Source organism: Leuciscus leuciscus (genome assembly GCF_965113295.1).
Source record: "Leuciscus leuciscus genome assembly, chromosome: 18".
NCBI classification, from domain to species: domain Eukaryota; kingdom Metazoa; phylum Chordata; class Actinopteri; order Cypriniformes; family Leuciscidae; genus Leuciscus; species Leuciscus leuciscus.
Genome location: NC_138742.1, coordinates 4,188,767 through 4,332,945, shown reverse-complemented (window position 1 = coordinate 4,332,945; position 144,179 = coordinate 4,188,767). Strand labels below are relative to the sequence as shown.

The following is a 144,179-nucleotide window of genomic DNA, read 5'->3' as shown; positions in this document are numbered from 1 at the left end:
TTTCAGCTCAGAAATCATGAATGATTCAAGACTCCCGCAGAGAAGCGAACGCTAACGATCCGCTGGGATGCTCCTGTCTTTACCCGGCGTTTAAAAGACCGGAGTACTGGGATGAACTCACATTCAGTCAATCTGAGGAACTAATACAGCTTGCCTTGAGAACAAAAGCGTTTAAATAAATGTTATATTTAATGTTGAATTTACACTGTAAAACGTGGTAACATGCAATTGTTACACTGTAAAAAAATTGTTTATTTAAAAAAATGTCGTGGCAATATGATTTTACATTACTTTACCTCATCAAAATAATTTAAGCAATTTCAACTTTTTCAATGTTAATAGAGATTCAGCTCTATTTTAAGTCCGTTTAATATAGTTTATAATTGAAATGACTTGCTAATTTGATTATACTTAAAAAAATTTAAGACAGCGACTGAACTGAAGTTTTTAAGTTAAATAAGTGGGGATTTTTTACAGTGTACAAAAAAAATTTGCCGTACAAACACTTTTCAAACTGAAATTTATTATAAATTTCACAAACAATTACAGAGAAATGAGAAAAGTGTAACATTGAATTAAATGTGAAAAAAACAACAACAAAAAAACACAAAATAGTATTTTCTTGTAAAACATACGCCAATAATTACTTCGAAAAATGTATTTCTACCTGATTCAACCCATAAACTTTGTTTTGTTGGTGTTATTTAATGTATGCGTGTTGATTCATGTTAATGAATTTATTTTTTTATTTTTTTTTATTTTTTTTTTAACTCAAAATTCCCAAAAGATTTGTCGGTGTGATTTTGGACGATTCAGTGACGCTAAATAAATTTTTTTTTAATTTAAATTCACTCAAAATTCCTAAACGTTTTGTTGGTGTAATTTAATGTAATGATTTAGAGATGCACACTTTTTTATTTATTTTTTTACTTTTTTTTATTATTTCATACTCTAAATTCCAAAGGGTTTTGTTGGTCTAATTTTATGTAATCAGTGGTTAATTTTGAATTATGAAAATGATTTCTCTATCCTAGGACTAAAAGAATAAAACCACTTAATTAAATGTAAACTTAATTAAACATTTAGTTCAATCTGCACCTTTAAAAATCAACACTATCTGTAATACTTTATTACAGTCCATGTTATTTCAAACACAACTTTTTAACCTTTCATCAACTTGCTCCACCTTTGTCGTGTAGGTTGAGTAATGTTTACTAATGTATTGATGATATACCAGTTCTTTCTAGTACTTAAAAAGGTTTTGGTGTCACACAACACTTTATAAACCTTTTTGGGAACTTTTAAGTTTGCAAAAAACAGGCTGAATTAATGTATGCACTTTTTAAACCCTGATTTTCTCCCCTTTTTTTTTTTTTTTTTTTTGGCCCACTGATGTTCAGGATGCCAAAGTAAGTTGAGATTGTTCGTGTGTGTGTGTGTGTGTGTGTCTGCTTTGCCTCAGTGTGTTGTAAATGTATTTGTGTCATCAGTGAGTCATGGCAGCCCACATGCTGATTATTCTCAGATCTCAGAGGATATATTTAGCTCAGCTCATCTCCATGTGCTTCATAATATATAATATATAAACCTGCTGAGCCCAGAGGGACGGCACCGAGCAACACGCCAGCGCAAAGGCTTCAAAATAATTGCAAAATGTATATTCGGCACATAGTTTTCACATCATAAAGACTGATATTTCATATAAAACATTTACATCAGGATGTTTGCATGGGCAAAAGTTGTTCTTGGCCAGCGAACAAAAGCCATAAAACACGAAGTTCATGCGCTGTCGTGTGTGTGTGTGTGTGTGTGTGTGTGTGTGTGTGTGTGTGTGTGTGTGTGTGTGTGTGTGTGGACTGTGCCTGTGATATCAGTGTTATATCTTCTGAAAGGTGCTTTGCCTTTCAAAAGTTTACATTAAATAATCTCTGTTGGCTGTGTTCATGAAAATAAAATGGTTGTTTTTGAGTAAATTATTCATAGTTGTTCAATACATTCAGACATACGGGAGAGAAAAACTTATTGGAAAATTAAAAAAGTTAAAATCTAAGATTTTAAAATCAAAGTATAAGAGTTGCTCATCATAGTTCAGAACAAAGCCAACATTTGAATATTTAGTGTTTGTTCAGTAATTATTTTTTTTTTTTAAATAACAAATAATCCACATTTGAATATTTAGTGTCTGTTGTTTTTGTTGTAAAACACAAATATTTACCAAACAAACACTAAATATTCAAATGTTGACCTTTTTTTGTTATAAAACAAAAATATTTACCAAACTAACACTAATTATATTAGAATTTTGACTTTATTTTGGTAAATATTTGTGTTTTGTAACAAAAATAAACAGAAAATATTCTAAATGTTGACTGTTTTTGTTATAAAACAAATTTTCCCCAAACAAACTGTAAATATTCAAATGTTAACGTTTTTGTTATAAAAAACACAAATATTTACCAAAAATACTAAATAATTCAAATGTTATCTTTTAAAACATTTACAAAACCAACTACAACATAATATTTGAAACATATTTATTCATACATTTGAATTATATTTTAAATATTTCTTTTTTCATCATAAAAAAAGGCAACATTTTGGATGATTGAAGTTTGTTTTGTTATAAAACAAATATTTATCAAACAAGCACTTGTTTGAAAATTCAAATATTGACCGTTTTTGTTATAAAAAAATATATATTTACCAAAAACACAAAAAAATTCAAATGTTATCTTTAATTTTTTTTTTTTTTTACAAAACCAACTACAACATAATATTTGAAACATATTTATTCATACATTTGAAATATAGTCATTCATTTGAATTATATTTGAAATATATATGTTATTTTATAATAAAAAAGCCAGCATTTGTATGATTGAGTGGAGTATATCCGGTGTTTGAGTGTGTGCATGTGTTTGCCTGTTGTGTGGTTTTGCTGGTTTTATCAGTGAGTGTGTGATCAGGGAAAGTGTTGCTGTTCCTCCCACAGGAAGCAGAGACTCCCCGCAGCGTCCTCGAGGAGATCGGGCTCACATAAACCACACACACACACACTGAGCGCCTGACCTCCTAAAGATGTAGCAAACACACACACACACACACACACACACACACACACACACACACACACACACACACTTCACCATGTTTCCGTGTTGATCATGTGCTTGGTTTGTGAGCTCAGAAGAACTACAAATGTTGTCAGCGCAGGACGACACATCCTACTTTACATCTGCTGTGAAGAACACACACACACACACACACACACACACACACACACACACACACACACACACACACACACACACACACACACACACACACACACACACACACACACACACACACACACACACTCCATGTGTCTCTCATCGTCTGCAGTCACCACACACTACATCTACTGGCTTTACACTGTAAACCAGCGTTTGGAAAAGTGGTCACACTTCACAATAAGGTTCATTAGTAAACATTTGTTAATGTATTTACTAACATGAACTAACAAAGCAATACATTTGTTACAGTATTTGTTAATCTGTGTTAGTGTTAGTTAATAAAAATACAACTGTGTATTGTTAGTTCATGTTAGTTCACAGTGCATTAACTAATGTTAACAAATACAACCTTTGATTTTAATAACGTATTAGTAAATGTTGAAATTATTTTTTAACTAAAATTAATAAATACGGACGAATTATTCATAATGTTAACTAAACTAATGTTAACTAATGAACCTTATTGTAAAGTGTTACCGGAAAAGTATTATGTGACGCAGGGCCATTATATTATTTAGAAAATAGAGAAAAAGTAAAAAAAAAAAAAGGATTCATTCACAAAACCAAAGAGTGCTTTCTTGTGTGTTAGGTTGTAGTTTATAGTGGTAAACATCAGCACAAAGACCTGAGACGTACTCAAACACTTCTACACTCTAGCCTGAATTTAAGATTTATGTATTTATACTGCATATAATGTTCCATTCATATGGATTACACCGTTTTAAAGCGGTTATATGTAGAATTCAGAAACCCTTGTTATTAGCGACACCGGTGGCCGTTAGTGGAACTGCAGCAGAAACGAGTTCGCACACGGAAACGTGATTCAATGCCATGATGTTCTCTCTCGTTCTTCTCTCAGAAGTAACAAGAAGTTGACAAATACCAAAATAAACACAGCGGTGAGAAAGCATCAGTTGAGAAACATCTGATCATGTGACGTGGATGTTTGCTCTGAGATTCACCGTCGACCGCTCAGTAAAATCACAGTTATGATAGTTTGATTATGAAGTATACTTGAGACTATATAGATCTCACTATGTGAGACTATAGTTTGAATGAATCATTGGCATTACAGCACAGAACGGCTCTATTCCTGAACATTGTATAAGCATTAGTTTCATGTGAACGGAAGAGAGAGACTCTCGGGAGCGCAAACTTTTCATGCTTTTCATTTTCCCGGGAAAAACGAGTCCTTCATATAAACATCAGTCTACAGGCTTTCATAAATTGTCTCGTTTTTTAAGTTTCGTTATAATCTGTTCACACACATTGGCAATTAAATCGATCAAAACACGGATATTCATATAGCCTCTTAAACATGAACTATTATACTTAATGTGATGCATGTCAGTCGTAAATTAAACGGGTCAGTTTTCGGCACTCAAAAAAATTATAATCACGGAATCAGGCATGAAAACTCCTCACCTTTCGCGGAAATTCGCCGTTTTAAAACCAAAATGGGTCGTGAGAAAATCTTTTCAATGAAAATCTCAAATGAAGATCGCGAAACTCCAGCTTACTTACTTCAGAAGTGTAGGAAGCGCGCGCGTGCGTATGGTTGCCAGATACTATTGAAAAGACCGGGTAGAAAAACGTGCTCTTTTAATTCGGTTGTTAAGTCGTGACGTAACCACTCTCCGATAATACTCTTTCCGGGTCCAAAGTCCAGGTCCTCTCTACCTACCTGCCGCTTTCGCTAGTGTTTTGGTTATTATTGAGTGTTTTTACAATGCCGCAGTGCTGTGTCCCGTGTCCCGAGCTAACTCACTTCAACCTCGTAAATCTTCTTTTTCATTGATGCCTGGACTCTACCCTTAATTATGCCACCTGAGTGATGAGCTACACTAACCACTCTGGTGGTGTTAAAGGAATTGAAACCCTTTTTGACCGCCAAGGGTGCCTCACTAAGAAGGACGTGATCGTAAATAAATGTACAGGTTCCACCATTGTTATTTCTGGACGAGAGGAGCGCTTGGACCCGGAAAAGGCTAAACGTCACGCGTGACGTCAGACTTAACAATCGGATAGAAAAGATCCGACTGGGATTTAAATGATTGAAATCTGGCAACCGTAAGCATGAACGCTCTTAAAAACAGTCTGTAATGTGTTTGTCTCCTCCTTTATTCGACAAAAATAAGTGGTTTTGGTCTTTTTTTTTTTTTTTTTTTTTACATTTCAGCCTTGTCTTTTTTTGTCAACGATATTACATGTTAATATAGTCACAGTTGTCGTTTAAGGACGTGGGTGTCGTCTCTCATCGCCTTGTCTTGGTCAGGGGAAAAAAGGTCATCAACGTAAATTTTTTCGTTAACGAAATTAACACTGGTGACAATAAAATATTTAATTTTTAATTTTTTTGACAAAATTTGAGACTCCCTTCAAATTTTGCTTTTGAGGCTTTCAGGGGGTCGAGCCCCACCGGACAATTGATTGAAACAAATTGATAAATTTAGGTTATTGTGTCTTTTAAAAAAACGCATTCAGTTTATTATTATTATTATTATTATTACAGAAATCTGAGCTGTTTTATTTAAGTAAGACTGACACATTTAAATCACATTAAAGTGATAAGTTTGTTAAAACTGTGTGATTCAGATGAATGGAAATTCATTGGATAAATTTTTTTTTTATAATAAAAACAAATCCAACATTTGAATTATTTGTGTATTTAAAATGCATTCAGTTTATTAGTGCAATTACAGAAATATGACCTGTTTTATGATGGACCACTTTAAAGTGAATCTGAATATTTACAGGAATCTGAGCTGTTTTATTTACAGTATGACCGACACATTTACATCACATTAAAGTGATAAGTTTGTTGAAACTGTGTGATCCAGATTAAGGGGAATTTGATGTGCGATTCTAATGCATATTACGTACATTTTTATAATAAAAAAGCCAACATTTGAATTATTTGTGTATTTAAAATGCATTATGATTACAGAAATCTGAGCTGTTTTATGACGGACTAAATGCATCACTGTAAGTTTATGAGTTGCATATCTTAAATCTGGAATATTACTGTGAGTGCATCATTGTGCCATAGCAGGCGTTTGTGTAAGCTGTTGTAGTGTGTGTGTGTGTGTTTGTCTTTGACTCGTTTCTCTAACCTGAAGAACCTCACTGTGTGAACACACACTCCTGATCACTGTTATTCACTGTATTCCTGCGGTTTACTGACACACACACGCTTGTTTTGAGTGTGTGTGTGTGTGTGATGACTCACAGCACATGTGTGTACAGTGTTCAGACGTCACTCACACACACCTCGAGCTCCCCGTGTCCTTCTCGCTCTGAGAGACGCTGTGTGTCGTTGTCAGAGTGAAATCAAACGTGTTTATTGTTGAAGATATGGAATAAATTTGTCTACAGACGTTTATAAGCGCTTCGTCTGTGTGTTTGTTCTGGTGTCGAGTGTGTTTTACTACTGGACAGTTTCACATGTAAAGAAATGCATTTGTCAGATGTGTTTAGATGAGATTAAGCTCTTAGAAAATCATTTTCTGCTGCAAACATATCAAACGTATCAGGGATGCATTATAATCTCCATGTTGGCGATATGATTTTAATTTTTTTAACTTTTAGTTAACTTAATTTACTTAAGTATTTGATATTTAAGACTATATTTATTCATTGAATTCATTACATTTTTATCAATATTCACAGAAATGTCACATTTTGGGAATTAAAATAAAATAAAATCTATTAGCAGATATTTCCTATTTCAGGCAAGATTAAAATTAAAATTTAATTTAAAAATGTTTTTTTTTGTTGTTGTATATTTAATGTTTTGGGCAATACTATTTATTTATTTTTATTTTATCAGCGAGGCAGATATTTGCATTTTTGGGCATCATTTATTTTTTTATTTTTTTATTTTAATCAGTATTGGCAGACATTTTATATTTTGGGCTTTTCTAAAATCACATTGGCAGATATTTCATATTCCAAGCAATATATATATATATATATATATATATATATTTATTTTTATATTTATTTGATTCTGTACATTTCATGTTTTTTTGGCCAATATTTATTAATTTATATTTATTTTCATTTGTGGTGGCAGATATTTGCTATTTCTTGCAATAATTAATTAATTTATTTATTTACAGACATTTGATATTTTGTCCAATATTTTTTATGTATTTATTTAAATGCATTTTATTAGTATTGGCAGATTTAAATTATTTTTCTAAATTATTTACAATATTTATTTATTTACAGATATTTTACATGTTGTGGGGTATTCTCCGCCTGTTCTAAGATATAGATTATCATCTAACATCCATATTTTGTTCTGATGTCGATACACTATACATGTATCTTTTCCTTTTTAAAATAGTTTTACACCTGAAGAACTGAATAATACTATTATTATTATTATTATTATTATTATTATTATTTGAAATGATCTCCAATCACATGAGTCATATTTCTAAAACAGCTCTTTTACTGGAAAATACCAATGACATCATCCTGCCTTACACAGATTTCTGTCCAATCAGAAGCTTAGAATGAGAATGTACTTCCTCTCTAAGCTGATAAACAGTAGCAATTAGCATTTTCTGAGTCATGTGACTATAAAATCTTTTTACTACTCAAAAAAATGTCAGTGTTCATAGTGTCTCCTAGAGTTTAATCACTACGGTGAATTAAAGCATGCGGCACTGTGTTTTCAGACTGAGTGTTTTCAGCAGTTCCTCATGTAAATGACCATCTGTGTGTGTTGATGTGAACACACACTCTTCTCTCTCAGATCTGAGACGTGTTCCTCTGAATCCGCACTATAGCTGTGTGTGTTGATGTGAACACACACTCTTCTCTCTCAGATCTGAGACGTGTTCCTCTGAATGCGCACTATATCTGTGTGTGTTGATGTGAACACACACTCTCCTCTCTCAGATCTGAGACGTGTTCCTCTGAATGCGCACTATATCTGTGTGTGTTGATGTGAACACACACTCTCCTCTCTCAGATCTGAGACGTGTTCCTCTGAATCCGCACTATAGCTGTGTGTGTTGATGTGAACACACACTCTTCTCTCTCAGATCTGAGACGTGTTCCTCTGAATCCGCACTATATCTGTGTGTGTTGATGTGAACACACACTCTTCTCTCTCAGATCTGAGACGTGTTCCTCTGAATCCGCACTATATCTGTGTGTGTTGATGTGAACACACACTCTTCTCTCTCAGATCTGAGACGAGTTCCTCTGAATCCGCACTATATCTGTGTGTGTTGATGTGAACACACACTCTTCTCTCTCAGATCTGAGACGTGTTCCTCTGAATCCGCACTATATCTGTGTGTGTTGATGTGAACACACACACTCTTCTCTCTCAGATCTGAGACGTGTTCCTCTGAATCCGCACTATATCTGTGTGTTGATGTGAACACACACACTCTTCTCTCTCAGATCTGAGACGTGTTCCTCTGAATCCGCACTATATCTGTGTGTGTTGATGTGAACACACACTCTTCTCTCTCAGATCTGAGACGTGTTCCTCTGAATCCGCACTATAGCTGTGTGTGTTGATGTGAACACACACTCTTCTCTGTCAGATCTGAGACGTGTTCCTCTGAATCCGCACTATATCTGTGTGTGTTCATGTGAACACACACACTCTTCTCTCTCAGATCTGAGACGTGTTCCTCTGAATGCGCACTATATCTGTGTGTGTTGATGTGAACACACACACTCTTCTCTCTCAGATCTGAGACGTGTTCCTCTGAATCCGCACTATAGCTGTGTGTGTTCATGTGAACACACACACTCTTCTCTCTCAGATCTGAGACGTGTTCCTCTGAATGCGCACTATATCTGTGTGTGATGATGTGAACACACACTCTTCTCTCTCAGATCTGAGACGAGTTCCTCTGAATGCGCACTATAGCTGTGTGTGTTGATGTGAACACACACACTCTTCTCTCTCAGATCTGAGACGTGTTCCTCTGAATGCGCACTATATCTGTGTGTGTTGATGTGAACACACACACTCTTCTCTCTCAGATCTGAGACGTGTTCCTCTGAATGCGCACTATATCTGTGTGTGATGATGTGAACACACACTCTCTTCTCTCTCAGATCTGAGACGTGTTCCTCTGAATGCGCACTATATCTGTGTGTGATGATGTGAACACACACTCTTCTCTCTCAGATCTGAGACGAGTTCCTCTGAATGCGCACTATAGCTGTGTGTGTTGATGTGAACACACACACTCTTCTCTCTCAGATCTGAGACGTGTTCCTCTGAATGCGCACTATATCTGTGTGTGTTGATGTGAACACACACACTCTTCTCTCTCAGATCTGAGACGTGTTCCTCTGAATGCGCACTATATCTGTGTGTGTTGATGTGAACACACACACTCTTCTCTCTCAGATCTGAGACGTGTTCCTCTGAATCCGCACTATATCTGTGTGTTGATGTGAACACACACACTCTTCTCTCTCAGATCTGAGACGTGTTCCTCTGAATCCGCACTATATCTGTGTGTGTTGATGTGAACACACACTCTTCTCTCTCAGATCTGAGACGTGTTCCTCTGAATCCGCACTATAGCTGTGTGTGTTGATGTGAACACACACACTCTTCTCTCTCAGATCTGAGACGTGTTCCTCTGAATCCGCACTATATCTGTGTGTGTTGATGTGAACACACACTCTTCTCTCTCAGATCTGAGACGTGTTCCTCTGAATGCGCACTATATCTGTGTGTGTTTGATGTGAACACACACTCTTCTCTGTCAGATCTGAGACGTGTTCCTCTGAATGCGCACTATATCTGTGTGTGTTGATGTGAACACACACACTCTTCTCTCTCAGATCTGAGACGTGTTCCTCTGAATCCGCACTATATCTGTGTGTGTTGATGTGAACACACACTCTCCTCTCTCAGATCTGAGACGTGTTCCTCTGAATGCGCACTATATCTGTGTGTGTTGATGTGAACACACACTCTTCTCTCTCAGATCTGAGACGTGTTCCTCTGAATGCGCACTATATCTGTGTGTGTTGATGTGAACACACACTCTTCTCTCTCAGATCTGAGACGTGTTCCTCTGAATCCGCACTATATCTGTGTGTGTTGATGTGAACACACACTCTTCTCTGTCAGATCTGAGACGTGTTCCTCTGAATGCGCACTATATCTGTGTGTGTTGATGTGAACACACACACTCTTCTCTCTCAGATCTGAGACGTGTTCCTCTGAATCCGCACTATATCTGTGTGTGTTGATGTGAACACACACTCTCCTCTCTCAGATCTGAGACGAGTTCCTCTGAATGCGCACTATATCTGTGTGTGTTGATGTGAACACACACTCTTCTCTCTCAGATCTGAGACGAGTTCCTCTGAATGCGCACTATATCTGTGTGTGTTGATGTGAACACACACTCTTCTCTCTCAGATCTGAGACGTGTTCCTCTGAATCCGCACTATATCTGTGTGTGTTGATGTGAACACACACACTCTTCTCTCTCAGATCTGAGACGTGTTCCTCTGAATCCGCACTATATCTGTGTGTGTTGATGTGAACACACACACTCTTCTCTCTCAGATCTGAGACGTGTTCCTCTGAATGCGCACTATATCTGTGTGTGTTGATGTGAACACACACTCTTCTCTCTCAGATCTGAGACGTGTTCCTCTGAATCCGCACTATAGCTGTGTGTGTTGATGTGAACACACACTCTTCTCTCTCAGATCTGAGACGTGTTCCTCTGAATCCGCACTATATCTGTGTGTGTTGATGTGAACACACACTCTTCTCCCTCAGATCTGAGACGTGTTCCTCTGAATGCGCACTATATCTGTGTGTGTTGATGTGAACACACACTCTTCTCTGTCAGATCTGAGACGTGTTCCTCTGAATCCGCACTATATCTGTGTGTGTTGATGTGAACACACACTCTTCTCTCTCAGATCTGAGACGAGTTCCTCTGAATGCGCACTATATCTGTGTGTGTTGATGTGAACACACACTCTTCTCTCTCAGATCTGAGACGAGTTCCTCTGAATCCGCACTATATCTGTGTGTGTTGATGTGAACACACACTCTTCTCTCTCAGATCTGAGACGTGTTCCTCTGAATCCGCACTATATCTGTGTGTGTTGATGTGAACACACACACTCTTCTCTCTCAGATCTGAGACGTGTTCCTCTGAATCCGCACTATATCTGTGTGTGTTGATGTGAACACACACTCTTCTCTCTCAGATCTGAGACGTGTTCCTCTGAATCCGCACTATATCTGTGTGTGTTGATGTGAACACACACTCTCCTCTCTCAGATCTGAGACGTGTTCCTCTGAATGCGCACTATATCTGTGTGTGTTGATGTGAACACACACTCTTCTCTCTCAGATCTGAGACGTTCCTCTGAATGCGCACTATATCTGTGTGTGTTGATGTGAACACACACTCTCCTCTCTCAGATCTGAGACGTGTTCCTCTGAATGCGCACTATATCTGTGTGTGTTGATGTGAACACACACTCTTCTCTCTCAGATCTGAGACGTTCCTCTGAATGCGCACTATATCTGTGTGTGTTGATGTGAACACACACTCTCCTCTCTCAGATCTGAGACGTGTTCCTCTGAATGCGCACTATATCTGTGTGTGTTGATGTGAACACACACTCTTCTCTCTCAGATCTGAGACGTTCCTCTGAATGCGCACTATATCTGTATGTTGATGTGAACACACACTCTTCTCTCTCAGATCTGAGACGTGTTCCTCTGAATGCGCACTATATCTGTGTGTTGATGTGAACACACACTCTCCTCTCTCAGATCTGAGACGTGTTCCTCTGAATCCGCACTATATCTGTGTGTGTTGATGTGAACACACACTCTTCTCTGTCAGATCTGAGACGTGTTCCTCTGAATGCGCACTATATCTGTGTGTGTTGATGTGAGAACACACTCTTCTCTCTCAGATCTGAGACGTGTTCCTCTGAATGCGCACTATATCTGTGTGTTGATGTGAACACACTCTTCTCTCTCAGATCTGAGACGTGTTCCTCTGAATCCGCACTATATCTGCACTGTAAATGATTTCTGTTGTTTTCACAGTATTATTGCTGTATTTTCAGTGAAAGTTTACTGTAGAAACAGTTTACAGTAAGTTGCTGTCAATTTTATAGCTTTTACATTATTTTTGCTGTATTTCCAGCTTTGTCACCGTATAACTATTTACAGGAAAGTTGCTGTCAATTTATGCTTTTCTTTGGTGGGGGGAAGAAAATAATTACAGTAATTCTTATACTCCTGTTAAATTGATGACAGTATATTCCAACAGACAAGCCCGACAGAGGACATTTTTTGGTTTATTGAGGTTATTTCAGCTTAGGAATTTTATAATACATCGTTTCATAAGGTAACCCATATATTAAGGCATTTAGAATATAGTTAAAAAAAAGTTTAAGTTTGCTTGAGTGTTTTTTCTTCTTTTTTTTCTTTATGGTTGCCAGATTTTGTCACAAACCCAACTAATCTCAAAGGTTATTATAGCCTAAAATGTTTGAATGGGAGATGTAGTCCCATCCAGTGATCAATAATATAGGCAAAATAAAATAGATAGAAATCGATTTCCATGATTTACTATTATTATTATTATTATTTTGCTTTAGATTTACACACTTAATTACATAAAGAGCGAATCGCACGGGATATACACCTGGCAACCAATCATCTAACCGTCAGCCGTCAAACTCGAATTTTCCATTTCATCCTGACTGACTTCGAGGACGGAGCACGCAGAACCAGCAAGAACTAGCCAGGTAAGATGTACAATTGTATTCAAAATCTTAAAAATGTGTATTTCTAAATGTTCCACCACTACAAATGTGAAGATATTCGTTTTACCATTAACTGTAAGTATCCTAATCGTGGTGAGTTTGAAAGGTAAAGTTAAGGTAACGTTAGCTTTTTAACGCGAACATTCTAACGTTAGCCAGTTAACGTTAGCCAAATACTAGTTATCACAAGGTTTGATGTTAATGTCAGTTATTATTTTCAAGTTTAGAACAAAGTAATCGAAATGTTCTTGTTTCTGAACACTTGTGTGTAACTTAACGTTAACGTTACTGCTACACCGTGTGTGTGTTGCCTGTCGCGATCGAGGCCTCATACAACATGTTAACATATAGCCTAACGTTATAACATAACCCTACCGGTAAGTTATGTTCTACACTAATTGAATGGACAACCACAGTGTTATTAGTCATATTATACATTTTATAACGTCAGTACGATGCACATTTAAAGTGAATACACAGGCAGAGAAAGTCCCGCCGAATGAATTCTCGCGTCTCGGCATTTCAGTTATTGAATAAGGCACTAAAATTCATAAAAGTAATCTCTCTTATGTACGTCTATGCAGTGTTGAATATGTTTTTCATTTCTTTCAGCATGTACAGTTGTTCGAGATTGCAGTGTGCTTAGGATGAGTTTTACTCCTTCATTAAAAACAGAGGTAAGTCATTTTCAGTTATTGAATAAGGCACTAAAATTCATAAGTAATCTCTCTGTGTACGTCTATGCAGTGTTGAATATGTTTTTCATTTCTTTCAGCATGTACAGTTGTTCGAGATTGCAGTGTGCTGAGGATGAGTTTTACTCCTTCATTAAAAACAGAGGTAAGTCATTTTCAGTTATTGAATAATGCACTAAAATTCATAAGTAATCTCTCTGTGTACGTCTATGCAGTGTTGAATATGTTTTTCATTTCTTTCAGCATGTACAGTTGTTCGAGATTGCAGTGTGCTGAGGATGAGTTTTACTCCTTCATTAAAAACAGAGGTAAGTCATTTTCAGTTATTGAATAAGGCACTAAAATTCATAAGTAATCTCTCTGTGTACGTCTGTGCAGTGTTGAATATGTTTTTCATTTCTTTCAGCATGTACAGTTGTTCGAGATTGCAGTGTGCTGAGGATGAGTTTTACTCCTTCATTAAAAACAGAGGTAAGTCATTTTCAGTTATTGAATAAGGCACTAAAATTCATAAGTAATCTCTCTGTGTACGTCTATGCAGTGTTGAATATGTTTTTCATTTCTTTCAGCATGTACAGTTGTTCGAGATTGCAGTGTGCTGAGGATGAGTTTTACTCCTTCATTAAAAACAGAGGTAAGTCATTTTCAGTTATTGAATAATGCACTAAAATTCATAAAAGTAATCTCTCTGTGTACGTCTATGCAGTGTTGAATATGTTTTTCATTTCTTTCAGCATGTACAGTTGTTCGAGATTGCAGTGTGCTGAGGATGAGTTTTACTCCTTCATTAAAAACAGAGGTAAGTCATTTTCAGTTATTGAATAATGCACTAAAATTCATAAAAGTAATCTCTCTGTGTACGTCTGTGCAGTGTTGAATATGTTTTTCATTTCTTTCAGCATGTACAGTTGTTCGAGATTGCAGTGTGCTGAGGATGAGTTTTACTCCTTCATTAAAAACAGAGGTAAGTCATTTTCAGTTATTGAATAATGCACTAAAATTCATAAAAGTAATCTCTCTGTGTCACGTCTGTGCAGTGTTGAAAATGTTGTTCATTTCTTTCAGTGTGTACAGTTCGAGATTGCAGTGTGCTGAGGATGAGTTTTGCTCTTTGCTTGGCCCTGCCAAGTCTGAAGGGTTTCTAGTTTAATGAATTAAATTTTAATAAAGAATTTTAAACTGACTTCTGTGTGTTGTCATAATTGACGTAACATCTAAAAATCAGTAATGTAACTGTGTGAAATATTTTTTGCATACACAACTTTAGCTTTCATTCTTTTTTTAAGTGTGTAACAGATTGTAGTTGGTTATATGTTGTGTATATAAAAATACCATAATCAATTATACTGCATAGTAACTTTACAGTATTTTAAAATACAGTGCAAAAACAAGCACTGTAATTAATTTTACAGTATAAAAATGCTGTAAGTTATTATACGGTATGCTGTGAAGTACTGTTGTCAGATTTACAGTAATTTTACCGTGGAATAAAATACTGAAGCTTGCTGGATATTTGTTGCCAGTAAGTTACTGTTGATTTTACGTTAAATTTTTTACAGTGTGTGTGTGTTGATGTGAACACACACTCTTCTCTCTCAGATCTGAGACGAGTTCCTCTGAATGCGCACTATATCTGTGTGTGATGATGTGAACACACACTCTTCTCTGTCAGATCTGAGACGTGTTCCTCTGAATCCGCACTATATCTGTGTGTGTTGATGTGAACACACACTCTTCTCTCTCAGATCTGAGACGAGTTCCTCTGAATGCGCACTATATCTGTGTGTGATGATGTGAACACACACTCTTCTCTCTCAGATCTGAGACGAGTTCCTCTGAATCCGCACTATATCTGTGTGTGTTGATGTGAACACACACTCTCCTCTCTCAGATCTGAGACGTGTTCCTCTGAATCCGCACTATATCTGTGTGTGTTGATGTGAACACACACTCTTCTCTGTCAGATCTGAGACGTGTTCCTCTGAATGCGCACTATATCTGTGTGTGTTGATGTGAACACACACTCTTCTCTGTCAGATCTGAGACGTGTTCCTCTGAATGCGCACTATATCTGTGTGTGTTGATGTGAGAACACACTCTTCTCTCTCAGATCTGAGACGTGTTCCTCTGAATGCGCACTATATCTGTGTGTGTTGATGTGAACACACTCTTCTCTCTCAGATCTGAGACGTGTTCCTCTGAATCCGCACTATATCTGTGTGTGTTGATGTGAACACACACACTCTTCTCTCTCAGATCTGAGACGTGTTCCTCTGAATCCGCACTATATCTGTGTGTGTTGATGTGAACACACACTCTTCTCTCTCAGATCTGAGACGTTCCTCTGAATGCGCACTATATCTGTGTGTGTTGATGTGAACACACACTCTTCTCTCTCAGATCTGAGACGTGTTCCTCTGAATGCGCACTATATCTGTGTGTGTTGATGTGAACACACACTCTTCTCTGTCAGATCTGAGACGTTCCTCTGAATGCGCACTATATCTGTGTGTGTTGATGTGAACACACACTCTCCTCTCTCAGATCTGAGACGTGTTCCTCTGAATGTGCACTATATCTGTGTGTTGATGTGAACACACACTCTTCTCTCTCAGATCTGAGACGTGTTCCTCTGAATGCGCACTATATCTGTGTGTGTTGATGTGAACACACACTCTTCTCTCTCAGATCTGAGACGTTCCTCTGAATGCGCACTATATCTGTGTGTTGATGTGAACACACACTCTTCTCTCTCAGATCTGAGACGTTCCTCTGAATGCGCACTATATCTGTGTGTTGATGTGAACACACACTCTTCTCTCTCAGATCTGAGACGTGTTCCTCTGAATCCGCACTATATCTGTGTGTGTTGATGTGAACACACACTCTTCTCTCTCAGATCTGAGACGAGTTCCTCTGAATGCGCACTATATCTGTGTGTGTTGATGTGAACACACACTCTCCTCTCTCAGATCTGAGACGTGTTCCTCTGAATCCGCACTATATCTGTGTGTGTTGATGTGAACACACACTCTTCTCTGTCAGATCTGAGACGTGTTCCTCTGAATCCGCACTATATCTGTGTGTGTTGATGTGAACACACACTCTCCTCTCTCAGATCTGAGACGAGTTCCTCTGAATCCGCACTATATCTGTGTGTGTTGATGTGAACACACACTCTTCTCTGTCAGATCTGAGACGTGTTCCTCTGAATGCGCACTATATCTGTGTGTGTTGATGTGAACACACACACTCTTCTCTCTCAGATCTGAGACGAGTTCCTCTGAATGCGCACTATATCTGTGTGTGTTGATGTGAACACACACTCTTCTCTCTCAGATCTGAGACGTGTTCCTCTGAATGCGCACTATATCTGTGTGTGTTGATGTGAGAACACACTCTTCTCTCTCAGATCTGAGACGTGTTCCTCTGAATGCGCACTATATCTGTGTGTGTTGATGTGAACACACACACTCTTCTCTCTCAGATCTGAGACGTGTTCCTCTGAATCCGCACTATATCTGTGTGTGTTGATGTGAACACACACACTCTTCTCTCTCAGATCTGAGACGTGTTCCTCTGAATGCGCACTATATCTGTGTGTGTTGATGTGAACACACACTCTTCTCTCTCAGATCTGAGACGTGTTCCTCTGAATGCGCACTATATCTGTGTGTTGATGTGAACACACACTCTTCTCTCTCAGATCTGAGACGAGTTCCTCTGAATGCGCACTATATCTGTGTGTTGATGTGAACACACACTCTCCTCTCTCAGATCTGAGACGTGTTCCTCTGAATCCGCACTATATCTGTGTGTGTTGATGTGAGAACACACTCTTCTCTGTCAGATCTGAGACGTGTTCCTCTGAATGCGCACTATATCTGTGTGTGTTGATGTGAGAACACACTCTTCTCTCTCAGATCTGAGACGTGTTCCTCTGAATCCGCACTATATCTGTGTGTGTTGATGTGAACACACACTCTTCTCTGTCAGATCTGAGACGTGTTCCTCTGAATGCGCACTATATCTGTGTGTGTTGATGTGAACACACACACTCTTCTCTCTCAGATCTGAGACGTGTTCCTCTGAATCCGCACTATATCTGTGTGTGTTGATGTGAACACACACTCTCCTCTCTCAGATCTGAGACGAGTTCCTCTGAATGCGCACTATATCTGTGTGTGTTGATGTGAACACACACTCTTCTCTCTCAGATCTGAGACGAGTTCCTCTGAATGCGCACTATATCTGTGTGTGTTGATGTGAACACACACTCTTCTCTCTCAGATCTGAGACGAGTTCCTCTGAATGCGCACTATATCTGTGTGTGTTGATGTGAACACACACACTCTTCTCTCTCAGATCTGAGACGTGTTCCTCTGAATCCGCACTATATCTGTGTGTGTTGATGTGAACACACACACTCTTCTCTCTCAGATCTGAGACGAGTTCCTCTGAATCCGCACTATATCTGTGTGTGTTGATGTGAACACACACTCTTCTCTCTCAGATCTGAGACGAGTTCCTCTGAATCCGCACTATATCTGTGTGTGTTGATGTGAACACACACTCTTCTCTCTCAGATCTGAGACGTGTTCCTCTGAATCCGCACTATATCTGTGTGTGTTGATGTGAACACACACACTCTTCTCTCTCAGATCTGAGACGTGTTCCTCTGAATCCGCACTATATCTGTGTGTGTTGATGTGAACACACACACTCTTCTCTCTCAGATCTGAGACGTGTTCCTCTGAATCCGCACTATATCTGTGTGTGTTGATGTGAACACACACTCTTCTCTCTCAGATCTGAGACGTGTTCCTCTGAATCCGCACTATATCTGTGTGTGTTGATGTGAACACACACTCTCCTCTCTCAGATCTGAGACGTGTTCCTCTGAATGCGCACTATATCTGTGTGTGTTGATGTGAACACACACTCTTCTCTCTCAGATCTGAGACGTTCCTCTGAATGCGCACTATATCTGTGTGTGTTGATGTGAACACACACTCTCCTCTCTCAGATCTGAGACGTGTTCCTCTGAATGCGCACTATATCTGTGTGTGTTGATGTGAACACACACTCTTCTCTCTCAGATCTGAGACGTTCCTCTGAATGCGCACTATATCTGTATGTTGATGTGAACACACACTCTTCTCTCTCAGATCTGAGACGTTCCTCTGAATGCGCACTATATCTGTGTGTTGATGTGAACACACACTCTTCTCTCTCAGATCTGAGACGTGTTCCTCTGAATGCGCACTATATCTGTGTGTTGATGTGAACACACACTCTCCTCTCTCAGATCTGAGACGTGTTCCTCTGAATCCGCACTATATCTGTGTGTGTTGATGTGAACACACACTCTTCTCTGTCAGATCTGAGACGTGTTCCTCTGAATGCGCACTATATCTGTGTGTGATGATGTGAGAACACACTCTTCTCTCTCAGATCTGAGACGTGTTCCTCTGAATGCGCACTATATCTGTGTGTGTTGATGTGAGAACACACTCTTCTCTCTCAGATCTGAGACGTGTTCCTCTGAATGCGCACTATATCTGTGTGTTGATGTGAACACACTCTTCTCTCTCAGATCTGAGACGTGTTCCTCTGAATCCGCACTATATCTGTGTGTGTTGATGTGAACACACACTCTTCTCTCTCAGATCTGAGACGAGTTCCTCTGAATGCGCACTATATCTGTGTGTGATGATGTGAACACACACTCTTCTCTGTCAGATCTGAGACGTGTTCCTCTGAATCCGCACTATATCTGTGTGTGTTGATGTGAACACACACTCTCCTCTCTCAGATCTGAGACGTGTTCCTCTGAATCCGCACTATATCTGTGTGTGTTGATGTGAACACACACTCTTCTCTCTCAGATCTGAGACGTGTTCCTCTGAATCCGCACTATATCTGTGTGTGTTGATGTGAACACACACTCTTCTCTCTCAGATCTGAGACGTGTTCCTCTGAATCCGCACTATATCTGTGTGTGTTGATGTGAGAACACACTCTTCTCTCTCAGATCTGAGACGTTCCTCTGAATGCGCACTATATCTGTGTGTGTTGATGTGAACACACACTCTTCTCTCGATGAAGGGATTCCTCTCAGAAATCTGCTTTGCCTGACGCTTACACTGCAGGATTCACTCTCAAGCTGAGTGCGCTCATTCTGAGATCAAATTTCCCATCATGCATCTGTTTGTGTTTTTGCACACAGTTAAACACTAAAGCCTGTCTCTGCCATGCAATTAACACATAGAAAAGGTAATTGGCACTTTTTATCACACAATTCAAACTTGCAATTCTGAAACTTATTTCTTGCTGTTCTGAGTTTGTTATTTTGACAATATTTATTAAATCAGTATCGCAGATATTTAATATTTTGGGCATTTTTTTTAAATATTTTTTTTATTGGTATTGGCAAATATTTTACATTTTGGGCAATATTTATTTATGATAAATATATCTTATAGTTAGGGAAAGTTAGGCATTTTTTTCAATGAGGTTTGTTACATTTTAAACTGATTTAGTAAGTTCTGTTTTGTAATTGTTCAATAAAACCACTTTTTATGGATTTTTGTATTGATTTTGAGTCATATTTACTCAAAACTAATGGCTGGGATAGATTCAGCACCCCTAAAAACCCCTAGTTGGACATCTCAAAAGGTAATATTGGTAAAAAAATAAATTTAAAAAATCATTATTTTTACCCATGGCCGTCTGGGCTCCGCAACTTTGATCGGCTCTCCAGGCGTTTCCTCGAGGATTTGGTCGTGGATAAATTGGGAGGTGTTGCTAGTCACATATAGGAACACATGGTAAGAAAAGCTATTGGTAAGAATTTTTTTGCAGATTGGCACAAAAAAAAAAAAGGCCTAACTTTCCCTAACTTTTATTTATAATATATTTATGATCAGATATGAGATATTTCAGACACAGCCTGGCGTCTGTACACTGTATAGGATGGTTTTAGGTTATTTTTGAAGCGTTCTCCTGCTACTGCTGATATAGACTGTGTCTGGTGAACGCTGCCCTCTGGTGGACATGAAGCTCCAGTCCCGACCCGACGGGCCCCTGAGGGCCGACTCTCCTCAGGACACCTTCAGCTTCATTAGTCTTCTCAAACCCGGAGATCTCAAACCCCATCAGCGGCTTTAAACAAACTGAGGTGCAAAACTGAGTCAGAAGTTTTTAGAGATTGTTCCACTTGATTTAATTTTAAGCAATTTTACACTTTCTCCAGAGGTCGATGCGTGAATAAATAAGCATAAAACACAAATACTGGGTAAAAAAGTGGATTTCTAATTGTATTGAAATATTTTTACTGATATATTTTGAATGACATTACTAATCATCATCATCATCATCATAAAAATCCATTTACTCGTGTGTTTGAATGTTTTCAGCATCTCACTTTCTGTGGACTGAAATACATTTGCAATTAGACTGAAATATTTTTAATGATATTTTTTAATGACATTACAGAAAGAAAATGCAAAACATTTTTTTTAATTCCATCTTTGATTCATTTATTTATCTCAACACAAGCGTTTCTCATGTTTGCTTTACTGTCTGAAACACCTGTGTGTGTGTGTGTGTGTGTGTGTGTGTGTGAGAGAGAGAGAGAGAGAGAGTGTCTGATATCTGGAAGTGCTGATCCAGTGGTTTTACATCTTTTTACAGTATTATTTCAAAATATGGTGGGAAAAATCACCTCACACACACACACACACACACACACACACACACACACACACACACACACACACACACACACACACACAGACACAGACACACACAGACACAGACACACACAGACACACACAGACACACACAGACACACACACACACACACAGACACACACACACACACACACACACACACACACACACACACACACACCATGTGTCTCTCATCGTCTGCAGTCAAACACACAAACACACACACAAACACACTTTACCGTCAATCTGATTCTGTGAAGATGATGCTGATGGAATGATTCATTATCTGTCATGATGAAATAAAGGGTTTTTCCCTTCGTTGGAACTGAAGATTTTGTCATATATTGTGCAACATAATATCCGAACCCAATATCATCATATAATTTACAGTTATCAGGTGTGTGTGCTTTCATTGCTCATACAGTAGCAGCAGGTGAAACTATCAAAGCCCATTTCATCACTGCATGAAAAAGTGAAAAGATATTTGCAACCTTTTATTACACAAATCTATTGCGCAATTCTGGCTTTTTTTTTTTCTTACATCTCACAATAATTTTTTTCTCGCAATTCTGATTTTTTATTTCCTCTGAGTTCTCATGCATGTTTGGTGGATGAAAGGCTCTGTATGATCACGAAGTGTAGAAATTATATCCTAAAAACTGAATTCTGGCTTCTCTTTTTCTCCAAACGGTTCATTTATATTTCAAGATTTCGAGACTGGCGACATAGAAGTTCAAAATCAGAATCGTGTGATTAAAAAGTTGCAGTTAATACCACAACTATTCATTTTTTTATAATTTTTTTTATACATTTTCTTATTCTGTGGTGGAAATAAGCTTCCATAAAAATGTTTCTAGAATTCTGGTGTTCTTTATGCCACAAATGTTCTATAGAAGGAGAAACGTCTTAAACGATTGCATAATGCTTTCATGTTTAACTTTATTTCAATGTTTCCAGTGATGAAGTTTGTTTACAAGCTTCTTAATTCATAATGTTTAATTCAAATAAAAAAATGAATTCCAACTAAATGAATGAATTAAAACTAAATCCATAAAATGCTGGCATGATGACGGAACGCCTGAAGGTTCTGGAGCGTCTGACGGAACGCCTGAAGGTTCTGGAGCGTCTGACGGAACCCCTGAAGGTTCTGGAGCGTCTGACGGAACCCCTGAAGGTTCTGGAGCGTCTGACGGAACGCCTGAAGGTTCTGGAGCGTCTGACGGAACGCCTGAAGGTTCCGTATAGAACCTTTCCTTCAGAACTCATGACATCTTTCAGTTCATGACATGTTTCTGACTTTAGTCCGTTTTCTTGTTTAATCCGCTCAGGTGTGTGTGTGTGTGTGTGTGTGTGTGTGTGTGTGTGTGTGTGTGTGTGACGTCCAGAAGAAATGTAATTGCTGATTCAAGGAAGTTTAATTGAATAATTAAGCGTTTTTAAAGTTCCTGTAATGACTCATGGAAACACCCCTGCATCTTTCATCGGTCTGTCATGTAATTATCCTCATTCTAATGAAACATATGTGTGGCTTTTAATCGTTTTGGGATGTGGTTTTATTTTTAATCATCAGACAGAAACGGTTAATTTGGACCTTTTAGTTTCACTCCGCCTTTAATATCAGCAAATTTCACATTATGACCCAAATCTTTCACTTGCTTTTATTTTTTACATTTTAATTTACTATAAATGTGTATTTTATATTATAATTTACTATTTGTATTATTATACTTGTATTTATTTAACATACACTTATTCAATGTATTGTGCTTTATAAATGAAAAGTGCTTTATAAATATTTTTTTTAATTAATTATAAATGTATTTACTTGTATAATTGAGTCTATAATCGTTTATTATTATTATTATACTTGTATTTATCTAGCAGTCACTTTTATTAAATGCGCAGTAAACTTTTTATTTAGTTTTCAAATAAGAAAATAGTATTTTTGCTCATTTAGTAAAATTTATTATAAATGTATTTATTTATTTTATAATTATTACGAGTCTATACGACGACTACTACTACTAATTAATAAAAATAATAATAATAAACTTGTATTTATTTAGTGGACACTTATTAAATGTAAATGAAAGAGCTTTATCAATTAATTTAATTTAAATAAAATAAAATGTGTACATTTTAATTTATTATAAATGTAGTTTTTATTATTATAAGCATATATTAATTCATTATTATTATTATACTTGTATTTATTGAACAGACACTCATTAAATATATTGTGCTTTATAAATGAAAAGTGCTTTATAAATATTTTTTTTAATTAATTATAATTATTTTTATAATTATGAGTCTATAATAATTCATAAAATTTTTTATTATATTTGTATTTACTTAGCAGACACGTTTATTAAACATAAATAAAAAGTGCTTTATTTTTTACAATCTTTACAATTATTATGTCTATAATAATAAAAATAACCATTCAAATTTAATTTAGCAGATGCTTTTATAAATTTTTTTATCCATTTATTAATCGATAAAGTACAGTTTTGATCTACATCCCACCTAAAGTCTCTAAAAGTCCTACATATTTACAAAATCTTATTTTGCATTTAATAATTCTGGAGAAACTTTTGCTCAATAACGATCATGTGAAGCCGAATATCTGCGCTCTGGAAGAAGGTGAAACACACAAAATATCCCCAAAATATCCCCAAAACATGGGGATATTTTGGGGATATTTAATTTAATTTTATCAATCAATAAATTCCTCTTGAAACAAACTTTGTTGTATTATTTTAATTTAATACTGTGAAGCTGCTTTGATGCAATCTGTATTGTGAAAAGCGCTATACAAATAAACTTGACTTGACTTGACTTGACACACTTTTAATCCGCAGGAATCTCTGGTGGAACTGGTGTTATAAGTGAACCAGACGTGTTTAATAAACGTGTGTGTGTGTGTGTGTGTGTGTGTGTGTGTGTGTGTGTGTGTGTGTGTGTGTGTGTGTGTGTGTGTGTGTGTGTGTGTGTGTGTGTGTGTGTGTGTGTGTGTGTGTGTGTGTGTGACCTTCACACTCTTATTATTCCAGACCGACGACAATAATCACATTCTTCTGAACATTACAGGACACACACCTCTCTACTCGTTCTTCATCTAATCCCATCCCTCTCTCCCTCCCTTTCACTCACACACTCGAACCGGTTCCTCCTCTTCTGTGTCAGCGTATGGAAGACATGAGAGGGCTTTATGGAAACATGTTTCATTAATATGAATATACAGGAGTGAGTGTGTTTGTGATCTGGGTGTGAAGGTTCAAAAGTTTAGATCTGCACACTATAGATATAGAAGAAAACCTTTTCATTTGCACATAAAGTGTAAATGTTTCACGTTCAGAACATCCAGCATTACTGGTCTTCAGCTTGTCGTCCGCATACCTGTAGTTCAGTCTGTCCTGTGGCTTTCTGCACAACCATGAAGAATGCAGAAGGAAGTGAAACTGGGACACACCTTGTATTTTTGTAGTTTAGTTTGGTTCAAAACTGGGGACCGTATGCGCAGGATGTGTGTGTCCATTATAAACTGCAGATTGTTGGTGAATGTTTTGAGCGTGCCACAGTTTTTATACTTTATGAAACGTTTCAAAACAAATTTTGCAACATGTACGTCCAAACTTTCCCCTGTCAGTGTGTGTGTGTGTGTGAAGCGTGTGCTTGATGACTCGAGATCAAAATCTAATGCATGTGGAATTTAAATAATAAATAATTTAATAAATAATGCATGTATTGATTTATTTTTTTGTTGTTCTATATTGTATTTATTTATTTATTATAATAATGTTTATTGATTTTATTTAATGTTTATTTAAATAAGTGCCATATAATTTTAATACATTTTATTTATTTGAATTTAATTTATTTATTTGAATTTGTCTTTATTTTATTTAGTGTTTAGTTTATTTATTTTTACCTCTATTTATTAGAATTGTATTTATTTTATTTTATTTACTAATTTATCATTTATTAATCTGAATTTTATTGATTAGAGTTGTATTTATTTATCTTATTTAATACTTCTTTATATTTTATGTATTTATTTTAATTTATTAAATTATTTTAATATTTATTTTAATTTTATTCCTTTATTAGAATCATATTTACTTATTAAAAATGTATTTAATTTATTGGTATTTAATTTATTTTAATTTGTATTAAGCTTTCAGAAGTCAATAATAGTAATAATATTAATAAATAATAATAATTCAACTTTAGCAGACACTTATATTCATGTTTAATTTGAATTGCTTAATGATTTGCCTTGATTCACAGATTTTAAGGCGCTGATCCGTGATTCACGATGATTTGATTTTCCGGGAATATTTCCTGTTCATTAAGAGGAGGAAGAGATACTTATGTCATCTGTGACTGTAAGTGTCATGAAGAAGGAGGAGTGGCGACTCGCTTAAATAAGAGCCCAACATTCCCTGAGTTCATCAACACACACACACACACACACACTCAGCAGCCGCTCCGTCAGAGACACAGGTAACACTCTTCCATCAATACTGCATCTCTACAACACTTTATGATGATACACATTATGCTTAATAGAATTGAAAATATATGTGGCACCAGTATTGCATTCAATTATATGTTCATGTTGCCGTTTAAAGTTGTTTTTGTTTTTGTTTTTGTTTGGGCATTTATAACATGCTTTATAACTTTAAAACAGGATCATTTCGAAATATCATTCAACTTTGATTCATATATTTTCATATATGCATTATACTTAAATATGCACTAATTTGAGACCTAGGCCTAATTATTATTTAAGAATGCAAGTTATTGTAAAACATGTTTTTGCACGATCAGTGGCATTGCTTTACACATGATGTTGATGTCATGATGTTTAATGGGTTGTTATGCAGGTGTGTGTGTGTGTGAGTGTAAGTGGCGTCTTTGTTGTGAGTCTTTAGTGAAGAACTATGATAATGACTGGACGTTTAGTGTGGGAGGAGACGCTGTCAGACGAGCCAGAAACTCTGGATAATAGTTTTATAATCGCTCATTAAAATAGTCACTGTCGTCATTAATCCCTGGATCAGTTTAACAGAGAAACGTGACATCAAGATATTGGTCAGTAGGCTGTGCCATGTTTCAATGAAAACAAAATATTGATCTGTTTTAGTAATTTAACAGTGTTACACACACACACACACACACACACACACACACACACACACACACACACACTTTTAAATAGTGATGAAGACTCAAAATATTTATATTGTCAACTAAATTAAATTTAAACGGCATTTAAACAGAAGCGTTTGGATCAATAATAATGTTTGATTTATATTGTAAGACATTCAGATCCATAACAGAGAACGCATCATGTCGACAGAAGACACACACACACACAGAAAACATTTTTAAAATCTCGATGAACATTAATTAAATTAAATGAAGTACATCCAAACTTGTCTCTGTTAGTGTATGTGACGTTACTGTTTGATGATTCAAGATCAAAATAATGTAAATCTGGAATTAAATAGAAAGATGTGTATTAATAATTATTTATACATGTATACATGTGTATAAATATTATTACATAATTTAGTACATTTATTTCATATGTTTATATTTTATTTATGTATTAGAATTGTATTTATTTTATTTAATGTTTATTTATATTTTATTTAACTTTTATTTGATTTTATATATATATATACTGTATATTTTATATTGTATTTATTTATTTCATTTTTATATTTGTTCATGAATTTCTTTATATATATATATATATAATTAATTTATTTGATTATTTGTTCATGAATTAATTTATTTATTTGTTTATGTATTTATTAGAATTGTATTTATTTATTAATTGTTTTAATATTTATTTGTTTGTTTGTTTATTTATCTATGAAAATGTATTTAACATATTTAGGGGTTTTTCTCTTGATTTTTCAGCCTACCTGTAGAAATGTCGAGCTCAGTGCCCAACACTACCAGAGGTCCCAGCACACGTGCCAATGTGCCTACGACCACACCAACATCTGGACCTGCGTCATCCACACCAACATCTGGACCTGCGTCATCCACACCAACATCTGGACCTGCGTCATCCACACCAACATCTGGACCTGCGTCATCCACACCAACATCTGGACCTGCATCATCCACACCAACATCTGGACCTGCGTCGTCTGCGGCTGCGGCTGCGGCTGCTAGACCTGCTGATTCAGGTGAGGAGGAGGAGGAGGAGGAGGAGGAGGAGGATGAGTACCTCAGTTACTCCTGTGATCTGACTGGATCTGTTCATCTAACGCTCTCTGTTCCTCAGACACGCTTCTGACGGTGCGCTCCGTGGACCTCCTGAAGTCCAGAGATGGGCCGAACCGACGCGAGCATCACACAGACTCTTACGTCAGCAACAACCTGATCGTCCGCAGAGGACAGACCTTCCAGATGTGGATCGAGCTCTCCAGACCCTTCAACCGCAGATCAGACAACCTGCAACTGCAGCTGAGTGAGTGTCACACACACACACACACACACACACACACACACACACACACACACACACACACACACACACACACACGCAGATCAGACAACCTGCAACTGCAGCTGAGTGAGTGACACACACACACACACACACACACACACACACACACACACACACACGCACACGCACAGATCAGACAACCTGCAACTGCAGCTGAGTGAGTGTCACACACACACACACACACACACACACACACACACACACACACACACACACACACACGCAGATCAGACAACCTGCAACTGCAGCTGAGTGAGTGTGTTTTAAGTAAAAACTTTAAAAATGTAGTGTTCATCAGAGGGGTCAAATACCTTAGGACTTTTGTCACTTGAACCACGAATACACACACACACACACACACACACACACACACACACAAATATATAATTTAATGGATTCGAGGAGTTTTGTGGTTGAAATTTAAAAAAGTAACACATCCTTCCCTCTCGAGTCAACAAAAAAAAAGTATAATATAAAGTATAATTTTAGGGCTTCGGCTCATTTTGACCCGCGAGGGAAAGATGTGTAACAGAGTGTGAGAGAAGGATAAACCTGTTTGACAACAGTCATTCTTTTTTAATTCCATCTCACCGTTAAATATCTGTGCTTATCCTAATCTGACACATGCTAAAGACACACACATCTCTTCAGATAACACACTCACGCCCGGACTTGTCTGGATTCCCTCTTACTGTTTGTTTTGAGTTTCAGTTCATGTTTTCTCCATTACTGTAATACATCCGTCTCATTCACAGTGAATACACCTCTGACTTTACATAATCGAATCAAAAGAGGTGTTGAACAACAATTATCTAGAATCAGAAACACCATTAAAACCAGTAACAGAAGAATCAGCATCAGGAAAAGAATCCCAATCAATATATGAGTATGATGGAAATCCGAGTTAAATCAGAATCAGTAAATATTAGATGTCAGAATCCGATAATTCGCTGCATTTAAAGGAACACACCGACTTTTTGGGACTTTAGCTTATTCACCGTATCCCCAGACTGGTATACAGTACATACTGGGAACTATATTCTCAGAAGGCGAAGCACTGTTACTTGGGTGGAGTGATTTGCTCGCAGCGCTTGAGAAGCCCCGTGGTGAGGAGCAGAGAGTTCGCTCAGAGTTGGAGTAAATCACTCCGCAGAAGTAGCAGTGCTTCGCCTTCTGAGAATATAGTTCCCAGTATGTATACGGTTAGAAGATGGCTGTGTCTCATGTGACCTTGTTATTCGTACACGCTGTGACTATACAAATCACAACATGTAAATAGGAAAATGTTGGCGTTATTTTGTCACTTATTGAGCGCAGTATGCTAGCTGGAGCCATTTACCTCCAGTCTTTGTGCTAAGCTAGGCTAGCGGTGGGTGCGTCAGACAGAGTTACGGCACGCACGGAGATGAGAAGGGTATGTGTGGACTTATCTAACTCTGGGGGATACAGGGAATAAGCTAAAGTCCCAAAAAGTCGGCGTGTTCCTTTAAATTTTATTTGTTGTATTTCGTGTGTGTAAAGTGTTTGTGTACTCAGCTGTCACTCATAAAACACACACATGCAGCGGCTACAGAAATCACAGCCGGAGTCTGATGCATTATCATTTATTGACTGATAATTAAGTGTGTAACAATGAGAGAAAGAAGCCTAGACATTCTGACAGTTAGTTCAGTTATCTTTCTCTTTATTCCGCTGACAGATGAATCTATTCATCACACTTATATCTGGATGCTAATGGATGTGAGTCATGAAGTGGTTGGTTTCGGGCCAGGACTAGTTATGATGTCATCTAATCCCTCTAATCCTGCAGCTTCTTTATTAATCAGTGCTGCTCACGAAACATTTATGATTGTTATTATCAGTGTTGAAAACAGCTGTGCTGCTGCTTCATATTTTTGTGGAAACCGTGATGCATTTAATTGTTCGGGATTCTCTGATGAACAGAAAGTTCTAAAAGAACAGCATTTATTTGAAATAGAATCTTTTGTAACATTATAAATGTCTTTACTGTCACTTTAATTCAATTTAATGAGTCCTTGCTGAATTAGTCACTGACGGATCAAAGCTTGACCGTTAAAGGGATAGTTCAGCCAAAAATTAAAATTGGCCCATGATTTACTCACTCTTAAGTCATCCAAAGTGTACATGACATTCTTCTTTCAGACGAATACAATCAGAGTTATATAAAAAAATGTCCTGGCTCTTCCAAGCTTTATAATGGCAGTGATCAGCTGTATGTTTTTTGTCCATCAAAGTGCATCTTTCCATGATAAAAGTGCATCTGTCCATCATTAAAGTGCTCCACACTGCTCTGGGGGGTTAATAAAGGCCTTCTGAAGTGAAGCGATGCGTTCGTGTAAGAAAAATATCCATATTTAAAACTTTATCGACTAAAATAACTAGTTTCCAGCAGACATCCGTATGCAAGTCGACTTGTGCCAAAAGATTAACAGTTGACCAGACACACAACGTAATGTTGAACGCGGAAGCGCAGAGGAAAGAGCAATGATGAATAGATTCACTTTTATGATGGATAGATTCACTTTTATGATGGATAGATGCACTTTAATGATGGATAGATACACTTTTATGATGGATAGATGCACTTTTATGATGGACAGATGCACTTTTATCATGGATAGATGCACTTTTATGATGGATAGATGCACTTTTATGATGGATAGATTCACTTTTATAGATTTCAAAACAGAAACAGCCATTCACTGCCATTATAAAGCTTGGAAGAGCCAAGACATTGTTTAATATAACTCAGATTGTATTCGTCTAAAAGAAGAATGTCATATACACCTACGATGACTTCAGGGTGAGTAAATCATGGGCTAATTTTAATTTTTGGGTGAACTATCCCTTTAATGCATCCTTGCTGAATAAATGCATTAGTCACTGACGGATCGAAGCTTGATCTTTAAGACACAATGTAACGCTTCCACGTCTCGTTCTCTTCTTCAGGTTCTGTCGTCACGACTGGGATCCGCATCTCTGTTCCGCTAGTCGACGTGCTGGAAGACAACGGCTGGGAGATGAAGATCGTGGAGCAGAAGGACAACCGTGTCCGTGTGTCGGTGAACACCCTGGCGAGCGCCTCCATCGGCCGCTACATGATCACCGTCGTGTCCTTCTCTCCGAAGGGGAAGCTGTTGTTCCCCTGCGCCCCGAACGACCTGTTCCTGCTCTTCAACCCCTGGTGTGAAGGTACGGGTCCCAACACACTCATTCTGGCTTCATTCACAGCACTGGAGTAACACCATTGTACCTACACCTGTCTTTCCTCAGATGATTCTGTGTATCTGAGTAACGAGGCGGAAAGAAAAGAGTATGTTCTCAACAGCATGGGCAGAATTTATTACGGAACCGAGCAGCAAATTGGAGCCAGAACATGGAATTATGCCCAGGTGTGAAACAATTCCATTATAGAGTGATTATTATTTTTTATTTATTTAATTATTTTTTTTTTGCCGTTACTACTATTATTATGGCTGTAATTATTATTATTATTATCATTATTATTACTTATATTATTGTTAATATTATAATATTTTTAATTGTTTTATCATTTTCCTTTATGATTATTATTTACATTGTTGCATTATTTACATTATTATTATTATTTACATTATTTACATTATTATTATTATTAGTAGTAGTAGTAGTAAAATTGCTATTATTATTATTATTATGATTATTATTATTATTATATTTTAAGTGATTTTTATTATTTTCCCATTGTTATTACTTGTATTGACATTATATTATTATTATTATCATTATTATTGTTTATTATTTACTGTTATCTATATTATTATTGTATTCTTATTCTTATTATTTCAACATTATTATTATTGCCTTTTTTTGCTATTATTAGCATTATTTACGTTATTATTAAAATTATTATTATTAGTATTTAAATATTATTATTACTATTTCTATGATTATCAGTATTACATTATTAAAAAAATATTATTATTGTATTAATTACATTATTATTAGTAGTATTTACATTATTATTATTATTATTACTATTGCTATGATTATTTCCATTAGTATTTATATTATTATTTCCATTACTATTATTGACATTATTATTCAGATTGTTATTGCTATTATTATGATCATTATTATGATTTTGTGGAGTCAAGTCAAGTCACCTTTATTTATATAGCACTTTTTTCAAGATTGTTTCAAGCAACTTTACAGAGAAAACAGGAAAATAATCAAAGTTTGTTTCGGCTCTACAGCAGATCTAGAAGAAAATATTATTATATGATTTTGTAGTGAAATGTGTGTTTCATCAGTTTGAGCAGGATGTCCTGGAAGCGTGTCTGTTCCTGATGGAGAGGGGTCGGGTCGCTATGACCGAATGGAGAGACCCGATGATCGTGTCCAGGATGATTTCTGCTCTGGTGAGTCTCATTCACAACACATGGACATCATGCATTCATAAACTGTCCAACCACTTCGGGGTGGGTTCGATTATTTTAATGTTTTTGAAACAAGTATTTTATTCTGACTAAGGCTGCATTTATTTGATTGAAATTACAGTAAAAATTATGAAATATTTTTCCAATTTAAAATAACTGTTTTCTATGTGAATATATCGTAAAGTTTAATTTATTCCTGTGATCAAAGCTGAATTTTCAGCATCATTACTCCAGTCTTCAGTGTCACATGATCCTTCAGAAATCATTCTAATATGATGATTTGATGCTCAAGAAACATTTATGATTATTATCAATGTTGAAAACAGTTGTGCTGATCAAATTTCTGTGGAAACAGTGATGCATTTTATTTTTCAGGATTCTTTGATGAATAGAATGCTCAAAAGAACAGCATTTAGTTGAAATAGAATCTTTTGTAACATTATAAATGTCTTTACTGTCACTTTTGATAAATTGAATGTGTCATTGCTGAATATAAGTATACTTTTATTTTTAAAAACACAGAAACGCTGAAGAACGCTGTTGATATTTGAAATCACCCAAACAAACACGCCCCTATCTTGTTAGCTCCGCCCCCAAATTCACAAACACTCAATCAAGCACAGGTACCTCCCCCCTCGTGAGAGGACACGCCCCCCTTACTGCTGATTGGCTACAAGTTTGTTCGACTTTCAACGGCGTTTCTCAGAAACCGCTTTAAGATGCCTGATTCCACAACTAAAAAGCCCCTGTTTTGAAAAGGTCTCCTCCTCTTCTCTGTGACAGGTGAACTCTAATGACGACCAAGGAGTGCTGATGGGTAATTGGTCGGACAGCTATGAAGGCGGGACGTCTCCCACCGCCTGGAGCGGGAGCGGAGACATTCTCAAACAGTATTACAAGAGTGGAGGAAAACCTGTGAAGTTCGCCCAGTGCTGGGTCTACGCTGGAGTCACCAACTCTGGTACGTTGTGTTTCTGTGGCATAAATCATTTGCATTTGATAATATGCAATTAATTAATGCATAAAAACATCTTCTAAAAGACTGAATGTAATTGTTCAATAGTCTGCCAAAACCTACGCTGTATGTGTATGCAAATCAGACGAGAATGATTGGCCAGCGTGTGATTGTTGTGATAACCGTCAGTCCTCAAGGGGTCAGTCCTCAAGGGGTCAGTCCTCAAGGGGGCGCTATAAATATAACTAACCTGGGAAAGTTTAAGAGAACTTCACCATTGTGTCGGCAGCTTGTACTCTGTTCATAAAGTGTATAACTGTGTTTGTAATGCGCTTCTCTTTCTGTTTCTCTCTCAGTGTTGAGATGTCTCGGTATCCCGACTCGTTGTGTGACCAACTTCAGCTCCGCCCACGACACCGATCTCTCCTTGACCACTGACATTTACATTGATGAAAAGCTGGAATTAATTAAAGACAAGACCAACGATTCTGTCTGGTATGATAAAAACCACCATCCATCAATCAATATCACATGTTCCTTTCATGATTGGCATTAATGTCATCAGTGTTATTTTATAATTACTGTATGTGTCATTTAATTTTTTTTTTTTTTTTAGGTTATGTTTTTAAGATTTTCTTAAATAGAAGTGATCATTTCTGACACTATCCACGAATATCAGACATTTTTTGCGTCCCATGACTTTTATTTTAAGCATTAGAAGCAAAAATGGCTTTTTTTCATATTATTTTGAGAAGTAATGGATATTTTACATGAACAATTATCTACTAAAACCTATTTCTAATATATAAACTATAGAATGAAAAATAGCTTGTTTTAAAATAAAATTTAGTTTTTATTTAAATTGAATAAAAAAAAGTTTAATTTCATATATATTGCATTTATATTGTTGTTTATTTAGTGTTTATCAATATAAAATCAGGGGTTTTGAACTGTATTTAGAGCTTTCCCAAAGAAATCAAATTAGTATTTTACTTTAAAAGTAATAGATATATTATATGAACAAGTATCTAATATAAAACTTAGATTTAATGTTTAACCCTTTAGAATTAAAAATAGCTAGTTGTGATTTATGGGAAATTAATTCAGTTTCCATTTAATTTTAATGAAAAATATAATTTTTTTATATATATGTTTTGCATTTATTTAGTTGTTTATTTAGTTTATAAATATAAATGTAGGATTTTATACTGCATTTAGGGATGTCCAAAGTTTTCATAATGGTTAAATAAGATTATTAAACACAGAAAATAAAACAGAATTGAACAGAAAATAAAATATTTAGTTTGACCTCCCTGTGGCTGATGATCAATAGTATTCGAAGGTTAAGCCGACACTGACGAAAGCAAAGAGCCAAAACTTTTGTTAACTTTATCTCCTTTTTTTTTGTGTGTGTGTGACTTTTTTGCATTTTAAGCTGATATGACCACATGTGATGCATAAGAATGACTTAATTTTTACATTTTAGATTCAGGCCCTATTTCAAAATACAAAATTTGTGTGAATTGCCGACAGCCAATAAGCTCTGTTCCTGTGTAGGAACTTCCACGTGTGGAACGAGTCGTGGATGGCCCGCCCGGACCTCCCGGTGGGTTACGGTGGCTGGCAGGTGGTGGACGCGACCCCTCAGGAGCCCAGCCAGGGTTCGTACCGCTGCGGCCCCACGCCCGTCTCCGCCGTCCGCAACGGACAAGTCAACCTGAAATTCGACACGCCGTTCGTCTTTGCCGAGGTGAAGCCTTTGCCTTTTTTACCCTCATTTGCTGATCTGATGATTCATTTTGAGCATTGTATTCAATTTTATCTCTGAGTCAAAACACCCACTGAACTCGTTTCACTGTGTCTCAGGTGAACAGTGATAGGATCTACTGGCAGAAGAAACCCGATGGAAGTTTCAGTCAGGTCAGCGTGGAGAAGAACACCATCGGCCAGCGCATCAGTACCAAAGCTGTGGGATCAGAGGAGCGCATGGACATCACACACCTCTACAAATACCCAGAGGGTAACAAAACTAATGCATCTGTGAATGATCATGACTGAAAATCCTCACAGATATCATTTCTTTCTAAAAAGGAACATAGTTGTGAGGATACCGCCTTTTCTAGTATCTTTGATAGAAAAGGTAGATTTGAGATCGGACTGTAATGAACTAATTCTTTAGGATCAAGTTGCGTTTTATAAATGAGAGGTTTAATAACAGTCAGCCAGCTTAAAAGATTTTGCATACGTATCCTAATGACAATGAATAATTAATAATATTAAGACGAGGATCTATAACTTCGCGAAGCTTCTCTTTCAGTAGCTTAGCAGGTATAGGGTCTAACATACATGTTGTGGATTTAGATGATTTAGTTTAGACAATTCTTCAATCTCCTATAGTAAAGAATGAATGAAATTGTTCATCAGGGGGTTTATAACACAACGTCTGATGTGATACTGTCGTAGAGGGTTGCATGGTTGTAATTTCCTCATCTAGCAAGTAAAGAAATTCATAAAGTCATTACTGCTGTGCTGTTTGGAAACGTCTGAAGTTGAGGCTTTATTTCTTGTTAATTTAGCCACTGAATCAAATAAATACCTATGGTTCTGTTCGTTCTCTTCTAAGAGAGTCAAAAAGTAAGATCATCTAGCAGTTTTTAAGGCCTTTCTGTATGCAGTAACACTTTCCTTCCACGAAATGCGAGAAACCTCTAGTTCTGTTTTCTTCCAGCTGCGCTCAATTTTTTCCGGCTGCTTTCTTGAGGGCGCGAGTGTGCTCGTTATAACACAACGTTATACTATTTTCCTGAATCTTCTAGCATTTGGAACCGAGCTAATACTACAACTCTTAAATACAATGCAGCAACTCACACTCCTCATTCTCTCCCTTTATCTTCCTGCCTCTCAGGTTCGTCGGAGGAACGCATTGCTGTGGAAAGGGCCAGTCGCTTCGGCTCCAAGCCGACTCTGTACCCATTACCCACCGACAACGACGTGAGCATTGAGATCGTCATGGTCGGGGAAGGACCTCGTATCGGTGGAGACGCCAAACTCTCCATCGTCCTGAAGAACAAGAGCTCAAAGCAGCGCACGGCCAGTCTGCTGTATGAGGTGCTGGTCATGTACTACACTGGAGTGCTGAAAGCCACCGTGAAGAAGGAGCAGATTCCCGTCGACCTCAAACCGCTAGAGAGTGAGTGGAGTTTGACTTTTAAACTCCTTAAATTTAAGGGAAATTAATGCAACATTTAGCTAATCAAGATCCATAAATCTTAGGCCAATCGAAGTGATCAAGATGCTGTTCACGTACAGAAATATCTATTTAAAATTCCATTTGAAAGTAAGCATTATATGGTCTGAACTGAACCCCACTGAACCTTTTTGGGATGAATTTGAACACCGACTGCAAATCAGGCCTCATCATCAAGTGGTTTTTAACAAATGCAACGATTAACTCAGACATTCTGGGCCACAATTATGAGAAATTTTAGAGGAAAAAAAACTAAAAACTGCTAATAACAACATAACATTTGCATTAATTTTTGAGAGTGAAAAAATATAATGGCCCAAAATGCATTGTTTGCCTTATAAATGTTCAGTCCAATAATTACTGGAGTATGAGCACAAAAAATGTGAGGCATTTTATAAATATTTTAATTACTCTTCATAACAATGAGTTGTTTTATTGTTGTCATTAATGCCATGTTCCCTTGTCTCTCTTCAGCCAAGACTATTCCCTGGACTCTGCTGTATAAGGAGTACATGAATCATCTGGTGGATCAGGGCGCTCTGATGCTCACGGTCACCGGACGGGTCAATCAGACCAAACAGATTCTGGCCACACAGTTCAACTTCAGACTGCGCACACCAGACCTCATTATCACTGTAAGTCAATGAGACACTAGTCTTTATTTGTCACGTGTAACAAGCACAATATGTTTTTCTGTTTCGTGATGATACATTTTGGTTGCAGTTAGATTATGTTACTGTAAAGTATCATAATAGTAGTGCACTATATTCTGACTTGCACACTATATTCCACTTCTGAACTCATATAATGCTCAAGTGAGGAACATACTCAACATTTATTCTCTCTATCTTAGATCTCAAATCTCATTTTCTATTTTGCATATTCAAACTGCCACGTGTGTGTTCAAGTTACGTCACGTGAGAATCCATTTCGTATATTTGAACTGTACACAAGTGCGAATGAGATTTGAGAGTTGCAGTGGAGAGAATATAAACTTTGTTTATTGATGTTCAGTTAAAAACAGACTAAAAAGTTGTTTTATAGCAAAAATGATTTCCATGTTTTGTGTCCCTAATTTCTGTCTATTTATAAAAGAGTTTCAGCTTTGCTTTTACTTAAAGGATGATTCTGGTATTTAGCACTTTGAATCTCTTTTCTAGTTTGTTTTGGATGAACTAGAGTGGTGGACACAGAGATGTTGACGATGGGTCCTGTCTCGACTTTTTGACTCTTTTAGAATCGCCTTTGACCGCTTCAGAGTGGCTGGCAATGGACATGCACAAACATATCCTTAAAACAACCCTTAACGTTCGTTTTCAAAACTGTGCAACTCACCGAGTGGTTAGTGGTGTTCGTTGATGTTCCAAAACAAGTAGCGTAGCGAAATACAGTTTCTGTTGTGTTTTGGCATTTTGTAAAATCCCATTGATTTCTGTTGGAGGACTCACTGCTCGTAGATATTACTGCGCTTCAGACTCAAATATCGAGCGGAAGTTTATACGTGGTTGTGAGGTATCTGAAAAAAATAGTTCCACTATAGCAAATAACACGGATTGAAATCATACATTGCGCCGATATATTTGTTTTTAATCATCAACGAACACCACTAACCACTCGGTGAGTTGCACAGTTTTGAAAACGAACGTTAACTGTTGTTTTTAGGACATGTTTGTGCATGCCCCGTAGCCAGCCACTCTGAAGCGGTCAAAGGCGATTCTAAAGTCGAGACAGGACCCATCGTCAAAATTTCTGTGTCCACCGCTCTAGTTCATCCAAAACAAACCAGAAAAGAGACTCAAATTGCTAAATACCGGAATTATCCTTTAAATACAAACACTACAGGCAAAATTCAGTTCATCACAAAAATAATCTCTCCATCTGTTGATTGTGTTTGTATGTTTCAGCCTCTAGAGGGCGCTGTGGTGGGTAAAGAGTTGACGGTCAAGATCACGTTCCAGAACCCGCTGTCACAAGTGTTGAGGAACGTTTTGTTCCGTATAGAAGGATTGGGAATGCAGAGCGTCAGAAAGATCCCGTGTGGGTAAGTGTTTCACAGCAGTTTAATTTCAGCTGTGACGTGTTCATGCACTTTAGATTTGCTTCAAAACATAAATTGTACTGCATTAATAATATGATATTTAAAGAGTGAAGCTTCCAGAGAGTTGATATTGTCTTTGTGTCTGTCAGTGATGTGGAGAAGCTTGCGACGGTTACACTAATGGAGAAGTTTGTTCCCACCGTCTCCGGCTCTCAGAAGCTCCTGGCATCGATGGATTGCCGTCTGCTCACTCAGGTGCACGGATTTGCTGATATCGTGGTCAAAGCAAAGTGAAAAACATTGTCATTGTAAAGCCTTCTAATGCTTTCGCTTCTCTTGAAGAATATGTACTAGATTAAAGGGTCACCTGCATTGAATAATAATTCAGTATTTTCATTCACAATTAATGTAATTCAACAATAAAGATCCTCCATGTTTAAATTATATCCTGTCTGTGTGTTGTAATGTTTATGTGAGCAGATATTCATTGTTCTCCAATGAGTATTTGCATAACAATTAGAAAAAAAAATTGGTTTACAAGACATATCACTTATAGAATTGAACACTTTCAGATGATGCAGTCATTAAAATATAAAGCAAAGCTGGAGAGGAGAGAGAGAAAATGGTTTCAGAGATTTCCTTACAAAATAACATGGAGAAACACTCTGGAAATTTTGCATATTATGTAGAAATTCAACATATATTTAATCATATAAAATTGTATATAAGATAAAAAAGCAAAGTAATAATGACTGAGAAAAGTAAGGAAGTCATTGTCTTGACTAGAAATATAGACTCATAACAAATCTGCCATTCAAATGTGCATATATCTATAATATTTTATTTTAGTTCTTGTTTTAGTTTGCTCTTGTACACATTTTGTCTATAACATTTACATTTTCTTTATAATTGTAAGTAAAATATACTTTTATTTTTTAAACAGCACATCCATAGTTAATCTTTTCAGATTGCATGTTTTTTATTTTTATTTTTTATTTATTTTAACTGACAGGAGTGATGATCAGTGGGATTGAGTTTTCACCTTCATCATTATCGCCTGGGCTAAAATATGGATAGAGTTTGTCAGTGAAAGTCTGACCAGTGAAAGAGTAGATATGAGATCTGGACCAGACTCATAAAAAGAGACCAGACCCTCCTCATAATCCACAAACACACCAACCTTCTCAGGTTTCACTCTCTGAGGGAACATAACCAATGGATTATCACTAATTACATTTTGATCCTGATTAATCAGCTTCAGAATCCAGTATCCATCCTCAGGACTCGGGAAACGTCTCGGTTACTAATGTAACCCTCGTTCCCTGAAGGAATCCCATATGTGGGATCCCATATGAAGAATCCCATATGTGTATTCTTCCACGACCAGCTCCCTGCGGTGAGCCCGTGTCTTTCCCTTGGCAGAGTCTGCTCTGCCATCACTGTCCGGTGTAGCCTCCCCTTTCGGGCTGGAGCCACCCCAGAGATGTTCCATATGTTGCACTGCCCGTTTGGCCAGTCCATATGTGTACTCTCCACATGCTACCTTCCTTCGGGCAGGATGTGGCTCCGCAGCATCCTTCTCCCCCGGAAAGGCACGCTTTCCCAGTGTTATCCAAAGAGTTCCTCTGTGTGGGGTATAATGGAACAGCAGTTTAACTCCCTCTACGCAGATCTTCCGCCCCAGCCAATTGAGGGTCTGAGAGTCTTGTGAAGGCGTTTTCCAAGGGATCCTAATTACGTCATCACGTCGTGATACTAATGTAACCCTCGTTCCCTGAAGGAGGGAACGGGAGACGTAACGTCCCGTCGCCATCGTTGCTGACCATCGCTGCATGGCCGTCACAATCTCGGCTCCTCAGCGAAAAACAATGCGTGAGTGCGCCCACTTCCTGTTTACACCCGCGCTGCGGGGCGGGGGCGCGTGACGCGATTCACTCACGCCAACGTTCATTGGCTCATTCTGTAGACACTTGAAGTTGATAGGGCTCCCTGAAGTGATCCCAATTGTTATGTCGAACGTGAGCGACTGAAACGGAACTGTCAATCTCCCTCTTCCTGTTAATGGATTCTCTGGCCACTCCTAATTCCCACTCAGTCTTTCCCTTCACCTGCACCTCATAGTAAAATCTCCCTGAACTGAATCCCTGCTTTGCCAGAACACAACTGTCTTCAAATCTCTTTGGGTTTCCTGGGATGTCCTGCTCAATGTCTCCATCACTGACTTGTTTTCCATCATCAGGCAGGATGAGATATGGATCTGCTGTATCAGGATCCAGAGTCAAATCCACTGAGAGAGATCAGACATTTCAGATGTACAGCATATAATACTTATTAACAAAGTATTGTGAGTGTATTGAAGAAAATTGCATCAATCACACTGTACCTGCAAACTTCTGCACAAACTTCAACCCTGTGGACACAGATGACAATATAATGATGAATCATTTATAGCAATAGTTTCAGGTTAACAGTGAGTTTCTGTCCACTGGCAGCATTAGTGGCATGTAAATGTTGCTCGCCCCTTTGTTTGTAAAACGAAAAGCAGAATGTGTTTACAATAAATATACTTACAATGGAGGTTTATTGGAAAAACATAATGAGGATTTAAGTGAAGAAATTTGAAGCTTGTATTTTTTATCAAAGCTTTATTATTAACAATTCAGTAAAATGTGTCATTATAGTTTGTATACAGATAGTTACACATTCTGTTCTAGTATTTCAAGCAAAACTGCTTTAAATGGTCATGAGTTAAAGTTTATATATGACAGGGTTAGTTGTTTAATGATTATATTTACAATGATCCTTTACAAACTGAGACTACATATAGTTTCTGCTGATCACCAGCATGACATAGATTTAACCCAGAATATTCCTTGAAAATAATATTTTCTTAGTTACTGAAAAAAAAAAAAAATCTATACACTGTTGTGGCGAAGGGGGCGCGTGGTTCAGCGAGGTCTGCAGCGGGAGAGAGAGTCGGGAGAGTAGTGGTAACCTGGTCAATTGCAAAATGACGAACACCTGTTTCTTGTGGCTGTAATTGGCATGGAGAGACCGGATAAGAGCCACTGGGAAACGGGAAGTAAATGAGAGAGACTGGACTGAGGAGGACCAGATGGTGGCGGGCCCCGGGGTTGGTGAATCCTTGGCATCTCTCTCTCTCTCTCTCTCTATCTCTTTCTCTCTCTCTCACACCTCCCCTATGATTTCTCCCTCTCTCCCTTCCTCTAGACTTGTCCCTTTCTCTAGGTCCCGTTTGAATGTCCCTCCTCGGGTCCCATCCCAAAGGGTTGGGTGGTCAGGCTCATGAACCTCCAGCTGTCCAGAATATACCACCCAGGGGGGCAGGGGTGGCCAGTGCTGGCAAAGCGTCAGCTTCAATTCCTCCTCTCTCTCCACATCAATTCCTTGACCCACTTTCTGCCACTACGGCGGCAGGGAGGTCTAGCCCGTCCTGTTGGTGTTAAGGGGACCCAGGACATTGTATTGACAGGTGTCGAGTAATGGAGATGGGAGTCCTGGACGCACCGCAGGCTGCCCCAGATCAAGCTGGGTTGTTACAAATACCTGTGAGTATTAAGAGAGATACTTATCAGGCTATGGTGGAATCAGGATGTAACCTAACCTCGATCCATTAAAGCCTGATTCAATCCGAGGCATTGGATAAGAGCTGCATGGTTCAGGTGCGGTGTGTGCACGGGGATGTGGTGAAATATCCAATAATGTCTGCTGTTGTTCAATTTCAGGGACAAAAGAATACTGTAGAGGTCGCAGTTAACCCGCGCTTCAGACATTCGCTGATCTTTGGAACGAATTGGCCAACTTTTAGTCATTTATTGGGGTATTTAGTGTGCAGATGAGAACAGAGAGTGGGAAAGGAGGGCGGTCGCGCAGTTGGGAGAAGCTGAACCGGGACAGACGGGACCTGAGTCAGAGGAACAGAGCACTATTGAGAGGCTAATCCTCATAGAGTGCGATGATTTTCCCCTGGATCAGTCTCAGGATGAGAGATTAAAAATGCTTTTGAACAGGTCTGTTCTATCGATGGTCAGCTTCTCCAACCAGCTCGGCCGCTCTCCTATCCATATTTCGCTATTTTAAAAGATAGGTTGTATCGAGTGACCCAAGAGGCTCAAACAAAGCAAGACACAACCCAATTTTTAGTATCCGAATACCGTTGAGAAATGCTTTTCCAAGCGGCTTACTGTAATCCTATGGCAGGACATTTAGGGCAGTCAACGACTCTAAATCATCTCACGACCCATTTTTTCACGAGAATGTGCGCAAGTGGTGCCTCTCTAAAAGCGCCTTTGTGCCCTCTTCCTCTAATGCAGGTCCCCTTCAAAAGAATTGGTATGGACTCCGCAGCTTTTCTGCAAAAAGCTGTTTCTGTTTTGTTTAATCTCCCGAGTGGGAATCCTAAAAGAGATTCTCACTGATTAGGGCACGACATTCATGTCACGGATATTACACAAACTATACGCGTTTAGTTGGGCATTACATCAATTCGCACCAGCGTTTTTCCGCCCACAAACAGACGGTCTGGAGGAACGATTTAACTGCACATTGAAAACCATGATTCAAAAGTTTGTTCATGAAGACGCCAAAAATTGTTGTTCACTCTTGTTTACTGTGCGCAAGGTCCTGCAAGCCTGCTGGACGTCCTGAGAGAAACTGAAGGATTACAGATTTAAGAATCTATTTCAGATATGCTTCCTTACATAAACATCATGGTGAAGAATACTGATTTTAGCATTTGAGGTTTTAATTTAGATTCCAATATAAACTGAGAAAGTTTAGCAGCTGTTATGATGATTATATCAAGAGATTCCTGCCAGTCCTGTTCTCTAAATGAGTCAATTGCTGAGACTTTCACCCTCACCCTTTGTCTTTATGCATTTCCTGACCATTAAGCTCAATGTACAGCTGTGCTTTTGTCTCTATGATAATGTTAATGTATGGGCGATCTATTCAGGCTGATTGGATCACTGTTATGCTGATGAGATCAGAGCTGTGGAAATTCTGGTAACGAGCTGACGCCTAAATTGTCTTTGCATACTTTGTAAAGGGAAGGTCTCTCCACCCCCAAAAGTCCCTCCTCCTAAAATGCCTGTAAGATACTATGTAAAGTTACTTTAGATTAGACTTGATGAACTACAGACTTGGAAGAATAAATCTCTTCTGCTTAAAAGATACAACCCAAGCCTCCTGGTCTTGCTTCGATGAAGGAATAAAGTTTCCAACAATTTGGTGCCGTGAGTCAGATGGAGATATACTCACTGGAATCCAGATTTGAAACTTCAAGCTCAAAGATCTCAACAAAGAATGAACTTTTCTGACTGAGTTCTAGACGAAATTTTTCTGTACAACCAACGATTCGGTGAGTTTCATTCTATTCAAAGAACCAATGCAGACCAGTACAAATTTGTTTTCCTCTGCGCTGCCAGAGAAGGTTAACAGACAGCTGTAAGCTTGGTTAACTAACTTATCCTCTAAAGTTTGCTTTTAGAGATGAAAGATATCCTCTGTAAAGCTAGGGAAGATTAGCATCATGTGCTAATAAGATTGTACCCTCTGTTGTAGACAGTAGAGAGAAGTTTTAGTGTTTTTGATTGTGAGGGAAACTCATAAAATGGTTAGAAGGAATGCTAGGCTGATTCCAACAACTGAGAAAGGTGGTCTTGCGACTCCTTTATGGACAGACAGTGAGTTCAAGTCATTGTTAGGAGAGCACATGGACTCCATAGTGACCGAGTCAGTCAAATTGGATTTGACCCAAAAAAATGGTATTGATGCAGACAAAGTATGGTCAATTGAAGATTGTAAAAAGATACTAGGAGCAAGTATTCGCAAGAACAATGTGAAAGCCATTATCTGTTGTCACAGAGAATTTAGCTTATCCATTGCACAAGAACAAGCTCAGTGTATTGCTAAGTTAAAAGAACAGAACAAACAATTGCACACTCAAGTGTCCTGTCTCACAGACAAGGTGGGCCATAACAAGGCCTCAACCAAATGTGACTCAGAAAACCAACATTCAGATGAAAGCTATCCTGATTTACAGTCTTTTTATAGAATAGAGGACAATGTCAATGCTGGATTGATGAAAGATGTAAATGCAGTTGAAGTGTGTGGAGCAAGACAAAAAGCTCAGAGTATGGGAAAGGGGGTTGATCCAGTTCCATCTGCAACCCCCATACAAGCAGTCAACACAGCTTTATGTCCTAAAGATATAGAGAGACTATCCCAGAGTTTACCCTCAGCACGCACACATTTTTCTGAATTTAGAAGAGCATTGATCAGCAAAATGCGTCTCTATGACATGTCGTTGGCAGAAGTCACCCAGCTAGTATCACAGATCTTGACTGAGTCAGAATTCAATGATTTTGAAAGTGCTGTAAACAATTCTGAGTTTCAAAATGCCAGAAAAGATGACTTGAGAGAGGGAGTTCTGAGAGTGTTAAAGAACATTGTTGGACCAAAAGTGGACTGGTCAAAGATCACTAGTTGTGTGCAGAAGAAGGATGAAACTGTGTGTGAGTAAGGCAAGGCAAGTTTATTTATATAGCACATTTCATACACAATGGCAATTCAAAGTGCTTTACATAGAAGAAATTTAAATAATAAAAAGAAATAAGAATAATTAAAACAGTTTAGAAAAATCAAATAAAATACAGTACAGTCGGACGAACAGCGGCACAGTGCTCATTCAGTAAATGCATAGCTAAACAGAAGTGTTTTGAGTCTGGATTTGAATGTGACCACTGTAGGAGCACATCTGATCTCTTCTGGAAGCTGGTTCCAGCTGTGGCTGGCATAATAGCTAAAAGCAGACTCACCATGCTTAGAGTGAACCCTTGGTATTTCTAGATGATATGATCCTAATGATCTGAGTGATCTGTTGGGTTTATATTCAGTGAGCATATCTGCAATGTATTGAGGTCCTAGGCCATTGAATGATTTATATACCAGTAATAATACTTTAAAATCAATCCTAAATCTAACTGGGAGCCAGTGTAAAGACCTGAGGACTGGTGTGATATGTTCATATTTTCTGGTTCTGCTCAGAATCCTGGCAGCAGCGTTCTGTATGAGCTGCAACTGTCTTATGGTCTTTTTGGGTAGGCCAGTGAGGAGTCCATTACAATAATCCACCCTGCTGGTGATGAAAGCATGCACAAGTTTCTCTAAGTCTTGTCTGGAAACAAAGCATCTAATTCTTGCAATATTTTTGAGATGATAGTATGCTGATTTAGTTATTGCTTTGACATGACTACTGAAACTAAGGTCTGACTCTAGTGTCACACCAAGATTCTTGACTTGATTTTTAGTTGTTTGACCCCTAGAGTGAAGGTATGCGTTCACCTTGAGAACTTCATCTTTGTTTCCAAACGCAATGACTTCAGTTTTATCTTTGTTTAACTGAAGAAAATTTTGGCACATCCAACTGTTGACTGTCTTTTGTCAGAACACAGAAAGGCATTGCCTCAGAGTCCTGCAACGGGTCGGGTACTAGGGCTGGGCGATTAATCGAAAAGTAATCGAAATCGACATTCAGAACCTATAATCGATCAAATTTTCCCAGGTCGATTATTTCGATTACTTTCCCTTTAAAACACTACCGCGTGTGGAGTCACGTGACCCCGCTCCCTTACATTACGTTATTCCGCCGACATGTCGAGCATGGAGAGCTTAATCACTGAGACAACTGAGCAACAAGAGCAGCTTGTACCAAAGAAAAACGCAGTCTCTGTCATTTGGACACATTTTGGCTTCAGTAAGGATGACATCGAACAAAATGAAGTCAGATGTAGACACTGTAGAAAAACAGTTTCGACGTCCAAAGGTAACACCACCAATTTGTTTCAGCACTTGGAGCACAATCACGTTACTAAATATGAACAGTGCATGGCTCAAAAAAATCAAAAAGAGACTGACAAGCGCCCAGCAACAAGTGCCTCCGCAAAGCAGATGTCTTTAACACAAGCGTTCACAAATGCCACACAGTATGAGAAGAGTTCAAGAAGATGGAAAGAAATAACTGACGCTATTTGTTATTACATCGCAAAGGATATGACTCCCTTGGCTACAGTGGAGCGAAGCGGGTTTAAACACCTCGTTAAAACTCTCGACAGAAGATACACTGTGCCATCGCGATCACATTTTTCTAAAACTGCGCTGCCAGACATGTACAAGACATGTTGTAAAAATGTAGCTGCTGAACTGAAAAATGTTCAACACTTTGCTGCCACATCTGATCTCTGGTCAAGTAGGACGATGGACCCATTCTTGAGCCTTACTTTGCACTACATTGACGACGATTGGAAGCTGCGCCAGAGATGCCTTGAGACGGCATATTTTCCAGGCGATCACACGGCAGATATGATTGCGCAAGGTCTGAAAGATATGCTTTCTGAATGGGACCTCGCGGAAGAAAAACTTTCAGCCATTACGACAGACAACGGTGCAAATGTTGTCAAAGCTGCCGCGCTTAATGGATGGATACGGCAGCAGTGTTTTGGACACCGACTACACCTTGCAATTGGTAAGTACACGTCAGCTTAATTAAATATAATAGCATTGGGATGTTATCTAATTGGGCATATCTGGCGTTTACTATATTCTGGCTAAGCTAAATTTGTTTATAAAGCACCTTTATAAATGTTACAATATGCTTGATATTACAGTGTTACAATGTTAAGTTCACATTACAATGTAACAAAACACTACATCATTAAAGTAAAAATCATTGTGTTGTAAAAATGTGTTGTTAATCTGATATTATTTGAGAAATATAAGAGGCTCATTAATTTTGGTACTGTTAAAGCTTTAGGTATAAATAAAATATCGTCAATAATAATAAAAAAAATATTTATTTTTGTGTGTTTCAGAAAATGGATTGAAAGATCAACGTGTGACACGTGCAGTGAGGGTGTGCAAAAACATAGTCAGTGCTTTTTCCTATAGCTGGAAAAAAAAGAAGGCGTTAATGAAGGTGCAACAAGAACTGAACCTGCCACAACACAAGCTAAAAACAGCATGTGTTACCAGATGGGGATCGATGCAAATGATGATTGCAAGAGTCCTCGAACAAAGGAAAGCTATTATACAGGTCCTTCTGAAGACAAAAAATCCAGGCACCTTGTTCCATCGTGGGCTGACCTGGATGTCTTGGAGGCTGTCAGCAAGGCTCTCTCCCCCTTGCTGGAGTTCACAGACGCCCTATCAGGGGACGAGTATGTGACCATTTCATTTGTAAAGCCTGTACTGCACATCCTCAATTCACGAGTGCTTGCTGAGGAGGAAGATGATGTGGAGCTGACTAAAACTATCAAAACCAGCATCCTCAGGTACCTTAAGGAGAAGTACTCAGATCCTATCACAGAAGAGCTACTGGACACAGCCAGTTTTGTTGATCCCAGATTTAAAGCTACCTATATTTCTGCTCACAATGTCCCCACCATTCAGGAGAAAGTGAAAACAGAGATGGAGAAGATGTCAGAAGCTGAAGTCTGCAGAGAAAGTCAGATTACAGAGACTGCAGAACCAACTACTTCATCAGCAGTAGCAAAAAAGCAAAAGAGGTCATTAGGAAGCTTTTTTAAAGGGAGTGAGGCAATACCTTCAGCTACACCCACTCTGTCACTTCAGCAATCGCTAGAAGCAGAGATGAGCAGCTATTTGGTGTCCCCCATGCTGGATAGTGAGGCAAATCCACTGGACTGGTGGAGGAAGCATCATGTACACTTTCCCAATCTAAGTAAGGTGGCAAAAAGGTATCTCTGCATACCAGCTACTAGCTCCCCATCAGAACGTGTTTTCAGTTCGGGCGGAAACATTGTTACATGCCTCAGGTCCTGCCTGAAACCTGAAAAGGTTAACATGCTCGTGTTTCTTAGTAAGAACCAACTAAGATTACCTCATGCAACAGTGTATTTTCATTACAACAATCTGTTGTTTACATTGATACATTGCACATTAAAATATTTGTTTACAGTATATGCAAGAAATGCACTGTTTAAAATATTATTTACAGGATATACAAGAGTTATTTTATTTAGAAGAGATACTGCTTATTTTCTACTTTTAATAAGAAAAACATTGAAAGTAATTTATTTTGTTTCCAAAAGTGCAAGTTATTTATTTTTTACTTTTTTATAATTAAAAAATGTGTGCTTTAATTTAAGTTGTTTAACATTGATGTTCAATAAATAATCATAGATAGTAAATAGTGTGTGTTTCCTTCAATTATTTTAAAATCAAGTAATGCACCCTTCATTCAAAAATCTCTCACTTGTAATATGTGAGCATATTTACTGTAAAAAACTTGTCAGTGAACCATGAGGGCAAAAAAAAAAAAAAAAAAAAAAAAAAAAAAAAACGTTCATTAATCGTAATCGAGTTAAAATGTTCAATTAATCGAGATTTTGATTTTAGGCCAAATCGCCCAGCCCTATCGGGTACCCAAATAAAAGTGGCTAAAACGGGTGGAATGTGACATTCCTAAAAATCACATGCGGGGACGCGGGCGGATAATTAACTCCTTGCGGGCGGGTAGCGGATGAAAAATATGTGCAATATTTGTACGTCTAAATTACCATTACACATACGCAAATATGTGTTTTAGTCAGGCCATCCTTAAAAATATTCTTGTTTGCCGTAACCCGACCGACCCTGTCAATTTAGGACCGACCCAATTAAATTTTTTCCCCCCCTTTGCTTTTAGTCCGACCGACTTGCCGGTTGTAAACTTGCGTTAAGACCGACCGTTTTTTGTTGTTTTACTCTTCAAACAACTCAAGTTTAATCAAGTGTCAAGGACCCTTTGAGGTCACACGATGAGGAACACCCTAACCCCAATCTCAATTATGAGGTTAGTTGAACAGACAGGTGCATGGCACGTCAAATATATCACCTCAGCCTCCTTAAAAAATGGAGTGAGGCAGAGTCAATGATGCCAGCGATGGCGGGGAGGAAGATCTCAAGCCAGAAGTGAGCACCAAAATCCAATCTCTTGCTCTTTCCCCAGGAGGGGATCACCTCTCGCCCTCGCAGCTCACTGTTGTAGCCAGGTTGCAAGTAGAATTTGCAGACGTGTTCCTGCCCCTGCCTGGTCAAATGAACCTGTTTCAGCACCATATTGAGATTGAGCCGGGCGTGGTGGTACGCAGCCGGCCATATCGTCCACCTGAACACAAAAAAAGGTGGTTCAGACTGAATTAGAGGCGATACTAGACATGGGAGTAATAGAAGAATCCTACAGTAATTGGTCATATGGAGCATCTGTGTGCTGTCCTGAGAGCGCTAAGGTTGGCCGGCCTGATGGTCCACCAGAAGAAGTGTGTGGTTAGCTGTGTGGAGGTCAGGTATCTGGGCTTCCACTTGGGGCATGGACAGGTGTGTCCCCAAATTAGTAAGACTTCAACAGTTGCAACCTGTCCGAGACCCAAGACCAAACAGGAGGTAAGTCAGTTCCTGGGGCTGGTGGGATATTGCAGAAGGTTTGTGCCTAATTATTCAGACCTCACCAGCCGCTGACTGACTTGACTAAAAGGAAGCACCAGATCCGCTCCAGTGGGTGGATCAGTGTTTGTTTGTTTGTTTATTTATTTAAAAGGGACAATGCACATTAATGAACAAAAGGACAATGTCCAAATGTAAATGAGCCAGATTTAGCCGTACAGACTAATTTTCATCTGGAGTCCCTGGCAGGTTTTTATTATAAAACTATAAAAAACATTGCATACATACACATTATAAACATAAACAGATTACATAGACACAGTCAACATCAAACAAGCACAAATAATGACACATAGATAGTGTCAGCAGGCTTTCAACCAAGTAAAGGCTGCTCTGTGTGGCAGGCCGTATTACATTCTCCTGATTTTTCTCCTCCTGACTGATTCGTCGGACAGAGGGCTTAGAGCGGTCCTGTCGCAGGAGATAGAGGGAGAGGTCGGTGCTATACATCAGTAACAAGTTCTCAAAGAGAGAGAGACGAAGTACAGCTTTAACAATTAGATGGCCCATAGATGGCCCTCCGCTATTATCTCCTGGGATGGAATTCTCCCTCTGTTTGGACCATGCGCCCTTGCAGTGGCTCCAGCGCATGAAGGATACCAACGCATGGATCACCCATTGGTGTCTGGTATTACAGCCCTTTAAATTTAGGGTGGTCCACAGGCCGGGGGTACAGATTCCCATCCAGGAATGTGTCCTATTCGGGCAGTGGGGGTATGTGGCGAGGGGCGCGTGGTTCAATGAGGTCTGCAGCGGGAGAGAGAGTCGGGAGATGAGCAGTGAGTAAGTAGGTCAAGTGTAAAATGATACTGCTTGAGAAACTGCTGTCACTTTGTTCACAAGTTTGTTGAGAGCGCAGAGAGCACAAGTTTTGTTTTTGTTTCATTTATGGAAATAATATAAAGCACAAGCCTCAGTAAGCTGACCCTGCCTTCTTCCTCTCTCTGAACTTTATCATGACTGTATTTAAAATTCACATACCAGTTTGATTGAGTTTTTCATTCAGTGTCTCTTGAGTTTTCTTCAGTTCAGTCAGGGCTCTATACAGAGAGTTCACATTCACATCAGAGTCAATCCTGATCTCATTCCAGTTCCTGGTGTGTGGACGACTGTTCAGTGATGAGCACATCTACAGCAGGAGAGACAATTATTTTATTATTGTTATTTTTTCAAAGTTTCATTCTGTTTAATTTAGAAAGACCGGTCCTGTAATATTGTGCATAATGACAGATGTTGACAGACCTGTATGAGATGTAGATGATCGTCAGTGTGTGAGAGCTGCTCCAGCTCAGTGTTTCTCCTCTTCAGCTCAGTGATTTCCTGATGCAGCTCTTTAATGAGATCTTCAGCCGGTTTCTCTACTGCTTTCTGCTGTTCCTCCATCATCTTCAGCTGATCAGACTGACATCTCAGTGGAGCGGATCAGATCAGTGAAGATCTCAACACCGGAGGAGGATCTCTCTATATCTGTGTTTCTCTGTTTGTTCAGCTGATTGAAGACAACTTTTTCAATGATCTTGCCTATGAAAGGAAGATTTGAGATCGGTCTATAGTTGCTTAATATGGTCTTATTCAGATTGCTCTTTTTCAGGAGGGGCTTGACAACTGCATTTTTCAGGGAGTTTAGAAAACTCCCAGAGAGAAGTGAGGCATTTACCACTTATAGAGATATGTTTTCGCTTCGGAGCTGAGAGTTCTCTTCACTCCTACAAGCCATTCTGAATCATCTTCACTCTACGAGACGAGCGGCTCTTCATTGTGTTGGTGTGACGGCGCGTTCCAGTGAGATCGCATTGCCTGCTGCTGATCTGTGCAGTGATCTGCCGACAGTGTGTGTGTTTCTCCCTGGGCGCTTCAGCACTCTGCTGAGCTTTTTCCTCTCTCTAAAATAGCTGCACGCGGCACGTCTTTTTCAAGACGGCTCGCCGTGTATTTACTGGATGTGGGTGCGTGATTCATCTGCCTAACGGTCACGAGCGCTGTTTCGCGTGTTGGGCTTAATCACGCTCGGCAGCGCTCGTGAATGAGTCATATTTTCATTGCGGGAACATGATCATCGCGATGTTTATAGATCAAGACTCAATGATCTCTGTGTGGGTAGAGTCCCCTCTGCCACACCCCAATCTATCTCTTCCTCGAGAGGGGATACTTTGGCTGGTGGCCAGGGTGATCTGAAGGTTACGGTGTGGCATAATAACGACGGGCATAATAGCCACGCCCCCCTCCACATCGCAAACCGTGGGGCTTCCGTGTGTGCCTGGTTCCTCTCGGGGACCCAGTGTTTTCATTCGGGGCTCCAGCAGATGGTGTCATGTCACTCACAGCATCACAAGGCGGGCTTGATTCCTCTGGAAATGAGGATTCAACTGCGTTGCCTCCCTCGGGAGTGTCAGCGTTAGTCAAGTCAGATCCAGAGCTGATGGCCATGCTTTCCTGGGCAGCTGAAAGCATCGGTTGGAGTGTCGCCGCCATCCCCCCGAGCACTGTAGGCTTATGATTGGCTCCTGGGCGCGTGTTGCTCTACAGCACTCGCTCCCAGTGCCTTTCTCCCGGACGTGCATCAGGACGCCACCGGCTCGCAAGAGTCCCTGCGACTTATCGCGGCCCGCGGGCGTCCTCCGCCTTCGCTGCACTCGATTGCGTGGCGATCATGGGCTGTATGTTCTCTGTCACTATCGGTGTGGTTGAGGACTGCGCCCAACAGTCTTCAACCCTCCCCTGAAGCGGACTGAGGCCTTCTGCACCAACGGTCATCCGTCCGTGCGGTCTACTTAGTCTGCTTCCCGCCGAGGCCGCCTCCCTGTGGCTCCTCCCCTCGAGCCTTCACTGGCCCTAAGCAGGAGGGGGATGCGGTAGGGCGGCACTGCCTTAGCTGGCCAAACGCCGGGCTAAGCAGCACTCTCGAGACGGCAGCTTGGAGTTAGGGCTCAGTTCTTCTCAGGAGCTGGTAGCAGGGCCACTCCTTACCCCGGTGGAGGCCCAGGGGAGAATCTCATTTCAAGAACTGATGCCCCTTTCTCCGAGCCCCAAGAGGCTGTGGATGACAGTGCACACCGCTTACGAGCCTCGCCACTCTCATCCCTCTCTGTCGCCAGACCCCTGCCAGATCACGCCCCCGTGGAACGCTGGTCCTTCCCTGGCATCCTCTGGCAGGACGTGGCTACTGAGCGTGCCCCCGCACTGGGCCGCTATGCCACCCACGCCTGGGCCGGTCATTTCGCCTCGCTGCACCACCGAGGGGTACGTCTGTGGTCCGCATGTCCCCGCTGGTACAGTTCTTGGGAGCCTGGCTAGAGCTTCCCAGACTGTCCAGTCCAAATCGCACATATCTTACTGTTTCTGAGATCCACGGCTCATACAGCAATAGTAAAGGAAAAGTGTTTGGGACTGTGTGAACTCTCTTTCCAATTCAGCTCCGGTTATGTGTGGCGTTGTATTATTTCAACTCCAAACATAAAATGATCTTGCTTTGATGGCTTTATGGACAAGGATTTATTTGAATTTCAGGTTTTTGAAGGGGAAATGCACAAGTTAGACCAGTTTACAAGACTTCTCACTTTTAACTAACTATTAACTACGACTTTCACCTCAACAAAATAGTTAGTAAGGTATTGGGTAGGATTATGGGATGTAGAATATGGTCTTCCATAATAAAGGCATTATTATGTGCTTTATAAGTCCTAATATAACAGCCAATATCCTAGTAATATACATGCTAATAAGCACCTAGTTAACAATGAGAATTGGACTAAAGTGTAACTAAAGTGTTTTAATGAGTGTGTATTGCAGAGAATTAAGCTGCATTTTCTAAATTCTGATTGGCAGTTGAGAGTTTTAGAGTTACCATGACGACTGCATCCTCAGACAACACAGAGCAGCGCTTCAATAACACTCGTTTCTCTCACGCTCATTTAAAGCTAAAGGTTAGTAAAAATCATCACATTTCAGAGGAAAAAACTGTTACTCAAATGCTTTAACGTCTAACTATTGCATTTCAAGTAAATGTTCATTTTATTAATCATTTTAGTATAGTTATGTCATAGAGAAGTCTGATAGTGTATCATTTAACTTACCTGAGATCAGTCTGCTGTTTGAAAGAGTCTGAAACATTTATTTATATGTATATTTATGTATAACACCTTAATGTAATAAAACACCTTATAAAATACAAGTAAATACTAGTTCACACATGCAAACATCAAATAATATACGTACAACATTCTTGTGACCCAAATTCAATGTGGGGGGTGACGTGTGTTTTATGTCATTTAAAAAAATTTGTTTCTTAGTTTTCGAACATCCAGTCTTTTATTAGTCTTCTAATAAAATCAATAACTTCAATAACATCTAGTCTGACAAAATTGTTTTATTCTTTAATATAGTCTCCTTCAGAGGAACAGTTGTTATATAAATTGACGCCACTAAAGATGATGAAGATGAGGAGAGAAACCACAGCTGAGGAAGAACAGAGCGATGATGATGATGATGATGATGATGATATTCCATCAGGTATGTTTCATCCTTTAATGTTTTTACTTTTTCATGATATTTGTCTGCTGTCAGAAACTGTTACAAGAGTTGCTTTTAAAGCCACTTTTCTACAGTTGTATTTCTCATCTGTGTAAAACTCTTGTAAACTCTGGCTTTTTAACAATGATATATTAATGAAGGGCTGCTATTTTGATTATCTGACATTTATTTCTTGTTTTATTAAGAAAGAAACATGTTAATCCTCATCCTGCCCATGTTCTCCTTCAATCAATGTGCAAATTAAAGGCTATAAAACAAGTATAAATGTATGAATGTAGCTTATGCTCTACATTATATATAAAAGCATGTTTTTCATTACTGTTATAAGTTGACAGAGTAGATTGACTTACAATATCATGCAGAATCTGCTATTTAACAGATTCAGTTCAGTAACTCTGAATTCAGTGAATCTGGATTAGTCTCTTATGGGGGAAATGACACTAATAATGATGTTTCTTGACAAGCAGTTATACTATATTATCTACTATATTTGATCATATAAACATGACAGAATTGACCTTAAACATGTTAAAACAAATACTTCTGTTTCTTTCTTTCTAGTTCCCTTCCATTTCTTTTTGCTTTACATTTGCCACAATAGAATTGATTTTTGACCATTTCTGTGGTAATTTTTAGACTTGATGGATGTGAAGATGAAAGTGACAAACTGAGATAATAGTTTTTTTTTAATAGTTAAGTGACAAATTGCTGATATTGTGGTAAAAACTGTCATTGTGAAGCCTTCTAATGCTCTCACTTCTCTTGAAGAATATGTACTAGATTTAAGGATCACGTACATTGAATAATAATTCAGTATTTTCATTCACAATTAATTTAATTCAGCAATAAAGATCCTCCATGTTTTGATTATATCCTGTCTGTCTGTTGTAATGTTTATGTGAACAGATATTCATTGTTCTCCAATGTGTATTTGCATAATAATTATCAAGCTGTTTAGTTATACTCAATATCAGTTATAGAATTGAACGCTTGTCTTTATTCAGATGATGCAGTTATTACAATATAAAACAAGAACCTCAATATTTCACAAGTAATTCAATGTTTACAGCTGGAGAGGAGAGAGAGAAAATGGCTTCAGAGATTTACTTACAAAATAACATGTTGAAACACAGTAAGTGTAGCATATTATGTACAATTTAACCATATATAATGTCAATTTCATAGTATATTTGAAAAGCAAAAGCAAAGTACAAATGAAAAAGAAAAGCAAAATATTTGTGTTGATTAGAAATATATAGATTCATAATAAATTGGCAATTCAAATGGAGCCGTGATGACATTTTTTTTTTAAACAAATCACACAAATTTATGTCTCACAAATATTTGATTATAGTTGATGTTTTGTCATCATAACTATTTATGGTTAATAAGTTGTTAACAAAGCATTATCTATCATCTAACTATATGAGCTAATTAAACAATAAACCTTTTATTAATTACAGTGACAATGAATGAAGATCTCGTTATTTGAATGTAGTCAATGTATTAACTGTTTATAAACTATTAATTAACTATAAACTAATAGTTTGTAAATGACTTACAGTAAGTCATTTATTACTGTATTATTATAAAGTTCTGGTAAAATATTCTTGATTGTGGTTTAGTGCAAAATCTCTTTTGGTTTTCATTTACATATTCTAATCCATTAAAGGTGAGACAGGAGTGATGATCAGTGGGTTTGAGTTTTTACCTTCATCATTATCACATGGGCTGAAATATGGATAGAGTTTGTCAGTGAAAGTCTGACCAGTGAAAGAGTAGATATGAGATCTGGACTCCACGTCATAAAAAGAGACCAGACCCTCCTCATAATCCACAAACACACCAACCTTCTCAGGTTTCACTCTCAGAGATAAACAGACAGGTGAACGTTCACCAGCAAAATATTGATTTTCATTCCTCAGAACCACAGTCCAGACTCCATCCACAGGTCTCAGACTGATCTTCCCTTTCCTGTTAATGGATTCTCTGGCCACTCCTAAATCCCACTGAGTCTTTCCCTTCACCTGCACCTCATAGTAAAATCTCCCTGAACTGAATCCCTGCTTTGCCAGAACACAAATGGCATCAAATCTCTTTGGGTTTTCTGGGATGTCCTGCTGAACGTCTCTACGACTGACTTGTTTTCCATCATCAGACAGGATCAGATGTGGATTCACTGTTTTAGGATCCAGAGTCACATCCACTGAGAGAGATCAGACATTATCAATCAACTTCAGAACAAACATTTTCAGATGTACAGTATATAATATAGATTAACACAGTATTGTGAGTGTATTAAAGAAAATGGTGTCAGTCACACTGTACCTGCAAACTTCTGCACAAACTTCAACCCTGTGGACACAGATGACAATATAATGATGAATTATTTATAGCAATAGTTTCAGGTTAACAGTGAGTTTCTCTCTACTGGCAGCATCAGTGGCATGAGAACATTTCACTAATAAAACCAAGAGATACATTTTCCTAATTTTTAAGCAAACTTTAAATTTTGAGGCTTGAATTGAGGAACTGATTAAGCTGATTAAATTAAGGAAAGAAGGCTACATATTTATTTTAAGAGAATTAGTTCAATTTTGCAGTTCAATTTAGAGACACCATTGTTAGTTCCCAGCATGCTTTGCACATGGCTGGGAATGGAGAGTAAATATTTAAAGTAAGTGTTATTTTATGTGTTTTTGAGTGAAAGGAAACATCAGTTAATGTCTAATGTTCAGTTATGTTTGACATGTGAAAGAGTTTCTGTTATGTTGATGTTTTGATCGTTTCCATTGAAGAGTAGAGCTTATGGATAGGTAATGAATAACTGCATGTACTAATAATATGTTGCTTTGTTCAATAAGCAATAGCTTTGCTAATGCCAGTGCAGTAACAAGTGTGTGTTTATTGTGCTGTGCTGAGCAGATACAGTCTTTTACTTGTACAACATAACTTAAAGTCAAGTCACCTTCATTTATATAACGCTTTATATAAATTTATATATGGCTTTACAGTGATAACAGGAAATAATGCAACAAAATTTGTTTCTAGTCACAGTCCAGCTTAAGTAAATTCACTGAAGTTCATTTTTGTTGTAAAAAGTTATTAATTTAGTTGATAATAATAATAATAATTTGTTACATTTATATAGCGCTTTTTCTGAGACCTCAAAGGGCTTTACATAGAAGGGGGGAATCTCCTCAACCACCACCAATGTGCAGCATCCACTTGGATGATGCGACGGCAGCTATACTGCGACAGAACACCCACCACACACCAGCTTACTGGTGGAGAGGAGACAGAGCGATGAAGCCAATCAATTTATATATTGATTTATATATAAAGCCGCTCTGGAGTAAACCGTGATGTCATCGTCCAGCTAAGTTCAGTTCTCATATAATGGTGTCAATGCAGGAGAAATGTCAAGGCGAAAAGAAGAAAAAAACCTTGGGAGAAAAAATCCCTCAGGGTCATTTCCGTTCACTAACAATCACACACTTTTGAGAGTAAAAAAAAAAAAAAAAAACATTTCACAAAGAAAATATTAAATTCATTGTGTCATATATATTAAATAATTTAGGAGATTTTACATTATTTAGGTAGATTTCATTAAAGAAATCAAGCCTTAAAAACTACTCAAAAATATCATGTGTAATATTGTTACCATAATTTTTTTTTTTTTTGATAGCATGTAACATGTTTACAGTGATTTGTATTAGTGTTTGTTCATGAATAGTCACATATTATCGTGATGTCTAAATTTACGTGTCTCTAAATTTAAAGTAATTCTGCAATAACTGGTTATGGTGAAGTTTGGATATAACTTTACATACTCTACGTTTAGTAAATTATTTTATCATTAAAGAAATCAAGCCTTAAAAACTACCTAAAATATCATGTGTAATATTGTTATCATCTTTTTTTTTTTTTTTTTTTTAAATAGCATGTTACAATTTTTACAGTGATTTGTATTAGTGTTTGTTCATGAATAGTCACATCATATCACTCACATGTCTCTAAAGTAAGTTAAAGTAATACTGTAATAACTGGTTATAACAGTTAAAGTTTGGATATAACTTTACATACTCTACGTTTAGTAAGTGATTTTATCACACCAGTCTAATGCTAACATGGCAAGTTTAAGTTATGTTATGATTATATTTCTCAAACAGTGTGATCTTTTGCAGACCGAGACAAAATAATTGTGGTGATCACCAACTTTTTATTCAACCCATAATTTTCCTTGAAAAACATAATTTCTAAGTTATTAACAAAAAATCTATACACTGTATTTGATATTCACATACCAGTTTGACTGAGTTTTTCATTCAGTGTCTTATCTAGAGTTTTCTTCAGTTCAGTCAGAGCTCTTTTCAGAGAGTTCACATTCACATCAGAGTCAATCCTGATCTCAGTCCAGTTCTTGGTGTGTGGACGAGTGTTCAGGGATGAGCTCATCTACAGCAGGAGAGAGAGAAGACTGTTAAATATGATCATTATTTTTAAAGCAGTAAATTCAATATGTTTTACACAGGAGCTTTCTAACACATCTGAGGCAAAACCTCTGTATGAATATGAATGATATCACCATACTTCCCCTAGTTGATTGATTACATGAAGAATTGCTTACATATTCTGTATTAAAACATTTCTGAAATATTTAAATATGCAAATGAAGCATTGTCTAATTGAATATGCTCTGATTTGATTAAATATCCAGAACAGAAATCTGAATATTGAATAAAGCCAGGTTCAACATTCTTGTCTGATTTTGTTGACATATTACAGTTAAAGGTTTTTACTGATGGGATTTTGGATTATTATTTTTACTCCATAAATCAGAAAATAACAGACTTTTCATCATGTTTTTAGGAATAAGATGTTGTATAAATCAGGTGAATGATATATGAACAAACCCCTCAGTAAAAACCTTTAGAATATAGACAGGAATAAAACGTCTCGGGTTACTATTGTAACCCTCGTTCCCTGAGTAGGGAACGAGACGCTGCATCGATACTCGATACTTTGGGGAATGCCTTCGGCATGAAGCGTCTGAAGTCAACTATGGAACTATTCCAATCCTGATTGGTGCAGCGTCATTACGTCACTCGTGACGTCGCATGTGACGGTGATCCAGAAGCTACAAAAGGGTCACAGGAACCAGGAAATGTTAGCTTCTGATTGGTCAAAGCAAGTCGTTCTCAGGGGCGCGAAAAGTGTGGCCGAGGGATGAAGCGTCTCGTTCCCTACTCAGGGAACAACGAGGGTTACAATAGTAACCCGAGACGTTCCCTTCCGTAAAGGGAACTCCCGCTGCATCGATACTCGATACTTTGGGGAACGTATACCCACGCCGCCACACTGAGAGAAAAACACCCTGGTATAAAGCATCTGGTACACTCACGGACGATAGAATGAGTAGAGGGCAGATCCAAACTAGCTTGTCATAAGATTTGTGTAAGAAGGGGAGGTCTGGAGCCGGAGGCTCAACTGACCTCATGGATGGGAGCCCCAGACAGTAGAAAGTATTAGATAAGAGGTGAAGGCAAAAGCGCACCTTGTACTTTAGATATGAGTGGTTTTAGATAACCAACTGTCTTATTAATAAAGGGAAATAGCTCCTAACCCTTAATGCATAACTAGATGGACTGACTCCTCTCAGCCTGAGGCCTAACATAGGAACCTCCAAGGCTATGACCTTGACCATCCGACACATGCGATGGAGGATGGAATACCCGAAGAATCATAATATTGCCTACAGGCACCTCAGTACCGGGCAAAAATAACGTTGAGTGGCTCCCACGCTAGCAAGTAAGAGGGGGCAGCACCACCACTCTTCCAGGGAGTAAGACGAGCAGGAAGCAGACTCAATAGATTCTCCTATACTCATATATACTCATATATATTCATATATCTCATCCACAGGACATGACGGGTGCCAGGGATAACCCATCAGCCTGATGCCAATAGGCTGGATGAAAGGATTCATCCTCCAATCTACAGGAACATGGAGTTTCAGTGGGAATGTCCCTACGTGCACACCCTTAGAGGCTTGCGGAGGGCACTGAGGCCGCCACAGAGGCCCTAAGCATGAATGGGAGATCCCGTTAGAGAGCGGGATGGAACGCCAGTACTGAAGCCAGTGGGCAGTAATAAACTGGGTTCAATGCCCTCCCTAACTTAATTGTTTAGTTCCTAGTAGAGTGGGGTTCTAGGATGGATGACCTGACCACCTCGGTGGAAAGGGCAACCTAATTTTGGGTGGGACCCCCTCAGGGGCCAGACCCATAGTCTCCATAACTCTGGACGTGGGTGAAATAATGTACCACCAGCCTGAGACAGAAGATCTCTCCTAATAGGAATAGGAGCAGAGCGATCGGGGGAAAAGCGTACAGACGTGACCTCGGCCACATCTGTACCATGGCATCCAAGCCCAAAGGAGCTGGATGTGAGAGAGAGAACCAGAGCGGGCAATGAGAGTTCTCATGAGAAGCGAACAGGTCAACCTCCGCCCAGCCAAACTCTCTCCATATAAGCTCAACCACTTCAGGGTGGAGCCGCCATTCCCCGGGCCTCAGCCCCTGCCTCGACAGGATGTCTGCTCCCAAATTTTCAACCCCAGGAATATAAATAGATCTTACAGAGAGAAATTTATCCTGGGACCAAAGAAGAATCTGACGCGCCAGTCTACAAAGAGGGCGAGATCTCAAACCTCCTTGGCGGTTGATATAAGAGACCACATATTGTCTGTCCTAACAAGAACATGATGGCCTCTGAGGTCCACAAGGAAGTGCCTCAGGGCAGAAAATACAGCCAACATCTCCAAGCGATTAATATGCCATGAGAGATGATGGTCATTCCAAGTACCTCGGGTGTAACGGCCCTCCATAACCGCACCCCAGCCTGTGAGGGACGCATCCGTAGTCAAAGTCCTTCTCTGACATGGTGCTCCCAAAACCGGGCCCTGAGACAGGAACCATGGTTTCTTCCACATGACAAGAGAACGAAGGCATCTGCGCGTAACTCTGATCATGCGAAAAGGGTTTCCCAGAGGAGAAAACCCCTTGTTCCTGAGCCACCACTGCAAGGGCCTCATATGGAGCAGACCAAAGGGTACTACCGTGGAAGCTGCAGCCATAAGACCCAAAACTCTTTGAAAATGTTTGACAGTGATAGCCTGGCCTAACCTAATACTCTTCATTGTGTTTAAGATAGTGCTAATACGAGCAGGAGACAGTTGTGCCCGCATCGTAACTGAGTCCCACTCTACTCCCAGGAACGTAGTCCTCTGAAGAGGAGTTAAGGAACTTTTTTTCACATTGAGTCTCAACCCCAAACACCTCAGATGACGCAAAACAACATCTCGATGTTGAATTGCCAGTTCTTTCGACTGAGCTAAAATGAGCCAGTCATCTATGTAATTTAAGATACGGATCCCCTGAAGTCTCAATGGAGCAAGGGCCGCGTGCGTCCATACATTTAGTGAAGGTGCGAGGGGACAAGGCTAGGCCGAAAGGAAGAACCCTATATTGATAAGCTTTTCCCCCAAAAGCGAATCTAAGAAACTTCCTGTGTTGTGGGATGATGGAAATATGAAAATATGCATCCTTAAGATCTATCGTCACAAACCAGTCCTCGGATCTGATTTGTTGAACGATCATAGGTATAGTTAACATTTTGAACTTAAATCTTCTCAAAGATTTGTTCAATACCCTAAGATCTATAATGGGACGCAGCCCACCATCCTTTGGAACTATGAAGTACCGGCTGTAGAACCCGGAATCCCTCTGATGAAGGGGTACATATTCTATAGCCTCCTTAGCGAAGAGAGTCTGAACTTCATCTTCCATCACCTGAGCCTGGTCAGGAGATACCAGCGTATGAATAACACCACTAAATCTAGGTGGTCTATACTGGAACTGGATTCTATAACCCTTCTCAACTGTATTCAGGACCCACTGAGATATATTTTGAAGACCCTTCCAGGTGTCTAAATAATCTACTAGGGGGATCAGTCTCTCAGGACTGACCTCAGGTGTTTTATTTTTATTTTCGGTGACCTGAAGCAATTTTCTGGCAGGAACTAACCGAATAATCTTTTCTACAGGCATCGTGAGAGGTAGCGAACGTTTCAGGGCCATAGATTTCATAGGAACACTCTGTGAAATACATTCGCTAGAAGTCGATGCGTCCCGAAGCGCACTTGACGGAGGGAAGCAACATCGATTTCCTGAGGGCTCCGCAGAGCGAAGTTTTAAAAAGCCCACGCGGAGGGGGATGCCCTCAGAGGCCTGAACCTCCCGTCATGGCCTCTTGCCCGAAGCCTTCCTCACCTGAATAACAGTCCTCAGATCTGTTTTCGGCTTGGAAGGCTTCGACTGAGGGTGTTGCCTCTGACTCCAGGCCCCTTGGGGGGGAGCACGAGAGGCAACACTCTCCCTCTGCCTCAGGTGTGAGGAGCTGGCGGCGGCCTCATGGGACTGCCCCCTGGCAGCAGACCCACGAGACCTGGAGCGACGGCGGGGGATTAGCTCTTTAAATGCGGCTGACTGTCGTTTCGCCTCCTGAAACCTATCGACGACATTGTTGACACCATCGCCAAAAAGGCCAGAAGGCGAAACTGGGGCATCGAGGAGACAAGCCCTGTCCTTGTCCCCGATGCCCGACAGGTTCAGCCACAAGTGTCTCTCAGTGGCTACCAGTGCTACCATGGAGCGGCCGATGGCACGGGCCGTCTCCTTGGTAGCACGGAGAGACAAGCCGACCACTCGAAGCATTTCTCGGATGTCGTCGAAGGCGACCTCCCCGCTGTCGTCCACCTCTTTGAGGAGGTCGGCCTGGTATGCCTGCAACAGCCCCATTGTATGCAGACAACTACCAGCCCGACCTACCGCCATATATGCCTTCCCAACCAAGGCCGATGTTGTACGGCAGGGCTTGGTGGGAAGCGCCGGAGCCCACAGGGATGATGCAATGTCAGGGGAGAGATGAGAGGCAAACGACTCTTCAACCCTGGGCATCATCCCATAGCCCTCCTCCTTGGCACCCATTATATTGGAATATAGATGGACGTTGGGGCCAGATATTCTCGAGGAGAAGGGCTTACAGACTCCGGCATAGAGGTTGTGATCGAGTCTGCAGGAAGCGCTCATCAAGTTTACTTTTTTTAGTCGCTTCCTGCATTTCTGGTGGCCAATCGATTTTTAATTTGGCCACGGCTCTGGTCACAACCTCTAGTAGCTCCTCAAAGGCAGGGGAATGGGGTGGCGAATTTTCACATTCCCCTGCCTCGATGCCCAAAATATCTAGCTCCTCGGAACCAGATAATTCGAGCATCGGTTCTACTGCAGAGGCGGAAGAAGCCGCAACGCGGGCTTCCGCACCCTGAGCAGAACTCATGGAGCTAGCTTCAGAATGCTGAGAAAGGGCCGAGGCCGTCTCAACATCATCCGCTAGCTCCCTTTGCGATCCCTATGAATGCAGACGCCGCGCTGCCTCGGCAGACGCGGGACCTGATCCACCAGCTTCATCAAACATGGCCCGGCGGGAGCGGAGTGTTCTGAGGGGCAGTGTTTCACAGTTAGCACAGACAGCACCCTCGAGTGCTGCCTGTGCATGCTCCGCTCCCAGACAAACCACACACAGCGAGTGTGTGTCACCCTCGCTCAGGAAACGCGGGCAAGGGGACGCACACTGCCTGAACAGTTTCTCTTTATTCGCCATCTCTTTTCGCTTTCTCACAATGACAATACAACACCAAATATGACAAACAGTTTGACACAGAACGCTTGCTGAAGACCAGAAGCTAACATTTCCTGGTTCCTGTGACCCTTTTGTAGCTTCCGGATCACCGTTACATGCGACGTCACGAGTGACGTAATGACGTTGCACCAATCAGGATTGGAATAGTTCCATAGTTGACTTCAGACGCTTCATGCCGAAGGCATTCCCCAAAGTATCGAGTATCGATGCAGCGGGAGTTCCCTTTACGAAAGGGAACTGTAAAGTTTGGTGTGTGTAAAGCTGCAGACGTGGAGATCCCAAGACAGGAACATTTCTCATTTTCATTTAGTCTAACTGAAACTACAACTGAAATAAAAATGAATAAAAACTATAGACATTTAAAACATTAAAAAAATTATACAAATGTCAAAAAAAAAAAAAAAAAAAAAAAAAACTAGAATGAAAATGGAAAATACAAAAATATTACATAAAATATTTAAATAAAATAACTGCTTAGGAGAAAAAACGTAATGACAGACAGCTGAATGTAATCAGTTACCAATGAGACTAACTAGGATGCGATTAAGACTAAACTGAACTCAGGGGCTGATTACATGACGGTGTTTTCAGCTAAAAAGTGTTAAAAAAAAAATTATGTGTTTTGGCCGTTCATTTACACGACAACAGCGTTTTGGGTTCCTGAAAACGCAAACTTTTGAAAACGGGTTAAAAACTGTCTCCGTGTAAACGATAAAAACGCGAATCTCTGAAGACGATGACGTCATGCACATGCGTATTACGTGTTCAGTCTCAGTATTAGTAGTGTTAGTATTAGTATTAGTATTAGCGTATTAGTGTTTCATCGCCATCTAATGGCCTGGCAGCAGAATACAGGGTCTTTAGTCGTTTTTGCGGATCCGTTTGAATGAGGATCGTTTTGACGGTGTCGAAGAAAACTCAAAGGAAAAACTTCTCCATTTTCAGCATATCGGTGTCGTGTAAACGTATCCTCAAGCACAAGAAACAAACACATCCAGGCATCTGTCTCCACACCCCTCAGAGTGAATATGTGGTTAAAGCTTCTTGTGTTGGAGATTTTCCTTTGTCTCATGTAAAAGTCTGTATTGCTGTGTCTCAGACAGAAACCAGGTTAAACCAGGTCAAAGAGTTGTAAGGATGGAAAAGTACCTAACAAGCCCAATGAGAAAGATGTGTATAGGTGGTTGATAAGATGGTACTGAAAAACATGTTAATTAAAAATGATGGATGGCACTAGGACCCTACAGGTGCAGAGAATCATGTTACCTGAGATCTTTTTTTAAAATGGGTGTGGCCAAAGATTTTTCCACCAATAAAGAGATGTCTCCGGGAAAGATGATTCTAATGGTCACGAGATCTCGAGGCGGAACAAAAAAGAATAAGATAGCTGATTGGCTACCTAGTGATAAGAAAAGGGTATACAACCTGAAGCCTGACCATTGCAAGTCAGATGTACAGATGGCCAGCTGGCATCTCACTTTGTTGCTTGTCAATAAAGTTAATTCTTCTGAGACCTGGAACTTTGACTCTGAGAAATTATTTGAGACCCGATTTGAGGGCTTTGAATTTGCCACAACATTTTTACTCTTGTCCTTCCTTAACAATTTATCCCTTCCCTTCCCTTCACCCAATCTTCCCTTCACTCAGTTCAATGATTACATGAAAAATATAATGTTCTGTCAATGCAAGCGAATTGACAATGGTCTCATGTCCAGAGAAATAGACCAAAAGCTACAAGTTAGAGAGTTTAGAAATACTTTGCTTACTGTGGAGGGGAGAGCCCTTTACCAGTGTATTTCATGCAAATTACCTTCTGTCCTCAATAAGGTCTAAACTACCAAGTCTGGGATCTTTATTAATGCAAATTCCAATTGTTAGTTCGTGCCTCCATTTGGAGGATGTTTTGTCTTGTTCTGAGTATTTAAAGAAATGTTGCAAAAGGCTCAGGGTGATTCTGTAGTCTGATCAGCCCGTAATGCTGAAGGTCTTCCATACACTCAGCATTATGTATCTTTCAGATGTCAGGTATGCATATTTTACTCTTTATTTCTGAACATTTTATGTTTTTTATTGATAATCTTCGAAATGACTTTGTAATTGGCATTATAGATTTACCTGACTAATAAGAAATTGTTACATCTGATTTTATTCTGACCTACTTTGAAATTATTGAATCTACAAGATTATACTAGTTGTTATACTAGTTGGTTGTTACGGCTATTAAAGATGAATCCCGAAAAGTGTAAACATTTACATATTGGGAAAAAAAAATGACACTGTAGCCAATTATGTAGTTGGGGATATAGTGGTTAATCCTGTACATGAGGAGAGGGACGTAGGTGTTGTGGTGGATGGTTCACTTGAATTCCACACACATATTTCTGAAAAAGTTAAAAAAGCAACATCTATGATTCCAATAATAAGAAGAACTTTTCAAAATTTAGGTAAGGATATATTTTTACCATTGTATAAATCCCTGGTAAGATCACATCTTGAATATGCAAGCTCAGTCTGGTGTCCATATAAATTAAAATATGTAGAAAAAATTGAAAGGGTCCAGAGAAGAGCTACTAAATTAATTCCAGGAATGAAAAATATGTTGTGTGAAGATAGATTGAGGAAATTAAGTTTACCAACTCTCAAATTTAGGAGATATAATAATAATAATAATAATAATACATCACACTTGTATAGCGCTTTTCTGGACACTCAAAGACGCTTCACATGGGGAATAAAACAAAACAAAACAAAAGGGGTTTTAAGGAAAAGCTAGTTTGAACAGGTGGGTTTTGAGTACTGATTTGAAGTTTGGTAGTGAGTCGGAGTTTCTAATGGATGTAGGGAGTGAGTTCCAGAGGGTGGGGGCAGTGATAGCAAAGGCTCGATCCCCCAAGGTCCGGTGGTTAGTGCGGACGATCGGAGTAAGGCGGTTTGTGCCAGCTGAGCGGAGGTGGCGGGTGGGTTGGTGCTGTTCCAGGAGCTCAGTGAGGTAGGGCGGGGCCAGGTCATGGAGGGACTTGTAGGTGAGGAGGAGGAGCTTATATTGAATGCGATAATGAACAGGTAGCCAATGGAGCTGCTGGAGAACGGGGGTGATGTGTTCTCTGGACCGGGTGTGGGTGAGGAGGCGGGCAGCTGAGTTCTGGATGTATTGCAGTTTTTGTAGTTGATTGGTAGGAAGTCCGTAGAGAAGGCTATTGCAGTAGTCAAGTCTTGAAGTTATGAATGCATGAATGAGGATTTCAGCTGTTGACAGGGTAAGGGAGGGGCGAAAGCGGGAAATGTTGCGGAGGTGGAAGAAGGATAGTTTAGTGATATGGTTGATTTGTGTTCGGTATGAGAGGGCGGAGTCCATTATGATACCAAGGTTTCGGACAGAGAGGGAGGGGGTGACATTATGTCCGTCGATAAGGAGAGTAAAGTTCTGATAGAAGAGAGGAAAGATTTTGGGCCGGTGATAAGGAGTTCTGTTTTATTGCTGTTGAGTTTAACCCCCTGAAGTCGGCGGTATCGCCGGCGATACCAGCTCGCTTTTTTTTTTATCAGTTCAAAAGAGATTAATTTTGCTCTGTTGACTTTGATATTACAAACACGTGTCATACATCAATCGATTCTGTTAAATGTGTATTATTTTTGTGTATACTCACAATAAAAACAAAGTGTTTTGCTTTTTGACAAATAAAGAAAAATAAACACGAAGCGAGTTCTGCCTTCTCTCTGTCAGTGTAGTCCATTCTGAAACGCGTCCGAAAATGAACAATAACTCCGCGAATCCTTCTCACACAGACACGTGAGATATGTCTTTATGAAGCTTGAAATCTCTTCTTTTAAACGAAGTAATTTATATAAAAAACAAATATTCTCAGCTGATGTAATCCGTTTGAAAGCAAGGAGAGGTACCGTTTTTCCTTCTGCTTCATTATCTCTTTAATGAGCTGAGGCCGCCCCGCCCCCGGCGCTATTCAAATGGTAAATAGTTTAGGTAATCTATTTGCATCGCACACGCCCCCCGATCAATGCCATAAAAACACAGTCTCTTCATCCGATTCACTGATAGTTCATCGCGCTCCGAGGATGGCACGCTTCTCCGGTAAAGACGCCCTTCAGATGATTCTGGACAGCGAGGAAGAATTCACCTTTTCCTCAGAGGAAGATTGCAATTCGGACGATGAACGGGTGCATTTTCAAGAGCGAATTGATCCCGCCGAGGATACATGTTCTGAGTAAGTTGTTTACTGTTATATAATTATTTTTCTGATAATATAGAACTCATATGAATTTTCAGACTATATTTTGCCTAGTTTTGGCTAGCTTTTGACATCTTACAGGAACGATTGCCTTACAATATCCCTAACATTCGTGTATACGCTCAAGTGTAAACTTTTTTAAATGTAATATTGCTCTTTAAACATATTTGTATATGAAATATATTTCACTCAGTTTTGATTAGCTTATGACACTGGTTAAAATGCTAAAATACTGCCTTATGCGTAATGTAGCATGTTTGTGAATATCTGCTTAGGTGTAATGTGATTTAGTGCAAATATATTTCAGCCTCTGGTAAAATATGTGATAGGCTACTGTCTAAATACATTATATTTTTATATAAATGTTCGGTTTTGGTTAGCCTATGACAGTGTTTATCATGCTTCAATACTGCCTTATGCGTAATGTAGCATGTTTGTGAATATCTGCTTAGTTTATATAATGTGATTTAGTGCAAATATATTTCAGCCTCTGGTAAAATATGTGATACTGTCTAAATACATTATATTTTTATATAAATGTTCGGTTTTGGTTAGCCTATGACAGTTTATCATGCTTCAATACTGCCTTATGCACAGATGTTTGTGAATACAGGTGTAAATTTTTTAAATGTAGTGTAGTGATCGTTCGCGAACGATCCGTTCATTGCGTGCGTCACTAAATGCATGCGGTGTATATCGCCCATCAACAGATACTCGCGGTGACGCGGTCTACGGCCCATTAATAGATATTTCTCCATCCTATGGCCTATCAACAAAACATTGTGTGTCCATAACCATCAATTGCTCATCAGTTTACTTTGAATAATGTATGCTAACAGTTTTACTTTGTTGTTGTTTTTTTAGGAATGTGTCAAGCTCTCCTTCTCCAGCACCCCGCAGAGGGGCACGCAGGTGTCGTTCAGTTCTCAGTGCGATGGAGAATCATACTGAGTAAGTGCATAGACGTAATATTTTACAGATGAAATGTAGCCTGATTGTGTTTACAGCGTCATAATATAAAAGTAGCCTACCTATTCTTGTGTGAAATGACAAAAAAACGTTGTCTTTTTTTATCCATGGCCATTAGTGATCGATAATGATAATACAATTTCTTTGATTGTGTTATCAGCATGCTCACGTGTTTTTTTTTTTTTTTTGTGTGTTTTTTTTTACAGATGTGACAATGAACATGTCCAAGCACCTGTCCCGAAGAGAGCCAAGGCAAACAAGCAGGCAAGCAACAGGCAGTCCACTCTGGCATGGAAAACAGAGACTGATGTTGACATGGTTCCACAGACTGTGCGCTTCCGTCCTGCACGGGAAACTGGACCACAACTGAGCCCTGTTGACTCACATTCACCCATGAGTCTATTCAAACAATTTTTTTCAGAAAGTGCTGTCTCAACTCTGTGCCACAACACCAATGCCCAGGCTGCCAAGGCAACTGCAAAGGGCAGCAAATATAAATGGACAGATGTCAGCATCAGTGAGATGTACCGCTACATTGGGTTGCTATTTTACATGGCCATGGTGAAGGTCAGCTCCATCAGCGACTACTGGCGGCAAAGCAGTGTTTTCTCCGTACCCTTTCCAGCTACAGTTATGTCCCGGGACAGATACCGCATCATTTCATGGAATGTGCACATGAGTCACCCAGATGCAGATATGGATAATGACAGAAAGAGGGGCACACCTGAACATGACCGTCTTTGCAGGGTCAAACCTCTCATGGACACGATCCGTCAGGCTTGTAAATCCATCTATCATCCTAAAAGAAACTTAGCTGTGGATGAAAGAATGGTGGCATGCAAAGCACACACAGGTATGACGCAGTACATGAAAGCCAAACCAACCAGATGGGGTTTCAAGTTGTTTGTTCTTGCAGACTCATCGAATGGATACACTGTGGACTTTTCTGTGTACACAGGAAAGAACAACTTTCCCACAGGCCATGGACTGTCATATGATGCTGTAACATCTCTTTTAGACCACACATTTTTAGGTTCTGGGTACCATGTGTACATGGAAAATTTTTATACAAGTCCAAAGCTCCTCAAAGACTTGTTTGCAATGAAGTTTGGTGCATGTGGGACTTACAGGGACAACAGGAAGGACTGCCCTCGGAATGCAGCTAATTCACTCTCTAAAAAATCTGCCAGGGGATCCATCAGGTGGATTCGCGATGGTCCTCTTGTATTTGTGAAGTGGATGGACACACGAGAGGTATCTGTCTGTTCTACCATCCATCCTGCTTATACAGGAAACACTGCGCAGAGGAGGGTGAAAACGCAAGATACATGGAGGACAAAGACATTTCCATGTCCTGCACCTGTGACTGAATACAACAAGCACATGGGGGGCGTTGACCTGTCTGATCAGCTGATACAGTATTACACAACACAGCACAAAACCATGAAGTGGTACAGAAAGATTTTTCTACACTTCTTGGACATTGCTTCCACCAACTCTTTCATTGTGCACAAAGAGCTACATGGTAACTTGTCCCATAAAGAGTTTATGGAGCAACTTATCACAGAGCTCTGTGGTGTGTCACAGAAAACGGCACCAAAACGAACCGATAGTGACCATGTACCGGTTCCAGGAGCTGAGCTGACTTCAGATGACAGGGATGTTGCCACAGTTGGTCGCCGCTCATGTGTGCATTGCAAAGCAGTGCGTGGTAAAAAGCAATTAACACCATGGAAATGCCAGGCATGCAATGTTCACTCATGTCTTCAACTGAACAGGAACTGTTTTCAAGAGTGGCATAAAGATGTGTGACTGTGTTCAGATGTGTGTGCTCTGCTGACCACCTTCCACTAACCATCAGAGTTCAGAAATCATTCTGATATGTTTTTTTGTTGGTTTTTTTGCTCACATTTGATTCGCTTAGAGCCCGCATCAACGGGGCATAAGCATTTACTGTGAGATACCTGCCTTTACTTTTGTTTATTTATCGCTCACAATTGCTTTGTTTATAGCCGACTGATTATTTTTTTATTTACTGTAGAATATACAGCCACATCAAATAAGCTTTTGTTTAGCAATTTCTGCTCATATGTTCTATATATATATATATATATATATATATATATATATATATATATATATATATATATATATAAAATACAATTTTTGTCAAAAATAACGTCATCAACTAAGATGTTAGCTGTTCCAATGTTGGCTATATTCAAACTAATAAATACATATGATAAAATGTAGGCCTATAATCATTTTTTTACAAAGAAAGAGTACACTTGAAATATTGTTGAAATTGTAATTATTGTTGTAATTGTAACCTTTTTAATAAAATAGCAAAACATATTTACAAGATAGATGTAAGCAAAATCTTAAATGGTCAATAAAAGCCTTCTTCTAAATATATCTTTTGTCCTTGCATTGTGGCTCAGTCAGTGTCACACCTGAATGAATGGCTAATTATGCAAAGTGGGTGTATTCTAAGGTGTAAACCACTCCTCCTTCACGCCCCCCTCGCATATTGGCTTTGCAAGCAAAACCTGTCTTACACAATTTAAATCAATGTACTGTTTTCTGTGAACGATAAAGCAAGACTATTTTCACATAATTTTGAAGCCAGAACCCGAAGCGATAACATCCATTTGTCAAAAGTCTTATTGACGCATATTTAGTATGAGTTTTGTGATCTTGTTTCAGCAACTTTCATTTTAATTTTTTTCAATAACCACGCATAAACATTATTCTCTTAAAAATACAAACATCTACATACTTGTTGCTCACATATTATGCTAGCCCTGTTTGTGCTATATAGAGTGAATTTACACCTTTGCCATTAACATGTTTATAAATAACTGAAAAAAGCACTAATGTCAGGGCATGTCAAAACATCCCAAGGGCCCCAAAAACACCTTAGACCTCAGAGGGTTAAGAAAGTTATTGTCCATCCAGGTTTTAATGTCGGAAATGCAATTGGTGATGGTGGAGAGGATAGCCGGGGTGATGGATTTGGTGGACATGTAGAGTTGGGTATCATCGGCGTAGCAGTGAAAATGGAGTCCATGGTGGCGGATGATCTGACCGAGGGGAAGCATGTAGATGGTGAAGAGGAGGGGCCTGAGCATGGAACCTTGGGGGACACCATGGGTGACAGGGGAGGTGTGGGAGTTGCAGTTGTTAACAGAGACAAAGTGGTGACGGTCAGAGAGGTAGGAGGTGAGCCAGAGAAGTGCTGTGCCAGAGATGCCAATAGATTTAAGATGATGGAGGAGGACGGTATGGTCTATTGTGTCAAATGCAGCGGAGAGGTCGAGGAGAAGGAGGATGGATATGGAACCAGAGTCGGCAGCAATGAGGAGATCATTTGTGACTTTAACCCTCTGAGTTCGGCAAACGCGCCCCCGCGTTTTGCTGGATTTTCTTCACATTGTAGCACAATAAACTTAAATGACTCCGTCATTTATGGTCATACAGAAAAAAGAAATATAAAAAAAGAATCTGTGATATTTCTACTTTTGTATGTGTCCACTTACAATCAAATCAAAACATTGTGCTTTTGTAAAATAAAGAAAATAAACAGGGTGTGCGTTCTGCCTCTCCGTCGCGGTGAACTTTTTTTTCTTGAGCACGTCTATAAACTGAAACAAAACTCAGCGAATACTTCTCACACATTTATGAGCCATATACCTTTATAAACATTTAAGTGTGTACTTTTAAATGATCAGATTCAAACTGAAAACAAATATTCTCTGTTTATGTAATTTGTATAAAACCAACAGGATGTTCAGTATCTCAAACGCTTGCTAATTATTTTTAATTCGACCACGCCCACTCGCGCAAAAGAGATTCACATGCAAATCTCCACATGGAACACGAACGCCCTCGTTACCTCAAACACAAAACACCAAAACACTTCACAAGTCTCTGCTTTTCGCCGAGTTTGGAAGACGCGCTGTGAGCTTACATTGGATTTACCTCAGAAGAAGAAGAACGTGATTTGAAGACAAGAAAGATGTAAGGTAAGAAATTCTTACTTATTCGTTTATGGTATTGTTGCATAAACTTCACATTGCAGTTGAACTGTTGCTAGATATATGGTGAATATTATAATATTTAAACCCGTGTTTACTGTTAAATACTGTTTGTGGATATCTGCTCAAACGTAGATATGTAAAATATGGTAACCATAATGTTTCATATTTTGGAGCGCGATCGCGTTTGAATGCATCATATTTTGGAGCGCGATCGCGTTTGAATGTATCATATTTTGGAGCATGATCGCGTTTGAAAATCAAAATACACCAAACAATTGGCTTTATATTTTTACTATTATCTCATTTCATATCATCATAACGAATGGAAACATTTGAAGTAACATATGATAATCAATATATTTTTCTCTAGCGTAGTTGTTACTGAAATCTTTTGGAAGATTTATAGGCTGCTATAGGTTATTGTTATTATTATTTTATGCAGCACTGCGCATAGCCTATGCCTACAAGGCACAACAAACCTGGTGTTCATTATATTATATATTGTTGGAAACATTTGTGTGTGTGTGTGTGTGTGTGTGTTTGTGTGTGTGTGTATTCTGTGAATTTTAAAAAGCAATTTTAACCAGAACAATCTAAAATTTATTCCCAAAATCGTGCAGGCCTAGTTTCTCTTGATACCAGTATGTTCACTTTTTTTCTTTTCTTTCAGGGACCAGATGCCACTGAGTCCTGCTGACTTCAACATTCACATGAATCTCTGTATATGAACATGGTAAAGTGAAAATCAAACACCTTGGAAATGAAAGGTATGTACAATGTTTTTAGGAATGGCACAAAGGTCTCTGTCTTTGGATCATTGTTTTCAATGTGCTCTTTTGTCATTTGTTGTGTATCTTTGGATTATGTTGTGTTGTAAATAAATCCAAACAATCTAAAAGCCATTCTTTTTTAAATCTTCTCATTCTTTGTGCAAGGTTGCTCTGAATGACAGGGCCTGATCGCTCCTAATAGGGCAGTTAGGGGAGTGTCTTTGTCTTTCTGTAATAAACTTCCTGCTCAGCTACTGTTCGGACGCTCTTGCTTACTGCTCCGCGCTTTGCTCTATCGCTTTTATATTTTATCTTCTATACTTTTATAATTTGAGCTCCTTTTATCACCTAATTTTAACTTCAGCAAATCAGCACAGTGCTCAAACGACAAAGTTTGGATTACTACAAAAACGCAGAATTCTTCTACCCGACCAGCTTACATTCCGGGGAAAGGAAAACACAACTGCCTACAAGGATAAGAGAGAAAATGCCTCTTCTGGAATCTACTTGCTGCACTAACTGCCACAGACTTTTACAAAGGATTGCAGTTCTTGAAACAAAGTTATTTACGGGACCACCAAACCAGACGGAACACACAACAGAGCTTCGTCATGGACACCCTCAGCATATAGCCGGTGAGTCCCATGAAACTAGTGCTCCTCGACAGGTAGAGAAACAAGCCGATCGACTTACGAATCGATGGCACAAACAGGGAGCGAGACCCAAAGGCACTCGAGACATCAGATTGTCACGAGCCTCACATATTACCGCAGTAGCATCCTCTACCCCAGATACAACTCTGACAAAGACTGCAAACACTGGTCTCCCACCAACACCTATACATCTTGAGAACAGATTTGAAGTACTAATGAATGTAAATGAGGAATCCCCAAACGTGATGAATGTGATCGAACACAGACTGTATCAGCCAGTAGCTAACACTGATGCTAACTGGCGCTCAAGGTCGAGCAGACAGCGGCACTCAGCTCAGAGCGCAGCCGAGCCCAGGACTCTGATAGTGGGAGACTCCATAATCAGAAACATTAGCTGCAGGGATACAACTACATGCTGCCTTCCACAAGCAACAATTTCTGATATAAACAGGGAACTTCAGAACATTCTAATGAAACATAAGACTGCAAATCGACTCATCATTCATGTGGGGAAGAATGACATTCATAAAGAGCAGTCAGAACTCCTTAAGAAGGATTTCAATGAACTTTTTGAAACACTTAAAAAACTGAAAGTTCAGACATTCATCAGTGGACCACTCCCAGCAAGAGGAACAAACAGGTTTTCACGGTTGCTTGGGATTAATACATGGCTGCAAAAAACCTGCAATATAAAAGGAGTAAACTTCATTGACAACTTCAATCTCTTCTGGAGTCAGAGACAACTATTTCATCGGGATGGCCATCACCCAAACAAACTTGGTTCAAGAGTGTTAAAGGACAACATCTACTTCTCCCTCAATCATCCTTCTGCAGTGTGTGCCAATCCACTCAATCAGAACGGCACACACACACCTGGACACAGTATGAATGACCACAGGACTTCACTTCATGATGTTGACATATCACACAAGGACAATGATAACACCACTGAGCCACAACAACCTCTGCTCACGGACACAATCTCAGCTGAGCCATGCCCACAGAGCTCACCACAGACAGACACATCAGAACTGCTCCAAGATTCAGCACCCAAGGACGACTTCCTGGAAAACAGCCAGGGAAGCCAGGACAGCATATCACAGCCTCCTATAACACCAGAGCAACAGCCCCTTTCACCAGACACGTTCTCCCTCTCGCCACCAACTCCACTCCTGTGCTTCTCACAGAAAATGGAAGAACTTGTGCATGCTGGAACCAGACTATCACACTCTTTTGCTGCAAGCCCCCAGATATCAACCAAAAAACGTCGGGCACCGCTACCACCAAAGCCTGCAGGCCCAGCTCGCCCTCCCCCTGCCTCTGTGAGAGCTCTTCGGCCTCTGCCACAACGCCAGGGCCCACACCCTCCTCCATCTGCTCGAGGTGAACCAAAAACAACTGATACCAGCTCTCAGTGATGTATGTCGGGTCCCCGTTTTGATAACAGTAACTTCTCAAATGTTTACAGAACAAGCGGGAACCCAGTGTGCCTGTATCTTTCTCTATTGCTGTTCTATTACAAGATAGAAAGTCTAAGGCCTTCAATAGCCGTACAGCAAACTCAACTAATCTGGTGCCTATTGCACGTCTAACTAAGATTGGTGTAGGGAAAAAAAGTAAGACTGTTAAGTTAGCAATTTTAAACATCCGCTCACTTAAAAATAAATCACTTCTAGTCAATGACTTAATAACCACAAACAACCTGGATTTTATGCTTCTAAATGAAACCTGGCTAGAAGACAGCTGCAGTGCAACAATCCTCAATGAAACAGCCCCTCCTAACTTTACTTTTATGAGTGTCTGCAGAGCTGTTAAGAGAGGTGGGGGTCTAGCTGCTCTTTTTAAAGATATCTATCAATGTAAGCAAATATCATTTGGGAACTACACGTCTTTCGAATATCTGGGTATTGTATTAAAAGGTGCTCCACGCATTTTACTCATCATTATTTACAGGCCTCCAAAATACTCTCCAGCCTTTGCTGAGGAATTTACAGAACTGTTATCAACAATTACCTCAGAGTTTGACTGTTTTGCCATTGCTGGAGATTTGAACATTCACATAGATAATGCAGAAAACAATATGGCAAAAGAAATCAAAACTGTTTTAAAAACTTTTGATCTGACTCAGCATGTACATGGACCCACACACAATCATGGACACACTCTAGATTTACTTATCAGTAAGGGTCTAAACATCTCATCGACTGTTATTAAGGATGTAGCACTGTCTGATCATTTCTGTATTTTCTTTGATATATTGATCTCTCCTGCCACTGAAGCTAGATCTGAGTCTGTCAAGAAGAGATGCTTAAATGAGAACACTAGTGTACTATTTATGAAGGCTATATCCTTAACACCAAGCATATCTGCTGACTCTGTTGATTTTCTCCTTGATTCTTTTAACTCAAAAGTTAAAAGTGCAATTGATGATATTGCTCCTGTGAAAGTCAGGAAGAAGAGTGGCAGACAAAAAGCACCTTGGAGAAACTCAACAGCAGTGCAAAATATGAAAAGACAATGCAGAAAAGCAGAGCGCATGTGGCGGAAGACAAAACTTGTAGTCCATTATAACATCTACAAAGACAGCCTTCATGCTTTTAATATGGAACTAGGCAAAGCTAGACAGACTTTCTTCTCAAACATTATAAACTGCAATTTAAACAACACACGCACTCTTTTTGCTACTGTAGAGAGACTGACAAACCCCCCAAGCCAGATTCCCAGTGAAATGCTCTCAGACAACAAGTGCAGTGAGTTTGCTTCTTTCTTCTCTGACAAAATCAATAATATCAGAAAGGTGATCAGCACATCCTTGAGTTGTGCTGGGGTCAGACAGATCAGACCACCTGAAAAAGTAGTAACTTTGTCTGATTTCAAAAAAATTGATGGCAAAATTTTGGTAGAAACCGTACAGCACCTTAAAACATCAACATGCGCTCTTGACACACTTCCCACATCTTTTTTCAAAAGTGTGTTAAACAGTTTAGAAGCAGATCTTCTAGAAGTGGTAAATGCCTCACTTCTCTCTGGGAGTTTTCCAAACTCCCTGAAAACTGCAGTTGTCAAGCCCCTCCTGAAAAAGAACAATCTGGATAAGACCATATTAAGCAACTATAGACCGATCTCAAATCTTCCTTTCATAGGCAAGATCATTGAAAAAGTTATCTTCAATCAGCTGAACAAATTCTTAAGCTCGAATGGATACTTTGATAATTTTCAATCTGGTTTCCGACCGCATCACAGCACAGAGACAGCGCTCATAAAGATAATAAACGATATTCGCTTAAATACTGATTCAGGCAAATTATCAGTGCTGGTACTACTCGACCTCAGTGCTGCATTTGACACTGTCGATCATAACATACTTCTTGACAGGCTGGAAAACTGGGTGGGGCTTTCTGGGATAGTCCTAAAATGGTTCAGGTCATACTTAGATGGGAGAGGTTATTATGTGAGTATAGGAGACCATAAGTCTGAGTGGACATCCATGACATGGGGAGTCCCTCAAGGCTCAATTCTTGCGCCACTCCTGTTCAACCTGTATATGCTCCCAATGAGCCAAATAATGAGAAACAACCAAATTGCTTACCACAGCTATGCAGACGACACACAGCTGTACTTAGCCCTATCGCCTAATGATTACAGCCCCATTGACTCCCTGTGCCAATGCATTGATGAGGTCAACAGTTGGATGTGTCAAAACTTTCTTCAATTAAACAAAGACAAAACTGAAGTTATTGCGTTTGGAAACAAAGATGAAGTTCTCAAGGTGAACGCATACCTTCTCTCTAGGGGTCAAACAACTAAAAATCAAGTCAGGAATCTTGGTGTGACACTAGAGTCAGACCTTAGTTTCAGTAGTCATGTCAAAGAAATAACTAAATCAGCATACTATCATCTGAAAAATATTGCAAGAATTAGATGCTTTGTTTCCAGACAAGACTTAGAGAAACTTGTGCATGCTTTCATCACCAGCAGGGTGGATTATTGTAATGGACTCCTCACTGGCCTTCCCAAAAAGACCATAAGACAGTTGCAGCTCATACAGAACGCTGCCGCCAGGATTCTGAGCAGAACCAGAAAATATGAACATATCACACCAGTCCTCAGGTCTTTACACTGGCTCCCAGTTAGATTTAGGATTGATTTCAAAGTATTATTACTGGTATATAAATCATTCAATGGCCTAGGACCTCAATACATTGCAGATATGCTCACTGAATATAAACCCAACAGATCACTCAGATCATTAGGATCATATCAGCTAGAAATACCAAGGGTTCACTCTAAGCATGGTGAGTCTGCTTTTAGCTATTATGCCAGCCACAGCTGGAACCAGCTTCCAGAAGAGATCAGATGTGCTCCTACAGTGGTCACATTCAAATCCAGATTCAAAACACTTCTGTTTAGCTATGCATTTACTGAATGAGCACTGTGCCGCTGTTCGTCCGACTGTACTGTATTGTATTTCATTTGATTTTTCTAAACTGTTTTAATTATTCTTGTTTCTTTTTATTATTTTAATTTCTTCTATGTAAAGCACTTTGAATTGCCATTGTGTATGAAATGTGCTATATAAATAAACTTGCCTTGCCTTGCCTTGCCTTTCTCAGGTGTTAAAGGCTTACATATTAATGAGATGATCACGCCTCTTCACATATGGCTTTCTCACACAAAACACGTCTTAGAAATTTTAAATCAATATATTGTCTTATCTGAATGAGCAGTCAGGGTGATTTTCACATAGTTTTGGAGCAAATATTCTAGGCTACGTGATACAATTTTCAAAAGTCTTGTGAAGAAATAATCAGTATGGGTTTCATGGCCTTATTTCAGTGACAATTTTTTTTGGTATTTTCACAAACCATGCATAAATGTCATTATCATAAAACTACAAACTTTTACATACATGCTGCTGATATATTATTGTAGCAGAGTTTGTGCTAAATACAGTGTAATCAGACTTTAGCCATGACAATGTCACAAGTAACAGAAATAAGCACAAATGTCAGAGCATGTCAGAACACCTCCAGGGCCAGAAAACAGCTCAGACCTCAGAGGGTTAAGAAGTGCTGTTTCTGTGCTGTGGTGTGGACGGAATCCGGATTGAAATGTTTAGAAGAGTTGAGAGGAGTGGAGATATTGGTGGAGTTGTGTGATGACGGCGCGTTCCAGAATTTTTGAAAGTAACGGGAGATTGGAGATGGGTCTGAAGTTGTCCAGATTGTCAGGGTTGAGGCCAGGTTTTTTCAGGAGGGGTGTGATGGACGCAAGTTTTAGCGGGGATGGAACAGATCCAGACGTAAGGGAAGTGTTGATGATGATGGTGATGAGAGGGATGAGGATTTGTTGACAGGTTTTGAAGAGGGGAGAAGGGATCGGGTCAAGCTGGCAGTTGGAGAATTTCATGGTTGAGAGGAGTTTGGAGGTGTCAGAGAGAGACAGAGGAGAGAAGGAGGAAAAGCTGTGGTGTGTGAGCGGAGTGAGTTGATATTCAGAAGGAGGAGAAGCGGAGGAAGTGGATGCTAGTGAACAGTGTATGGTATGGATTTTGGTATGGTAGGATGACAGGAAGTTATTGCATTTGTCTGTAGTAAATGTGGAGATTATATTGTCCTTGGGTTTGGTCAGTTTTGCAAATGTGGAGAATAGTGTGCGGGGGTCGGAAGAATTTGAGTGGATGAGTTGTGAGTAGAAGTTTGACCGGGCAGTTTTGAGAGCAGAATTGTATGTGGTTATGGCGTGTTTGTAGGCTTGGGCATGGACAGTGAGACCGGATTCTTTATGGATCCTTTCAAGTTGTCTTTTTTGTCTTTTGAGAATGTGAAGATCTGGGGTGTACCAAGGTGCAGAGGTGGAGAAGGAGACTGAGGCAGTTTTAAGGGGGGCTATTTGGTTGAGGCAGGTAGAGAGTGTGTGGTTGTAGAAGTTGACTAGATCAGAGGCAATCGGATCAGAGGGAAGCGAAGAAGTAGAGATGGCATGAGATATGGAGGAGGTGAGAGAGATGGGACTAATGGATTTCAGGTTTCGAAATGTAATTGTTCTTGTGTGTTTGACGGTAGGAGAGGGGGTAATGATATCCAAGGTGATGGCCAGATGATCAGAAATTGTGAGGTCGGTCAATGAAAGGTTATGTATGGTGAGGGAGGGTGTGGAACAGACCAGGTCCAGGATATGTCCATAATTATGTGTGGGTAAAGTGACATGCTGGGTCACTTTTACTGCCGGAGAGTCGATATGAATGTTGAAGTCACCAATGAGGAGAACGGACGGAGAAATAGAGGACAGCTGAGTTATGAAGTCAGTGAAATCAGAAAGAAATGATGGGCAAGTTTTGGGAGGGCGGTAGATGACTGCAGCAGTGAGTGATTGGGAACCAGGAAGTCTGAAAGCCAAGTGTTCAAATGAGGATACAACCGGGATGGGGATGGGGCGGATGGAGATATCGCTGCGGTGAATGACTGCGATGCCACCTCCTCGCCGGTCCAGACAGGGGTTGTCGATGAAGGAGTATCCAGGTGGGGTGGTCTGATTTAACCCTCTGAGGTCGGCAAACGCGCCGACGCGTTTTGCTGGATTTTTTTTCACATAGCAGCAACATAAACTTAAAAAAATCTGTAATTTATGGTCATATAAATAAAATAAATACATGATTATAAACTATAGAGGGTCTTCTTTTTTTTGTGTACACTCACATTAACATCAAAACCTTGTTTTTATTTTTAAATAAATAAAATAAACAGGGTGCGCTTTCAGCTCACTCTGTCTCCGCAAATCTTTCTGAAACAAGTCTGGAAAATGAACTGAAACAGCTAATACTTATCACACAACCATGAAACATGTGTCTAAAGAAAGCTTTAAATTTCTACTTTTAAATAAAACAATTCACATTCAAAACAAATATTCTCCTGCAATGTAATCTGTATGAAACTAAAGAGAAGTACAGTTTCTCCCGTCTCATCTAATTATCTGTAATGAGTTCACACCCACTCGCAGAGCGTGCTATTCATAAGATAATGTGCTGAGGTGATCTATGCAAAATAAGGTAAACGCCCCCTGAAATGCCTTAAAACCAGCAAGTTTCATTCATTCACTTTCCTGCGCCGTTGGAAGATGGCACGATTCACTGGTGAGGAAGCCCTTCAGCTAGTCCTGGGTAGTGATGAAGAGTTCACATTTTCCTCAGAAGAAGAGCGGGACTCTGACGACGAACGTTTGTATTTTGAAGAGCGACTTGATCCAGCCGTGGATAATATTTCGGATGAGTAAGTCTTTTTAAATTTACTTGCATTAGTTGACAAGCTATTTTATATAAACGTAGGCTACATATTTTACTGGTTGGACCATTTCCATACTTGTCATTCAGAGTAATTTATATTTAAATGGTCTAGGCTATGCTGTATAAAGTAGGAGAGAGGCTTCATACATAAATAAACTTATTTGCACAAACGCGTTTCGGCGCGTGCCTTCAGAAGACTTTATACAGCATAGCCTAGACATGCTGTAGCCTAATATGTACAACGATATGTTTAGATCATAGGCCTGTATGAAAGTTAGAATTTTGAAATTAATTTAGAAAATATTATGTATGTTTAGATTATATTTTGACTAGTGTTTATGCTGCCTCATTATCATCAACGAAGAGTACTTGCAAATATCTATTGCAAATGTGTGTATGTGCTGAAATGTGTAAATATGCCCAGCTGATGAATTGCAAATGTGTTAATGTTTGCGTTGTGCTATCTCCGGTAATGGCCCATTGACACGCAATTTTTTGAAAGGAATGATGTAGGTTGCTCACTCTCACCTCTCACTGCAACTCACACTAAGAGGGCACGCAGCAACACAGACAGAAATCAGAAAGAGTAAGTACATATTACCCACTATTTTACAGATGTTAGACCAATTTTGTTTATATACTTAGTGATGCTACAAATGTGCATGTGCCTGTGTGGCTTTGCAAAAATTGTGGTGTTATGTATGCACAATATTACAATTAGTGATTGGTAATGTTAGTATAAAAGAGCTTATTTTTGTTGTTTTATCAACATGCTGACTGTCCATCAGTTATGCATGTGCTGGCATATTACTTTGTTCAACCTTTATTAATATTAATATAATTATTTTTATAGGAATGTGGTAGCATCACTCTCACCCTCACCTGCAACTCGCACTGGGAGGGCACGCGACAGGTGTCATTCAGTTTTGAGAACAACTGAAAAGTTGTTATTCCCTTTCTTTCAGATATTAGTATAATTCTGTTTACATATTCCGGTTTTACATAGTCCATACAAACATTATGTGTCTGTATGGCTTTGCAAAAAAATTTTTTTCAATATCTGGCCAATTACTTTTAATGATTGAAATGCAGTTGTTGTATTTTGTGTAATAAACATGCTCACAGTTGTTTGTTTGTTTTACAGCTATAAAGGTGATGGTGATCATCAGACACCTGTTGCAAAGAGGGCCAAGACAAACATTCAGACAAGCAATAAGCAGTCTACTCTGTCATGGAAAACAGAGACTGACATTGATATGGTTCCACAGACTCTGAGATTCCTGCCTGCACGGGAACCTGGACCACAGCTGAGTCCTGCTGATGCACACACTCCTCTGAGTCTCTTCAAAATGTTTTTTTCTGAGAATGCAGTGTCAACTCTGTGCCACAACACCAATGCCGCTAGCATAGCAGGCGTGGTCTGCGAGGATAGCGATCTGCCTTTACTTTTGTTTATTTTGCTCACATTTGATTTGCTTAGAGCCCGCATCAACGGGGCATAAGCATTTACTGTGAGATACCTGCCTTTACTTTTGTTTATTTATCGCTCATAATTGCTTTGTTTATAGCCGACTGATTATTTATTTTGCTCACATTTGATTTGCTTAGAGCAAATTTAGAACATTTAGTTCCTCCACATAGAGGAATTACAATAAAACAGATTGAGAAACAAAATTCTTTCTCATTCTCAAAATCTCATTCTTTGTTCAGGCTGCTTCACTTGATGGGCCATTAGCCATTTGGGGAGTGTCTATGTCACACCCCTGGTCTGAATCTCATTAATATTGATAGGCCATTACTAGGGATGGGGCCGATCCGATCCAGTATCGGTATCGGGACCGATACCAACGTAATTCACGTATCGGATTTTCCCGATCCAACCTGCGGAGATATCCGATATCCTTGAGTCATGTCTGCGCTTTAACGTTGTCTGCTGAAATGACTCCAAAAGTGATTCCCGCCGGCTAGTCTGCTAGCTGGCTGCAAACTGCGGAATGGATTTCCTGAACGGAGGCGCGGCTCAATGAGACACAGAGTTATGAGACACGCCACCGCTCAGGAAATCCATTCCGCAGTTTGCGGCCGCTGTGTGGAAATTCTTCACACTGGAAACACCGCAGAGCAAGACAGCAAAATGCAATGTTTGCAAAGCCGTAATTCAGAGCTCGTTGAAGCTCCCACGCGTCGTACAACACAACGAATGCAATCAAACATTTAAAAAAGCACCACGTTACTGTGCGTTCACACCAAACGCGAATAGCGCGTCAAATTCGCGTCTGCCGCGTCTAGTTGGACGCTTGAATATTTTGAATCCATTCGCGCGCCCAGAGCGAAATTGACGCTCGTAAAAAGCAAAAGTTTGAAGCGAAATTGACGCGCGTCTGAGGCGAAATCCGCTTGTCTGTTTGCACATGGCTGATGTTGATCGAGCATTCATCGAGAGAGTTACAGCATCGGAGCGAGGATCACCCTTTAGATAGTGTGTGTGTGTGTGTAAGATGTTTACACTTGCACTTTTCTTATATTTCAAGACTCAAGTATTTGACATTTTGGGAATGTAATAAATATTGACATGACCTACAGTTGCATATTTGTTTTCAGAATGGGATTTTTCCTGTTAACAGGATTTACTGTTTTTCTGACTTCCTTTTCTGACCTTATACTTACCATACATGCATAAATATGTAGGCCTACATATCATACTTGCCTGTTGAGAGGAGTTTATTTCAGCATCATATAAAATAAACAATAATGATAATAATAATATTAAAGCAAACACAGCTCTGGTATCGGAATAGTATCGGTATCGGCCGATATCCAAATTCAGGTATCGGGATCGGATCGGAAGTGAAAAAATGTGGATCGGTGCATCCCTAGCCATTACCACTCCCATGCATAAACCTCTTCTGACAAAAAAACTGTTTTACAAAGTTTAAATCAATGTATTGTTTTATGTGAATGATAAGTTAGGATGATTTTCACATCATTTTGAAGCCAGAACTCGAAGCGACAACATCCATTAGTCAAAAGTCTTGTGGACACATATTTAGTATGTGTTTTGTGGTCTTATTTCAGCAACTTTCATTTTTATTTTTTTCAATAACCACGCATAAACATTATTCTCTTAAAAATACAAACGTGTACATGCATGTTGATCACATATTATGGTAGCCCTGTTTGTGCTATATAGAGTGAATTTACACCTTTGCCATTAACATGTTTATAAATAACTGAAAAAAGCACAAATGTCAGAGCATGTCAGAACACCTCCAGGGCCCAGAAAACCCCTCAGACCCCAGAGGGTTAATGCAATGTAGTCCATGGGTTTGTGCCAGGTTTCAGTAAGACAGAGAAAATCCAGTTTATTGTCAATAATGAATTCACAGAGGAGCAGGCTTTTATTGTTAAGTGATCTTGTATTGAATAGCGTTGTCTTAAGAGGCTTTTGTTGTGAAATCCAAGTGGCGGAAGTTGAGACGGGCAGGAGGTTAGATGAAGTCACGTGAAGAGTGCGCGGATGACGTATGCGGATGTTGTTGTTGCGCCGATGTCCAGGCTGGAGTGAACTACGGCCGGACCAGAAAGATGGAATACTGTTTTCGGCACTGAAGTAGTAGAGAAGATTGCGACGGGAGCCTCGGTGGATATAAGGGCGACGACGGAGAAGACAGTGTTGTTGCAAAGTAGAGGTGATGTCCAGTGAAGGAGGTGCACGGTGGTTGAATCTGAGAAGCTGCAAGGACGTGTATCGAAGCGCCATGGTCAGAGCCGTAGATGACATGAGCCGCAGAGAGGCCAGCAGGAAGGTCATAAACAGTAGCCGCATAGCTGACAGGCTGCTCCGGAGTGCAGGCCGGCCAGTAACCGGGCTCGCCGTAATCCACTGCTCGAGCAGAACACAGCGAGGATGGGCCGAAGGCAACCCCAGGAGCTAGCTTGTTGGTGGTCACAGCAGAGTCACAACGTGACAGGCAGCAGATGCGGCGACCAGGCAAAGACACAGTCCAGATCTTGAGGCAGGAACAGATACCACCGGTACCAAACAAAGTCAGTAGGTAAAACCGTTTAGTTGCAAACAAACTTTTTCGTCCGGAGTGAGAAGCGGCAGCCAAAACGCGCCAGCGTCCTCTCACTTCCGGTTAGGGAAACATGTAGAGGAGATATGATTCAAGTATATAAGCTTGTACAAGGAATATACGATGTAACAGTTGAACCTATCTTTCAGTTTTGGAACAATAGGTACAAGACACGAGGGAATTCTTTAAAACTCTACCCTAGAACATGCCTGTCTGAAAAGAGAAAGAACTTTTTTACACTCCGTGTGGTAAAATCATGGAATGAGCTTCCAGAAGAAGTTGTGTGTTCCCCTTCTATTAATTCCTTTAAGAACAGGTTGGATGCATTTTGCCTGTCAAAAGGTGTTATGTATAATTATATGTAACTAATGTAATTAATTTTATGTAATTTATTTATGATTGTTAGGAAAACTTCAATTATGAAATTGTGTTTTTTATAAAATGTTAAAATGTGAATTTATATGTATATATATATATATATATATATGAAGAGTTCAGATGCAAAAGCCTCTAAATGCCATCTGAAATTTTCTTATAGAATGATCATTTTTATCAAGCTTGTATATCTAAGTTCAGTAATTTCACTTAAATGACAATTAATAGGTAATCTTCATTGCCATTTAAGTGAAACTATTGAATTGAGTTTTTTAGAGTCTGGAATAGAGGATTGTATATCCTGTACCAGAAATCTTTTCAATAAATACATTTCAATAAAATAAATTATGTTGTATCCATGTTTCTGCTAATCTGTGTCCAGGGTTGAGTACATACTAGATCTCGGGTTAGATTGAGCATGCAGCACATCAGGAGAGATTCTAGATGTCTGACTAACTGCTTGTTACGCACTGCTCCGAGACACGAGGGTAGAGGATCCAAATGCAGTTTTATTTAAAGGGTTAAACAGAATTGTAATCAAAATCCAGGCAAAGGTCATACACAGGCAGGCAATCCAACAAACAGACAAATCCAGAGGGTGAGGCAGAAACAGGAAAACCAGGACATGGGCAGAGATCAAGAACCAGGAATAACAACGACAACAAAGGAAATGCTCAGAAATGCAGTGGAATAACGTACAAGACTTTGCCGGGAATGATGAGGTGAACCAGGCTTATATGGGGTGAACTAAACAATATAATGAGACACAGGTGAATGTGATAATCAGGGATGATGAGTCCGGGCAGTGAATTATGGGAAATGTAGTAGTGAGTGAATAATGATAGTCTGATGTGGAGTGCCCTCAGGTGGCTCTCAAGGGCACTCCAGCTGATGACCGTTACATTGCTTGATTTTAGTTAAGTGGTTATATAGTTGCATTCACTATAGGGGGCTAGACAATACAATTTAAATAATAGCAAGCAACATTACTGTTATGTCCGCTCAGGACGAATTAATCTGTGTTCGTTTGGTAACGCCTCGCTGCATGTTTAGGTTGCAGCTGTTTTGGTCTGAATGGTTGGTTCCGGTTTTTCCGAAAAGTAAAGAGAGTTGCATGCATAAATCTCTCGTCCAGCGTCCTTTTTTATACATAACAATTGGCGACGAGGATGGCTGAATTTTCTCTTCCTCCTCCACCTCCTTTCCCCGCACTTCCCGGTGAGCCTACAATACCGTGGAATCGCTGGCATCAGTTTTTTTGAAACATACCTACAAGTTACGGGACTAGCCGACGTGAGTGCAGTTCAGAAAACAGCATTGCTGAGGCATTGTTTAGGAGTCGAGGGACAACGGGTACTGGAGACGTTAACTGGCAACGGGACGAATACAGACTATGCAGGGACAGTGAAACTTTTAAAAGATCAGTTTGCTGCCCCACAGAGTGCTTTATTGAGACGGTTTATGTTTAGACAACGACACCAACTACTGTCCATCAGTACGTCTCCAACCTAAAAGGTTTAGCCAGCCATTGTAAATTCGGCGATTTGACAGACGAGATGATACGCGATCAACTGATTGAGCACACTACACAGGCTAAAATCAGGTAGACGTTGCTACTCGAATCAGACGACTTGACACTAGCTAAGGCTGTTGCCATTGCATTCCAAATTGAAAGTGCAGCGGAATGTGCAGCTAAATTAACACGGACAGAATCATCATTAACCCTCTGGGGTCTAAGGTGTTTTTGGGGTCCTTGAGATGTTCTGACATGCCCTGACATTTGTGCTTTTTTCAGTTGCTTATAAACATATTAATGGCAAAGGTATAATTACACTCTATTTAGCACAAACAGGGCTACCATAATATGTGAGCAACATGTATGTACATGTTTGTATTTTTGAGAAAATAATGTTTATGCATGGTTATTGAAAAAAATTAAAATGAAAATTTCTGAAATAAGGCCACAAAACACATACTATATATGTGTCCACAAGACTTCTGAATAATGCATTTTGTCGCCTAGAGTTTTTTCTTCAAAATGATGTGAAAATCATCCTGCCTAACCATTCACATAAAACAATACATTGATTTAAATTTTGTAAGACACTTTTTGTTTGGACAGGCAATATGCAGGTGGGCGTGATTCACACCTGAGGAGACAATGCCCCCGCATAATGAGGCTGCATACTTAATGAGCCTTTCATTCAGGTGTGTGACTGAGCCACAAGAAAGAATACAAGGACAATATATACTGTATATATATATATATATATATATATATATATATATAATTGGTTCACAGTTTTCCACAAATTGTGCTTGCATAATATAGCTTGCACAATATTATATAATATTGTATAATATCCAAGGTAAACATTTCTAGTAATTGTGCAGTTAATTGTTCTCATACTGTATTTTCAGATTTGGAATATATTCTCTACCCAAATGTGTCACTAATAAAGCATAATAAAATTATTTAAAGAGAAGGCTTATATTGACTTTTTTAAGATTTTGTTTACATCTATCCTTGTATATATATATATATATATATATATATATTTATTTATTTTCTGTTTGTTTTGTGTGCTATTTTATTAAAAAGGTTATACAATTACAACAACAAGTAAAATTGTAACAATATTTCCAGTGTAATCTTTCTTTGTAAAAACTAAAGTATACATTTTATCATACGTAATTCAATTCATATGAGCAGAAATTGGCAACATTATAAGCTTATTTGATGTGGCAGTATTTTACAGTAAAAACTTTATAATCTATCCGATTTTGTAGTCGATTTTTACTCATCTCAGTATAGCAATAGAGTTTGGTAAAAGCTGTTCATTCATTCACACACAGAAACGCAATTCATTTTTAAACAGTATTTTTGCCAGCTGTAGCTACACAACAGCACGCATCTGTGCGTTCATTCATTCACACTCAGAAACGCGATTCATAAAACAGTATTTTTGCCTGTACAGACACTTGCGATTAGAACAAAGCAAATAGAACTGACCTATTCCTCAGCCGTATCCGTTTGCTCCTCGAAATGAAACTTCCAGAACTTCTGAGGTAAATTTTCCAGGATTATTATCAAGATAGTATTATTCCTCACAGCATCGTAAAGTACATGAGCCTGAAAGTGAACTCGCTGTGTGTGTCATCCAGCTCGCCTCAGTGTGGGATCGCCTCAGATCTTTTGCGTTTGAATAGCGTGCGCTCTCCGTGGGCGGAGTCACATTAAAACTTAATGAGCTGAGATGAGAACGACTGACATCTCTCTCTTTTCATACATATTACATAAACTGTGAATATTTGTTTTTTATAAAAATTACTTCATTTAAAAGAAGAGAATTCAAGCTTCATGCCTGTGTGTCTGTTTGACTGAGTATTCGCTGAGTTACAGTTCATTTTCGGACGCGTTTCAGAATGGACTACACTGACAGAGAGAAAGCAGAACTCGCATCATGTTTATTTTTCTTTATTTGGCAAAAAGCACAACACGTTGTTTTTATTGTGAGTATACACAAAAATAATACACACTTAACAGGATCGATTGATGTATGAAACGTGTATGGAAGATCGAAGTCAACAGAGTATTTAGAGTCTCTCTTGCACTGATAAGGAAAAACGCGAGCTGGTATCGCCGGCGATACCGCCGACCCCAGGGGGTTAAGCCACGCAGTATGCATGAGAGCACAGTCACATGAGCAGCAACAGCAGCAGCCATCTAGCTCTGGTTTGGATGTACCAGACACAGCCCCAGACCCAGTCATGCATCTCACAAGACAACAAGGGCCGCGTCAAAGGCAGTTTTCCTACGGTAACTGTGGATCAAATACACATGCCACCAGAGCCCGGCACTGTCCAGCTAATGACCAAACATGCCGTAACTGTGGGCTTCCGACTTTCCACTGAGGGCATCTCTCCCCTTCAATCTAATGTGGAGGCCATCCTCTCCATTCCCGAACCGACCTCGGTTGCCCAGCTCACTTAATTCCTGGGCATGACGGGCTACTACATGAAGTTCATGCCTTAGTATTCAGCCATAACAGCCCCACTGCGCCAGCTGCTTCGGAGAGATGAGCCGTGGGTCTGGTCGTTAGAATGCACCAAGGCAGTGCAAACTCTTAAAGCTCAACTTACCTCACCTCCAGGGTTGGCACATTTTGACATATCCAGTCACACCCTTGTCACCTGTGACGCCTCGGCCATGGCGATAGGGGCTGTACTGTCACAAGTACAGAATGACGTGGAGAGGCCTGTTGCATTCGCCTCCCGAGCTCTGAACCAAACCGAACAAAGATACTCAGTTGGGGAGCGGGAGGCACTCGCTTGTATGTGGGCTTGTGAGAGATGGCACCTCTACCTTTATGGCCGCCAGTTTACGCTGAGAACAGTATGATTTACACTCCAAATGGCTTGAGCTGACCACTACCGGCTCCGTCACCTCCCTGGTCATTCTGGAGTCTCTCTACTCCCGCTGGGGCCTTCCACAGACCATTACCACCAACAATGGTCCACAGTATGTATCTGTGGAGTTTACTTCATACCTGGAGAACAGGGGGATTCGACACATCCGTACAGCCCTGTATCACCCACAAGCAAACGGCGGGGTGGAACGCTTCCATCAATCCCTAAAAAATGGCATCAGAGCACATCAGGCCCAGGGCTGTTCCTTTAAACAAGCCATACGTCTAACACTGCTACACTACCGTGCTACCCAGCATTCAACCACAGAGGTTTCCCCAGCCTCGCTCATGCTGGGTAGGGAGTTACACCTACCACTGGACAGGCTCCGCCCCACCGCAGTCCAGAACACACTCACACCAGTCAAAGCCTCAGTCACCCGCCTTCAGAAGCGGATGAAACAGTGGTTTGACAAGAAAAAGAGGGTCAGGATACCAGATATCGCTGTGGCAGACTGGGTGAGAGCTCGCCGACCGCAGAGGGAAAACAAGATGGCATCATTTTGGTCCACTCCACAGCAAGTGGTCCGCCGACTGGGACCAGCCACATACCTCTTAGATGATGGCACCCGCTGGCACGCCAGCTGCCTTCAGAAGGTGCCAGCACCTCCTATATGTTAACTCAGAACAGCGGGGACATAATGCCACCCAAAGCGGAGCAGGAGGACTCCATACCACAAGCAGCCGCACAGCCTGAAGATACTCCCTCGTTGTCACACCCAGTGCCTCCATCATCATTGTCGCTGCCCCTTTCCCCAGCCTTCACACCACTGTTCGCCTCACCTTCAGCGGTGTGTTCTCCACGGCCAGTGCGCGCCAGGGCACGCCCCAATTACCTGAAGGACTTTGTGTCTACTTTTCATAGTTGAACCCCCCAGAGAGGGGAAAATGTTATGTCCGCTCAGGACGAATTAATCTGTGTTCGTTTGGTAACGCCTCGCTGCATGTTTAGGTTGCAGCTGTTTTGGTTGGTTCCGGTTTTTCCGAAAAGTAAAGAGAGTTGCATGCATAAATCTCTCATCCAGCATCCTTTTTTATACATAACAATTACATCATAGTATTAGCCATAACCTCTGGTTCTTGTTTGAGCTTTAACTAAGTTGTTATATAGGCGACTGTAAGGGACCATACAGAATTACTATTTAAATAATGGCAAGCATGGGCAGCCTATTAAATGGTATTAGTCATAACCTCTTCTCTGACTAATGATCAGACTGGCGAGTTTGTGACTGTGAGATTCACGTTAACGGCCGGCGTGAGACTCTGAACAACATTGGATTCCGAATGAACAAGTACAATCTAAAATAAAGAGTTAAACAGAATAATAAAATATCTAGATAAATATAAATGACTAATAATCCATTGGCATTCCAACCTAAATTCAAGGTCAAGATAAAATTGAGTCAGATAAAAGTGTAATTGAAATTAAATTACTTTGCGTACTGAAAAGACAGAACACACAGAAAACCTTCAGCCACACCATTGGACACCGTTGTTGGGTCAATTGGGTGGACCTTAAAGAACGGACTGTTTGTCCTGTAATATTGTACATATTGACTGAGACAGATGTTGACAGACCTGTATGAGATGGAGATGATCGTCAGTGTGTGAGAGCTGCTCCAGCTCAGTGTTTCTCCTCTTCAGCTCAGTGATTTCCTGATGCAGCTCTTTAATGAGATCTTCAGCCTGTTTCTCTGCTGCTTTCTGCTGTTCCTCCATCATCTTCAGCTGCTTAGACTGACATCTCCTAATGGAGCGGATCAGATCAGTGAAGATCTTAACACTTTCCTCTGTGTTTCTCTGATGAATGAGAACAGTTCTAATTGTTAATCTATTCCGTATTCACATATTATTTACAGGGATAGTTCACCCCCAAAATGAAAATTCTATCATCTTTAATTAACTTTGTTACTTAAAATGTGTGATTTTCAGTGGAACACAAAATAAATGTTTTGCATGCTGCTCTTGAGGACGAGCTGTTGAAGAACTCCAATAGAACTCATACAACAGATTTGTGCTTTATTGGAAAAAAATCATATGTGTTTGGAGCAACATGAGGGTTACTAGATGATGGCAGAACTCACAATTTAATTCAACGCTTTTATTAAATAGATTTAACTATTATGATGCATATCATTTTTTGAAATGTTTTTTGCTAGGATAGTTAGAGAGTGAACAGAAAGTAAAATGGGAGAGGAGGATCGGAAACAACCATGAGTCAGGATATGAACTCGAGTTGATCGAAGCACAAACCTTTCTCATCTCTACTGAGTGTTTGATCTCTTGAATCTTCTTCATTCTGTCCTGGATCATCTGATGAACGTCTGTCTGTGTCTGAACCAGCTGATTCTACATACAGAGAAACACAGACACATTTATCCCTGAATATAGCTTTCCATCTTCTTACAGTCTTATTTATTTTTTTAAAACCATTTAAAGATCAAATTAATTCAAAATAATAGTTTGAATCTTTTAGTTCATGTCTGACTGTTTTGAGAGTGACAAAATCAGCTTTTATCAGATGTAATAAAATACTATTGGATTTAGCTGTTTTTTAAATAAACAGGCTTCAGAACAGGCCGCAGCATGACAGAACAAATCTAATTTGCGAGAGGTACCTACAACACCAGCAAGAACTCTACCACGTATTCATAGATTTCAAAAAGGCATTCGATAGGGTTTGGCATGCGGCTTTATGGGCTACCATGAGGTTATACAACATCAATGCCAACCTGATCAAGACAATAGAACGCCTATATGACAAGGCTACTAGTGCAGTCTACTCCAATAACACCATAGGAGAATGGTTTCGAACCACAGTCGGAGTCCGCCAAGGCTGCCTGCTCTCCCCCACTCTCTTTAACATTTATTTAGAACGAATTATGACCGATGCATTGGAAGATCATGAAGGTACAGTCAGCATCGGAGGCAGGACGATTACAAACTTGCGTTTTGCCGATGACATTGATGGATTAGCTGGAAAAGAACAGGAACTCGTCAATCTTGTGAAACATCTTAACGAGGCCTCGGCAGCATATAATATGCAGATTAATGCAGAGAAAACCAAGCTGATGACCAACAATCCCAATGGAATCAGCACTGAGATCAAGATAAACAATAAGAAGCTTGAGACTGTTAACAGCTTTAAGTACCTGGGAGCCATCGTTTTGGATGAAGGATCTAAGCCAGAAATACTCTCCAGGATAGCACAGACCATAGCCGCCATGACCAAATTGAAGGTCATCTGGAACGACAGTAACATCGCCATTGGCTCAAAGATCAGGTTGATGCGTTCCCTGTTCATGTCAATATTTCTATACGCATGCAAGTCATGGACGTTGACAGCCGATATTGAGAGAAGGATTCAGGCAGTGGAGATGAGATGCTTCCGCAGACTTCTTGGCATCTCCTACAGAGATCACATCACTAATGTAGAAGTGAAAGCCCGAATTGAGAGCGCCATTGGCTCATATGAAGACCTCCTATCTTCAGTAAAAAAACGCAAGCTGAATTGGTACGGGCACGTCACAAGATCATCAGGACTTGCCCACATAATATTACAAGGCACAGTACAGGGAAGCAGACGAAGAGGTAGACAGAGGAAGAGATGGGAAGACAACATCAGAGAGCGGACAGGTCTAGAGCTGAGTGACACAGTGCGGAAAGCAGAGAACCGGGAGGAATGGAAGAAGCTGGTTGGCAAGTCTTCAGTGGTGCCCCTACGGTCCAAAAGACTACGGGATAAGTGAGTGTGAAATGAAGTGTGAAATAAACAGGTCATGTTGTTTTTTAGACAACATGTCAGACACAGGAAAGAAAATGTCTAGGTTACTAATGTAACATTAGTAGGAGACGTTACATTGGACTGAACTGATGTATTGCGATCTCGCATTAGAGCCCAATCACCTTTGAGTGGTAACGTCTCGGTTACATATGGTAACCCTCGTTCCCTGAGGGAGGGAACGGAGACATACGTCGTGGTGAACGACGAATAGGAATCTCGCTAGAGAGGCCAATCTACTTCGAGTGAAACTAAAACAAGCCAATACACATTGGCGTGCAATCATTTGCATCAGCTGCGCAGCCTCGCAGCGCGGGTATTTAACGAGCAGCTGGTGCGATTGCACTTCAGCTTTTTGCTTCGGAGCCAAGCCTGAAAAGCTGGTCGCCCCGGCGGGTAGCAGCAGATGTGGCGACGGGACGTACGTCTCCGTTCCCTCCCTCAGGGAACGAGGGTTACCATATGTAACCGAGACGTTCCCTATCGTCCGGTCACTACGACGAATAGGAATCCCTACCAAAGTGCCACAGCTGCTGCACCCCATCCAGCGCCCTGTGTAAGCCTCCACACCTTCTTGCCTGGAAGGACGATAGGAGAGGGCTTACGTCGAGAGTATCCGTCACTGTTGTTCCGTGATAACCTATACAGTGAGATATTGGATAACACTGGGAAAGCGTGCCCGAACTGAGGGAGGGGAACGTTGCGGGAGCCACATTCTTAAGGAGATTTATGTGGGAATAGACATATGGACTAACCCGAGGGTTGTACTGCATATGAGTAATGGGTGACTTAGCCCAAGGGAAAGACACGGGCTTCCATTTAGGAGCAGCCGTGGAGAATATACACATATGGGATTCCCGTAGGGTCACACATATGGGACCCAGCCTAGACCCGGTTCTCAAGGATTCAGCGGACAAGGCCTGGCACCGGACACTCCGCCATGTCCGGGCCGAGGGTGTTTGGAGGACTCAACAGGTTTTGACTCTGGAGTAATAAGGGTGCACAGTAGGATGCAGCAAGCCGACAGAGCCGGTACTCACAGTGCTTCTACCCGTTTAGGGTGAGAACACGGGAGGATACGGGCTCTACACGTAGGCTATAGAATCTGTCCGCTCTCTGATGTTGTCTTCCCATCTCTTCCTCTGTCTACCTCTTCGTCTGCTTCCCTGTACTGTGCCTTGTAATATTATGTGGGCAAGTCCTGATGATCTTGTGACGTGCCCGTACCAATGAAGTAGGGGCTGTAGTGCCCTGACCTCATATCGGCTGGAGGGACCGGCTCTATCGCGTCCTTCGCCAGTAGGACTGCGATCTCCGCGTGCAAGACATGGGCATCGGCTGCTCTCACTGTAGTGGAGTGGATGGCCCGAAACTTGGGGGGACGCCGGGGGCACTGAATCGCATAGCCGAGCCTGATGGTCCGAATGAGCCAGCGAGACGGACTGGGGAGCGCTAGCCAGACACGGGGGAGTTAAGGAACCGGAGCTTGTCGGTCTCCCTCATGTCGGCCAGACACAGCCAGAGATGGCGTTCCTGGACCACCAAGGTGGACATCGCACGACCCACCGACCGCGCGGTCACCTTCGTCGCACAAAGCGCGAGGTCCGTCGCGATGCGAAGTTCCTGAAGAACTTGGGGATCGTGACCACCCTCGTGCAGGTCCTTCAGTGCCTTGGCCTGATGGACCTGCAGCAACGCCATAGCGTGCATGGCAGAGGCAGCTTCCCCACAGGCCTTGTAAGCCTTGCCGGTTAAATCCGACGAGTACTTACAGGCCCGGGAAGGAAGACACGGTTCTCCACGCCAAGTGGACTTAGGGCACAGCTGCATAGCAACGGCCCGTTCCACTGGCGGGATACGCGTGTATCCCTTAGCCGCCCCACCATCAAGGGTGGTGAGGGAGGAGGAGCCACCGGGACGGTTTCTGGCAGTGAAAGGTGCCGTCCATGTCCCCGTAAGCTCCTCATGCACTTCCGGGAAGAAAGGCACTGGGGTGGGTTGCTGAGAACCAGCACGCGCCACCCCAAGATACCAATCATCCAACCTCGAGGGTTCGGGACACGGTGGAGGATTCCACACGAGCCCGACCCCGTTGGCGGCCCGGGAAAGCATGGCCATCATCTCCGGGCCTGTCTCAGGCACCGCTGGCACACCCGAAGGAGGCAGCGGTGCCGAGTTGTCATCCGTGGAGAAGTCTGACCCACCCTCCGATGCAGCGATCGACATCTGATCTTCACAGGGAGCCCCAAAGGAGACAACCGGTACACATGGCGAGGATGGTCCAGCTTTCTCCAATGGGGGCTCAACTGGCTGCGGAGCGTGAGAGGGGTGAGGGTTCCTAGGGGGTTGGTTCCCCGAAGGAGACGCGCTCACCGTAATCCTCAGGTCACCCGTGTCACTGCCCGAAGCAACCCTCTGAGCAGGATTTTTGCAGGACCCTTTTGCAGGAACGTGAGTCTCGACCGCAGCTCCGCGATGGTCATCTTCCCACAATGGGTACATGACTCATCCACAAACGCTGCCTCAGTGTGTTTAATGCCCAGACACACGAGGCAGCGTTGGTGACCATCCCGTGAACCCAGGTAACAACCGCATCCAGAAACATACAGATAGAAAGTCATCTTTAAAAAGATGCTCTCTATCTGTGTAAGCTCTTTTAGGGACTGCTCTCACTGGTGCTGAAACACGCAGGGGAACAGTCACTGCAAACACAGACAGGAATGTGCACCTGTCTGTGCGCTGTCTCTCTCTCTCTTGCTGGCAGGTCTTACCAGCTGTAAGAACAGCTTTTTAGCGCTCTAACGGCGCACCTTACCAGCCGTTATAACAGCTTTTTTTTTTTTTGCTCAGTATGTGAAACAAAACAAAAAAAGACAGAGAAAAAAGAAGAGAGAAAGAAAAGAAGACTGCTTGCGCTGCCGTGCTGTAACGCCCGCACCGGGAAGGAGAGATCCGAAAAGGCTCGTCTTGAAGTCACTCTGGTAGAACGCATCGAAGTGCTTGGCTCCGAAGCAAAAAGCTGAAGTGCAATCGCACCAGCTGCTCGTTAAATACCCGCGCTGCGAGGCTGCGCAGCTGATGCAAATGATTGCACGCCAATGTGTATTGGCTTGTTTTAGTTTCACTCGAAGTAGATTGGCCTCTCTAGCGAGATTCCTATTCGTCGTTCACCACGACGTACGTCGTAGTGACCGGACGATAGGGAACCAGGGTTATTATAGTTTTGCATTTTTCATTAGTTTTTATTTTTATTTTTATTTCGTTTTGACTTTTTGTTTTCAAATTCAGTTTTAATTCGTTTTTAAAGTGGGTTTGCTAGTTTAGTTTAGTTTTTAGTTTTTGAAAATGCTTAGTTTTAGTTTAGTTTTTATTAGTTTTAGTGTTAGTTTTAGTCTTTTTTTGTAATTTGGGTTATTTGTCAGGGGTAAGATTCAAAAAGGTCAGAAAAAGTATTGTGTAATAATAACTCAACAAAAACATCATACAATTTTAGAAAAAAATTCACACCCCATTGAAATTCCTTTACCTCTTACAAAATCCACACGCCCTACCAAAAATCTACACATCTTCTATACAGAATTCACACCCTATACAAATACCACAGCTGTACAATTTTCACACCCTATACTAAATTTACCCTATACAGTTAATAGCCTACTCATCTGGATTGAAGCAGCAAACATTCAGTGTAAAAGTAAAAAAATGACATAACATTATTTAATATTTGAATCACAGTTTATAGTGTTTTGACATCGACAACCACAACCAAAAAGTGCATTTTACCTCAAACTTGCGACTAGTTAACTTTCTAAAGAAGGCGCAATCGCTTCTCGGGTCAACATTAACACACTGACAAAATTATATTCAGAATTTAAAATATTTTTATACCACTTTTTAATGTGTGATTGTGTAAAGGTGTTCACGAGATAGAGATACCAACCTTTCGCGAACTTGCTTTCAACGTCGAACGAACACTCGTTCTCATGGAGATGCTGTGCACGGAGGGGAGGGGCTGTGTGTGTGTGTGTGCGCGCGCGCATGTGAGAGACGCATGAGTGACAGAGAGACAGAGGGAGAGCAGGGAAAGGAAATGCAGCTGAACGAATCCGCTGCGAAAGACGAAAACTAAGGACATTTACTCTATAATTTTATTTTATTTTAGTTAGTTTTGCCAAACACACATTACAGTTTTAGTTAGTTATCGTTTTTTTGTAATGCCTCGTTTTTATTTTTATTTCAGTTAACGACAATGTTTTTTCCCACCTAGTTTTCGTTTTTTCGTTCGTTTTCGTTAACGATTATAACCTTGGTGGTAACAGAACAAGTCGATTTGCATTGCAAGCCACTCCCCGCTTCTGGGTAAAACTCTGACATTAAGTTTTCTGCTGAGGGGCTGAGACGGGGTCCCGGCCGTTTCAGCGGAGGTACAGGCATGGGCGTCGGAACCATTGTATATGGGTGGGACAAGACCCACCCACTTTTTAAGACCAGTGATATTATACCCACTCACTTTTACCATCTCTAATTCAGCGCATTTGTCTGTTCGCTTTTCAGAGCGCCGTCAGTCAAATCCATTCCACTTGAGGAATTCCCTAATAAATTAAACTCCATTTCCGCTGAATCGCTACATTATATTTCTCAACGAGCCGCAGCTGACGAAAGTAACCGCCCGTTCCCTTCCAGTCAAATATTGCGTTGCAAAAATCAATAACAGCTTTAAGTTGTCATTGCTGGCAAATGACCGTGGTATTAGCGGGATAATCCACGGAGAGCTGTGCATTAAATGCACAACGTGGAGGCAAAGAACCGCCCGACGTGAAGTGGAGTTTAGTTTACTTGTTTAATTAAAAGGCACCAGAATACATGAAATGGTATTTACTCCAGTAACATTTTTCTGGGGGAGGACCCACCCACTTTTTTTTTTCTTCCGACGCCCATGGGTACAGGCGTTGTGTACAGGCGACTAGGTAACATCAATCAGTCACGTTCGGCGTTCCCAGTCATCCAGCCGCTGGACATGGTTGGAGGATTCCACTCGACATCCGGTCCTCTGCTGGAGCCCCGAATGAGATGCTGGGTCCCCCACGGGACCGCAGGGATTCACCCGGCAGGAGAGTCACACCAACAAAGGAACAACTCACTCACTGAACGATGATTGAAGAGCAGAGTGAAACAACATCTGCTCTGCTCCGAAGCAAAAGCTTAATGTGTGAGTTTGCACGCTGCCTTATATAACTGAAAGTGGGAAGTGGTTTGCGATGCAAAACTCTTTCGCCCATGTGTATTGGCTTGTTCTGTTACCACTCGATGGTGATTGGGCTCTCAGGCGAGATCCCTATACGCCAGTTCAGTCTGATGTAACGTTGAACGTGACTGACTGATAGAGAACTGAATTTCATGGGGTGTTTGTAACCAACTCTAAGGAAAGAGTAAATAAGGTAATCACTTCTGAGCTTTATTTTATTAGTTTCCTCTGTTAATATTATGAGTCCTTTATTTCCGCCTCCAAAGTGGAACGTTCATTTCGCATCTAAAAAGGTGAGACGCGCCCGCGGAAGTAAGGGGCAAAATCTCATGTCGCTCTGAAATCGTATAAAGTTCTTTTAAAAAAGGGGGATAATTAAGCACCTAGCTGGAACAGGAACAAGGTATTGTGTTTGATTTGTTTAATGTTTATGTGCAGTAATACGTAGGTTAATCTATTCAACTGTGAAGAAGTGTTTAAATGTGTTGTTATCACTTGTGTCATGTGAAGTTATGCTAATATAAGCTATTTAGCATTGTTAATACTGACAGAGGTAATGTCACAGAAAGGTTTTTATAAATGGCTATTTGTACAGTTAATGTGACCTTCGGGTAATGTTTAGGTTTGTAAGAGCTAATTTTATGTTATTTATCTGTCCTGTAGATCTTACAGTGTTTCATGAAGAAAAGGTGTAAGAAAAGAAAGGTAGATTTGTGTTTCAAAAGGAAAAAGGCTGACAGCTGAACATAAATAAAGGCTTCTTGAAACAGCTTCACCATTGTCTGGCTGGGGTTTAAAGTGCTTTGTTTGTAACTCTTTACCTTCTTCTCTCGACTCTCCTCCTCTATAGGAACAGTGTTGTGAGTCCTGTGTTCTCCTTCAGTGCAGGACAGACAAACACACGTCTGGTCATCTCTGCAGAACAGCTCCAGAGGTCTCTCGTGTTTCTGGCATATATAATCCTCCAGATTTTCCACAGCGTTGATCAGTGTGTGTTTCTTTAGACGTGGGATACTGAGATGAGGCTCCAGATGAGTCTCACAGTAAGAGCTTTGACATATCAGGCAGGTCTTCACTGCTTTCTGCTTTCTTTCACCACAGAAGTCACAGAACAACTCAGATTCTCCTGGATTGAGCTTCTCCTTAAAGTGTTGCACAACCTCTCTGAGTGTTGTATTAATCTTGAGCTTAGGTCTTCTGCTGAATTTTTCTTTACAGAGTGGACAGAAGCAGGTCCGTGATTTCGGCCAGCACTCGCTCAGGCAGGTTCTGCAGAAGTTGTGTCCACATGGAGTGGTGACTGGATCAGTGAACACTTCCAGACAGATGGAGCACTGGAGCTCCTCATTAAGTGCTGGACCACTGGAGGACGCCATGACTGAAAAGATAAGTAATGACGACAATATATCATCTGCATTGCTGAAGAGAGCAACTTTCATAATACAAGTAATGTTCACTGAGTAATTTAATTTGTGTTCTAAAATTTATGTTGCATGGTTAAAAATGATTAGAACTAAAATCTGTTATAACAACTTAAACTTTGAATCACTGTCAAGCAGTCAAAGCAGCCTTACGTGCCATAAACTGGTGTATATGAGACAGCAGTTTCTGACTGGAAGTTCCTCCACCTCTAACTCTAACCTCACTGAGCCTATAAGCTCCGCCTCTAACTGCCAGTCTGAGACCATGTGCTGTAGTTAGATCTATTAGGCTGCAGAAGAAGAATCTAAATATAGAAACTAAATGTGTCACTGGGAGCCACAGTACAGCAAATGTAACTGGTTTTTACAACACACTTCAGATCTGTCTGTTATTGGCTGAAGCACTTCAGCTCTGTCTGTCATTGGCTGAAGCGCATCAGATCTGTCTGTTATTGGCTGAAGTGCTTCAGCTCTGTCTGTCATTGGCTGAAGTGCTTCAGCTCTGTCTGTTATTGGCTGAAGCGCTTCAGATCTGTCTGTCATTGGCTGAAGCGCTTCAGCTCTGTCTGTCATTGGCTGAAGCGCTTCAGATCTGTCTGTTATTGGCTGAAGTGCTTCAGATCTGTCTGTTATTGGCTGAAGCGCTTCAGATCTGTCTGTTATTGGCTGAAGCGCTTCAGATCAGTCTGTTATTGGCTGAAACGCTTCAGATCTGTCTGTTATTGGCTGAAGCTAAGCGCTCCATCGTAGTAGTTTGAAAAGTGTCTGTCAAATGTCAGCTTGCCCTGTTGCTCCGTCCGCACCTTTGTCAAAGTACTTTGTATTTTTGGTGAAAAATAAATGTAGCGAAGTTGAATACTTTATTTTTATTCAACTCAAGAAAAAGTAAATGTACCACAATTTAATTATACTCAAGAAAGTAAAAAAAAATATAAAAAAATAATAATTGTACTCAAGTGTAATAAAAGTATTTGTAATTAGTTACTTTCCACCTCTGAAATCTACTGACTGTATTTAGAGCTTATTATTCTGCACTAATATATGAGAAATTAATATGTGATAACGTCCAAACACATTGTTAGCAAATACATCCTTGAAAAGTACCCCTTAACGCACAACGTTGCCCTGAGGCAACAAAAGGAAAAACTACATTTCTGAACATGCAAAATAAAATAAAAACTTCATATAACCTTCTCTAGACCTTCATTCACACACACATTTTTTTTTTTATGTACAGTTCATGTCATTTTAAATAAGATTACTAAAGCAAATAATCTTACTTTCTTCTCACATCATGTGCTCCTGTGACTATGTGTCAGAAAAGGAAATCCTGCTTTCAAATTCTGCTCGACTCCCACACCTTATTACACTGCTCTTTGATTATTTTTTGTCCATTCTAATTGGTTGCAATATTTTATAGAAACATACAGTATTGAACATAGGGCTTAAGAAAACTTTCAACGCTGTGCTGTAGCGGGTTAATAGACGTGACTTTTACTAGAAAAGTCATCATTCTGATTTTTCATTTGTTCATTCTGCCGCCAATTCAAGTACTTCCTGTTTCTAAAGTCACTTAAGTGTGACATGACCACAAATAAACAAACTTTGATTTACAGCCACAAAAAAAGACATACAGTACTTTTACCAACAATCTGATGAATCTACTGAACTAGCTCTTACATTTCCATCACTTACCTGTGAGTGAATATCAGATCTGGTCGTTGATTTCAGAGTTTCTGAAATGAAATGCTGTTTGCTGAAGCCTCCTGTTCATATGTTTAGCTTCACTTTCTCTTAAGTCTTTACACACTTGCAGCGATGCTATATAGTCCAGTCATTTTAAGCCAAAATGGGGCTCCACCTAGGACAAATTGCAACAGAAGCAAACTCAACTGATTTTGTATCCTCAATATGTCCTGAGTAAGGAAAAAAAAGCCCAGAAGAATCCCATTAGGGGAAAGTTTCGAAAAATACCCAAACATACTGTCAGGGTGTGGTGCGGGCTGAAGAAGGCTAAGAGGCAAATGGCTCCAATACAAACTTTTACTTATAATACATTTACAAACAGGTACAGACAGGCAGGGTACCGGCAGGATACACACGGATACGGATACTTTCTCTTTCTCTCTCTCTCTCTCTCTCTCTCTCTCTCTCTCTCTCTCTCTCTCTCTCTCTCTCTCTCTCTCTCTGTCGGAGTGGATGCTGGGAGTGGGTGCGTGTGTGAGAGACACGTGTAGGAGAGCGGTTGCGTTTTTTTCAAGCTGTTTTTTTGTTGTTGTTGTTTTGATTTTTCCTTCTTTATTATTACTATTTTGTTTTTCTTTCTCTTATGAGGTGGTTTTTCTTTTTCTTTCACATCTCCGAGCACGTTTCTAGGTTTTAGGGTAGTTTTAAGGTTATATCGCGTGGTGTGTGTGACGTCTACCCCTGCGGGGGGAGCGTCGCCTCTCACCCTTCGGAATGGTTTCAGGTGTGCGTCGGAGGTGAATACCTCTATTGAGGATGTTCTCCTTGCTGTGGGAGCTAAGGTTGGCAATGAAAATATTAGTTCTGCCTCTAGAATGAATAAGGCGGTCGTCGTCTTTTTGAAAAATGAAAGTCAAGTATAAAACTTGATTGAAAGCGGAATATGGATTAATGAAACGTTTTAGCCTATTACACTGTTGTCGGCACCGGCAACGAAAATTGTAATCTCTAACGTGCCCCCATTCGTCGGTAATGAAAGTATTATTAAAGAGCTGACTAGATTTGGAAAAATTGCCGGCGCTATTAAAGAGATTCCGCTAGGTTGTAAAAACGCCGCACTGAAACACGTGCTATCTTTCAGGAGACACGTTTACATGTTCTTGAGTTCTCCCACTAAAACGCTTGATGTATCTTTTCGGATATCTCACGGTGAGAGTTCGTATATGGTGTACGCTAGTACGGAGATATTGGTCATAAACGTTTCACCTGCCTGCATAAAGCGTGTAATACTGAAGAAGAAGGCCCAACTGAAACATCTGAAAGGCTGCAGATTGTGAAGGAAAGTAGGCCTACACCGCAACAACCTGAAAAGGCAGATACGAATACCGAGGTAAGGCCAAATGTTTCTGAAAATATTGTCACTGATGTTGAGGTTCCAAGTTGTAGTAGGCCTAGTGATGTTGGTAAGAGTGATGTTTGTGGTGGCTTAGTACAGGATAATGAGACGTGTGATGGGCAAAGTGAAGAAATGGATGATATGTCAGAAGCAACTTTAGAGAGTTGTAGAGATGATGGTTCATGTGCGGACTTTGATGTGGCAAATAGTGGAAGTGATTTGTATACAGTGGAGCAGATTAATGCTTTTTTGGATGAGACAAATTGCAAAAGTGTTGATATCGGTAAATTCTTTCCAGATTTAGACAAATTTGTGCTATCTGTTATGAATGTAAGACAGGAATGTAGCCTAGAAGTGTTATCCCAGCAGAAAAGGTTTCGATTAAAAAAATACATAACAACAATTAGGCACGGAGTAAAATCAGGCAGGGCGAAACGCTGCGCTGTGAAAGGTAAACTGTAATAAGTGCACGATGGGTATCAGTAGTGAATACCAGACACCACCTGTCAAAAATGATTGATTGACAGGTGCCCCGTCCTTCCGGTGACAGGTGCCCGCCCCTTTTGGCATAGGATCAAAGGGGTCATCAGAGAACAAAGAAGATCAAAGGAGATCAAAGGGGATTGACAGTTAGTTTTGACAGTTAGTATTGACCAAGCGGCACCATTCTAATCTGAAAAATGAAGCCTACCCGGAAGTGCGAAAAACTGCAATACATCGAAAATCCGCTAGGGGCAGGTCCCAAAAGGGAGCAAATGTCCATACACCCCCATGTTAAAATGTCCGTTTTCACAGCATAAATTCATGTTTTTACAGGTTGGTCCCATGGACTTTTATTGTATTTTTCGATAGGTTCCGAGTGCCTGACAACTGTGAGGGGGGTGAATTTTTTTCTAACTCGTTAGTTTAGATCGTATTTAGATATAAAATGTATGACAAATAAGGGCGCGATTGACAGCTTGATTGGCAGCTGACAACGAGCATAGGCTGCGCCGAGTGGAATTCCTGAAATTTGACGTCTCGGCCATGATCTGACACAACACATCATACCTGTAAGTTATCCTTTCTGAACATTTGTATTGAAATATGGCACCGCCCATACCCCCATAAACGGCCTCAAAACCGTTCTTCAGAAAGTCTATGGGTGACGTCACAGACGCTTTGTCCATATTTTTTACAGTCTATGGTATTGACCTATTGACCCTCCTAGCCCTTGATCATGTGGTTATTGACAGCTAGTTTCGGGTTTTGATGTCTTTTGAAGTCTTTTGAAGGCTTTTGAAGCCTTTTGATATTGACAGAAAGTGTTAATCATTTTGATCATTATTTGAAGACACTGTTATAATAATACGTGATGGCTATATGACAGCTAGTTTTAATTGTTTGAAGCCATTTGAAGCCTTTTGAACATGACAGTTAGTGTTTTTGAACTTGGTAGGCTATCACATGATCCTCCTATTCCTGAGCGTATCTGGGCTGTACTGTGAAACTGATAAGGATAAACTGTGGAAGTTTATCTCACACACAAATGTTGAAAAACCATTCAGTTCTTTTAAAAGAATATAAATGAAATGTTTATAAAGATCTTACTAAAACCTCACACCAAAAGTTTAAATAAATAAAAAATGCAACGACTCTCTCAAAGCACTGTCTGTGTGGGCCGCGTGCGCGTGTCTCTCTCTGTGTGTGTGTGTGTGTGTGTGTGTGTGTGTGTGTGTGTGTGACGGGATTCCCCTCTCTGACATCTGAAACGTGCTGTTCAGACACTGTGATTAAACAATGTCATACAAAAAAACATTCTATCCTTTAAAATAATGATCGTGCCAATTAAACTAAAAAAAAAAAAAAAAGAAAAACATACTGTTCTCATGCTAATTTAACTAAGGTTGAAAAACTGTGGAAGTGTATCTCACACAAACGTTGAAAAACATTCTGTTCTTTAAAAGAATATAAATGATTATAAAATAAAGATCTTACTAAAACCTCACACAAAAAGTTTAAATAAAATGGAGTTACAAAAAAATTGCAATGAGTCTCTCAACCAGAGGGCCCAGCTCGTGTGGTTCCAAAAAAATGAACTAATCTCTATGTGCATCATGTCACAGCGTATGTAATGTTAGTCTGCTAACGCCTTTCCAGAGCCAAAGTTTTGTTCACACTAAATTTATTTCAAAGCATAATCGTAAAAGTTTAAATATGATCTTTTAAAATGAAAGATTGTTTTAGTTTGAAGTTTAAAGTTCTTAACTTACTTTCTTTCTTTAAAAAAAATCTTTAAAGTTTGAATACATTCATATATTCTATTTATCTTTTAACGGTGACCTAAAGTATAATTGTTATTAAACAATGTCTGTTCAAAAACTTTAGATGGTTGAAAAACTGTACTTAGTCGTCTTAAATCTCATTTATATGAAAAGATTCAATCAGCATTTTTTGTCCATGCGGGGTTTCAATTTTTATGGTGGGGGTCTTCCATAGCCATAATGATTTTTGTTCTGTAACTGCATATTCGATCATGTACACCTAAACACGACCATCACAGAAAACTACATTTGTACATTTTCAAAAATGAAATAAATAAATAAATAATTTAATATCATTTCTAAGCTGTATTGCACATGCGCACACACACGGTTCTAAAAAATGACTTTTGACAAACTTTACTTATGCCGCGCCAGTGGCGCCATGGACCACCAGCATCTCTGAAAAATGTGTGGTGATTTTCTAAAAGATACAACTTAATCTAAATAAGAGCAATGTAGAGTCCTCGGATTTCTTAAAACAAAACAACAACAACAACAACAACAAAAAACATTGTGACAGACTTTGACAACATGTTGTATGGACAAAAATACTGTTTGAAATATTTTTGTATAAATAAGATCTAAGACGCCTAAGCACAGTTTTTCAACCATCTAAAGTATTTGAACAGACGCTGTTTAGTAACAATTATACCTTAGGTTAAATTTAAGCAAAATCATTTACATCATACATAAGTCTTCTAAGAAGATGAATAGAAGATATGATTTTAATAAAACTTTAAAGATTTGATATTTAAACTTTTAAGGTTATGCTTTTAAATGATTTATTTCACACTGTAGTTTATCTCTGAAGGATCTGGGGCTGTTTTGTTTGACAACCTAAACTATTTGCTTTTTGGATTGTTGCATAAAGAACTACTTCACCTCTCTGGAAATGTAAGGTGTTTTTATTTATATATTTATTTAGCTTAATTTTATTAAATTATTTATTTATTTCATTTTTGAAAATGTACAAATGTAGTTTTCTGTGATGGTCGTGTTTAGGTGTAAGGGATAGAATATGCAGTTACGGTACAAAAATCATTATGGCTATGGAAAGCCATAAAAATTGAAACCCCTCATGGACAAAAAATTATGATTGAATATTTTCATATAAATGAGATATAAGACGACTAAGTGCAGTTTTTCAACCATCGAAAGTTTTTGAACAGACATTGTCTCACATTATAACAATTATACTTTAGGGTCACCGTTAAACAAAATCATTACAGTAATCTTCTAAAAGATAAATAGAAGATATGAATGTATTCAAACTTTAAAGATTTTTTTAAGAAAGAAAGTTAAGAACTTCAAACTAAAACAACCTTTCATTTTTAAAAGATCATATTTAAACTTTTACGATTATGCTTTGAAATAAATTCAGAAAGATCAGCGTGTTTAGGTGTAAGGGATAGAATATGCAGTTACGGTACAAAAATCATTATGGCTATGGAAAGCCATAAAAATTTAAACTCTGCATGGACATAAAATGCTGATTGAATCTTTTCATATAAATGAGATATAAGACGATTTTTCAACCATCTAAAGTTTTTGAACAGACATTGTTTAATAACAATTATACCTTAGGTTCAATTTAAACAAAATCATTACAGTAATCTTCTAAAAGATAAATAGAAGATATGAATGTATTCAAACTTTAAAGATTTTATTTAAACAATCTTTTATTTTTAAAAGATATCATTTAAACTTTTAAGATTATGCTTTTAAATGAATTTAGTGTCAACAAAACTTTGGCTCTGGAAAGGCGTTAGTAGACTAACATTACATACGCTGTGACATGATGCACATAGAGATTAGTTCATTTTTTAGAACTGTGTGTGTGTGCGCGTGCAATACAGCTTAGAAATGATATTAAATTATTTATTTATTTATTTCATTTTTGAAAATGTACAAATGTAGTTTTCTGTGATGGTCGTGTTTAGGTGTACATGATCGAATATGCAGTTACAGAACAAAAATCATTATGGCTATGGAAGACCCCCACCATAAAAATTTAAACCCCGCATGGACAAAAAATGCTGATTGAATCTTTTCATATTAGGTGCTCTCTTGTACACAATGCGGGGTGATGTAGTGAAGCATTTAAGTGCTGGATCAGAGTCAATGATGTGCCAATGTTTTTTAATGATGGATTCAAAATCTCTGAATTATAGGACAATACAGTTAACTCTAGACTCAAAAGTTCTGGATCTAGTGTTACTGAGGCAATCAGTTTGCGATATATTTTCAAAGCGATTACGTGCTTGGGTAATCCATTCCTGTTTGTATTGTCTCTGTTGAAAACGTTTTTCTAAATCAGCTGACTGGGCTTGGAAATCACTATCAGCACTACAGATCCGGCGGATGCGACTGAACTGAGACAAAGGCAGACTCTTCTTGAGTGGAATAGGGTGAAAAGATTGTCCATGAAGAATAGAATTTCTGTCAGTACTTTTTCGGTACAAGTTGGATCCCAGTCTATTCAAATCTCTGTAGACAAGGATGTCTAAAAAGTTCATCCTATGTTTGTCAAATTCCATTGTGAATTTTAAATGGCAACTGTTTGTGTTAATAAACTCATGGAACTGTTTTAACTGAGTCTCAGAACCGGTCCAAATGAAAAAAATATCATCTATATACCTCCTCCAGTTGGAAATTGAGGGTAGATGTGGATTGCATAGTTGATTCAGGATGATTTCCTTTTCAAGGAGTCTGCAATATAGAGATGCAAAACTTGGGGCCATTTTTGCTCCCATACTCGTACCTGACACCTGGAGGTAAAAGTCAGAGCCAGAACACAGATCAAATATTCGTAATCATGACATCAAAAGCCCAGTAGCGGTGCATTTTTCACAAGCCCTTCATAATGTTTCCTCTCTCAGATATTGTGGTATTGAACTTGTGAAACAGCCCTCCCGTGGAGGAGATGTAAACTGTCTGTTACTCAAAAGAGAAGCATTTTGGATCTATACCCTGGACACTTTAGCTCCAAAAGGGTTGAATGAAGACTTTGACCTGAGGCCGTTTTTATAATTTCTGTTAATAATTTCTGTAAATAACTCCCATAACTTTGTAAGGATTGTAAATGTTGTGTTATCGTTTTGCTGATTTGATATATGTTACATGTAACACACCTTTGTGGTTTCCCTTATGTACTGATATTTTTGCTCATCTATCATTACTGCCTACAGTGGTAGAGACATATTTTCAAAAAAAACCTTCTAGATTATGTTTCAAGCACTACAGGTCTTCGTTTAGCCACTTAATATATTAAGGTGATATTTTTTATGTATTTCTAATATATTTCTAATATATTTCTAATATATTTTCGGTATGCGTCTAATATATTTCTAATAGTTTTCTTCCTAAAGATATTTTTGTATTACAAATGTTGCTACATTTTGCCTGTTCTTTAATGTGTTTTTTAATGTGTTTTTTATTTGTTTTTTATTTGGTTTCCTGATGTAATTGCATTTTCACTTGATTGGTCATGTGAGTAATCATGGATGTATGTGATCATGTGATCATGCATGGCTGTATATATGGAGGTGTGTCTCCCCACTTGTTTTCATGTCTGATGAAGGGCTTGGGCCCGAAACGTTGCACGTGGTGAGCAACCATTAAAAATGCTAAGGAGCATTTTCTGGTGTGCGGACTCATTGTTTATCTTTGCAATCACCTGTCTGTCCAGCACCCAGTTTTATGGCTTTGGATGTGCGTGCTGTACCTTTGAACTCTATTGCAAGTTGTGTACCACCACAAACCAACTAACTCAGACTGCGTAGTTTTTAAGACTGATGTGAAGCCATCCTGGAGAGTCACAGACCCATCACATCACACATGGGTTGCTGTGAGGAGTAATGGAACCGTTGTGGCAGCCCATTGTGACTGTATGGCAGGGTAAGATAAAAGCAGATACCAGCAAAGTAGAATTTTACACTTTGTTTTAGGTTGTTTTAAGACCTGTACCAATTCATTGTCGTGCTTTCCCTATTAGGCTTGGAGAGACATGTTCTCATGTGGGGGCTGTTCTTTTTAAGCTAGAGGCATCTGTCCGTCTTGGTTTCAACAAAGTGGCATGCACTGATCTTGCATGTCAGTGGAATAAGGTGTGCACTAAAAAAGTAGAGCCAGGCTTAATTAAAGACATTGATTTCTATAGTGACTCAGCCAAGGCAAAACCACCTGCCAAGAGATGCAAACAGAAAGGACCTGTACCTCCAGCTACAGAAGCCCAGCAAATGCAACTATTGGAGATGTTGTCCTCCACAGGAACCAGTGCAGTGGGCCTTAAAACACACAGAAAATTTACAAGATCAGCAAAGCTGTGGTTCCACAATCTTGATGGCATATCAGAGGATGACATATTGAGCATTGACAGAGAAACTGTAAACCAGGCGAGCAGTGCCTTATGGCACAGACATAGAGTTGGCAGGGTCACAGGATCAATTGCACACAGAGTTCTTCACACCTCTCCCACCACTCCTGCTCCATCACTTATTAATACCATATGTCAACCTAAGAACAGAGCCATTAAGACCCCATGTATCCTCTGGGGTAGGAATCATGAGTGACGCCCTTGAAACATATAAGATAGCATTAGGGATTGGCCAACCAAAACAAGGAACTTCGAACCAGATTTATCTGCATGACCAAGTGGGAGCATCACATGTCAACTTGCAGGTGAAGAGGGCTGGGTTCCGTGTCTCACAGGACAAACCATTCATTGGGGCATCTTGTGATGGCTATGTAATGCGTGACTGTTGTGGGCCAGGAGTTGTTGAGGCCAAGTGTCCCTTCAACTGGGGCCAAGACATGGGCAGCAGTCTAGATCAGTGGCTCAACGACCTCAGAGGACACCTGCAGAGCGCAACCGTTTTGAAAAACAATCACCCCTACTTTACCCAGGTATACAATATAGTACAAAAATGAACAGCCATTTGATTGCAAAATGCTCTAAAATATTTTTCCAATGTTGAAGGCTGAAGAGAGGCGGGAAAAGGCAAGTTCTTTACAGTATGGATGGGTACAGTATGTGTCATTATTTTGTAGGCGCAGATGGAGATGTTTGTGACAAAGAGTTCCTACTGTGATTTCATAACATGGACTCCACAGTTGTGCGTCATCTTTCGGGTACCCAGAAGTGAAGACTTCATCTGCTCTGCTGTGGGAACCATCACCGACTTCTGGACCTGCCACATTCTACCAAGACCTAAACACTCAGGTACACCGCACGGTTTACTATCATCTGCATGAACTTGCCAGAGTATGATACCGCAAATACACATAGTATGTTTTAACATTGGACTTTCATTTAAACACCATTCAAAAACAATCAAATTGGCAATAATTTTTTTTTATTGAATATTCAGTATCTACATTATCATCAATCTCACTGTACATATTTTATGATGTACAATTAATCTATCATTTCAATTCTATCATTGCTTTTTTATACAAGTAATTTCCCTATGATTAGGAACTGGAGCACAACCCTGCCAGTTGTAGTAGTGCCACTATCGCAGGCACTGAGGCAGGGAGTAGTGGAGCAAATGACAAGAGTGCAATCAAAGGCAAGAGAAAGGGCAGCAGAAAAGGAAGTGGTGGCAGTGAAGGCATCATGACAGGGACCAGCAGAGCAGGGCAGGAGCAGAGTGATGGTACTTCAGGCATCATAGCAGGGACCAGCAGAGGAGCAGAGTGATGGTACTTCCCAATAGGACAGTTAGACCTGTAAAGCCAGACATTTCATGCTAAAGTTCATGATATAGGTGCAATAGTTAATTGAAAATGAGCTGTAAATGAGCAATATTGCCTTCAACAGGTATGTGGATTGTCATCTGGGATTGTTATTAACTTACCACACTGCTGGACATGTTGACTAAAGCTGCACACACATGAACAATCTTGTCAATTGTTGCCTCTTCTTTGTTTTGCCTTTCATCCATTAGGCTCTTCACCAAAGAAGTCTCCTGGCTTGTGGTAGCTGGAAGATAAAAAGCCAGACTGCCTCACAATATGGACATCAGATGCCCGACCCCCCCAGCCTTTTGAAAGGAAGGTGATGCATCCAGATGGATGACAGGCGATTAAATATTTAGCTGTTGTCCACTTCTTATAATTTGAGTAGGTCTTGGCACTGAAACACAAAAATCATAGAAAAAACTGTAAGTTGTATAACAGACATGCATTTTTGCAATAAATTCAGATTGTGGTGTAGTGATAGATTGAAAAGTCATTCTACTTAACCGAGCTTTCAGTTTCTTTGGACGCTCGATCCTTATTTCGAAACAATCAATGATGCTTGTCAGGTGGGGAAACTGGAATCGCATTTCTGATGGTACTGAATCTCTTATGCACTCTCTATCAGGCCAGCGAATTAGGAATGCCATTTTGGCATACATGACATCCACCCACTTTGTGAACACACGTAAAACTGTTGTTCTATTTAGCCCAAACATTTCAGCCAGTACAGGTGTTGTTGGGTTTTGGCACAGCTTTAGCAGTGTGACAAATAACTGGTCTTCTGAGGTCAATTTGCAGAGCCGATTGAATGGAATGAACGGAGAAAGAAATGTATGAATTACAACAAAAACTGTCCAGGAAACACCGGTCATTAATTTGCACTTCTCATCATTCTCTTTCAAAATGCTTGCTTTACACCTCTGTTGTGCCTCATCCCACTCTCTCCTAGCTTCATCCCTTTCCTCTCTTAAAAGCTTAATCTCTTGCTGAAGTTGTTCTGTTGTAGGCTGGTCGGGTAAATCTGGGGTGGGTTCAGGAGGGTTTTCAGTTGTGGGCAGAGCTGTGGTGGTGACACCTAGATTTCGCTTGCTTCTGTTTTGCAGCCTCAGTAGTGAAGTGGCTTTGTTTACACTTTTGTGAGGCAGTAAGGTTGGAATGTAGTCTGGATGAGACTCATCATCACTTTTAGAGCCTGAAACAACAATAATAATAATAATAAAAAAATAATTATAATGGCATCGATTATTGTCAATCTACTGTGGTAAATAAAGCTTGTTTTATCACCCCTCTCTGCCTCGCTCACACAGAGAAAGGGACATTTTATTGGAATGATGTATTCTTTGTATAATCTTTTCCCAAGATTCTCTAATGTAGACGAAAAGGTACATTTATACATTTATTAATTATTTATGGACAAAAAATAGAGCCAGATATATAGGGCAGTTGGGGTGCAGTTGATATCGATAACTAAAATAAGTTAGCAAGCTAGTGTTATTTATGCGTTAGCAAGCAACTGTGCTTGGCACTTGCAAACATAATTAATGTGAGTTAACTAAGGCACTTAGTAATAATCAACGAAAATATGAATATGGGTAATTATATACCCTATTATATTATTAACGTATATAATAATATATACGTTATTCTTAGCGTAAACCTACTAACGTTACTGTAGCTAAGGCACTCGCAAACATAACCGTTAATGCATAGCTTTCTGCTTGATCCACATTCTAAAAGTTGCATACTGTCAAAATGCTATAGCTTAGCTTACATAAATATAATATATAAAACTGACATTTGGATATTTGACTTACCAGTGACAAAATGTTTACTGCACACGTAGACATACTCTGTTTCAGGATCCCACAGTTTACCCATTCTTCCTGCTGATGCTTCACGTCTTATTGCCTGTATCCACTTTTGTCTCCTTAAAGGCTGGCTTTTACGGTTCGGAAGCTTATAAAAATTTTATTCTGGGTTTTTTAGCTTGTTTGCTGTACACCTTGTCACACAGCAGCTTTTAGGCATTTTTCTGTCTTTTGTTATAAGTCATAAATGACAAGGAGGCAGCCTCTCGCAATGCAAAGTCAATGGAGACAGTTGGTTTGTTTTCCCCCTTGGTGGGCGTGGTCTTCAGATTATGACGCGTTGCGCTTTGTCTCTATACTAACTGTCAAAACTAACTGTCAAACCCCTTTGATCTCCTTTGATCTTCTTTGTTCTCTGATGACCCCTTTGATCCTATGCCAAAAGGGGCGGGCACCTGTCACCGGAAGGGGTGGGGCACCTGTCAATCAATCATTTTTGACAGGTGGTGTCTGGTATTCACTACTGATACCCATCGTGCACTTATTACAGTTTACCTTTCACAGCGCAGCGTTTCGCCCTGCCTGATTTTACTCCGTGCCTAATTGTTGTTATGTATTTTTTTAATCGAAACCTTTTCTGCTGGGATAATACTTCTAGGCTACATTCCTGTCTTACATTCATAACAGATAGCACAAATTTGTCTAAATCTGGAAAGAATTTACCGATATCAACACTTTTGCCCTTTGTCGCATCCAAAAAAGCATTAATCTGCTCCACTATACAAATCACTTCCACTATTTGCCACATCAAAGTCCGCACATGAACCATCATCTCTACAACTCTCTAAAGTTGCTTCTGACATATCATCCATTTCTTCACTTTGCCCATCACACGTCTCATTATCCTGTACTAAGCCACCACAAACATCACTCTTACCAACATCACTAGGCCTACTACAACTTGGAACCTCAACATCAGTGACAATATTTTCAGAAACATTTGGCCTTACCTCGGTATTCGTATCTGCCTTTTCAGGTTGTTGCGGTGTAGGCCTACTTTCCTTCACAATCTGCGGCCTTTCAGATGTTTCAGTTGGGCCTTCTTCTTCAGTATTACACGCTTTATGCAGGCAGGTGAAACGTTTATGACCAATATCTCCGTACTAGCGTACACCATATACGAACTCTCACCGTGAGATATCCGAAAAGATACATCAAGCGTTTTAGTGGGAGAACTCAAGAACATGTAAACGTGTCTCCTGAAAGATAGCACGTGTTTCAGTGCGGCGTTTTTACAACCTAGCGGAATCTCTTTAATAGCGCCGGCAATTTTTCCAAATCTAGTCAGCTCTTTAATAATACTTTCATTACCGACGAATGGGGGCACGTTAGAGATTACAATTTTCGTTGCCGGTGCCGACAACAGTGTAATAGGCACAAACGTTTCATTAATCCATATTCCGCTTTCAATCAAGTTTTTTACTTGACTTTCATTTTTCAAAAAGACGACGACCGCCTTATTCATTCTAGAGGCAGAACTAATATTTTCATTGCCAACCTTAGCTCCCACAGCAAGGAGAACATCCTCAATAGAGGTATTCGCCTCCGACGCACACCTGAAACCATTCCGAAGGGTGAGAGGCGACGCTCCCCCCGCAGGGGTAGACGTCACACACACCACACGATATAACCTTAAAACTACCCTAAAACCTAGAAACGTGCTCGGAGATGTGAAAGAAAAAGAAAAACCACCTCATAAGAGAAAGAAAAACAAAATAGTAATAATAAAGAAGAAAAAAAGAAAAGAAAAAAAATACAGCTTGAAAAAACGCAACCGCTCTCCTACACATGTCTCTCACACACGCACCCACTCCCAGCATCCACTCCGACAGAGAGAGAGAGAGAGAGAGAGAGAGAGAGAGAGAGAGAGAGAGAGAGAGAGAGAGAGAGAGAGTATCCGTATCCGTGTGTATCCTGCCGGTACCCTGCCTGTCTGTACCTGTTTGTAAATGTATTATAAGTAAAAGTTTGTATTGGAGCCATTTGCCTCTTAGCCTTCTTCAGCCCGCACCACACCCTTGACAGTATGTTTGGGTATTTTTCAAAACTTTCCCCTAATGGGATTCTTCGGGGCTTTTTTTTCCTTACTCAGGACATATTGAGGATACAAAATCAGTTGAGTTTGCTTCTGTTGCAATTTGTCCTAGGTGGAGCCCCATTTTGGCTTAAAATGACTGGACTATATAGCATCGCTGCAAGTGTGTAAAGACTTAAGAGAAAGTGAAGCTAAACATATGAACAGGAGCCTTCATCAAACAGCATTTCATTTCAGAAACTCTGAAATCAACGACCAGAACTGATATTCACTCACAGGTAAGTGATGGAAATGTAAGAGCTAGTTCAGTTGATTCATTAGATTGTTGGTAAAAGTACTGTATGTCTTTTTTTTGTGGCTGTAAATCAAAGTTTGTTTATTTGTGGTCATGTCACACTTTAGAGACTTTAGAAACAGGAAGTACTTGAATTGGCGGCAGAATGAACTAATGAAAAATCAGAATGATGACTTTTCTAGTAAAAGTCACATATTTTAACCCGCTACAGCACAGCGTTGAAAGTTTTCTTAAGCCCTATGTTAAATACTGTTATGTTTCTATAAAATATTGCAACCAATTAGAATGGACAAAAAATAATCAAAGAGCAGTGTAATAAGGTGTGGGAGTCGAGCAGCATTTGAAAGCAGGATTTCCTTTTCTGACACATAGTCACAGGAGCACATGATGTGAGAAGAAGGTAAGATTATTTGCTTTAGTAATCTTATTTAAAATGACATGAACTGTACATTAAAAAAAATGTGTGTGTGAATGAAGGTCTTGAGAAGGTTATATGAAGTTTTTATTTTATTTTGCATGTTCAGAAATTTAGTTTTTCCTTTTGTTGCCTCAGGGCAACGTTGTGCGTTAAGGGGTACTTTTCTACGGAGCCCCTAAAGGGACGTGGTGGTGGAAAAAAATAGGTTGGGAGAATGTAAAAAAAAAAAAATATCTTTTGCGTTCCTTCGCAAAAGTTTTGCGTGGGAACGCAAAAGTTTTGCGAGGGAACGCAAAAAAAAAAAAAAAAATTCTCCCAACCTAATTTTTTTCCACCACCACTCGCAAAGATATTTGCGTTCCCTTGTAAAGATACCTGTTCTCGCGAGAGACTTCTTACGCGGCGGTTCGCGCTTGTATCTTCACAGCATCACAAGCGTGATCTGGATGTACGCACTTTACTGATGTTATTACTTTTATAGAAGAATAAGCCAAACTTCCATGATCACACTCAGCACAAAACTGTAACCATTAACTGTTGTTAGCTCTGCGATGGATGACGATCTTCAGCAGTTTCTAAGGTCACGAGATGTTCCAGAAGAGGACATCATCCACATGAAAAGGGACAAGGTGAGTAATGTTTCATAGAAGATCTATGGGTCTATTAGCTTATATATAAATGATTGCTATTTTTAATGATGCAACCAAAGGTGTTGACATGTATCCTGGACAGTTGAGTGTATATGAGTAAGTTTGCACTCCCTTGCAAAAATAAGAGGGATCATTACAAATGCAATGATTTTATATATGGCTGTCCTGATAAAGCTGTTTTCTGTAACATAACATACTTGCATCTATTCCACAATAACTTAAATGAGACAAAAAAGCATGTTCAAAAAATGTGCATTCCTCTGGTTATTATGGTTGACTTCCTATATGATAAGTGGATTTATTTTTTGTGAGTTCATGAGGGTAGGAGAGTGTTTTAGTTACAGTCCTAAAGGTCAGCATAAAAGCTTTAAATTTGATGGAAGCAGCTACAGGTAGCCAGTGGACAGGTACAAGTAGGGGTGTGACACGAACAACTATCACAGAGCATACAAACAGTCATTGATCATCAACAAGCAACATATCAAAGTAACCAAGATGATCTTATGAACCCTTTCATTGGTATAACTCAGTTTTTAATTTGTTCATATTAATTATTAGGCACTGTTATTATGTATGTGGAATAGATGTAAACATATGTCAGTACAGTACTAAAGTACTTCTGTACTAAATTAAATGTTATATTTTTTTTGCAATTTTTGTAATCCCTCTTATTTTTTAAATGCTAAATATGTTGTAGATTCTGCAGGGGTGGCTAACAACATATTCACTCAACTGTAATTACCAGTAGCTACATGCTAGTTAGATTAACTATACCCTAAATGTTAATATTGATGAGCCCCATTTTTAGAACCAAGGTGGCATGTAGATAAAGAGATGTGACTTTAAATCTAGACTGTGTTAACATATTATGAGTTCATGAGTGCATTTATGTTCTTTCAAGAAACAATCTATAAAATTACATCTTCTCTGCACTTTCAGATTGACAAATCTGTGCTCTCTGTCATGACTGATGAGCAAATTGCAAAGTATATTAATTCATATGGTGACCGACTGGCTGTCCTCTCCTTCTGTCTACAAACAGCGGCCCGCTCAGATAAAGAATCTCTGTTACAGAATTTGAGAGATAAAATTGAAGCAAGGAAACTGGGATCAAAGTCAGCTAAAACTTTGAATGTTAAACCATGTGATTTCCCTAAGCAAAAAAATGTATTGGCAAGACACAAAAATGTATCTGCAGAAAAAACCTCGAGAAGAATAGAAATTGGATGGCTTCACTTATGCCGTAATGGATACCAGCAAGTGTGGACCAGTAATGGTGGTGGCACTAGACATGTTACGGTTGAAAAAAAGACAACTGTTTCACAAATCATGGAAATGGGAAAAAAACTTTTTTTCCCAAATGGGCAGTCACCAAAAGGTCCAGAAACAGACTTCACTTTTCATGTTTGTGATTTTAAAAGAAACCAAATACCCTTGGATAGCACTGTTGGATATCTGTACGAACAATCAAAACTCAAAATGTTAAGATTTTACATTTGCACTAAACAGGAGGTGTGTCTCATAGACCTAGAATCTTTATCGGATGGAGAAAACGAGGAATGTAATGAACACTCAACACTTGGATTAGACAGTGATAAGAGACCTGCTGAAAAACTGTTATCGCATGGATGTGACAGTGATTCTGAGGATTCAATCTCACATTTATTGGATGATGGACTTTCGTCAAAAAGAGACACCAAGAGGAAGGTTAGTAAAATCAATAAGACTTTGACTTTAAGTTATTTAAATGTATTTTGGGCTTCATTTTTAAATACAGTGACAGAATTGTTGTAAATGTGTTTAATTTAGCTGAGTGGCTATTAATATCATTAATTTAGCTGAATGGCTGAGTTAATCATTGAATGTTATATTGCATGTTCTCCAGAGAACTACAGGAATGGAGGATGTTCCACAGAGTGGTTTGACTTTAGAGACCATGGGAGTAGAGACACCCAGCACTTCACACAGCTTCCTTTCATCACCAAATGTTACCAAAAGAACATGCACAGTCCAAAGACTCACAAGCACCTCAAGTGACAAGGAGACTGATGAATTGTGGAATCAAAGTGTGCCGGAACCGAAGAGTCCACAGCATTCACATGATATACAACGAGGCTGTGAATTCGTTGACTTGACTGATCAGATTCCTCCACAACACAACAACATATCTGAAACCCTTGGAGATGATGATAAGGAAGACACAGTTGAGTGGAATGAAGGTGATGAACTTGGACAAACAGATGAAGATGAAAACATCATACTGGTAAATGTGGTCCTAATGCACCAAATGTCTCAGTATACACTCACCTAAAGGATTATTAGGAACACCTGTTCAATTTCTCATTAATGCAATTATCTAATCAACCAATCACATGGCAGTTGCTTCAATGCATTTAGGGGTGTGGTCCTGGTCAAGACAATCTCCTGAACTCCAAACTGAATGTCAGAATGGGAAAGAAAGGTGATTTAAGCAATATTGAGCGTGGCATGGTTGTTGGTGCCAGACGGGCCGGTCTCAGTATTTCACAATCTGCTCAGTTACTGGGATTTTCACGCACAACCATTTCTAGGGTTTACAAAGAATGGTGTGAAAAGGGAAAAACATCCAGTATGCGGCAGTCCTGTGGGCGAAAATGCCTTGTTGATGCTAGAGGTCAGAGGAGAATGGGCCGACTGATTCAAGCTGATAGAAGAGCAACTTTGACTGAAATAACCACTCGTTACAACCGAGGTATGCAGCAAAGCATTTGTGAAGCCACAACACGCACAACCTTGAGGCGGATGGGCTACAACAGCAGAAGACCCCACCGGGTACCACTTATCTCCACTACAAATAGGAAAAAGAGGCTACAATTTGCACGAGCTCACCAAAATTGGACAGTTGAAGACTGGAAAAATGTTGCCTGGTCTGATGAGTCTCGACAAAGTCCTTTTAGGCAAGTCGTGCCACTCGGCCGCCATCTTGGCAACGCCTCCGGGCAGCTATTTCGGTCTAACAAGACCAGGCTCCCATCTAAATGAATGGGCAGAGAGTCAGAACTGCACTTTCACTGGTCACCGGGACATAAAAACTGCATGTATAGAAACAGCAGTAAAATATGATAAAAATCGCTGAAAAAGTTTGATGACTTTGCCCCAAAATAAGGTTTAAAACGCCTTTCTCCCCGCAGGTTATACTTTACTACGCATGCGCAAGGGTTCACGACACCAACTTCATTTACATCTCTATCCAGAATGCCGGTGTTGTGCAATAATCAATGTCAATATTGCTCTCCATTATTTAAATATAAGCAGGTTTGCACTTTATCAGTAATAACAATGTATTGTATAGATCAGTTGTTTTAACTATTCATTAACATGAATCGGTTCAAAGGAGTCATTAGTTCGCGAATTGGACGTGTCATACGGTTGTGTGATTATCCCAGCAGTTAGGACATGGACATCCCACAAGGTTAGTGTCAACACAGAAAACATTACATCACTGGATAGGTTTTTTCGTTTATTTAGAGAGTAATTTTATGTCAGCTGAATGTGCGGAACGCATTTCAGAGAAGATAAGGCAACGTATTTTAGCACAATTCACACCCAGCGGTAATTCAGGAAACAAAAATCTCAGAATGCTCCACATGAAACTTTGGTCTTCCGACCTTTTACCATAATGTCGTTTTATTTTGATTAATATGCGTGCGGGAGAGAGAGGAAGACAGCGCTTAATTTGGAGACGGTGAAGTCTTATTTACACTTTCGTCTGGCTCCGAAGAGAGAGAGAGAGTGAGAGCGCGCGCGCGACCGGGGCTCTCTCTCTCTCCGCTGTCGCAAAACCTCAACTGTGCGCATGCGTCAGTGGAACCAGACGATAGGCTTAAATGTTTCCCGGCTTGACTTTTAAAAGCTGATGATTGGCTTTCCAGCGGGAGGGGCGGGACTTGTGCATACAACAGCCATCTTTGCCGTTACGGGTTTTCCTTATATAGTTGTATTGTCGATTAAGGATGTGGCATGTCTCTTATATAAATTGTCTCTGGTCTCGATTTCTGTTGAGACATTCAGATGGTAGAGTCAGAATTTGGCGTAAACAGAATGAGAACATGGATCCATCATGCCTTGTTACCACTGTGCAGGCTGCTGGTGGTGGTGTAATGGTGTGGGGGATGTTTTCTTGGCACACTTTAGGCCCCTTAGTGCCAATTGGGCATCGTTTAAATGCCACGGCCTACCTGAGCATTGTTTCTGACCATGTCCATCCCTTTATGACCACCATGTACCCATCCTCTGATGGCTACTTCCAGCAGGATAATGCACCATGTCACAAAGCTCGAATCATTTCAAATTGGTTTCTTGAACATGACAATGAGTTCACTGTACTAAAATGGCCCCCACAGTCACCAGATCTCAACCCAATAGAGCATCTTTGGGATGTGGTGGAACGGGAGCTTCGTGCCCTGGATGTGCATCCCACATATCTCCATCAACTGCAAGATGCTATCCTATCAATATGGGACAACATTTCTAAAGAACGCTTTCAGCACCTTGTTGAATCAATGCCACGTAGAATTAAGGCAGTTCTGAAGGCGAAAGGGGGTCAAACACAGTATTAGTATGGTGTTCCTAATAATCCTTTAGGTGAGTGTAGATGTGAAAAAAGGAAATATTGGACTAAAAGCATTAAATGGTATTTATAAAATAACCTTAAAACTATAATGTATATCCTAATTATAATAGAAAATAAATCCAGGGGGCTTTTAAGGTCACAGTACATACAATGTCCCCAGCTTTGTGCTTTTCATTCACAGGCAACTTTTACATTATCTACAGTGACACTTTTTTTTATGTTTTTGCAACAATCCATTTACTTTCATGTTTTGCATGTTTATTGATCCTCCAGAAAGCAGAGCTGAATGAAGCTGAAACTGAGGTACCATCACCACTCTCAAGTAATCCTGAACTGCTGGTAAGAGATTCACAAATGTTGCATGTCATGTGGAAGCCATTTACATAATAGATCATCAGACCTATAATATACCTGCACTGTCAATTCAAAATTCACATAATTGCATATTTTTGTAAGATTCGACTTTTGTTTGTTTAGATTCTTTTTTTAAATGATTACACAATAAGGAACAAAGAATCTACAAAGGCTCTATAGATCATATACACAATCTATTAGAACAAACGGTAACACTTTACAATAAGGTTCATTAGTTAACATTAGTTAACTACCTTAGTTAACATGAACTAAGAATGAACTTCATTTATTAATATTAGTTGATATTAATTTCAACATTTACTAATATATTATTATTAAAATCAAAGGTTGTATTTGTTAACATTAGATGAATAAATACTGTAACAAATGTTTCTTCTTGTAATTGTTGTAACAATTAGTTTCTTGTTCATATCAGATTTGACATTTTGATTGATTTAAGCATGTGTTTTAGCATGTGTGCAAAAAAGTTTTCTGCAATTTGCATAATAACTAAATGCACATGGCTTGTTGATCAAAACTGAATTGTTGATTCTCAGTGAAACTATCAAACTCTTCACAACTTATAAACATTCTTTCATTGTGAGCATCACATGCAAAAAATAATCTATTCAGTTTTTAAAATCTGTCAGACATGTGATATTCCATAAATATGTTTGAGATGGAATGTTTGTAATGTCTGTAGGAACGTCCCTTAACTGTATAAATGCATGTCTTTATACAGTACAGTAACTTTTGTTGAAATGTGTTGTATGTAAACTGAAAATTCACAGTTGCATGTCGTTGAAGAGAAAGACATAATAGAGTGTGTAAAAATGAACAAGCAACTGTGAATTTTCAGTATATATAACACATTTCTGCAAAAATAAATATACTGTATGAATACAAATGACAGACAGTAGGTCAAAATTTACTTGGAAATGTCCATACTGTAGTACACAAAAATAAAATGAACATTTGTATTCATACAGTACATTTATCTGTAAATTGACCTAAAAAGGTTTGTATCTCTATCTAAAAAGCTCAGTGTGATACACAAGAACAATCAGCTAGACAAAACTGACATTATTGTTATTGCAAAGACAATATACTTTTTTTCCCAAATGGGCAGTCACCAAAAGGTCCAGAAACAGACTTCACTTTTCATGTTTGTGATTTTAAAAGAAACCAAATACCCTTGGATAGCACTGTTGGATATCTGTACGAACAATCAAAACTCAAAATGTTAAGATTTTACATTTGCACTAAACAGGAGGTGTGTCTCATAGACCTAGAATCTTTATCGGATGGAGAAAACGAGGAATGTAATGAACACTCAACACTTGGATTAGACAGTGATAAGAGACCTGCTGAAAAACTGTTATCGCATGGATGTGACAGTGATTCTGAGGATTCAATCTCACATTTATTGGATGATGGACTTTCGTCAAAAAGAGACACCAAGAGGAAGGTTAGTAAAATCAATAAGACTTTGACTTTAAGTTATTTAAATGTATTTTGGGCTTCATTTTTAAATACAGTGACAGAATTGTTGTAAATGTGTTTAATTTAGCTGAGTGGCTATTAATATCATTAATTTAGCTGAATGGCTGAGTTAATCATTGAATGTTATATTGCATGTTCTCCAGAGAACTACAGGAATGGAGGATGTTCCACAGAGTGGTTTGACTTTAGAGACCATGGGAGTAGAGACACCCAGCACTTCACACAGCTTCCTTTCATCACCAAATGTTACCAAAAGAACATGCACAGTCCAAAGACTCACAAGCACCTCAAGTGACAAGGAGACTGATGAATTGTGGAATCAAAGTGTGCCGGAACTGAAGAGTCCACAGCATTCACATGATATACAACGAGGCTGTGAATTCGTTGACTTGACTGATCAGATTCCTCCACAACACAACAACATATCTGAAACCCTTGGAGATGATGATAAGGAAGACACAGTTGAGTGGAATGAAGGTGATGAACTTGGACAAACAGATGAAGATGAAAACATCATACTGGTAAATGTGGTCCTAATGCACCAAATGTCTCAGTATACACTCACCTAAAGGATTATTAGGAACACCTGTTCAATTTCTCATTAATGCAATTATCTAATCAACCAATCACATGGCAGTTGCTTCAATGCATTTAGGGGTGTGGTCCTGGTCAAGACAATCTCCTGAACTCCAAACTGAATGTCAGAATGGGAAAGAAAGGTGATTTAAGCAATTTTGAGCGTGGCATGGTTGTTGGTGCCAGACGGGCCGGTCTCAGTATTTCACAATCTGCTCAGTTACTGGGATTTTCACGCACAACCATTTCTAGGGTTTACAAAGAATGGTGTGAAAAGGGAAAAACATCCAGTATGCGGCAGTCCTGTGGGCGAAAATGCCTTGTTGATGCTAGAGGTCAGAGGAGAATGGGCCGACTGATTCAAGCTGATAGAAGAGCAACTTTGACTGAAATAACCACTCGTTACAACCGAGGTATGCAGCAAAGCATTTGTGAAGCCACAACACGCACAACCTTGAGGCGGATGGGCTACAACAGCAGAAGACCCCACCGGGTACCACTCATCTCCACTACAAATAGGAAAAAGAGGCTACAATTTGCACGAGCTCACCAAAATTGGACAGTTGAAGACTGGAAAAATGTTGCCTGGTCTGATGAGTCTCGATTTCTGTTGAGACATACAGATGGTAGAGTCAGAATTTGGCGTAAACAGAATGAGAACATGGATCCATCATGCCTTGTTACCACTGTGCAGGCTGGTGGTGGTGGTGTAATGGTGTTGGGGATGTTTTCTTGGCACACTTTAGGCCCCTTAGTGCCAATTGGGCATCGTTTAAATGCCACGGCCTCTCTGATGGCTACTTCCAGCAGGATAATGCACCATGTCGCAAAGCTCGAATCATTTCAAATTGGTTTCTTGAACATGACAATGAGTTCACTGTACTAAAATGGCCCCCACAGTCACCAGATCTCAACCCAATAGAGCATCTTTGGGATGTGGTGGAACGGGAGCTTCGTGTCCTGGATGTGCATCCCACAAATCTCCCATCAACTGCAAGATGCTATCCTATCAATATGGGACAACATTTCTAAAGAATGCTTTCAGCACCTTGTTGAATCAATGCCACGTAGAATTAAGGCAGTTCTGAAGGCGAAAGGGGGTCAAACACAGTATTAGTATGGTGTTCCTAATAATCCTTTAGGTGAGTGTAGATGTGAAAAAAGGAAATATTGGACTAAAAGCATTAAATGGTATTTATAAAATAACCTTAAAACTATAATGTATATCCTAATTATAATAGAAAATAAATCCAGGGGGCTTTTAAGGTCACAGTACATACAATGTCCCCAGCTTTGTGCTTCTCATTCACAGGCAACTTTTACATTATCTACAGTGACACTTTTTTTTTATGTTTTTGCAACAATCCATTTACTTTCATGTTTTGCATGTTTATTGATCCTCCAGAATGCAGAGCTGAATGAAGCTGAAACTGAGGTACCATCACCACTCTCAAGTAATCCTGAACTGCTGGTAAGAGATTCACAAATGTTGCATGTCATGTGGAAGCCATTTACATAATAGAGCATCAGTCCTATAATATACCTGCACTGTCAATTCAAAATTCACATAATTGCATATTTTTGTAAGATTCGACTTTTGTTTGTTTAGATTCTTTTTTTAAATGATTACACAATAAGGAACAAAGAATCTACAAAGGCTCTATAGATCAAATACACAATCTATTAGAACAAACGGTAACACTTTACAATAAGGTTCATTAGTTAACATTAGTTAACTACCTTAGTTAACATGAACTAAGAATGAACTTCATTTATTAATATTAGTTGATATTAATTTCAACATTTACTAATATATTATTATTAAAATCAAAGGTTGTATTTGTTAACATTAGATGAATAAATACTGTAACAAATGTTTCTTCTTGTAATTGTTGTAACAATTAGTTTCTTGTTCATATCAGATTTGACATTTTGATTGATTTAAGCATGTGTTTTAGCATGTGTGCAAAAAAGTTTTCTGCAATTTGCATAATAACTAAATGCACATGGCTTGTTGATCAAAACTGAATTGTTGATTCTCAGTGAAACTATCAAACTCTTCACAACTTATAAACATTCTTTCATTGTGAGCATCACATGCAAAAAATAATCTATTCAGTTTTTAAAATCTGTCAGACATGTGATATTCCATAAATATGTTTGAGATGGAATGTTTGTAATGTCTGTAGGAACGTCCCTTAACTGTATAAATGCATGTCTTTATACAGTACAGTAACTTTTGTTGAAATGTGTTGTATGTAAACTGAAAATTCACAGTTGCATGTCGTTGAAGAGAAAGACATAATAGAGTGTGTAAAAATGAACAAGCAACTGTGAATTTTCAGTATATATAACACATTTCTGCAAAAATAAATATACTGTATGAATACAAATGACAGACAGTAGGTCAAAATTTACTTGGAAATGTCCATACTGTAGTACACAAAAATAAAATGAACATTTGTATTCATACAGTACATTTATCTGTAAATTGACCTAAAAAGGTTTGTATCTCTATCTAAAAAGCTCAGTGTGATACACAAGAACAATCAGCTAGACAAAACTGACATTATTGTTATTGCAAAGACAATATACTTTTTTTCCCAAATGGGCAGTCACCAAAAGGTCCAGAAACAGACTTCACTTTTCATGTTTGTGATTTTAAAAGAAACCAAATACCCTTGGATAGCACTGTTGGATATCTGTACGAACAATCAAAACTCAAAATGTTAAGATTTTACATTTGCACTAAACAGGAGGTGTGTCTCATAGACCTAGAATCTTTATCGGATGGAGAAAACGAGGAATGTAATGAACACTCAACACTTGGATTAGACAGTGATAAGAGACCTGCTGAAAAACTGTTATCGCATGGATGTGACAGTGATTCTGAGGATTCAATCTCACATTTATTGGATGATGGACTTTCGTCAAAAAGAGACACCAAGAGGAAGGTTAGTAAAATCAATAAGACTTTGACTTTAAGTTATTTAAATGTATTTTGGGCTTCATTTTTAAATACAGTGACAGAATTGTTGTAAATGTGTTTAATTTAGCTGAGTGGCTATTAATATCATTAATTTAGCTGAATGGCTGAGTTAATCATTGAATGTTATATTGCATGTTCTCCAGAGAACTACAGGAATGGAGGATGTTCCACAGAGTGGTTTGACTTTAGAGACCATGGGAGTAGAGACACCCAGCACTTCACACAGCTTCCTTTCATCACCAAATGTTACCAAAAGAACATGCACAGTCCAAAGACTCACAAGCACCTCAAGTGACAAGGAGACTGATGAATTGTGGAATCAAAGTGTGCCGGAACTGAAGAGTCCACAGCATTCACATGATATACAACGAGGCTGTGAATTCGTTGACTTGACTGATCAGATTCCTCCACAACACAACAACATATCTGAAACCCTTGGAGATGATGATAAGGAAGACACAGTTGAGTGGAATGAAGGTGATGAACTTGGACAAACAGATGAAGATGAAAACATCATACTGGTAAATGTGGTCCTAATGCACCAAATGTCTCAGTATACACTCACCTAAAGGATTATTAGGAACACCTGTTCAATTTCTCATTAATGCAATTATCTAATCAACCAATCACATGGCAGTTGCTTCAATGCATTTAGGGGTGTGGTCCTGGTCAAGACAATCTCCTGAACTCCAAACTGAATGTCAGAATGGGAAAGAAAGGTGATTTAAGCAATTTTGAGCGTGGCATGGTTGTTGGTGCCAGACGGGCCGGTCTCAGTATTTCACAATCTGCTCAGTTACTGGGATTTTCACGCACAACCATTTCTAGGGTTTACAAAGAATGGTGTGAAAAGGGAAAAACATCCAGTATGCGGCAGTCCTGTGGGCGAAAATGCCTTGTTGATGCTAGAGGTCAGAGGAGAATGGGCCGACTGATTCAAGCTGATAGAAGAGCAACTTTGACTGAAATAACCACTCGTTACAACCGAGGTATGCAGCAAAGCATTTGTGAAGCCACAACACGCACAACCTTGAGGCGGATGGGCTACAACAGCAGAAGACCCCACCGGGTACCACTCATCTCCACTACAAATAGGAAAAAGAGGCTACAATTTGCACGAGCTCACCAAAATTGGACAGTTGAAGACTGGAAAAATGTTGCCTGGTCTGATGAGTCTCGATTTCTGTTGAGACATACAGATGGTAGAGTCAGAATTTGGCGTAAACAGAATGAGAACATGGATCCATCATGCCTTGTTACCACTGTGCAGGCTGGTGGTGGTGGTGTAATGGTGTTGGGGATGTTTTCTTGGCACACTTTAGGCCCCTTAGTGCCAATTGGGCATCGTTTAAATGCCACGGCCTCTCTGATGGCTACTTCCAGCAGGATAATGCACCATGTCGCAAAGCTCGAATCATTTCAAATTGGTTTCTTGAACATGACAATGAGTTCACTGTACTAAAATGGCCCCCACAGTCACCAGATCTCAACCCAATAGAGCATCTTTGGGATGTGGTGGAACGGGAGCTTCGTGTCCTGGATGTGCATCCCACAAATCTCCCATCAACTGCAAGATGCTATCCTATCAATATGGGACAACATTTCTAAAGAATGCTTTCAGCACCTTGTTGAATCAATGCCACGTAGAATTAAGGCAGTTCTGAAGGCGAAAGGGGGTCAAACACAGTATTAGTATGGTGTTCCTAATAATCCTTTAGGTGAGTGTAGATGTGAAAAAAGGAAATATTGGACTAAAAGCATTAAATGGTATTTATAAAATAACCTTAAAACTATAATGTATATCCTAATTATAATAGAAAATAAATCCAGGGGGCTTTTAAGGTCACAGTACATACAATGTCCCCAGCTTTGTGCTTCTCATTCACAGGCAACTTTTACATTATCTACAGTGACACTTTTTTTTTATGTTTTTGCAACAATCCATTTACTTTCATGTTTTGCATGTTTATTGATCCTCCAGAATGCAGAGCTGAATGAAGCTGAAACTGAGGTACCATCACCACTCTCAAGTAATCCTGAACTGCTGGTAAGAGATTCACAAATGTTGCATGTCATGTGGAAGCCATTTACATAATAGAGCATCAGTCCTATAATATACCTGCACTGTCAATTCAAAATTCACATAATTGCATATTTTTGTAAGATTCGACTTTTGTTTGTTTAGATTCTTTTTTTAAATGATTACACAATAAGGAACAAAGAATCTACAAAGGCTCTATAGATCAAATACACAATCTATTAGAACAAACGGTAACACTTTACAATAAGGTTCATTAGTTAACATTAGTTAACTACCTTAGTTAACATGAACTAAGAATGAACTTCATTTATTAATATTAGTTGATATTAATTTCAACATTTACTAATATATTATTATTAAAATCAAAGGTTGTATTTGTTAACATTAGATGAATAAATACTGTAACAAATGTTTCTTCTTGTAATTGTTGTAACAATTAGTTTCTTGTTCATATCAGATTTGACATTTTGATTGATTTAAGCATGTGTTTTAGCATGTGTGCAAAAAAGTTTTCTGCAATTTGCATAATAACTAAATGCACATGGCTTGTTGATCAAAACTGAATTGTTGATTCTCAGTGAAACTATCAAACTCTTCACAACTTATAAACATTCTTTCATTGTGAGCATCACATGCAAAAAATAATCTATTCAGTTTTTAAAATCTGTCAGACATGTGATATTCCATAAATATTTTTGAGATGGAATGTTTGTAATGTCTGTAGGAACGTCCCTTAACTGTATAAATGCATGTCTTTATACAGTACAGTAACTTTTGTTGAAATGTGTTGTATGTAAACTGAAAATTCACAGTTGCATGTCGTTGAAGAGAAAGACATAATAGAGTGTGTAAAAATGAACAAGCAACTGTGAATTTTCAGTTTATATAACACATTTCTGCAAAAATAAATATACTGTATGAATACAAATGACAGACAGTAGGTAAAAATTTACTTGGAAATGTCCATACTGTAGTACACAAAAATAAAATGAACATTTGTATTCATACAGTACATTTATCTGTAAATTGACCTAAAAAGGTTTGTATCTCTATCTAAAAAGCTCAGTGTGATACACAAGAACAATCAGCTAGACAAAACTGACATTATTGTTATTGCAAAGACAATAACAAAAATAGATAGAAAAATAGATAGAAATATATATATATATATATATATATATATATATATATATATATATATACTGTATATAATAAAATATTTATTTATGTAATGTTTATAACAAAAAACAAACAAAAAAACAACAACATTTTGACCAGTGTGGCACACATAATGACAAAAACACATTATTATTTTTTTTTTATTAATGCAAGGTTTGGGTTCTCGAGCCACCAGGCACTGTTGCTGTGCAAATGAGCAGCCGGAGCGCGTTAAGGGTTTTCTGTTAGAACGGTGTCGTGTTAGCGGCCCCTAAGTTAATAACTAATGATTATTGCGACGGAAGTGAATCATTCAAAACTAACTTTAGCTGGACAATAACTTTATTCTAGAGCTGCTGTAAAGCCTAAACAATCTGTTATGGTAATTTCCTATTATGACTGTGAAGCTGCTTTGAACTCAAATGGATGCTGCACATTGGTGGTGGTTGAGGAGATTCCCCCTTCCATGTAAAGCGCTTTGAGTGCTTTATAAATGTAATGCGCTATATAAATGTGATGAATTATCAGTTTTTATGAACAAGCCAACTTATTGTTTTGAGGGGAAAAAAGTCCAATTTGAGAATTGAGCCAAAGCGATTGAGAAAAACTGTAAATGTTTTGGGTAACTACATTTTGCAGACATGCAATATACTGTAGAGTTCTGATGGTCCAGCAAACAGTTATGACAATTGAAATGACAGTTCTGAGAATGTTAAGTGTGTTTTGTGCCAAAGCGATACCAAACCGATTGAGAACAAGTGTAATTATAATTTTGATACACAGTATATTTTAAAAGTTAAATTATATATAAATGTGCCACTTTAGAGTGACACAAAATAAAATTTTGTCCAGATGAACTGAAATAATTGTTTGAAAATGTAATAATATAAATATTAATTTATAAATATTAATTTAACTATACAAATAATAGTTCTAAATCTGGTTTTTACCTTTTTCTAGATGGGAAGTGAAATGCCTTCAACACCAGAAGATTTGCCATCACATTCAAGAGACCATCTTTCTCCTACAATGTCATCTGGAAACTCAGCAAATCCAAAAGATGTGCATGTTGTAATACACAGGGTAAAGGTTGTAGAAGATCTTTTGGCTGTGTTCATGGATAGCAGCATAATTCAATCTACTCTGAAGATGGAATTTGTAAATGAGAATGCTGAAGATGATGCTGGAGTGTCCAGAGAAGTTTACACTGCATTCTGGGATCAGTTCCTTGAACAGTGTGAAGGGGAAGATGAGCGTGTTCCTAGACTAAGACCAGACTTCTCTGAAGCTGAATGGGAGGCAGTAGGAAGGATCTGGGTAAAAGGATTACTTGACCTCGGTGTACTGCCAGTGAGGCTTTCCAGTGCTTTCATTTTAGCATGCATGCATGGAACTGACTCAGTCAGTAATGATGTCCTGATGTCATCTTTCCACAACTACCTCTCTTCAACTGAACGATCTGCTGTTGCAAAAGCTCGTCAAGGCACACTGGAGGAATGTGATGAAGAGGATTTGCTTGACCTCTTCACAAGAATGGGCTCTCATTGCATCCCTCCAACAAACACCATGGAAGTTGCCATACAAACAATGGCTCATAAAGCAATTCTTCAAGAGCCCAAATATATAATAGATTGCTTCTCCAAAACCATGCCATTTGCACTGCTGAATGTACCAGACCAGGAAAGTCTCCTGTCTCTCTATGACACAAAGAAGGCCACTGGCAAAAAAGTTGCACAGCTACTTCAAACAACACAGGTGATTAGCTCTCAGAAAGAACAGATGGTATTCAATCATCTGCAATGTTATGTCAGAAATGCTGACCAAAGCAAAGCTGAAAAATTTCTACGCTTCTGTTCTGGTTCTTCTGTTATATGTGTTGATCAAATCAAGGTAAGCTTCAATGCCGAATCTGGCCTCAGCAGAAGACCAGTTGCTCATACTTGTGGAGCTACTCTTGATTTACCATATACTTACAGTTCTTACCCAGACCTCCGCACAGAGTTTGATAACATTCTGTCCAGTGAATACTTTGAAATGGACATACTATGAATTTGATGATGCTCAGGAATAGTTCATAGTCATAATAATCACTTTTTTGGAACATGACAGTCTGTTAGTTATTATAAACTTGGTAACAATCTATGTGCTTATTTTTTGTGTTCCATGGGGAAAAGAACAGCATGCAGTCTTTGGATAACATTCCATTTAAATGGCCCCTATATTATTAATACTGTATATTTTACATTTGATTTTCATAACATTGAATTTATACTTTTCAACTAAATTTGGTGTTTTCCAATAAGTGGTCAGATTTTCTCATTTAAAGCAGAGCTGTTTGAACAGTTTTTTTTTTTTTTTTTGTTAGAAACTTATTGTTGCATGCATTTTGTTTACACAAAAGAAAATACATTTTAGTATAATATTTTGAAATGTACTCTACAGCTGCAAGGTGATGAATTAAAACAGATGGCTGATCTGTTTTTCATCTTATGCAATATCACTTTTGTTATTAGTACAGAAATACTCTACAGAAAAATTATTCTGAACAATCAACTTTTTTGTTAATTACATAAAGTTCAACCACAGACATAGTAAGTGGTCAGGTTTTTCTTTGAAAGTACATCACTGCAGCCATTAATACTGATCAATTGTTATTTGATTCGTATGTTATTCAAGTCTTATATGTATTGTTTACACAAGAAAATTGAAAATATACTGGAAATGTTAACAAATGTCTGTAATGATTTCCATTCTATGCAATACCACTTTGGTTGTTGGTAAGGAAAGTTCTTTGAATCTTTAACCTCTGTTTATTCCATAAAGTTTAAATACAAAGCTTACATGGTGTTACAGGAAATAAACAGATTTCCTCAGAAGCTTGTTTGTCCATTTATAAACAGCTTTGTAAACATAATAAGAAATTTTGCACATGCCGGTTTCATTTTTTATGACATTCATGTATAATAAAATTCATGTATTGTAGCACTTTATAAAAACTTTGTACAGCATTTCAGGATGCCCCAGGGGACAGTATTGTCTACAATGTAAGCTCGACTATATAAACACATTTCAGTTAAAAAGGACCTTGTAGTTTTTACAGTAATGCCCTGATCACATCTCTTAAATGCATATATAAGTTCACAGCTTGATATGGGTCACATGGAAGGTTCAAATGAGAGTCAGAAATTATAATGTTGCACAGTTCATCTGGATCGCATGGTATGGGGCGTCGGAAAGTGCACTCATTTTTGCAAAATCTTATACTTTCAGTGTCAGCTGATGTGAGGAAGTCTCTGGTGAGGTAGAGTTCAGGCAGTCCATACATCACACTGGGCCGACCACTGGGGTTGCTGATGTTCTTTGATGGCCTAATGGTGTGTGCATTCCAAACCTGTGCAGTGTCATTCAGCTCATCCTGTAAAACATTACAATAATAATAAAATAAATTAGGCAAAACTCTTAATAGAATTATTTACTTAAAAATATATATATTATGCCCTCATTTACCCAGTGTCTCAATGTTTCAAACATCCAGACATCAAGATGGTGGATTCTGCACTGAATATCCACAACAAATAAGTTTAGCCATACTGTATGTGTTGTATGTGTACTGTTTGGAACAATCTGACACGAGTAATGACAGAATCTCAGAACCCCTCCCCTCTCTCTCTCTCTCTCTCTCTCTCTCTCACACACACACATAGAAACAAGCATCAAAACATAATTTCCATTGCACTCACTTGGATGAGTCCCATGCAGCAGAACTGGAGCAAACTTTTGTCCAAGAATCCTCCATCGAAGTATCCGTTGTCTCTGAGATGAGCAAACAGGGAACTCCAGAATTCCATGCATTCCTTGCGCAGAAACCCCCACCAGTACTCGATCCTTTGGTTGGCAGTACTTGCACCATCCAAATAGCTGTCAAGAGTTTCATCTGTGTGAGTGGTGTGAAGGAAACGCTGAAAGTCTCTGACATGACCATTTTCGGCCCCCCTAACAACTCTTGGGCATCCTCCCAAACGCTCCACCGCTTCAATATAGTAACCGCCTATTAGCTTTGGATCGCTACTAGTTGTGTATGCATTAAGCCAGATAATCTTCCTAGAAAAGCCGTCAATGCAGCCATTAATTCAAATGCCATATGGTTTTAACTTATCGTATGAGTCCAAATGCCAAATAAAGTTGGGTCCCTTAGCAAAGTAGTTGCGCCGTCTGAGACGTCTGGCTCTCCTCACTGCAACTCCTCCAGGGTCCAGTTCATTCAGCACCAAGCGCACATCCTCTTTTCTCACACGCAGACCCTTCTCTCTGCATTTGGCGTACATCAATCGGTACCCATGAAGTTGCCCATTTATTGAATATAAAAAATGTTGTAACTTCTCAGTAATGATTTCATGTAATTTAAGTGTTTAACTCCATTAATGAGAATGGCATATTTAATCTAAATGTTTAAGTAAAACATAGTTTAAATCATTCTTTTATTTATTTAAACTGTTATTGTGAATGTGAACATGCACTGTATTAATGATTAGGACTCATAATGAAGGTTTACGGTTTTACTTCATCTGCCATTAGATAAATATGCGTCAGTTTCACTAAACGGCCCAACGCGCTCGCTGGTACGGACATTTAAGAATGGATGGATATTTGCTTCAAGTGACAGGCTTGGTGAGTGAAATTTTATTTGTATTATCTTTCTGTATATGTATAATTTTCTTTAGATTTTCTGTCTAAAAGTGAACAAAAAGACATTTAACTCCAGCTCACCATCGGTGTCGCCAAACTGCTCCATCTCCAAAATGTTCGTACGCATGGGTCAGAGTTTGCGTGCTGGTGCGTACATTTTCCCATCAAGTTTGTTTTTATAAATCACAACTTATGCGTTGGAAGTGCTCTTTCAGGGCCTGTTTTGTGCGTACGCAATGGTTATAAATGAGGCCCCAGATCTTCAAAATCCCCTTCTGCCATATCATCTTCTGGGATTTGGCTTTTGCTTTCTACAGTCGGCATTCATTATGTTTACATTATTACATTATTTGACACTGACACGTACGTGCCAACTTTGCAGGTCATGCATTCTGCTTCTGCTTCACACGGATCCCGACCGAGACGAAAACACAGGAATTTTCTTAGCAATGCTCAAACACACATCAGCCGATCACTTGTTTAGCGTTCATGTAAACACTACATTCAGATTCACCAATCGGAATGAATTCAATCCGATTTAATCAAAAGGTGTTCATGTAAACATAATGAATGGTGACTGTAAAAAGCAAAAGCCAAATCCCGGACATTTTGGGCGATCTCGAAATCCCGGCCGGATATGTCCGGGAAAAAGAGGACGTATGGTCACCCCTACTACTCAGCTTTCTCCACAGAGCAAGAGACTGTTAGCTTAGCTTAAAAAAAAAGATGGCTGACAATATTTGTACATTCTGTGAGTGAGATCCCACCCTCAGCAGGTTGAAAACATGTGGAACGAGCTCCTCCTACTGGCTGTAGTCTCTCGCCTCTGGACAAAAAATCCTCAGATGAAGCAAAATTACGATTTTTGCGTCATCGGAGGATTTTTTCCAGACACACAATACAGAAATCTCTGGTCTCAGGGGGACATGAGGGAGGGAAGCACGGTCATTCCAAAATACTACCGGGTTTCTACTGATACAAAGCTTAATGCTAATCAGTGAAGTATCCCTTTAAGGGTTATTATGTATTTACATGTTTAAGTCAAGTCAAGTTTATTTGTATAGCGCTTTTCACAATACAGATTGTATCAAAGCAGCTTCACAGTATTAAATTTAAATAATACAACAAAGTTTATTTCAAGAGGAATTTATTGATTGATAAAATTAAATTAAATATCCCCAAAATATCCCCAACTGAGCAAGCCAAAGGCAACAGTGGCAAGGAACCGAAAAACTCCATCAAGTGACCTAATGGTGTCCTAAAACTCCATCAGGTGACCTAATGGAGAAAAAAAAAACCTTGGGAGAACCCAGGCTCAGTCGGGGGCCAGTTCTCCTCTGGCATTTATGAGCTAGAGGCCGGATTGTAGTTTGAACTGTGGGATTATATGAATGCCTGGCTGAAGAGATGCGACTTTAATCTAGTTTTAAACTGGGAGAGCGAGTCTGAGCAACGAACAGTATCAGGAAGACTATTCCAGAGTTTTGGAGCCAAATGTGAAAATGCTCTCCCTCCTTTGGTGGTTCTGAATATCCTAGGTATGACCAAAAGCCTTGAATTTAGTGATCTTAAAGAGCGCGATGGATTATAGGGCGATAGAAGATCCGTTAAATAGACTGGAGCTAAGCCGTTTAGGGCTTTATAAGTCAGTAGCAATACCTTGTAATTAATACGGAACTTTATAGGTAACCAATGCAGTGATGATAAAATCGGTGTTATATGATCATATTTTCTTGATCTCGTAAGAACTCTAGCGGCGGCATTTTGGACTAACTGTAGCTTGTTTATTGAGGATGCAGGACAACCAGCTAATAAGGCATTACAGTAATCCAGTCTCGAGGTCATGAATGCATGAACTAACTTTTCTGCATCAGAAACTGATAGCATATTACGTAGCTTAGCAATGTTTCTAAGGTGGAAAAAGGCTGTTTTTGTAACATATGAAATATGATTTTCAAAAGACAGGTTGCAATCGAGTATAACACCCAGGTCTTTTACTGTAGCGGATAAAGTAACAGGACATCCTATGATGTTAAAGTTGTATTGCGCGAGGTTTTGTGGGCGGTTTTTTGAACCGATAAGTATTACCTCTGTCTTGTCTGGATTTAATAAAAGAAAATTACGCGTCATCCAATCTTTTATATCTTTAACACACTCTGTCAATTTGGAAAATTTAGCGTTTTCATCCGGCCTTGATGAAATATATATTTGAGTGTCATCAGCATAACAATGGAAACTAATTCCATGTTTCCTTATAATATTTCCAAGTGGCATCATATATATTGAAAATAACAGAGGGCCTAACACAGATCCCTGCGGCACTCCATAGTTTACTGGAGTTATGATCGATTTTTCTCCATTTAAATAGACAAAATGGTAGCGGTCAGATAGGTATGATTTGAACCAGCTTAGTGCTTGTCCTTGAACACCAGTATAATTTTGTAGTCGATCTAAGAGTATTGTGTGATCTATAGTATCGAACGCAGCACTAAGATCAAGTAAAACTAGTATTGAGATACAGCCTTGGTCAGAAGCTAAAAGTAAATCATTTGTGATTTTAACGAGCGCAGTTTCAGTGCTATGATGCGGTCTGAATCCAGACTGAAACTTTTCATAGATATCATTTTGTTGCAAGAAAGAGCCCAGTTGAGCAGACACCACTTTTTCTAATATTTTAGACATAAATGGAAGATTTGAAATGGGTCTATAATTTGCTAGATTATTATGATCTAATTGCGGTTTCTTAATGAGAGGTTTTATAACTGCCAGTTTAAATGTTCTTGGAACATGACCTAGAGATAAAGACGAGTTAATAATATTGAGGAGAGGCTCTTCCACTACAGGTAACACTTCTTTCAGTAGTTTAGTTGGTATAGGATCTAATAAACATGTTGTTGTTTTAGATGAAGTGATAAGTTTATTTAACTCTTTTTGTTCTATAGTTGTAAAGCACTGTAATTGTTCTTTCGGGGTGATAATTGAAGCTGAATTATAAGGCGCGATTGAAGATTGAACGTTTACAATTGTGGTTCTGATGCTTTCTATTTTCTCAGTGAAGAAGTTCATGAAATCATTACTACTGAACTGTAACGGGATATTTTGTTCGGGTGACGTCTGTTTATTTGTTAGTTTAGCCACGGTGTTAAATAAAAACCTTGGATTATTTTGGTTGTTTTCTATTAGTTTGCGGAGGTGCTCAGCCCTGGCCGCTTTTAGGGCCTTTTTATAACGTGACATACTGTCTTTCCACGCGATTCTTAAGACCTCTAAATTAGTTTGTTTCCATTTACGCTCTAAAATACGGGTTTCTCTCTTTAAAACATGCGTAGTATTGTTATACCATGGTGCTTTATTTTTCTCTCTGACCTTTTTTAATTTAATAGGTGCAACCACATCCAATGTTCTAGAGAGAATGGTGCTCATAGTGCTAGTTAGTTCTTCTAGTTCATCTGTTTGTTTGGGTTCAGGCAGCAGCTGAGACAAATTAGATAAGCAATTTGAGAAATTATCTATGGTGGATGGAAGGATTGTTCTGCCTGGTCGATAACGCGACGCCGCATGACATATTACAGCAGTACGTAATATGCAAGTTACCATGTTGTGATCAGTGACTTCATCACTTTGTGGAATGATATCTATATCGGTTGGATCGGTTCCATGTGATATAATTAAATCGAGTGTATGATTAAGACGATGTGTTGGTCCGGTGACGTTTTGCTTGACCCCAAATGAATTTAATAAATCTGTAAACGCAGCTCCTAACGCATCATTTGGATTATCTACGTGTATGTTAAAATCTCCAACAATTAATGCTTTATCGACATTGACTAATAGGTCTGAGAGAAAATCTGCAAACTCTTTTAGGAAATCAACGTAAGGCCCTGGCGGTCTATATACGGTAGCCAAGGCTAGAGATAATAGGGATGTTTTTCTAACATCTAAGAGCGTAACATTTAGTACAAGTACTTCAAATGAAATAAACTTATAACCCGTTTTCTGAGTAACATTTAGAATATCTTTATAAATGGTTGCAACACCTCCGCCACGACCAATCAGACGGGGCTCATGCTTATAACAGTATCCAGGAGGAGTAGACTCATTAATACCGAAATAATCATTTGGTTTAAGCCAGGTTTCAGTAAGGCAAAGTACATCGAAGCTATCATTTCTTCTTTTGCTCTCAACGAAGGCGGTCGCATTTTCTTACCCTCCTCTCCCTTATCTCCCCTGCTTTGCTCCTCTCGTCTCGTCTAGTCTACTTGTACTTTGAGAGACTCTCTCCGCACTGCTCTCCAAACTAAGAAATTATGGAATTGATCAACTGGTCTCTCAGCGCAATTGACACCATCTTCTCGACGAGAAGCTTGGGTTCGGGGGAACCTGACTGCCCTGCCGGAACGTTTGCAGCTGGCTACACGATGGACGCGTGGGGGAAGTGGCGGGTCGTGTGTCTGGCGGCTCTTTCCGTGGAGGACATTGAAGACATCTACCTATTCGGAACCATGATAACAGGTTTTCTGCTGTTTGGATTAGGCATTGCCCTGGTTTATCGAGGAATTAAGAAGACGGTGACAGCTGTCCAAAACCCCATAAGGCTGCCCGTCATGATTGAAGCAGTGGGCAGAGCTGTCAGCACTCAGACTGTGACTTTGGTGACTTTGAACCAAAATATGGATAACATCTTGGAGAAGCTTACAGCTTTGCAAAGGCAAATGGATCGTTTCGGAGACCAAAATGGACCAGGGGCTGCGTAAATTGGAATGCAGCTACTCGTCCCAAGACCAAACAACCCCAATCTTATCTGCTTTCGGCCCCCCTCAACCAGCACTGGCCTTGGCCGAGGCTGCTGCTGGAACTACAACTCCCCCCGTGGAGCACTGCAGCGTGACACTCTTGCGTTCCTTCCCCCATCCCCCACAGACACCTGCTGATTGTTGACTCTGTCCGGGACCTGATCAAGGCTGTCTCCATAGCAATTGCTGTGTTTCGCAATGAAATCCTGCGGACTGAGGCTAGATTAGGATGCCAGACGCAGCGGCTCTCCAGGCCTACACATACACGCACTACATATATACAGATATGCAATCACCACCCCATACCCTCATCCCTCGCCTTCGACGCTACATACCACCAGTCTGGCAGGCGGGTCCGACCAGCGCCGAAGAATGGCTGCAGGAACCGGATGGCTGCTTGTTTGTGCTGGGTTACCTCCATCCCCAACTATCCTCCCCTTTTGCAAGTCTTGTGTGTTCATGTTGTGTACTGATTATGTGCCAATGTTGCTGAGGTGTTTTTTACTGTTCCCAAACTGGACTCCTTACAGGAGCGTAGTCTGGGGGTGGCCTTTTTTTTCTCCTCACCTCTCCTCATGTTATGCTGTATTCTTTCCTAAAATGCTCTGTCTTCCTGTCCTGTCTACCCCCTTGTCATATTGTATGTATGTTTGTATGGACAGGTTGATGGCGGAATTTCGCTGGTACTTGTGACTAGTGACCAATAAAGCTATTCATTCATTCATTCATTCATTCATTCATTCATTCATTCATTCATTATCTGTGACTATTTCATTTACAATAACTGCCTTAGGTGTGAGTGATCTAATGTTTAGAAGACCTAGCTTTAGAAATAGTTTTTGTTTACTAATAGCAACATTTTCTGTTTTAATAACAATTAGATTTTTCCTAGATCCTGCATTAGATTTATTATTTGATCTCACTAAACGAGGAATAGACACGGTTTCTATGCAATGTTCTACACTAGTATTTATATCAGTTGAATTGGTGCAGCAGAGACTATGATTTGGACTTTTGGTTACTAGTCAAAGGGTATTTAACATTTTGGAGATGTTATCTGACAGAAGAGCCGCTCCGAATCTGCTTGGGTGTAAGCCATCAGCACGGAAAAGCCTAGGACGCTCCCAAAACAGATTCCAATTATTTACAAAGAGCAGTTTCTGCTCATTGCACCATGACATTAACCATTCATTTAGCGCAAATAATCTGCTGAACTTTTCATGCCCTAGTCGGTACGTGGGAAGCGGTCCTGACACAATGATCGTTGTTTCAGGCGATGTGCTGCGTACCGTATCGAATAGATTCCTGAAGTCTTTCTTCAGAATCTCCGTCTGGCGCAGCCTGATGTCGTTAACTCCCGCGTGCAGGACCACAGTTCCGACGCGCTCGTCACCGTTCAGGATCTCGGGAACGCGAGCAGCGATTTCAGAAACACGAGCACCAGGAAAGCAGTGACTGTGCACCTTACTTTTACCTAACGTAGCGTGTACGTGCCGAACGATGGAATCGCCGATGATCACAGCATCGTGTTCTGTTTCGCGTAGAGGGGAGAAGCGGTTTTGTGTGGATAACTCGAAAACCGGGAGGGTCGGAGAAAGTCTTGGTCTAAACCTGACTCGCGTCTTCCGCTGCGGAACCACCCAGGCTTCGTGGTGGCGTGTTGGAGCCGGAGTGAACGAGACCATGGCTGATTGCGACCGATGCTGAGGAACGCACGGAGTAGACGCGGTCGGAGTCAGCGGGTTAGTAACGTTAAACACTGATTTGTGTGCATCGGCACGTGATGTTTCAAGAGCCAAACACCGGTCTCTCAGCTCGGCCTGTCTCAATAAAAGGTTGTGGATCTGTTTCTCAACAGCTTCCAGCTCAGACTGCAGTGCGTGCAGCTCAAATGTGTCCTCACCTGCACCAAACGGTAGACTACTTACATCTGATATATTCGCCAACAACTCTGGGGACCAAAAACGCGCCCGCGCGTTTTGCTCCTTTTTTTTTTTAGCAATGAAAAATAAACACAAAATGCTCTGTTAATTTTGATCTTTCATTTTCGTGTAATACATCAATCGATCCTGTTCAGTTTCTATTTTTTTTCTGTATACTCACAATAAAAATAAAGTGTTTTGCTTTTTGACAAATAAAGAAAAACTAACATGATGCTATTTCTGCCTTCTCTCTGCCAGTAAACTCCCATTTGAAACGCGTTCGAAAATTATCTATAACTCCGCGAAAATTCAGTCAAACAGGGAAACAGACCCACGGGCATGAAGCTTGAGATCGCAGCTTTTAAATGAAGTAATTTATATAAAAAACAAATATTATCAGCTTCTGTAATCTGTATAAAAAGAGAGCGACTCCAGTCGAGCTCATTACGAGATGATTCACAGTAATTTGACCACGCCCCGGAGAGCGCGTGCTATTCAAACGCAAATTCTGAGAACCATTTCAGTCTGTGAAACGCCCCCACGTCAGCTGTAAACAAAGAGGCATAATATAGCCTACCTTATGGAGAAAATTTTCCATGCTGATATGAGGAGCAGATCCCGCTGAGGAGTGAGGTAGGCTAAGTTATCCTTTCTCAAGTGTTAATGTGGAATAACGTTATGGAATAACGTTAGTGTAGGCCTATGTAAACAAAAAGATGAATCGCGTTTCTATAATATGAATCGCGTTTCTGTGAGATGAATGAAGGGTACATATTTGTAAAGACTGTTTAGTAGAGGTGGGCAGATCGATCCTTGAGTATCGATATATCGATACTGACGTGGTATCGAAAAGGATCGATCCTCACATAAAAATATCGATCCAAATGTGTTTTTTTTTTTTTTTACCAGTAATTTTTTATTAATTTAGCACGCAATTCAGTGCGTAAAATAAGCTTCTAAGTGGAAAAATAAGCGAATGTTAGCGGATAATTGTGTAGGCTAGAACTTTTTCTCCTAGTCATCTGGATACAAGACGAGACCAATCAATCACAGAGTGTTCGATGCTGGTGCTTCGCTGAGCTCACAGGACCAGTGCGTTTGGGAAACAAAGCCTTGCTTAGGCCCCGTTTACACGTACATGGTTATTTTGAAAAACGGAGACATTTCCCTTCGTTTGCGCCCTTCGTTTACACGCAAACGGAGGATTCGCCAATGAAACCGATTCTTTCTAAAAACTCCGGCCAGAGTGGAGATTTTGAAAATCTTCGTTTGCACGTTTGCATGTAA

At 39.6% G+C, this 144,179-nt stretch overlaps 7 protein-coding genes and 1 long non-coding RNA gene across 15 annotated transcripts; 6 read left to right on the top strand and 2 right to left on the bottom strand.

Moving 5' to 3' along the window:
• The first annotated feature begins 25,856 nt into the window (after positions 1-25,856).
• Positions 25,857-39,169, top strand: tgm1l4 (transglutaminase 1 like 4). Of its 2 annotated transcripts, XM_082145568.1 has the most exons (15): positions 25,857-26,020; positions 27,449-27,655; positions 27,692-27,723; positions 27,822-28,007; positions 31,017-31,259; positions 31,341-31,459; positions 32,360-32,467; positions 33,269-33,446; positions 33,797-33,935; positions 34,998-35,190; positions 35,307-35,460; positions 36,346-36,630; positions 37,162-37,322; positions 38,592-38,728; positions 38,875-39,169. In XM_082145568.1, exons 2-15 carry the CDS (start codon positions 27,462-27,464, stop codon positions 39,017-39,019), a joined length of 2,274 nt encoding a protein of 757 aa, XP_082001694.1. In that variant the 5' UTR covers positions 25,857-26,020; positions 27,449-27,461; the 3' UTR covers positions 39,020-39,169. The 2 variants fall into 2 exon arrangements, with proteins under 2 accessions (XP_082001694.1, XP_082001693.1); XM_082145567.1 differs by having other exon boundaries at positions 27,449-27,723.
• A 1,511-nt stretch (positions 39,170-40,680) lies between these two features.
• On the bottom strand, positions 40,681-51,712 carry LOC309480262 (E3 ubiquitin-protein ligase TRIM7-like; the record flags this gene model as incomplete). The annotated part of the gene is made up of 4 exons (XM_082144673.1): positions 51,491-51,712; positions 51,230-51,377; positions 41,109-41,135; positions 40,681-41,012 (listed from the first exon to the last, which is right to left on the bottom strand). Exons 1-4 carry the CDS (start codon positions 51,632-51,634, stop codon positions 40,681-40,683), a joined length of 651 nt encoding a protein of 216 aa, XP_082000799.1. The 5' UTR covers positions 51,635-51,712.
• Positions 51,713-55,490: 3,778 nt separating this feature from the next.
• LOC309480905 (E3 ubiquitin-protein ligase TRIM39-like) lies at positions 55,491-103,970 on the bottom strand. 3 transcript variants are annotated; one of them, XM_082145627.1, is made up of 7 exons: positions 103,561-103,970; positions 101,422-101,822; positions 93,672-93,746; positions 92,997-93,218; positions 59,086-59,236; positions 57,107-57,133; positions 55,491-56,984 (listed from the first exon to the last, which is right to left on the bottom strand). In XM_082145627.1, exons 2-7 carry the CDS (start codon positions 101,818-101,820, stop codon positions 56,437-56,439), a joined length of 1,422 nt encoding a protein of 473 aa, XP_082001753.1. In that variant the 5' UTR covers positions 101,821-101,822; positions 103,561-103,970; the 3' UTR covers positions 55,491-56,436. The 3 variants fall into 3 exon arrangements, with proteins under 3 accessions (XP_082001753.1, XP_082001752.1, XP_082001751.1); XM_082145626.1 differs by having other exon boundaries at positions 93,672-93,731; positions 101,266-101,822; positions 103,561-103,965; XM_082145625.1 differs by having other exon boundaries at positions 93,672-93,767; positions 101,266-101,822; positions 103,561-103,964.
• On the top strand, positions 68,033-71,596 carry LOC309480226 (piggyBac transposable element-derived protein 4-like; the record flags this gene model as incomplete). Its single annotated transcript, XM_082144637.1, has 4 exons — positions 68,033-68,763; positions 69,652-69,738; positions 69,963-71,427; positions 71,579-71,596. Exons 1-4 carry the CDS (start codon positions 68,507-68,509, stop codon positions 71,594-71,596), a joined length of 1,827 nt encoding a protein of 608 aa, XP_082000763.1. The 5' UTR covers positions 68,033-68,506.
• On the top strand, positions 72,017-106,073 carry LOC309481040. Its single transcript, XR_014199866.1, has 3 exons — positions 72,017-72,698; positions 89,555-89,924; positions 105,595-106,073. It is a non-coding gene; the product is annotated as an uncharacterized lncRNA (long non-coding RNA).
• A 10,692-nt stretch (positions 106,074-116,765) lies between these two features.
• Positions 116,766-123,441, top strand: LOC309480925 (uncharacterized protein). 4 transcript variants are annotated; one of them, XM_082145669.1, is made up of 6 exons: positions 116,766-117,173; positions 117,475-117,590; positions 118,153-118,237; positions 119,198-119,965; positions 120,144-120,521; positions 123,144-123,439. In XM_082145669.1, the coding sequence occupies exons 3-6, from the start codon at positions 118,160-118,162 to the stop codon at positions 123,255-123,257; spliced, it is 1,338 nt and encodes a 445-aa protein (XP_082001795.1). In that variant the 5' UTR covers positions 116,766-117,173; positions 117,475-117,590; positions 118,153-118,159; the 3' UTR covers positions 123,258-123,439. The 4 variants fall into 4 exon arrangements, with proteins under 4 accessions (XP_082001795.1, XP_082001794.1, XP_082001796.1 ...); XM_082145668.1 differs by lacking the exon at positions 117,475-117,590; XM_082145670.1 differs by lacking the exons at positions 116,766-117,173; positions 117,475-117,590 and having other exon boundaries at positions 117,880-118,237; positions 119,198-119,636; positions 119,768-119,965; positions 123,144-123,441.
• Positions 123,442-124,339: 898 nt separating this feature from the next.
• Positions 124,340-126,899, top strand: LOC309480971 (uncharacterized protein). Its single transcript, XM_082145744.1, has 3 exons — positions 124,340-124,692; positions 124,871-125,248; positions 126,709-126,899. Exons 1-3 carry the CDS (start codon positions 124,465-124,467, stop codon positions 126,820-126,822), a joined length of 720 nt encoding a protein of 239 aa, XP_082001870.1. The 5' UTR covers positions 124,340-124,464; the 3' UTR covers positions 126,823-126,899.
• A 1,012-nt stretch (positions 126,900-127,911) lies between these two features.
• Positions 127,912-134,367, top strand: LOC309480892 (uncharacterized protein). Of its 2 annotated transcripts, none has more exons than XM_082145594.1 (4): positions 127,912-128,257; positions 128,436-128,813; positions 130,274-130,303; positions 132,452-134,367. In XM_082145594.1, exons 1-4 carry the CDS (start codon positions 128,030-128,032, stop codon positions 133,538-133,540), a joined length of 1,725 nt encoding a protein of 574 aa, XP_082001720.1. In that variant the 5' UTR covers positions 127,912-128,029; the 3' UTR covers positions 133,541-134,367. The 2 variants fall into 2 exon arrangements, with proteins under 2 accessions (XP_082001720.1, XP_082001719.1); XM_082145593.1 differs by having other exon boundaries at positions 130,274-130,339.
• Positions 134,368-144,179: the final 9,812 nt, after the last annotated feature.

Bases quoted from the DNA above. Each gene is read 5' to 3' on its own strand.
- tgm1l4 (XM_082145567.1), top strand. From the start codon at position 27,462: ATGTCGAGCTCAGTGCCCAACACTACCAGAGGTCCCAGCACACGTGCC. The intron at 28,008-31,016 runs GTGAGTGTCACA...TCTCTTCTTCAG, and splicing joins CAACCTGCAACTGCAGCTGA to GTTCTGTCGTCACGACTGGG. The intron at 31,260-31,340 runs GTACGGGTCCCA...GTCTTTCCTCAG, and splicing joins CTTCAACCCCTGGTGTGAAG to ATGATTCTGTGTATCTGAGT.
- LOC309480905 (XM_082145625.1), bottom strand. From the start codon at position 101,820: ATGGCGTCCTCCAGTGGTCCAGCACTTAATGAGGAGCTCCAGTGCTCC. The intron at 57,134-59,085 runs GTATGTGAATAT...CTGTGTCCACAG, and splicing joins TGAAAAACTCAGTCAAACTG to GGTTGAAGTTTGTGCAGAAG. The intron at 56,985-57,106 runs GTACAGTGTGAC...GATCTCTCTCAG, and splicing joins GTTTGTGCAGAAGTTTGCAG to TGGATGTGACTCTGGATCCT.
- LOC309480925 (XM_082145668.1), top strand. From the start codon at position 118,160: ATGGATGACGATCTTCAGCAGTTTCTAAGGTCACGAGATGTTCCAGAA. The intron at 119,966-120,143 runs GTTAGTAAAATC...CATGTTCTCCAG, and splicing joins AAAGAGACACCAAGAGGAAG to AGAACTACAGGAATGGAGGA. The intron at 120,522-123,143 runs GTAAATGTGGTC...TTGATCCTCCAG, and splicing joins AAGATGAAAACATCATACTG to AAAGCAGAGCTGAATGAAGC.
- LOC309480971 (XM_082145744.1), top strand. From the start codon at position 124,465: ATGTTAAGATTTTACATTTGCACTAAACAGGAGGTGTGTCTCATAGAC. The intron at 124,693-124,870 runs GTTAGTAAAATC...CATGTTCTCCAG, and splicing joins AAAGAGACACCAAGAGGAAG to AGAACTACAGGAATGGAGGA. The intron at 125,249-126,708 runs GTAAATGTGGTC...TTGATCCTCCAG, and splicing joins AAGATGAAAACATCATACTG to AATGCAGAGCTGAATGAAGC.
- LOC309480892 (XM_082145593.1), top strand. From the start codon at position 128,030: ATGTTAAGATTTTACATTTGCACTAAACAGGAGGTGTGTCTCATAGAC. The intron at 128,814-130,273 runs GTAAATGTGGTC...TTGATCCTCCAG, and splicing joins AAGATGAAAACATCATACTG to AATGCAGAGCTGAATGAAGC. The intron at 130,340-132,451 runs GTAAGAGATTCA...ACCTTTTTCTAG, and splicing joins CAAGTAATCCTGAACTGCTG to ATGGGAAGTGAAATGCCTTC.